Source organism: Somniosus microcephalus, chromosome 26, assembly GCF_052327205.1.
Source record: "Somniosus microcephalus isolate GS21.2 chromosome 26, FLI_Smic_1.0, whole genome shotgun sequence".
NCBI lineage: Eukaryota > Metazoa > Chordata > Chondrichthyes > Squaliformes > Somniosidae > Somniosus > Somniosus microcephalus.
The window spans coordinates 54,496,345-54,640,523 of record NC_141012.1 but is presented as its reverse complement, the minus strand read 5'-3'; the positions used below and the strand labels follow the sequence as shown (position 1 = coordinate 54,640,523).

The 144,179-nt window shown below is 47.2% G+C and overlaps 1 protein-coding gene across 2 annotated transcripts; it reads left to right on the top strand.

Moving 5' to 3' along the window:
• Window positions 1-68,560: 68,560 nt before the first annotated feature.
• On the top strand, window positions 68,561-135,674 carry LOC147100464 (transmembrane protein 107-like). Of its 2 annotated transcripts, none has more exons than XM_085968208.1 (6): window positions 68,561-68,721; window positions 69,338-69,458; window positions 72,879-72,946; window positions 90,015-90,115; window positions 118,701-118,797; window positions 127,365-135,674. In XM_085968208.1, the coding sequence occupies exons 2-6, from the start codon at window positions 69,372-69,374 to the stop codon at window positions 127,432-127,434; spliced, it is 423 nt and encodes a 140-aa protein (XP_085824334.1). In that variant the 5' UTR covers window positions 68,561-68,721; window positions 69,338-69,371; the 3' UTR covers window positions 127,435-135,674. The 2 variants fall into 2 exon arrangements, with proteins under 2 accessions (XP_085824334.1, XP_085824333.1); XM_085968207.1 differs by lacking the exon at window positions 118,701-118,797 and adding an exon at window positions 97,786-97,882 and having other exon boundaries at window positions 68,564-68,721.
• Window positions 135,675-144,179: the final 8,505 nt, after the last annotated feature.

The window sequence follows — 144,179 nt, the reverse complement described above, 5'->3', positions numbered from 1 at the left end:
GAACCCCCAATATAAACAGTGGAGAGAGTCAGCCCGAACCCACAATATAAACAGTGGAGGGAGTCAGCCCGAACCGACAATATAAACAGTGGAGAGAGTCAGCCCGAACCCACAATATAAACAGTGGGGAGAGTCAGCCCGAACCCACAATATAAACAGTGGAGAGAGTCAGCCCGAACCCACAATATAAACAGTGGAGAGAGTCAGCCCGAACCCACAATATAAACAGTGGAGAGAATCAGCCCGAACCCACAATATAAACAGTGGAGAGAGTCAGCCCGAACCCACAATATAAACAGTGGAGAGAGTCAGCCCGAACCCACAATATAAACAGTGGAGAGAATCAGCCCGAACACACAATATAAACAGTGGAGAGAGTCAGCCCGAACCCACAATATAAACAGTGGAGAGAGTCAGCCCGAACCCACAATATAAACAGTGGAGAGAGTCAGCCCGAACCCACAATATAAACAGTGGAGAGAATCAGCCCGAACCCACAATATAAACAGTGGAGAGAGTCAGCCCGAACCCACAATATAAACAGTGGAGAGTCAGCCCGAACCCACAATATAAACAGTGGAGGGAGTCAGCCCGAACCCACAATATAAACAGTGGAGGGAGTCAGCCCGAACCCACAATATAAACAGTGGAGAGAGTCAGCCCGAACCCACAATATAAACAGTGGAGGGAGTCAGCCCGAACCCACAATATAAACAGTGGAGGGAGTCAGCCCGAACCCACAATATAAACAGTGGAGAGAGTCAGCCCGAACCCACAATATAAACAGTGGAGAGAGTCAGCCCGAACACACAATATAAACAGTGGAGAGAGTCAGCCTGAACCCACAATATAAACAGTGGAGAGAGTCAGCCCGAACACACAATATAAACAGTGGAGAGAGTCAGCCCGAACCCACAATATAAACAGTGGGGAGAGTCAGCCCGAACCCACAATATAAACAGTGGGGAGAGTCAGCCTGAACCCACAATATAAACAGTGGAGAGAATCAGCCCGAACCCACAATATAAACAGTGGAGAGAGTCAGTCTGAACCCACAATATAAACAGTGGAGAGAGTCAGCCCGAACCCACAATATAAACAGTGGAGAGAGTCAGCCCGAACCCACAATATAAACAGTGGAGAGAGTCAGCCCGAACCCACAATATAAACAGTGGAGAGAGTCAGCCCGAACCCACAATATAAACAGTGGAGAGAGTCAGCCCGAACCCACAATATAAACAGTGGAGGGAGTCAGCCCGAACCCACAATATAAACAGTGGAGAGAGTCAGCCCAAACCCACAATATAAACAGTGGAGAGTCAGCCCGAACCCACAATATAAACAGTGGAGGGAGTCAGCCCGAACCCACAATATAAACAGTGGAGAGAGTCAGCTCGAACCCACAATATAGACAGTGGAGAGAGTCAGCTCGAACCCACAATATAAACAGTGGAGAGAGTCAGCCTGAACCCACAATATAAACAGTGGAGAGAGTCAGCCCAAACCCACAATATAAACAGTGGAGAGTCAGCCTGAACCCACAATATAAACAGTGGAGAGAGTCAGCCCGAACCCACAATATAAACAGTGGAGGGAGTCAGCCCGAACCCACAATATAAACAGTGGGGAGAGTCAGCCCGAACCCACAATATAAACAGTGGAGGGAGTCAGCCCGAACCCACAATATAAACAGTGGAGAGAGTCAGCCCAAACCCACAATATAAACAGTGGAGAGTCAGCCCGAACCCACAATATAAACAGTGGAGGGAGTCAGCCCGAACCCACAATATAAACAGTGGAGAGAGTCAGCTCGAACCCACAATATAGACAGTGGAGAGAGTCAGCTCGAACCCACAATATAAACAGTGGAGAGAGTCAGCCCGAACCCACAATATAAACAGTGGAGAGAGTCAGCTCGAACCCACAATATAGACAGTGGAGAGAGTCAGCCCGAACCCACAATATAAACAGTGGAGAGAGTCAGCCCGAACCCACAATATAAACAGTGGAGAGAGTCAGCCCGAACCCACAATATAAACAGTGCGGAGAGTCAGCTAGAACCCACAATATAAACAGTGGAGAGAGTCAGCCCAAAACCACAATATAAACAGTGGAGAGAGTCAGCCCGAAACCACAATATAAACAGTGGAGGGAGTCAGCCCGAACCCACAATATAAACAGTGGAGAGAGTCAGCCCGAACCCACAATATAAACAGTGGAGAGAGTCAGCCTGAACCCACAATATAAACAGTGGAGAGAGTCAGCCCGAACCCACAATATAAACAGTGGAGAGAGTCAGCCTGAACCCACAATATAAACAGTGGAGAGAGTCAGCCCGAACCCACAATATAAACAGTGGAGAGAGTCAGCCCGAACCCACAATATAAACAGTGGGGAGAGTCAGCCCGAACCCACAATATAAACAGTGGAGAGAGTCAGCCCGAACCCACAATATAAACAGTGGAGAGAATCAGCCTGAACCCACAATATAAACAGTGGAGAGAGTCAGCCCGAACCCACAATATAAACAGTGGAGAGAATCAGCGCGAACCCACAATATAAACAGTGGAGGGAGTCAGCCTGAACCCACAATATAAACAGTGGAGAGAGTCAGCCCGAACCGACAATATAAACAGTGGAGAGAGTCAGCCCGAACCCACAATATAAACAGTGGAGAGAGTCAGCCCGAACCCACAATATAAACAGTGGAGAGAGTCAGCCTGAACCCACAATATAAACAGTGGGGAGTCAGTCTGAACCCACAATATAAACAGTGGAGAGAGTCAGCCCGAACCCACAATATAAACAGTGGAGGGAGTCAGCCCGAACCCACAATATAAACAGTGGAGAGAGTCAGCCTGAACCCACAATATAAACAGTGGAGAGAGTCAGCCCGAACCCACAATATAAACAGTGGAGAGAGTCAGCCTGAACCCACAATATAAACAGTGGAGAGAGTCAGCCCGAACCCACAATATAAACAGTGGAGAGAGTCAGCCTGAACCCACAATATAAACAGTGGAGAGAGTCAGCCCGAACCCACAATATAAACAGTGGAGAGAGTCAGCCCGAACCCACAATATAAGCAGTGGAGAGAGTCAGCCCGAACCCACAATATAAACAGTGGAGAGAGTCAGCCCGAACCGACAATATAAACAGTGGAGAGAGTCAGCCCGAACCCACAATATAAACAGTGGAGAGAGTCAGCCCGAACCCACAATATAAACAGTGGAGAGAGTCAGCCTGAACCCACAATATAAACAGTGGGGAGTCAGTCTGAACCCACAATATAAACAGTGGAGAGAGTCAGCCCGAACCCACAATATAAACAGTGGAGAGAGTCAGCCTGAACCCACAATATAAACAGTGGGGAGAGTCAGCCCGAACCCACAATATAAACAGTGGAGGGAGTCAGCCCGAACCCACAATATAAACAGTGGAGAGAGTCAGCCCGAACCCACAATATAAACAGTGGAGAGTCAGCCCGAACCCACAATATAAACAGTGGAGAGAGTCAGCCCGAACCCACAATATAAACAGTGGAGAGTCAGCCCGAACCCACAATATAAACAGTGGAGGGAGTCAGCCCGAACCCACAATATAAACAGTGGAGAGTCAGCCCGAACCCACAATATAAACAGTGGAGAGAGTCAGCCTGAACCCACAATATAAACAGTGGAGAGAGTCAGCCCGAACCCACAATATAAACAGTGGAGAGAGTCAGCCCGAACCCACAATATAAACAGTGGAGAGAGTCAGCCTGAACCCACAATATAAACAGTGGAGAGAGTCAGCCCGAACCCACAATATAAACAGTGGAGAGAGTCAGCCTGAACCCACAATATAAACAGTGGGGAGAGTCAGCCCGAACCCACAATATAAACAGTGGGGAGAGTCAGCCTGAACCCACAATATAAACAGTGGAGAGAGTCAGCCCGAACCCACAATATAAACAGTGGAGAGAGTCAGCCCGAACCCACAATATAAACAGTGGAGAGAGTCAGCCCGAACCCACAATATAAACAGTGGAGAGAGTCAGCCCGAACCCACAATATAAACAGTGGAGAGAGTCAGCCTGAACCCACAATATAAACAGTGGAGAGAGTCAGCCCGAACTCACAATATAAACAGTGCAGAGAGTCAGCCCGAACCCACAATATAAACAGTGGAGAGAGTCAGCCCGAACCCACAATATAAACAGTGGAGAGAGTCAGCCCGAACCCACAATATAAACAGTGGAGAGAGTCAGCCCGAACCCACAATATAAACAGTGGAGAGAGTCAGCCTGAACCCACAATATAAACAGTGGAGAGAGTCAGCCTGAACCCACAATATAAACAGTGGGGAGAGTCAGCCCGAACCCACAATATAAACAGTGGGGAGAGTCAGCCTGAACCCACAATATAAACAGTGGAGAGAGTCAGCCCGAACCCACAATATAAACAGTGGAGGGAGTCAGCCCGAACCCACAATATAAACAGTGGAGAGAGTCAGCCCGAACCCACAATATAAACAGTGGAGAGAGTCAGCCCGAACCCACAATATAAACAGTGGAGAGAGTCAGCCTGAACCCACAATATAAACAGTGGGGAGAGTCAGCCCGAACCCACAATATAAACAGTGGGGAGAGTCAGCCTGAACCCACAATATAAACAGTGGAGAGAGTCAGCCCGAACCCACAATATAAACAGTGGAGAGAGTCAGCCCGAACCCACAATATAAACAGTGGAGAGAGTCAGCCCGAACCCACAATATAAACAGTGGAGAGAGTCAGCCCGAACCCACAATATAAACAGTGGAGAGAGTCAGCCTGAACCCACAATATAAACAGTGGAGAGAGTCAGCCCGAACTCACAATATAAACAGTGCAGAGAGTCAGCCCGAACCCACAATATAAACAGTGGAGAGAGTCAGCCCGAACCCACAATATAAACAGTGGAGAGAGTCAGCCCGAACCCACAATATAAACAGTGGAGAGAGTCAGCCCGAACCCACAATATAAACAGTGGAGAGAGTCAGCCTGAACCCACAATATAAACAGTGGAGAGAGTCAGCCTGAACCCACAATATAAACAGTGGGGAGAGTCAGCCCGAACCCACAATATAAACAGTGGGGAGTCAGTCTGAACCCACAATATAAACAGTGGAGGGAGTCAGCCTGAACCCACAATATAAACAGTGGAGAGAGTCAGCCCGAACCCACAATATAAACAGTGGAGAGAGTCAGCCCGAACCCACAATATAAACAGTGGAGAGAGTCAGCCCGAACTCACAATATAAACAGTGCAGAGAGTCAGCCCGAACCCACAATATAAACAGTGGAGGGAGTCAGCCCGAACCCACAATATAAACAGTGGAGAGAGTCAGCCCGAACCCACAATATAAACAGTGGAGAGAGTCAGCCCGAACCCACAATATAAACAGTGGAGAGAGTCAGCCCGAACCCACAATATAAACAGAGGAGAGAGTCAGCCCGAACCCACAATATAAACAGAGGAGAGAGTCAGCCCGAACCCACAATATAAACAGAGGAGAGAGTCAGCCCGAACCCACAATATAAACAGAGGAGAGAGTCAGCCCGAACCCACAATATAAACAGTGGGGAGTCAGTCTGAACCCACAATATAAACAGTGGAGAGAGTCAGCCCGAACCCACAATATAAACAGTGCGGAGATTCAGTCTGAACCCACAAAATAAACAGTGGAGAGAGTCAGCCCGAACCCACTATATAAACAGTGGAGAGAGTCAGCCCGAACCCACAATATAAACAGTGGAGAGAGTCAGCCCGAACCCACAATATAAACAGTGGAGAGAGTCAGCCCGAACCCACAATAGAAACAGTGGAGAGAGTCAGCCCGAACCCACAATAGAAACAGTGGAGAGAGTCAGCCTGAACCCACAATATAAACAGTGGAGGGAGTCAGCCCGAACCCATAATATAAACAGTGGAGAGAGTCAGCCCGAACCCACAATAGAAACAGTGGAGAGAGTCAGCCCGAACCCACAATATAAACAGTGGAGGGAGTCAGCCCGAACCCACAATATAAACAGTGGAGAGAATCAGCCCGAACCCATAATATCAACAGTGGATGGAGTCAGCCCAAACCCACCATATAAACGATGGAGAGAGTCAGCCCGAACCCACAATATAAACAGTGGAGAGAGTCAGCCCGAACCCACAATAAAAACAGTGGGGAGAGTCAGCCCGAACCCACAATATAAACAGTGGAGAGAGTCAGCCCGAACCCACAATATAAACAGAGGGGAGTCAGCCCGAACCCACAATATAAACAGTGGAGAGAGTCAGACTGAACCCACAATATAAACAGTGGAGAGAGTCAGCCCGAACCCACAATATAAACAGTGGAGAGAGTCAGCCCGAACCCACAATATAAACAGTGGAGAGAGTCAGTCCGAACCCACAATATAAACAGTGGAGAGAGTCAGCCCGAACCCACAATATAAACAGTGGAGAGAGTCAGCCTGAACCCACAATATAAACAGTGGAGAGAGTCAGCCCGAACCCACAATATAAACAGTGGAGAGAGTCAGCCCGAACCCACAATATAAACAGTGGAGAGAGTCAGCCCGAACCCACAATATAAACAGTGGAGAGAGTCAGCCCGAACCCACAATATAAACAGTGGAGAGAGTCAGCCCGAACCCACAATATAAACAGTGGAGGGAGTCAGCCCGAACCCACAATATAAACAGTGGAGAGAGTCAGCCCGAACTCACAATATAAACAGTGGAGAGAGTCAGCCCGAACCCACAATATAAACAGTGGAGAGAGTCAGTCTGAACCCACAATATAAACAGTGGAGGGAGTCAGCCCGAACCCACAATATAAACAGTGGAGGGAGTCAGCCCGAACCCACAATATAAACAGTGGAGAGAGTCAGCCCGAACCCACAATATAAACAGTGGAGAGAGTCAGCCCGAACCCACAATATAAACAGTGGAGAGAGTCAGCCCGAACCCACAATATAAACAGAGGGGAGAGTCAGTCCGAACCCACAATATAAACAGCGGAGAGAGTCAGTCCGAACCCACAATATAAACAGTGGAGAGAGTCAGCCTGAACCCACAATATAAACAGCGGAGAGAGTCAGTCTGAACCCACAATATAAACAGTGGAGAGAGTCAGCCCGATCCCACAATATAAACAGTGGAGAGAGTCAGTCTGAACCCACAATATAAACAGTGGAGAGAGTCAGCCCGAACCCACAATATAAACAGTGGAGAGAGTCAGCCCGAACCCACAATATAAACAGTGGAGAGAGTCAGCCCGAACCCACAATATAAACAGTGGAGAGAGTCAGCCCGAACCCACAATATAAACAGTGGAGAGAGTCAGCCCGAACCCACAATATAAACAGTGGAGGGAGTCAGCCCGAACCCACAATATAAACAGTGGAGAGAGTCAGCCCGAACCCACAATATAAACAGTGGAGAGAGTCAGCCCGAACCCACAATATAAACAGTGGAGAGAGTCAGCCCGAACCCACAATATAAACAGTGGAGAGAGTCAGCCCGAACCCACAATATAAACAGTGGAGAGAGTCAGCCCGAACCCACAATATAAACAGTGGAGAGAGTCAGCCCGAACCCACAATATAAACAGTGGAGAGAGTCAGCCCGAACCCACAATATAAACAGTGGAGAGAGTCAGCCCGAACCCACAATATAAACAGAGGGGAGAGTCAGTCCGAACCCACAATATAAACAGTGGAGAGAGTCAGCCCGAACCCACAATATAAACAGTGGAGAGAGTCAGCCCGAACTCACAATATAAACAGTGGAGGGAGTCAGCCCGAACCCACAATAGAAACAGTGGAGAGAATCAGCCCGAACCCACAATATAAACAGTGGAGAGAGTCAGCCCGAACCCACAATAGAAACAGTGGAGAGAATCAGCCCGAACCCACAATATAAACAGTGGAGAGAGTCAGTCCGAACCCAGAATATAAACAGTGGAGAGAGTCAGCCCGAACCCACAATATAAACAGTGGAGAGAGTCAGCCCGAACCCACAATATAAACAGTGGAGGGAGTCAGCCCGAACCCACAATATAAACAGTGGAGAGAGTCAGTCCGAACCCACAATATAAACAGTGGAGAGAGTCAGTCCGAACCCACAATATAAACAGTGGGGAGAGTCAGCCCGAACCCACAATATAAACAGTGGAGAGAGTCAGTCCGAACCCACAATATAAACAGTGGAGAGAGTCAGCCCGAACCCACAATATAAACAGTGGAGGGAGTCAGCCCGAACCCACAATATAAACAGTGGAGAGAGTCAGCCCGAACCCACAATATAAACAGTGGGGAGAGTCAGCCCGAACCCACAATATAAACAGTGGAGAGTCAGCCCGAACCCACAATATAAACAGTGGAGAGAGTCAGCCCGAACCCACAATATAAACAGTGGAGAGAGTCAGCCCGAACCCACAATATAAACAGTGGAGAGTCAGCCCGAACCCACAATATAAACAGTGGAGAGAGTCAGCGCGAACCCACAATATAAACAGTGGAGAGAGTCAGCGCGAACCCACAATATAAACAGTGGAGAGAGTCAGTCTGAACCCACAATATAAACAGTGGGGAGAGTCAGCCCGAACCCACAATATAAACAGTGGAGAGAGTCAGCGCGAACCCACAATATAAACAGTGGAGGGAGTCAGCCCGAACCCACAATATAAACAGGAGAGGGAGTCAGCCCGAACCCACAATATAAACAGTGGAGAGAGTCAGTCTGAACCCACAATATAAACAGTGGGGAGAGTCAGCCCGAACCCACAATATAAACAGTGGAGAGTCAGCCCGAACCCACAATATAAACAGTGGAGAGAGTCAGCCCGAACCCACAATATAAACAGTGGAGAGAGTCAGCCCGAACCCACAATATAAACAGTGGAGAGAGTCAGCCCGAACCCACAATATAAGCAGTGGAGAGAGTCAGCGCGAACCCACAATATAAACAGTGGAGAGAGTCAGCCCGAACCCACAATATAAACAGTGGAGAGTCAGCCCGAACCCACAATATAAACAGTGGAGAGAGTCAGCCCGAACCCACAATATAAACAGTGGAGAGAGTCAGCCCGAACCCACAATATAAACAGTGGAGAGAGTCAGCCCGAACCCACAATATAAACAGTGGAGAGAGTCAGCCCGAACCCACAATATAAACAGTGGAGAGAGTCAGTCTGAACCCACAATATAAACAGTGGAGAGAGTCAGCCCGAACCCACAATATAAACAGTGGAGGGAGTCAGCCCGAACCCACAATATAAACAGTGGAGGGAGTCAGCCCGAACCCACAATATAAACAGTGGAGAGAGTCAGCCCGAACCCACAATATAAACAGTGGAGAGAGTCAGTCTGAACCCACAATATAAACAGTGGAGAGAGTCAGCCCGAACCCACAGTATAGACAGTGGAGAGAGTCAGCCCGAACCCACAATATAAACAGTGGAGAGAGTCAGCCCGAACCCACAATATAAACAGTGGAGAGAGTCAGCCCGAACCCACAATATAAACAGTGGAGAGAGTCAGCCCGAACCCACAATATAAACAGTGGAGGGAGTCAGCCCGAACCCACAATATAAACAGTGGAGAGAGTCAGCCCGAACCCACAATATAAACAGTGGAGGGAGTCAGCCCGAACCCACAATATAAACAGTGGAGAGAGTCAGTCTGAACCCACAATATAAACAGTGGAGAGAGTCAGTCTGAACCCACAATATAAACAGTGGAGAGAGTCAGCCCGAACCCACAGTATAGACAGTGGAGAGAGTCAGCCCGAACCCACAATATAAACAGTGGAGAGAGTCAGCCCGAACCCACAATATAAACAGTGGGGAGAGTCAGTCCGAACCCACAATATAAACAGTGGAGAGAGTCAGCCCGAACCCACAATATAAACAGTGGAGAGAGTCAGCCCGAACCCACAATATAAACAGTGGGGAGAGTCAGCCCGAACCCACAATATAAACAGTGGAGGGAGTCAGCCCGAACCCACAATATAAACAGTGGAGAGAGTCAGTCTGAACCCACAATATAAACAGTGGAGAGAGTCAGCCCGAACCCACAATATAAACAGTGGAGAGAGTCAGTCTGAACCCACAATATAAACAGTGGAGAGAGTCAGTCTGAACCCACAATATAAACAGTGGAGAGAGTCAGCCCGAACCCACAGTATAGACAGTGGAGAGAGTCAGCCCGAACCCACAATATAAACAGTGGGGAGAGTCAGTCCGAACCCACAATATAAACAGTGGAGAGAGTCAGCCCGAACCCACAATATAAACAGTGGAGAGAGTCAGCCCGAACCCACAATATAAACAGTGGGGAGAGTCAGCCCGAACCCACAATATAAACAGTGGAGGGAGTCAGCCCGAACCCACAATATAAACAGTGGGGAGAGTCAGCCCGAACCCACAATATAAACAGTGGAGAGAGTCAGCCCGAACCCACAATATAAACAGTGGAGAGAGTCAGCCCGAACCCACAATATAAACAGTGGAGAGAGTCAGCCCGAACCCACAATATAAACAGTGGAGAGAGTCAGCCCGAACCCACAATATAAACAGTGGAGAGAGTCAGCCCGAACTCACAATATAAACAGTGCAGAGAGTCAGCCCGAACCCACAATATAAACAGTGGAGGGAGTCAGCCCGAACCCACAATATAAACAGTGGAGAGAGTCAGCCCGAACCCACAATATAAACAGTGGAGAGAGTCAGCCCGAACCCACAATATAAACAGTGGAGAGAGTCAGCCCGAACTCACAATATAAACAGTGGAGAGAGTCAGCCCGAACTCACAATATAAACAGTGCAGAGAGTCAGCCCGAACCCACAATATAAACAGTGGAGGGAGTCAGCCCGAACCCACAATATAAACAGTGGAGAGAGTCAGCCCGAACCCACAATATAAACAGTGGAGAGAGTCAGCCCGAACCCACAATATAAACAGTGGAGAGAGTCAGTCTGAACCCACAATATAAACAGTGGAGGGAGTCAGCCCGAACCCACAATATAAACAGTGGAGAGAGTCAGCCCGAACCCACAATATAAACAGTGGAGAGAGTCAGCCTGAACCCACAATATAAACAGTGGAGAGAGTCAGCCCGAACCCAGAATATAAACAGTGGAGAGAGTCAGCCCGAACCCACAATATAAACAGTGGAGAGAGTCAGCCCGAACCCACAATATAAACAGAGGAGAGAGTCAGCCCGAACCCACAATATAAACAGAGGAGAGAGTCAGCCCGAACCCACAATATAAACAGAGGAGAGAGTCAGCCCGAACCCACAATATAAACAGAGGAGAGAGTCAGCCCGAACCCACAATATAAACAGTGGGGAGTCAGTCTGAACCCACAATATAAACAGTGGAGAGAGTCAGCCCGAACCCACAATATAAACAGTGCGGAGATTCAGTCTGAACCCACAAAATAAACAGTGGAGAGAGTCAGCCCGAACCCACTATATAAACAGTGGAGAGAGTCAGCCCGAACCCACAATATAAACAGTGGAGAGAGTCAGCCCGAACCCACTATATAAACAGTGGAGAGTCAGCCCGAACCCACAATATAAACAGTGGAGAGAGTCAGCCCGAACCCACAATAGAAACAGTGGAGAGAGTCAGCCCGAACCCACAATATAAACAGTGGAGAGAGTCAGCCCGAACCCACAATAGAAACAGTGGAGAGAGTCAGCCCGAACCCACAATAGAAACAGTGGAGAGAATCAGCCCGAACACACAATATAAACAGTGGAGAGAATCAGCCCGAACCCATAATATAAACAGTGGAGAGAGTCAGCCCGAACCCACAATATAAACAGTGGAGAGAGTCAGCCGGAACCCACAATATAAACAGTGGAGGGAGTCAGCCCGAACCCACAATATAAACAGTGGAGAGAGTCAGCCCGAACCCACAATATAAACAGTGGAGAGAGTCAGCCCGAACCCACAATATAAACAGTGGAGAGAGTCATCCCGAACCCACAATATAAACAGTGGAGAGAATCAGCCCGAACCCATAATATAAACAGTGGAGAGAGTCAGCCCGAACCCACAATATAAACAGTGGAGAGAGTCAGCCGGAACCCACAATATAAACAGTGGAGGGAGTCAGCCCGAACCCACAATATAAACAGTGGAGGGTCAGCCCGAACCCACAATATAAACAGTGGAGAGTCAGCCCGAACCCACAATATAAACAGTGGAGAGAATCAGCCCGAACCCACAATATAAACAGTGGAGGGAGTCAGTCCGAACCCACAATATAAACAGTGGAGAGAGTCAGCCCGAACCCACAATAAAAACAGTGCAGAGAGTCAGCCCGAACCCACAATAAAAACAGTGGGGAGAATCAGCCCGAACCCACAATATAAACAGTGGAGAGAGTCAGCCCGAACCCACAATATAAACAGTGGAGAGAGTCAGCCCGAACCCACAATATAAACAGTGGAGAGAGTCAGCCCGAACCCACAATATAAACAGTGGGGAGAGTCAGTCCGAACCCACAATATAAACAGTGGAGAGAGTCAGCCCGAACCCACAATATAAACAGTGGAGAGAGTCAGCCCGAACCCACAATATAAGCAGTGGAGAGAGTCAGCCCGAACCCACAATATAAACAGTGGAGAGAGTCAGCCCGAACCCACAATATAAACAGTGGAGAGAGTCAGCCCGAACCCACAATATAAACAGTGGAGAGAGTCAGCCCGAACCCACAATATAAACAGTGGAGAGAGTCAGCCCGAACCCACAATATAAACAGTGGAGAGAGTCAGCCCGAACCCACAATATAAACAGTGGAGAGAGTCAGTCTGAACCCACAATATAAACAGTGGGGAGAGTCAGCCCGAACCCACAATATAAACAGTGGAGAGAGTCAGTCTGAACCCACAATATAAACAGTGGAGGGAGTCAGCCCGAACCCACAATATAAACAGTGGAGAGTCAGCCCGAACCCACAATATAAACAGTGGAGAGAGTCAGCCCGAACCCACAATATAAACAGTGGAGAGAGTCAGCCCGAACCCACAATATAAACAGTGGAGAGAGTCAGCCCGAACCCACAATATAAACAGTGGAGAGAGTCAGCCCGAACCCACAATATAAACAGTGGAGAGAGTCAGTCTGAACCCACAATATAAACAGTGGGGAGAGTCAGCCCGAACCCACAATATAAACAGTGGAGAGAGTCAGCCCGAACCCACAATATAAACAGTGGAGAGAGTCAGCCCGAACCCACAATATAAACAGTGGGGAGAGTCAGCCCGAACCCACAATATAAACAGTGGAGAGAATCAGTCTGAACCCACAATATAAACAGTGGAGAGAGTCAGTCTGAACCCACAATATAAACAGTGGAGGGAGTCAGCCCGAACCCACAATATAAACAGTGGAGAGAGTCAGTCTGAACCCACAATATAAACAGTGGAGGGAGTCAGCCCGAACCCACAATATAAACAGTGGAGAGAGTCAGCCCGAACCCACAATATAAACAGTGGAGAGAATCAGCCCGAACCCACAATATAAACAGTGGAGAGAGTCAGCCCGAACCCACAATATAAACAGTGGAGAGAGTCAGACCGAACCCACAATATAAACAGTGGAGAGAATCAGCCCGAACCCACAATATAAACAGTGGAGAGAGTCAGCCCGAACCCACAATATAAACGGTGGAGAGAGTCAGTCTGAACCCACAATATAAACAGTGGAGAGAGTCAGACCGAACCCACAATATAAACAGTGGAGAGAGTCAGACCGAACCCACAATATAAACAGTGGAGAGAATCAGCCCGAACCCACAATATAAACAGTGGAGGGAGTCAGCCCGAACCCACAATATAAACAGTGGAGGGAGTCAGCCCGAACCCACAATATAAACAGTGGAGGGAGTCAGCCCGAACCCACAATATAAACAGTGCAGAGAGTCAGCCCGAACCCACAATATAAACAGTGGAGGGAGTCAGCCCGAACCCACAATATAAACAGTGGAGTCAGCGCGAACCCACAATATAAACAGTGGAGAGAATCAGCCCGAACCCACAATATAAACAGTGGAGAGAGTCAGCCCGAACCCACAATATAAACAGTGGAGAGAGTCAGCCCGAACCCACAATATAAACAGTGGAGAGAGTCAGCCCGAACCCACAATATAAACAGTGGAGAGAGTCAGCCCGAACCCACAATATAAACAGTGGAGAGAGTCAGCCCGAACCCACAATATAAACAGTGGAGGGAGTCAGCCCGAACCCACAATATAAACAGTGGAGTCAGCGCGAACCCAGAATATAAACAGTGGAGAGAATCAGCCCGAACCCACAATATAAACAGTGGAGAGAGTCAGCCTGAACCCACAATATAAACAGTGGGGAGTCAGCCCGAACCCACAATATAAACAGTGGAGAGAGTCAGCACGAACCCACAATATAAACAGTGGAGAGAGTCAGCCCGAACCCACAATATAAACAGTGGAGAGAGTCAGCCTGAACCCACAATATAAACAGTGGAGAGAGTCAGCCCGAACCCACAATATAAACAGTGGAGAGTCAGCCCGAACCCACAATATAAACAGTGGAGAGAGTCAGCACGAACCCACAATATAAACAGTGGAGAGAGTCAGCCCGAACCCACAATATAAACAGTGGAGAGAGTCAGCCTGAACCCACAATATAAACAGTGGAGAGAGTCAGCCCGAACCCACAATATAAACAGTGGAGAGTCAGCCCGAACCCACAATATAAACAGTGGAGGGAGTCAGTCTGAACCCACAATATAAACAGTGGAGAGAATCAGCCCGAACCCACAATATAAACAGTGGAGGGAGTCAGCCCGAACCCACAATATAAACAGTGGGGAGAGTCAGCCCGAACCCACAATATAAACAGTGGAGAGAGTCAGCCCGAACCCACAATATAAACAGTGGAGAGAGTCAGCCCGAACCCACAATATAAACAGTGGAGAGAGTCAGCCCGAACCCACAATATAAACAGTGGAGGGAGTCAGCCCGAACCCACAATATAAACAGTGGGGAGTCAGCCCGAACCCACAATATAAACAGCGGAGAGAGTCAGCCCGAACCCACAATATAAACAGTGGAGGGAGTCAGCCCGAACCCACAATATAAACAGTGGAGAGAGTCAGCCCGAACCCACAATATAAACAGTGGAGAGAGTCAGCCCGAACCCACAATATAAACAGTGGAGAGAGTCAGCCCGAACCCACAATATAAACAGTGGAGAGAGTCAGCCCGAACCCACAATATAAACAGTGGGGAGTCAGCCCGAACCCACAATATAAACAGTGGAGAGTCAGCCCGAACCCACAATATAAACAGTGGGGAGTCAGCCCGAACCCACAATATAAACAGTGGAGAGTCAGCCCGAACCCACAATATAAACAGTGGGGAGTCAGCCCGAACCCACAATATAAACAGTGGAGAGTCAGCCCGAACCCACAATATAAACAGTGGAGGGAGTCAGCCCGAACCCACAATATAAACAGTGGAGAGAGTCAGCCCGAACCCACAATATAAACAGTGGGGAGTCAGCCCGAACCCACAATATAAACAGTGGAGAGAGTCAGCCCGAACCCACAATATAAACAGTGGAGAGAGTCAGCCCAAACCCACAATATAAACAGTGGAGAGAGTCAGCCTGAACCCACATTATAAACAGTGGAGAGAGTCAGCCCGAACCCACAATATAAACAGTGGAGAGAGTCAGCCCGAACCCACAATATAAACAGTGGAGAGAGTCAGCCCGGACCCACAATATAAACAGTGGAGAGAGTCAGCCCGGACCCACAATATAAACAGTGGAGAGAGTCAGCCCAAACCCACAATATAAACAGTGGAGAGAGTCAGCCTGAACCCACATTATAAACAGTGGAGAGAGTCAGCCCGGACCCACAATATAAACAGTGGAGGGAGTCAGCCCGAACCCACAATATAAACAGTGGAGAGAGTCAGCCCGAACCCACAATATAAACAGTGGAGGGAGTCAGCCCGAACCCACAATATAAACAGTGGAGAGAGTCAGCCCGGACCCACAATATAAACAGTGGAGGGAGTCAGCCCGGACCCACAATATAAACAGTGGAGGGAGTCAGCCCGAACCCACAATATAAACAGTGGAGAGAGTCAGCCCGAACCCACAATATAAACAGTGGGGAGAGTCAGCCCGAACCCACAATATAAACAGTGGAGAGAGTCAGCCCGAACCCACAATATAAACAGTGGAGAGAGTCAGCCCGGACCCACAATATAAACAGTGGAGAGAGTCAGCCCGAACCCAGAATATAAACAGTGGAGAGAGTCAGCCCGGACCCACAATATAAACAGTGGAGAGAGTCAGCTCGAACCCACAATATAAACAGAGGAGGGAGTCAGCCCGAACCCACAATATAAACAGTGGAGAGAGTCAGCCCGAACCCACAATATAAACAGTGGAGAGTCAGCCCGAACCCACAATATAAACAGTGGAGAGAGTCAGCCCGAACCCACAATATAAACAGTGGAGAGAGTCAGCCCGAACCCACAATATAAACAGTGGAGAGAGTCAGTCTGAACCCACAATATAAACAGTGGGGAGAGTCAGCCCGAACCCACAATATAAACAGTGGAGAGAGTCAGTCTGAACCCACAATATAAACAGTGGGGAGAGTCAGCCCGAACCCACAATATAAACAGTGGAGGGAGTCAGCCCGAACCCACAATATAAACAGTGGAGAGAGTCAGCCCGAACCCACAATATAAACAGTGGAGAGAGTCAGCCCGAGCCCACAATATAAACAGTGGAGAGAATCAGCCCGAACCCACAATATAAACAGGGAGAGAGTCAGCCCGAACCCACAATATAAACAGTGGAGGGAGTCAGCCCGAGCCCACAATATAAACAGTGGAGAGAGTCAGCCTGAACCCACAATATAAACAGTGGAGGGAGTCAGCCCGAACCCACAATATAAACAGTGGAGGGAGTCAGTCTGAACCCACAATATAAACAGTGGAGGGAGTCAGCCCAAACCCACAATATAAACAGTGGAGAGTCAGCCCGAACCCACAATATAAACAGTGGAGAGAATCAGCCCGAACCCACAATATAAACAGTGGAGAGAGTCAGCCCGAACCCACAATATAAACAGTGGAGAGAGTCAGCCCGAACCCACAATATAAACAGTGGAGGGAGTCAGCCCGAACCCACAATATAAACAGTGGAGAGAGTCAGCCCGAACCCACAATATAAACAGTGGAGAGTCAGCCCGAACCCACAATATAAACAGTGGAGAGAGTCAGCCCGAACCCACAATATAAACAGTGGAGAGAGTCAGCCCGAACCCACAATATAAACAGTGGAGAGAGTCAGCCCGAACCCACAATATAAACAGTGGAGAGAGTCAGCCCGAACCCACAATATAAACAGTGGAGAGAGTCAGTCTGAACCCACAATATAAACAGTGGAGAGAGTCAGCCCGAACCCACAATATAAACAGTGGAGGGAGTCAGCCCGAACCCACAATATAAACAGTGGAGAGAGTCAGCCCGAACCCACAATATAAACAGTGGAGAGTCAGCCTGAACCCACAATATAAACAGTGGAGAGAGTCAGCCTGAACCCACAATATAAACAGTGGGGAGAGTCAGCCCGAACCCACAATATAAACAGTGGAGAGAGTCAGCCCGAACCCACAATATAAACAGTGGAGAGAGTCAGCCCGAACCCACAATATAAACAGTGGAGAGAATCAGCCCGAACCCACAATATAAACAGTGGAGAGTCAGCCCGAACCCACAATATAAACAGCGGAGGGAGTCAGCCCGAACCCACAATATAAACAGTGGAGAGAGTGAGCCCGAACCCACAATATAAACAGTGGAGAGAGTCAGCCTGAACCCACAATATAAACAGTGGAGAGAGTCAGTCTGAACCCACAATATAAACAGTGGAGAGAGTCAGCCCGAACCCACAATATAAACAGTGGAGGGAGTCAGCCCGAACCCACAATATAAACGGTGGAGAGAGTCAGCCCGAACCCACAATATAAACAGTGGAGAGAGTCAGCCCGAACCCACAATATAAACAGTGGAGGGAGTCAGCCCGAACCCACAATATAAACAGCGGAGAGAGTCAGCCCGAACCCACAATATAAACAGTGGAGAGAGTCAGCCCGAACCCACAATATAAACAGTGGAGAGAGTCAGCCCGAACCCACAATATAAACGGTGGAGAGAGTCAGCCCGAACCCACAATATAAACAGTGGAGAGAGTCAGCCCGAACCCACAATATAAACAGTGGAGAGAGTCAGCCCGAACCCACAATATAAACAGTGGGGAGAGTCAGCCCGAACCCACAATATAAACAGTGGAGAGAGTCAGTCCGAACCCACAATATAAACAGTGGGGAGAGTCAGCCCGAACCCACAATATAAACAGTGGGGAGAGTCAGTCCGAACCCACAATATAAACAGTGGAGAGAGTCAGCCCGAACCCACAATATAAACAGTGGAGAGAGTCAGCCCGAACCCACAATATAAACAGTGGAGGGAGTCAGCCCGAACCCACAATATAAACAGTGGAGAGAGTCAGCCCGAACCCACAATATAAACAGTGGAGAGAGTCAGCCCGAACCCACAATATAAACAGTGGAGAGAGTCAGCCTGAACCCACAATATAAACGGTGGAGAGAGTCAGCCCGAACCCACAATATAAACAGTGGAGAGAGTCAGCCCGAACCCACAATATAAACGGTGGAGAGAGTCAGCCCGAACCCACAATATAAACAGTGGAGAGAGTCAGCCCGAACCCACAATATAAACAGTGGGGAGAGTCAGCCCGAACCCACAATATAAACAGTGGAGAGAGTCAGCCCGAACCCACAATATAAACAGTGGGGAGAGTCAGCCCGAACCCACAATATAAACAGTGGAGAGAGTCAGCCCGAACCCACAATATAAACAGTGGGGAGAGTCAGCCCGAACCCACAATATAAACAGTGGAGAGAGTCAGCCCGAACCCACAATATAAACAGTGGAGAGAGTCAGCCCGAACCCACAATATAAACAGTGGAGAGAGTCAGCCCGAACCCACAATATAAACAGTGGAGAGAGTCAGTCCGAACCCACAATATAAACAGTGGAGAGAGTCAGCCCGAACCCACAATATAAACAGTGGAGAGAGTCAGTCCGAACCCACAATATAAACAGTGGAGAGAGTCAGCCCGAACCCACAATATAAACAGTGGAGAGAGTCAGTCTGAACCCACAATATAAACAGTGGAGAGAGTCAGCCCGAACCCACAATATAAACAGTGGAGAGAGTCAGCCCGAACCCACAATATAAACAGTGGAGGGAGTCAGTCTGAACCCACAATATAAACAGTGGAGAGAGTCAGTCTGAACCCACAATATAAACAGTGGAGAGAGTCAGCCCGAACCCACAATATAAACAGTGGAGGGAGTCAGCCCGAACCCACAATATAAACAGTGGAGAGAGTCAGCCTGAACCCACAATATAAACAGTGGAGAGAGTCAGCCCGAACCCAGAATATAAACAGTGGAGAGAGTCAGCCCGAACCCACAATATAAACAGTGGAGAGAGTCAGCCCGAACCCACAATATAAACAGTGGGGAGAGTCAGCCCGAACCCACAATATAAACAGTGCAGAGAGTCAGCCCGAAGCCACAATATAAACAGTGGAGAGAGTCAGCCCGAACCCACAATATAAACAGTGGAGGGAGTCAGCCCGAACCCACAATATAAACAGTGGAGAGAGTCAGCCTGAACCCACAATATAAACAGTGGAGAGAGTCAGCCCGAACCCACAATATAAACAGTGGAGAGAGTCAGCCCGAACCCACAATATAAACAGTGGAGAGAGTCAGCCCGAACCCACAATATAAACAGTGGAGAGAGTCAGCCCGAACCCACAATATAAACAGTGCAGAGAGTCAGCCCGAAGCCACAATATAAACAGTGGAGAGAGTCAGCCCGAACCCACAATATAAACAGTGGAGAGAGTCAGCCCGAACCCACAATATAAACAGTGGGGAGAATCAGCCCGAACCCACAATATAAACAGTGGAGAGAGTCAGTCTGAACCCACAATATAAACAGTGGAGAGAGTCAGCCCGAACCCACAATATAAACAGTGGAGAGAGTCAGTCTGAACCCACAATATAAACAGTGGAGAGAGTCAGCCCGAACCCACAATATAAACAGTGGAGAGAGTCAGTCTGAACCCACAATATAAACAGTGGAGAGAGTCAGCCCGAAGCCACAATATAAACAGTGCAGAGAGTCAGCCCGAAGCCACAATATAAACAGTGGACAGAGTCAGCCCGAACCCACAATATAAACAGTGGGGAGTCAGTCTGAACCCAAAATATATACAGTGGAGAGAGTCAGCCCGAACCCACAATATAAACAGTGCAGAGAGTCAGCCCGAAGCCACAATATAAACAGTGGACAGAGTCAGCCCGAACCCACAATATAAACAGTGGGGAGTCAGTCTGAACCCAAAATATAAACAGTGGAGAGAGTCAGACTGAACCCACAATATAAACAGTGGAGAGAATCAGCCTGAACCCACAATATAAACAGTGCGGAGATTCAGTCTGAACCCACAATATAAACAGAGGAGAGAGTCAGCCCGAACCCACAATATAAACAGTGGAGAGAGTCAGCCCGAACCCACAATATAAACAGTGGAGAGAGTCAGCCCGAACCCACAATATAAACAGTGGAGAGAGTCAGCCCGAACCCACAATATAAACAGGGGAGAGAGTCAGCCCGAACCCACAATATAAACAGTGGAGGGAGTCAGTCCGAACCCACAATATAAACAGAGGAGAGAGTCAGCCCGAACCTACAATATAAACAGTGGAGAGAATCAGCCCGAACCCACAATATAAACAGAGGAGAGAGTCAGTCCGAACCCACAATATAAACAGAGGAGAGAGTCAGCCCGAACCCACAATATAAACAGTGGAGAGAGTCAGCCCGAACCCACAATATAAACAGTGGAGGGAGTCAGTCCGAACCCACAATATAAACAGAGGAGAGAGTCAGCCCGAACCCACAATATAAACAGTGGAGAGAATCAGCCTGAACCCACAATATAAACAGTGCGGAGATTCAGTCTGAACCCACAATATAAACAGAGGAGAGAGTCAGCCCGAACCCACAATATAAACAGTGGAGAGAGTCAGCCCGAACCCACAATATAAACAGTGGAGAGAGTCAGCCCGAACCCACAATATAAACAGAGGAGAGAGTCAGTCTGAACCCACAATATAAACAGTGGAGAGTCAGCCCGAACCCACAATATAAACAGTGGAGGGAGTCAGCCTGAACCCACAATAGAAACAGTGGAGAGAGTCAGCCCGAACCCACAATATAAACAGTGGAGAGAGTCAGCCCGAACCCACAACATAAACAGTGGAGAGAGTCAGCCCGAACCCACAATATAAACAGTGGAGGGAGTCAGCCCGAACCTACAATATAAACAGTGGAGAGAGTCAGCCCGAACCCACAATATAAACAGTGGAGAGAGTCAGCCCGAACCCACAATATAAACAGTGGAGAGAGTCAGCCCGAACCCACAATATAAACAGTGGAGAGTCAGCCCGAACCCACAATATAAACAGTGGAGAGAGTCAGCCCGAACCCACAATATAAACAGTGGAGAGAGTCAGCCCGAACCCACAATATAAACAGTGGGGAGTCAGTCTGAACCCACAATATAAACAGTGGAGAGAGTCAGCCTGAACCCACAATATAAACAGTGGAGAGAGTCAGCCCGAACCCACAATATAAACAGTGGAGGGAGTCAGCCCGAACCCACAATATAAACAGTGGGGAGAGTCAGCCCGAACCCACAATATAAACAGTGGAGAGAGTCAGCCCGAACCCACAATATAAACAGTGGAGAGAGTCAGCCCGAACCCACAATATAAACAGTGGGGAGTCAGTCTGAACCCACAATATAAACAGTGGAGAGAGTCAGCCTGAACCCACAATATAAACAGTGGAGAGAGTCAGCCCGAACCCACAATATTAACAGTGGAGAGAGTCAGCCCGAACCCACAATATAAACAGTGGAGAGAGTCAGCCCGAACCCACAATATAAACAGGGGAGAGAGTCAGCCCGAACCCACAAGCTAAACAGCGGAGAGAGTCAGCCCGAACCCACGATAAAAACAGTGGAGAGAGTCAGCCCGAACCCACAATATAAACAGTGGAGAGAGTCAGCCCGAACCCACAATATAAACAGTGGAGAGAGTCAGCCCGAACCCACAATATAAACAGTGGAGAGAGTCAGCCCGAACCCACAATATAAACAGTGGAGGGAGTCAGCCCGAACCCACAATATAAACAGTGGAGGGAGTCAGCCCGAACCCACAATATAAACAGTGGAGACAGTCAGCCCGAACCCACAATATAAACAGTGGAGAGAGTCAGCCCGAACCCACAATATAAACAGTGGAGAGAGTCAGCCCGAACCCACAATATAAACAGTGGAGAGAGTCAGCCCGAACCCACAATATAAACAGTGGAGAGAGTCAGCGCGAACCCACAATATAAACAGTGGAGAGAGTCAGCCCGAACCCACAATATAAACAGTGGAGAGAATCAGCCCGAACCCACAATATAAACAGTGGAGAGAATCAGCCCGATCCCACAATATAAACAGTGGAGGGAGTCAGCCCGAACCCACAATATAAACAGTGGAGAGAGTCAGCCCGAACCCACAATATAAACAGTGGAGAGAGTCAGCCCGAACCTACAATATAAACAGTGCAGGGAGTCAGTCTGAACCCACAATATAAACAGTGGAGAGAGTCAGCCCGAACCTACAATATAAACAGTGGAGAGAGTCAGCCCGAACCCACAATATAAACAGTGGAGAGAGTCAGCCCGAACCCACAATATAAACAGTGGAGAGAGTCAGCCCGAACCCACAATATAAACAGTGCAGGGAGTCAGTCTGAACCCACAATATAAACAGTGGAGAGAGTCAGCCTGAACCCACAATATAAACAGTGGAGAGAGTCAGCCCGATCCCACAATATAAACAGGGGAGGGAGTCAGTCTGAACCCACAATATAAACAGTGGAGAGAGTCAGCCCGAACCCACAATATAAACAGTGGAGAGAGTCAGCCCGAACCCACAATATAAACAGTGGAGAGAGTCAGCCCGAACCCACAATATAAACAGTGGAGGGAGTCAGCCTGAACCCACAATATAAACAGTGGAGAATCAGCCCGAACCCACAATATAAACAGTTGAGGGAGTCAGCCCGAACCCACAATATAAACAGTGGAGAGAGTCAGCCCGAACCCACAATATAAACAGTGGAGAATCAGCCCGAACCCACAATATAAACAGTTGAGGGAGTCAGCCCGAACCCACAATATAAACAGTGGAGGGAGTCAGCCCGAACCCACAATATAAACAGTGGAGAGAGTCAGCCCGAACCCACAATATAAACAGTGGAGGGAGTCAGCCCGAACCCACAATATAAACAGTGGAGGGAGTCAGCCTGAACCCACAATATAAACAGTGGGGAGAGTCAGCCCGAACCCACAATATAAACAGTGGAGAGAGTCAGCCCGATCCCACAATATAAACAGTGGAGGGAGTCAGCCCGAACCCACAATATAAACAGTGGAGAGAGTCAGCCCGAACCCACAATATAAACAGTGGAGAGAGTCAGCCCGAACCCACAATATAAACAGTGGAGAGAGTCAGCCCGAACCCACAATATAAACAGTGGAGAGAGTCAGCCCGAACCCACAATATAAACAGTGGAGAGAGTCAGCCCGAACCCACAATATAAACAGTGGAGAGAGTCAGCCCGAACCCACAATATAAACAGTGGGGAGAGTCAGCCCGAACCCACAATATAAACAGTGGAGAGAGTCAGCCCGAACCCACAATATAAACAGTGGAGAGAGTCAGCCCGAACCCACAATATAAACAGTGGAGAGAGTCAGCCCGAACCCACAATATAAACAGTGGAGAGAGTCAGCCCGAACCCACAATATAAACAGTGCAGGGAGTCAGTCCGAACCCACAATATAAACAGTGGAGAGAGTCAGCCTGAACCCACAATATAAACAGTGGAGAGAGTCAGCCCGATCCCACAATATAAACAGGGGAGGGAGTCAGTCTGAACCCACAATATAAACAGTGGAGAGAGTCAGCCCGAACCCACAATATAAACAGTTGAGGGAGTCAGCCCGAACCCACAATATAAACAGTGGAGGGAGTCAGCCCGAACCCACAATATAAACAGTGGAGAGAGTCAGTCCGAGCACACAATATAAACAGTGGAGAGAGTCAGCCCGAACCCACAATATAAACAGTGGAGAGAGTCAGCCCGAACCCACAATATAAACAGTGGAGGGAGTCAGCCCGATCCCACAATATAAACAGTGGAGGGAGTCAGCCCGAACCCACAATATAAACAGTGGAGAGAGTCAGTCCGAGCACACAATATAAACAGTGGAGAGAGTCAGCCCGAACCCACAATATAAACAGTGGAGAGAGTCAGCCCGAACCCACAATATAAACAGTGGAGGGAGTCAGCCCGATCCCACAATATAAACAGTGGAGAGAGTCAGCCCGAACCCACAATATAAACAGTGGAGAGTCAGTCTGAACCCACAATATAAACAGTGGAGAGAGTCAGCCCGAACCCACAATATAAACAGTGGAGGGAGTCAGCCCGAACCCACAATATAAACAGTGGAGAGAGTCAGCCCGAACCCACAATATAAACAGTGGAGAGAGTCAGCCCGAACCCACAATATAAACAGTGGGGAGAGTCAGCCCGAACCCACAATATAAACAGTGGAGAGAGTCAGCCCGAACCCACAATATAAACAGTGGAGAGTCAGCCCGAACCCACAATATAAACAGTGGAGAGAGTCAGCCCGAACCCACAATATAAACAGTGGAGAGAGTCAGCCCGAACCCACAATATAAACAGTGCAGAGAGTCAGCCCGAAGCCACAATATAAACAGTGGAGAGAGTCAGTCTGAACCCACAATATAAACAGTGGAGAGAGTCAGCCCGAAGCCACAATATAAACAGTGCAGAGAGTCAGCCCGAAGCCACAATATAAACAGTGGACAGAGTCAGCCCGAACCCACAATATAAACAGTGGGGAGTCAGTCTGAACCCAAAATATATACAGTGGAGAGAGTCAGCCCGAACCCACAATATAAACAGTGCAGAGAGTCAGCCCGAAGCCACAATATAAACAGTGGACAGAGTCAGCCCGAACCCACAATATAAACAGTGGGGAGTCAGTCTGAACCCAAAATATAAACAGTGGAGAGAGTCAGCCCGAACCCACAATATAAACAGTGGAGAGAGTCAGACTGAACCCACAATATAAACAGTGGAGAGAATCAGCCTGAACCCACAATATAAACAGTGGAGAGAATCAGCCCGAACCCACAATATAAACAGTGGAGGGAGTCAGCCCGAACCCACAATATAAACAGTGCGGAGATTCAGTCTGAACCCACAATATAAACAGTGGAGAGAGTCAGCCCGAACCCACAATATAAACAGTGGAGAGAGTCAGCCCGAACCCACAATATAAACAGTGGAGAGAGTCAGACTGAACCCACAATATAAACAGTGGAGAGAATCAGCCTGAACCCACAATATAAACAGTGCGGAGATTCAGTCTGAACCCACAATATAAACAGAGGAGAGAGTCAGCCCGAACCCACAATATAAACAGTGGAGAGAGTCAGCCCGAACCCACAATATAAACAGTGGAGAGAGTCAGCCCGAACCCACAATATAAACAGAGGAGAGAGTCAGTCTGAACCCACAATATAAACAGTGGAGAGTCAGCCCGAACCCACAATATAAACAGTGGAGAGAGTCAGCCCGAACCCACAATATAAACAGAGGAGAGAGTCAGTCTGAACCCACAATATAAACAGAGGAGAGAGTCAGTCTGAACCCACAATATAAACAGTGGAGAGAGTCAGCCCGAACCCACAATATAAACAGTGGAGGGAGTCAGCCTGAACCCACAATAGAAACAGTGGAGAGAATCAGCCCGAACCCACAATATAAACAGTGGAGAGAGTCAGCCCGAACCCACAATATAAACAGTGGAGAGAGTCAGCCCGAACCCACAATATAAACAGTGGGGAGAGTCAGCCCGAACCCACAATATAAACAGTGGAGAGAGTCAGCCCGAACCCACAATATAAACAGTGGGGAGAGTCAGCCCGAACCCACAATATAAACAGTGGAGAGAGTCAGCCCGAACCCACAATATAAACAGTGGAGAGAGTCAGCCCGAACCCACAATATAAACAGTGGAGAGAGTCAGCCCGAACCCACAATATAAACAGTGGAGAGAGTCAGCCCGAACCCACAATATAAACAGTGGAGAGAGTCAGCCCGAACCCACAACATAAACAGTGGAGAGAGTCAGCCCGAACCCACAATATAAACAGTGGAGGGAGTCAGCCCGAACCCACAATATAAACAGTTGAGGGAGTCAGCCCGAACCTACAATATAAACAGTGGAGAGAGTCAGCCCGAACCCACAATATAAACAGTGGGGAGAGTCAGCCCGAACCCACAATATAAACAGTGGAGAGAGTCAGCCCGAACCCACAATATAAACAGGGGAGAGAGTCAGCCCGAACCCACAATATAAACAGTGGAGAGAGTCAGACTGAACCCACAATATAAACAGTGGAGAGAATCAGCCTGAACCCACAATATAAACAGTGCGGAGATTCAGTCTGAACCCACAATATAAACAGAGGAGAGAGTCAGCCCGAACCCACAATATAAACAGTGGAGAGAGTCAGCCCGAACCCACAATATAAACAGTGGAGAGAGTCAGCCCGAACCCACAATATAAACAGAGGAGAGAGTCAGTCTGAACCCACAATATAAACAGTGGAGAGTCAGCCCGAACCCACAATATAAACAGTGGAGAGAGTCAGCCCGAACCCACAATATAAACAGTGGAGGGAGTCAGCCCGAACCCACAATATAAACAGTGGAGAGAGTCAGCCCGAACCCACAATATAAACAGTGGAGAGAGTCAGCCTGAACCCACAATAGAAACAGTGGAGAGAATCAGCCCGAACCCACAATATAAACAGTGGAGAGAGTCAGCCCGAACCCACAATATAAACAGTGGGGAGAGTCAGCCCGAACCCACAATATAAACAGTGGAGAGAGTCAGCCCGAACCCACAATATAAACAGTGGGGAGAGTCAGCCCAAACCCACAATATAAACAGTGGAGAGAGTCAGCCCGAACCCACAATATAAACAGTGGAGAGAGTCAGCCCGAACCCACAATATAAACAGTGGAGAGAGTCAGCCCGAACCCACAATATAAACAGTGGAGAGAGTCAGCCCGAACCCACAATATAAACAGTGGAGAGAGTCAGCCCGAACCCACAATATAAACAGTGGAGAGAGTCAGCCCGAACCCACAACATAAACAGTGGAGAGAGTCAGCCCGAACCCACAATATAAACAGTGGAGGGAGTCAGCCCGAACCCACAATATAAACAGTTGAGGGAGTCAGCCCGAACCTACAATATAAACAGTGGAGAGAGTCAGCCCGAACCCACAATATAAACAGTGGGGAGAGTCAGCCCGAACCCACAATATAAACAGTGGAGAGAGTCAGCCCGAACCCACAATATAAACAGTGGAGAGAGTCAGCCTGAACCCACAATATAAACAGTGGAGAGAGTCAGCCCGAACCCACAATATAAACAGGGGAGAGAGTCAGCCCGAACCCACAATATAAACAGTGGGGAGTCAGCCCGAACCCACAATATAAACAGTGGAGAGAGTCAGCCCGAACCCACAATATAAACAGTGGGGAGTCAGCCCGAACCGACAATATAAACAGTGGAGGGAGTCAGTCTGAACCCACAATATAAACAGCGGAGAGAGTCAGCCCGAACCCACAATATTAACAGTGGAGAGAGTCAGCCCGAACCCACAATATAAACAGTGGAGAGAGTCAGCCCGAACCCACAATATAAACAGGGGAGAGAGTCAGCCCGAACCCACAAGCTAAACAGCGGAGAGAGTCAGCCCGAACCCACGATAAAAACAGTGGAGAGAGTCAGCCCGAACCCACAATATAAACAGTGGAGGGAGTCAGCCCGAACCCACAATATAAACAGTGGAGAGAGTCAGCCCGAACCCACAATATAAACAGTGGAGACAGTCAGCCCGAACCCACAATATAAACAGTGGAGAGAGTCAGCCCGAACCCACAATATAAACAGTGGAGGGAGTCAGCCCGAACCCACAATATAAACAGTGGAGAGAGTCAGCGCGAACCCACAATATAAACAGTGGAGAGAGTCAGCCCGAACCCACAATATAAACAGTGGAGAGAATCAGCCCGAACCCACAATATAAACAGGGAGAGAGTCAGCCCGAACCTACAATATAAACAGGAGAGGGAGTCAGCCCGAACCCACAATATAAACAGTGGAGGGAGTCAGCCCGAACCCACAATATAAACTGTGGAGAGAGTCAGCCCGAACCCACAATATAAACAGTGGAGAGAGTCAGCCCGAACCCACAATATAAACAGTGGAGAGTCAGCCCGAACACACAATATAAACAGTGGAGGGAGTCAGCCTGAACCCACAATATAAACAGTGGAGAGAGTCAGCCCGAACCTACAATATAAACAGTGGAGAGAGTCAGCCCGAACCTACAATATAAACAGTGGAGGGAGTCAGCCCGAACCCACAATATAAACAGTGGAGAGAGTCAGCCCGAACCCACAATATAAACAGTGGAGAGAGTCAGCCCGAACCCACAATATAAACAGTTGAGGGAGTCAGCCCGAACCCACAATATAAACAGTGGAGAGAGTCAGCCCGAACCCACAATATAAACAGTGGAGAGAGTCAGCCCGATCCCACAATATAAACAGTGGAGAGAGTCAGCCCGAACCCACAATATAAACAGTGGAGAGAGTCAGCCCGAACCCACAATATAAACAGTGGAGAGAGTCAGCCCGAACCCACAATATAAACAGTGGAGAGAGTCAGCCCGAACCCACAATATAAACAGTGGAGAGAGTCAGCCCGAACCCACAATATAAACAGTGGAGAGAGTCAGCCCGAACCCACAATATAAACAGTGGAGAGAGTCAGCCCGAACCCACAATATAAACAGTGGAGGGAGTCAGCCCGAACCCACAATATAAACAGTGGAGAGAGTCAGCCTGAACCCACAATATAAACAGTGGAGAGAGTCAGCCTGAACCCACAATATAAACAGTGGAGAGAGTCAGTCTGAACCCACAATATAAACAGTGGAGAGAGTCAGCCTGAACCCACAATATAAACAGTGGAGAGAGTCAGCCCGAACCCACAATATAAACAGTGGAGAGAGTCAGCCCGAACCCACAATATAAACAGTGGAGAGAGTCAGCCCGAACCCACAATATAAACAGTGGAGAGAGTCAGCCCGATCCCACAATATAAACAGTGGAGAGAGTCAGCCCGAACCCACAATATAAACAGTGGAGAGAGTCAGCCCGAACCCACAATATAAACAGTGGAGAGAGTCAGCCCGATCCCACAATATAAACAGTGGGGAGAGTCAGCCCGAACCCACAATATAAACAGTGGAGAGAGTCAGCCCGAACCCACAATATAAACAGTGGAGAGAGTCAGCCCGATCCCACAATATAAACAGTGGAGAGTCAGTCTGAACCCACAATATAAACAGTGGGGAGAGTCAGCCCGAACCCACAATATAAACAGTGGAGAGAGTCAGCCCGAACCCACAATATAAACAGTGGAGAGAGTCAGCCCGAACCCACAATATAAACAGTGGAGAGAGTCAGCCCGATCCCACAATATAAACAGTGGAGGGAGTCAGCCCGAACCCACAATATAAACAGTGGAGAGAGTCAGCCCGAACCCACAATATAAACAGTGGAGGGAGTCAGCCCGAACCCACAATATAAACAGTGGAGAGAGTCAGCCCGAACCCACAATATAAACAGTGGAGAGAGTCAGCCTGAACCCACAATATAAACAGTGGAGGGAGTCAGTCTGAACCCACAATATAAACAGTGGAGAGAGTCAGCCCGAACCCACAATATAAACAGTGGAGAGAGTCAGCCCGAACCCACAATATAAACAGTGGAGAGAGTCAGCCCGAACCCACAATATAAACAGTGGAGAGAGTCAGCCTGAACCCACAATATAAACAGTGGAGAGAGTCAGCCCGAACCCACAATATAAACAGTGGAGAGTCAGCCCGAACCCACAATATAAACAGTGGAGAGAGTCAGCCCGATCCCACAATATAAACAGTGGAGAGAGTCAGCCCGAACCCACAATATAAACAGTGGAGAGAATCAGCCTGAACCCACAATATAAACAGTGGAGAGAGTCAGCCCGAACCCACAATATAAACAGTGGAGAGAATCAGCCCGAACCCACAATATAAACAGTGGAGAGAGTCAGCCCGAACCCACAATATAAACAGTGGAGAGAATCAGCCCGAACCCACAATATAAACAGTGGAGAGAATCAGCCCGAACCCACAATATAAACAGTGGAGAGAGTCAGCCCGAACCCACAATATAAACAGTGGAGAGAGTCAGCCCGAACCCACAATATAAACAGTGGGGAGAGTCAGCCCGAACCCACAATATAAACAGTGGAGAGGGTCAGCCCGAACCCACAATATAAACAGTGGAGAGAGTCAGCCCGAACCCACAATATAAACAGTGGAGAGAGTCAGCCCGAACCCACAATATAAACAGTGGAGAGAGTCAGCCCGAACCCACAATATAAACAGTGGGGAGAGTCAGCCCGAACCCACAATATAAACAGTGGAGAGGGTCAGCCCGAACCCACAATATAAACAGTGGAGAGAGTCAGCCCGAACCCACAATATAAACAGTGGAGAGAGTCAGCCCGAACCCACAATATAAACAGTGGAGAGAATCAGCCTGAACCCACAATATAAACAGTGGAGAGAGTCAGTCTGAACCCACAATATAAACAGTGGAGAGAGTCAGCCCGAACCCACAATATAAACAGTGGGGAGAGTCAGCCCGAACCCACAATATAAACAGTGGAGAGAGTCAGCCCGAACCCACAATATAAACAGTTGAGGGAGTCAGCCCGATCCCACAATATAAACAGTGGAGAGAATCAGCCCGAACCCACAATATAAACAGTTGAGGGAGTCAGCCCGAACCCACAATATAAACAGTTGAGGGAGTCAGCCCGATCCCACAATATAAACAGTGGAGAGAGTCAGCCCGAACCCACAATATAAACAGTTGAGGGAGTCAGCCCGATCCCACAATATAAACAGTGGAGAGAATCAGCCCGAACCCACAATATAAACAGTTGAGGGAGTCAGCCCGAACCCACAATATAAACAGTGGAGAGAGTCAGCCCGAACCCACAATATAAACAGTGGAGAGAGTCAGCCCGAACCCACAATATAAACAGTGGAGAGAGTCAGCCTGAACCCACAATATAAACAGTGGAGAGAGTCAGCCCGAACCCACAATATAAACAGTGGAGGGAGTCAGCCCGAACCCACAATATAAACAGTGGGGAGTCAGTCTGAACCCAAAATATAAACAGTGGAGAGAGTCAGCCCGAACCCACAATATAAACAGTGGGGAGTCAGTCTGAACCCAAAATATAAACAGTGGGGAGAGTCAGTCTGAACCCACAATATAAACAGTGGAGAGAGTCAGCCCGAACCCACAATATAAACAGTGGAGAGAGTCAGCCCGAACCCACAATATAAACAGTGGAGAGAGTCAGCCCGAACCCACAATATAAACAGTGGAGGGAGTCAGCCCGAACCCACAATATAAACAGTGGAGAGAGTCAGCCCGAACCCACAATATAAACAGTGGAGAGAGTCAGCCCGAACCCACAATATAAACAGTGGAGAGAGTCAGCCCGAACCCACAATATAAACAGTGGAGAGAGTCAGCCCGAACCCACAATATAAACAGTGGAGGGAGTCAGCCCGAACCCACAATATAAACAGTGGAGAGAGTCAGCCCGAACCCACAATATAAACAGTGGAGAGAGTCAGCCCGAACCCACAATATAAACAGTGGAGAGAGTCAGTCTGAACCCACAATATAAACAGTGGAGAGAGTCAGCCTGAACCCACAATATAAACAGTGGAGGGAGTCAGCCCGAACCCACAATATAAACAGTGGGGAGAGTCAGCCCGAACCCACAATATAAACAGTGGAGAGAATCAGCCCGAACCCACAATATAAACAGTGGAGAGAGTCAGTCTGAACCCACAATATAAACAGTGGAGAGAGTCAGCCCGAACCCACAATATAAACAGTGGGGAGAGTCAGCCCGAACCCACAATATAAACAGTGGAGAGAGTCAGCCCGAACCCACAATATAAACAGTGGAGAGAGTCAGCCCGAACCCACAATATAAACAGTGGAGAGAGTCAGCCCGAACCCACAATATAAACAGTGGAGAGAGTCAGCCCGAACCCACAATATAAACAGTGGAGAGAGTCAGCCCGAACCCACAATATAAACAGTGGAGGGAGTCAGCCCGAACCCACAATATAAACAGTGGAGAGAGTCAGCCCGAACCCACAATATAAACAGTGGAGAGAGTCAGCCCGAACCCACAATATAAACAGTGGAGAGAGTCAGCCCGAACCCACAATATAAACAGTGGAGAGAGTCAGCCCGAACCCACAATATAAACAGTGGAGGGAGTCAGCCCGAACCCACAATATAAACAGTGGAGAGAGTCAGCCCGAACCCACAATATAAACAGTGGAGGGAGTCAGTCTGAACCCACAATATAAACAGTGGAGAGAGTCAGCCCGAACCCACAATATAAACAGTGGAGAGAGTCAGTCTGAACCCACAATATAAACAGTGGAGAGAGTCAGCCTGAACCCACAATATAAACAGTGGAGGGAGTCAGCCCGAACCCACAATATAAACAGTGGAGGGAGTCAGCCCGAACCCACAATATAAACTGTGGAGAGAGTCAGCCCGAACCCACAATATAAACAGTGGAGAGAGTCAGTCTGAACCCACAATATAAACAGTGGAGAGAGTCAGCCTGAACCCACAATATAAACAGTGGAGGGAGTCAGCCCGAACCCACAATATAAACAGTGGGGAGAGTCAGCCCGAACCCACAATATAAACAGTGGGGAGAGTCAGCCCGAACCCACAATATAAACAGTGGAGAGAGTCAGCCCGAACCCACAATATAAACAGTGGGGAGAGTCAGCCCGAACCCACAATATAAACAGTGGAGAGAGTCAGCCCGAACCCACAATATAAACAGTGGAGAGAGTCAGCCCGAACCCACAATATAAACAGTGGAGAGAGTCAGTCTGAACCCACAATATAAACAGTGGAGAGAGTCAGCCCGAACCCACAATATAAACAGTGGAGAGAGTCAGCCTGAACCCACAATATAAACAGTGGAGAGAGTCAGTCTGAACCCACAATAGAAACAGTGGAGGGAGTCAGCCCGAACCCACAATATAAACAGTGGAGGGAGTCAGCCCGAACCCACAATATAAACAGTGGAGAGAGTCAGCCCGAACCCACAATATAAACAGTGGAGAGAGTCAGCCCGAACCCACAATATAAACAGTGGAGGGAGTCAGCCCGAACCCACAATATAAACAGTGGAGAGAGTCAGCCCGAACCCACAATATAAACAGTGGAGAGAGTCAGCCCGAACCCACAATATAAACAGTGGAGAGAGTCAGCCCGAACCCACAATATAAACAGTGGAGAGAGTCAGCCCGAACCCACAATATAAACAGTGGGGAGAGTCAGCCCGAACCCACAATATAAACAGTGGAGAGAGTCAGCCCGAACCCACAATATAAACAGTGGAGAGAGTCAGCCCGAACCCACAATATAAACAGTGGAGAGAGTCAGCCCGAACACACAATATAAACAGTGGAGAGTCAGCCCGAACCCACAATATAAACAGTGGAGGGAGTCAGTCTGAACCCACAATATAAACAGTGGAGAGAGTCAGTCCGAACCCACAATATAAACAGTGGAGAGAGTCAGCCCGAACCCACAATATAAACAGTGGGGAGTCAGCCCGAACCCACAATATAAACAGTGGAGGGAGTCAGCCCGAACCCACAATATAAACAGTGGAGAGAGTCAGCCCGAACCCACAATATAAACAGTGGAGAGAGTCAGCCCGAACCCACAATATAAACAGTGGGGAGTCAGCCCGAACCGACAATATAAACAGTGGGGAGAGTCAGCCCGAACCCACAATATAAACAGTGGAGAGAGTCAGCCCGAACCCACAATATAAACAGTGGGGAGAGTCAGCCCGAACCCACAATATAAACAGTGGGGAGAGTCAGCCCGAACCCACAATATAAACAGTGGGGAGAGTCAGTCTGAACCCACAATATAAACAGTGGAGAGAGTCAGCCCGAACCCACAATATAAACAGTGGGGAGAGTCAGTCCGAACCCACAATATAAACAGTGGAGGGAGTCAGCCCGAACCCACAATATAAACAGTGGAGGGAGTCAGCCCGAACCCACAATGTAAACAGTGGAGAGAGTCAGCCCGAACCCACAATATAAACAGTGGAGAGAGTCAGCCCGAACCCACAATATAAACAGTGGAGGGAGTCAGCCCGAACCCACAATATAAACAGTGGAGGGAGTCAGCCCGAACCCACAATATAAACAGTGGAGAGAGTCAGCCCGAACCCACAATATAAACAGTGGGGAGAGTCAGCCCGAACCCACAATATAAACAGTGGAGGGAGTCAGTCTGAACCCACAATATAAACAGTGGAGAGTCAGCCCGAACCCACAATATAAACAGTGGAGAGAGTCAGCCCGAACCCACAATATAAACAGTGGAGAGAGTCAGCCCGAACCCACAATATAAACAGTGGAGAGAGTCAGCCCGAACCCACAATATAAACAGTGGAGAGAGTCAGCCCGAACCCACAATATAAACAGTGGAGAGAGTCAGCCCGAACCCACAATATAAACAGTGGAGAGAGTCAGCCCGAACCCACAATATAAACAGTGGAGAGTCAGCCCGAACCCACAATATAAACAGTGGAGAGAGTCAGCCCGAACCCACAATATAAACAGTGGAGAGAGTCAGCCCGAACCCACAATATAAACAGTGGAGAGAGTCAGCCCGAACCCACAATGTAAACAGTGGAGAGAGTCAGTCTGAACCCACAATATAAACAGTGGAGGGAGTCTGCCCGAACCCACAATATAAACAGTGGAGGGAGTCAGTCTGAACCCACAATGTAAACAGTGGAGAGAGTCAGCCCGAACCCACAATATAAACAGTGGAGGGAGTCAGTCTGAACCCACAATATAAACAGTGGAGGGAGTCTGCCCGAACCCACAATATAAACAGTGGACAGGGTCAGCCCGAACCCACAATATAAACAGTGGGGAGTCAGTCTGAACCCACAATATAAACAGTGGAGAGAATCAGCCCGAACCCACAATATAAACAGTGGAGAGAGTCAGCCCGAACCCACAATATAAACAGTGGAGAGTCAGCCCGAACCCACAATATAAACAGTGGAGAGAGTCAGCCTGAACCCACAATATAAACAGTGGAGAGAGTCAGCCCGAACCCACAATATAAACAGTGGAGAGTCAGCCCGAACCCACAATATAAACAGTGGAGGGAGTCAGCCCGAACCCACAATATAAACAGTGGAGAGAGTCAGCCCGAACCCACAATATAGACAGTGGAGGGAGTCAGCCCGAACCCACAATATAAACAGTGGGGAGAATCAGCCCGAACCCACAATATAAACAGTGGACAGGGTCAGCCCGAACCCACAATATAAACAGTGGAGAGAGTCAGCCCGAACCCACAATATAAACAGTGGAGAGAGTCAGCCCGAACCCACAATATAGACAGTGGAGGGAGTCAGTCCGAACCCAGAATATAAACAGTGGAGAGAGTCAGCCCGAACCCACAATATAAACAGTGGAGGGAGTCAGCCCGAACCCACAATATATAGTTTCTGTGTTTCCTTTCCGTTATATTCAACTGGCACCCTTATTTTTCCTCTGGGGTAGACCTTTTGCCCCGTGTATGTCTTCAATACAATGGACGTGTCTGAAATAAAAAATAGATTTGCCTTTCTAATCTAGGCTTTATTAACTTAAAAATCCTGTAGCACATCTTCAACACCCAGTCCCAACTAAAGGCTGGAAAGAACTGAATTTAAGATGACCACCACAAATCACATGACATCAACTACCAATGAGATTACAACATATATCCCAAGGCAGGAAACAAACAACCAATCACAATACTTCTTACTAAACATAAAGAATAATCACCACATTCACCCCTCCTTTTAAAATATACTCCAACCTAAATAACCTTTACAATTTATAATTAATTATTTACAACTAAAACTATGCACAGACAAAATAAAACTATTCAACATGACACAATACTAAGTGAGCAACAACAATTAGTAACATTGCACATAAGTATTAAGTATCTCTCAACTAAAACAATATAATATAATATTTCAACAATTTTAAAACATTACTATCAATTTAAAAGTCCATTTTCAATCGGTCGACCGGATATCTTGTTCGTGTCGACCTTCTCAACCTTGGTGAAATTCCTTGCCCTCCCACACCAGGAGGCACAGAAGTATCTTCTGCAGGAAGGCTATCCATATCCCGGTTTTCAACGGTTTCCGGATTAGAAATCCCATCAGGAGGTAAACTGGGACGGTCATGAACATCCATCGAGGGCTGACTAATAGAAGTATAATTATCCGCAGTCGGATTGGAAATATTCGTAGTATCTGTAACAGCATCCACATTATCTGAATCATGACTATTGTTAATATCCTCAGAAGAGGGCTGGCCACCACAAGGAGCCAAGTCTTTAATTGAAACGGTACTTTCTTTCCCATCTTGGAATCGAATATGAGCATATTGGGAATTTGCCTCCAACAGCTCCACCTCCTCCACTAAAGGATCATATTTTGACAATCTAACATGGCGTCGAAGCAGCACAGGTCCCTGCATAGTAAGCCATGAAGGTACCGAATATCCCGTAGTAGATCTCCACGGATAGTTAAAGAGCCTTTCATGGGGGGTCACATTAGTAGCCGTTGAAAGCAATGATCTAATGGAATGCAGGGCATCAGGCAGTACCATTTCCCACTGTGTATTCTTAAGGTTCCGGGATGTCAAAGCCAACATAACTGCCTTCCAGATCACCCCATTGTATCGTTCGCACTGTCCATTACCCTGGGGATTATACGGGGTAGTTCTGCTAGTAGAAATTCCCCGACTCTGAAGGTATTCCTTCAACTGGGAAGACATAAAAGAACTTCCCTGATCCGAATGGATATACGCAGGCATCCCAAAGATGACAAAAAGTTGAGTCAGACATTTGATAACTGTAGCAGCTGATACATCTGCACAAGGAAAAGCAAAAGAGAACCTTGAAAACTCATCCACAACAGTAAATATATATCGGTTTTGAGTAGTTGAAGGAAGAGGCCCCTTGAAATCGACGCTCAAACATTCAAAAGGAGAAGTAGCCTTTATAAGATGAGCTCGTTGAGGCTTAAAGAAATTCGGTTTACACTGAGCACAGATAGAACATGATGAAGTCATCCGCTTGACGTCTTCAACTGAAAAGGGCAAATTCTTACTGCGTACGAAGTGTATCATCCTCGTAACCCCAGGATGGCATAAGGCATTGTGAAGATTAATAAGCGTATCTCCGTGAATCACAGAACAATAAGCCCTCGACAGCGCATCAGCAGCAACATTATCCTTCCCCGGACGATAAACTATATCAAAATGGTAACATGCCAACTCAATCCTCCACCTCATTATTTTATCATTCTTAATCTTTCCAAAATGTTTGACATCAAACATAAAGGACACAGACTTTTGATCAGTTACCAACGTAAAATGTCGCCCCGATAAATAATGCCTCCATTTACGCAGTGCTTCTACTATTGCATACGTCTCTTTCTCTATTGAAGAATGCCTTTTTTCACTATTGTTCAAGGTACATGAGAAAAAGGCCACAGGTCTTCCATTTTGGTTCAGAGTAGCCCCAATTGCAAAATCAGAAGCACCCGTCTCAATCACAAAAGGAACCTGCTCATCAATAGAATGCACAACTGCTCCAAGGATATCCTTTTTAAAATGATCAAAACACGTCCTGGCCTCCCATGATAGAGGATATGTCGTAACCCGAATAAGAGGCCGGATCCTCTGTGAAAAATTTGCAATCCAATTAGAACAGTAATAAAACAGTCCAACAACTCGTTGCAAAGCCTTAGAATTAGTAGGACAAGGTAAATCAATCAATGGTCGCAGACGTTCTGGGTCTGGTTTAATCTTGTTTCCCGAGATAATATACCCCAGTAGATTTACCTCAGTGGTCGAAAAGATACACTTCTCTTTATTGAAAGTTAAACCAACTTTTTCCGCAGCTTGAAGGAATCTTTCTAAATTAGAATCATGCTCCACCCTTGATTTGCCACACACCGTGATGTCATCTAAGTATGAAAAGGTGTCAGAGAGAGAATTATCACTTATAAAAGTATCCATTGCCCGTTGAAAACAAGCAACACCATTAGTAACACCAAATGGTATTCGGCAAAACTGATACAGCTTTCCACCAGCTTCAAAGGCCGTATATGGTTGATCCTTCTTAACAATAGGAATCTGATGATAAGCACTCTTTAGGTCAATAGTGCTAAAAACCTTATACTGAGATACTTTATTGATAAGCTCATCAATCTTAGGCAAAGGGTACGCATCTAATTGAGTATACCTATTAATAGTTTGGGAATAGTCTATCACCATTCGTTTCTTATGTCTCTCGTTAGTCGTGACAACTACCTGTGCCCGCCAAGGCGAACAACTAGGTTCAATGATTCCTTCCAATAAGAGACGTTGAACTTCAGAATTAATAAATTCTCTATCCTGACTGCTATACCTTCTTGACTTGGTAGCAATTGGCTTACAATCCGGCATCAAATTGGAAAAAAGTGATAATGGAGAAATGGATAAAGAGGTTAATCCACAAATAGATAAAGGTGGCTTAGTCCCGCCAAATGAAAGACTGAGAGACTCGTGTAACTGAAGCACATCATGACCAATCAAAATATCCGCACAGAGATTAGGCAAAACAGATAGGCGTATATCAGTATACGTATTACCTAGAAGAATCAATTTCACAAGGCAACAACCAGCTACTTGTGAAGTGAGAGTCGTCTGAGCCATACACACCTGATAGGAAACAGGCAAAATTTTCAAATGCTTCTCCTTTACAAACTGAAGACTTATAAAACTCTCGGTACTGCCCGTATCTATAAGGGCCTTCACTTCCAACCCATTAACTTAGGCCGTAACTATAGCTTTGTTTAGGCCATGAGCAAATGCAGCAGAAATTGATGCAATAAACGCCCTATCTAAAGGCTGAATAGTCACAGAGGAGGTAATTGAACCTAATGATTTACACACACGTGCGTAATGACCTCTCTTGCCGCATTTACTACACACAGCCTCCCGAGCAGGACACTTCAGACGAGGGTGCCGGACGTTCCCACAAAAATAACACTTCTGAATCCTAGAGGCAACAGCCGCTGAAGTAGAAACTGTTTCAGAATCTAGTAAACCACTCCTATTAAGTCCACATAATTCCTTTTCATCCAGAACTGCCGAAACCACAGTCATAGGCCGATTAAAAAGAGCATAAGAATCCGAACTTCTCTGAGCCACATCCAATGTAGAAGCTTGCTCAAAAGCACTCTTAAGATCCAAAGTCTTATTTTCTAACAACCGCTGATGAATTGATCTAGACAGTAATCCATTAATAAAAGCATCCCGTACCGATTCTTCCTTATATTCTTCAGCCGTCACGGCCTTATAATTACAGTTATCACTAAGGCACCGAAGTGCTTGTAAATAAGTATCCAAAGATTCTCCCACCTGCTGCCTACGGGCAGATAGAAGGTGACGTGCAAATACCTCATTCTTTGGTTTAACAAAAATCTTTTCCAATGTAGAAATAGCCACTTTGTAAGTTTTACAGTCCAAAATGTACTTATACACATCTGGAGCAATGTAGTTGATCAGCATATTCAGCTTATTTAGAGACTCTTGATCCAACACGCCCAAAAAGTTTTTAAATGTACAATACCAATGTTTCCATTTATCATCCACTCCTGCAGAATTAGGGTCAGCATTGAATCGTTCTGGTTGAAGATATCGCTCCATTCTGACATAAAGTTAATAAATTGAAATAAAGAATAGATTTGCCTTTCTAATCTAGGCTTTATTAACTTAAAAATCCTGTAGCACATCTTCAACACCCAGTCCCAACTAAAGGCTGGAAAGAACTGAATTTAAGATGGCCACCACAAATCACATGACATCAACTACCAATGAGATTACAACATATATCCCAAGGCAGGAAACAAACAACCAATCACAATACTTCTTACTAAACATAAAGAATAATCACCACAGTGTCCTTTAAGGGTATGTGTGAGAATAGCCGCTCATAGTCTCGTCGATTCATGACAGTTAGGGCTGATCCTGTGTCCAATTCCATCTTCACTGGGGACCCTGCTATCATGAGGGTGACCCAAATGGTTCGGTGATCTTCTTTTGCGATCACGTTGTGTAACTTTAAACAACTTAGTCGCCTGCTCCCGGAGTCCTTATCACTCTCCTGATCTTCTGACCTACTATCTGTCAGTTTCTTTACTTTCCTGTACTGTTCCTTAGTAGTTCTTGTCGTGTTGGTCTTCTTTCCCGACCTGCAGACTCTTGCTATATGTCCCATTTTCCTGCATTGTCTGCATATTTTGTCTTTAACCCAGCAATCATTCTGATCATGGGTTGTTCTGCCGCAGCGATGGCACTTTTCGGCTCCATACGCCATTTCGTTAGTGCTGTATTCTTGTGGTTTCTGTTGTATTTCCGCAGCTCCCCGTGCTGCTGCTTCGTAGGATACTGCCACGCTGAAAGCCTGTTCTAGCGTCAGGTCCTTTTTTGAAAGTAGTCGTTTCTGGGTTCCTTCATTCTGGAGCCCACAGACAAACTTATCCCATAAGGTGTCTGCCAGTCCTGCTCTGAACTGGCAGTGCTTCGATAACTTGCGTAGTTCCGTAAGATAGTCAGCATTGCTCTCATCTTTGTGCCTGTTTCTTTTATGGAACTTGAATCTTTCTGCTATCAGCAGTGGTGTAGAGCTTAGATGTTCCTGTAAGATATGAACAATCTCCTCAAAACTTTTCTCCATTGGTTTAGCTGGGGTAATTAAATTCCACAATAGGCCGTACGTACTCGCACCCATCAGATTTAATAATACCGACGCCCTCTTTCCATCAGCCACCTCATTTGCCTTGCAGTACACTTCAATTCTTTCCACATACAGGGTCCAGTCTTCTACCTCGTTGTCGAAAGCAGTGATACTGCCACTTTTCGGCATCTTGGCCGATTTAAAATGGCGCCTCCCGCGCTTTTGCTTCTTCCCCAATGGAATAAAATGGCGCCTCCCGCGCTTTTGCTTCTTCCCCAATGGGATAAAATGGTGCCTCCCGCGCTTTTGCTTCTTCCCCTTACTGCCACGCTGCTCCTAGTGTTCTACGGGGTAATGGCGGCGACCCGCAGCTTCGGCGCGTCTCGCTTTCCTACCCCCCGTTTAGTTTCTCTCCGCTGTCCTGTTCTCGAGCACCGACCGCGCCCTGTGCACTCCACCCTCTCTCTCTCGTTTTCTTTTCCCGGCGACGCTGCGCGGCCCGATTTGTAGAGCCGCTCGATCGAGCTTGAGCCCGCCGCAGTCAGGAAGGGTCAGCGCACTACCTGCTACCAGCACGATTCGCTGGAACCACAGTCTCTCCCGCAAGTCTCCAAACACCGATGGATTCTTTGGGCGGTTGCCCTCGGTTGACGCCCGTTGCTCAGACTACGACCTTCCAGGACCTTCCTTTCAGGCGAGATCCCCGTGAGGTGATGCCACACTGCAGGGGAGTTCGAACTTACTCGTCGCCACTGTAAAGTCCGCGCCTCAATAATACATGGACTTCGGGAGAACAGTTTAACAGGTACTTTACTGAACAAGAGGCAGCTTGAAACTGAAACTACAGAAGCCTGCTAGGGCCTTTTATACAGGGGTGGTCACTGCCAGTCTAAGACCAGTTATTCCCTTAAAGGGACATACACAACACCATCCATAGCACCCCAACAGTATTCCATAACACTAACTGAGGAAGAACACTAATAAGGAGAAAGGCTGGAGAGATAACAACCAGGACAAGTTTGAAATGTTGGACCGTTGGGAAGGTGCTGTGGGTTGTAAGGTGGATCTGAGGGTTTATCAGTGTTGATACAAGTGTGGCCCTGAGCAGTGCACAAAATACTGATGAAATCTCGTGTCACATTGCACTTTCTGAAGGAATAACTGGATCAGATCAATAACTATCAGAGCCATTTCCTCACCCTGTCCTTGCCTAGTTTCACCGGCCACCTGTCCTCCAGAAAATTGACTCCAAGGCCCTGGTCGGGGAATCTAGATCTCTCCACAGCCTTGCTTCACCCCGTCTGATTCAACATCTCTGGCCATTTGTCCCTCATCTCTAGCCTCTGCCCTCCTGACTCTGCATTTACTGCTCACCCCCAGGCCCCAAGCTCCAGTTCCGCTACCAGAGGTCAATCTTTCAGTTACTAAACCACTGCTCATTGGAATTCACCCCAAGACACGGCACCTTGTTACCTCTCACTCTGCCTTCCTTCAAAAACCTCGCTCTCCATCCTGTGCTCTTGGTATTACCCCCTTCCTTTCCCATCTTCAGTCTATGCCCTCCCAGTTTTAGCAAAGCTTAAGGGTCGACTCCCCACCATTCTGTACTTTATGTACCTCCCAGGATAAAGTGATTAAAATAGATACCAAAAAATGAGCAGAATCAAGTAAGACCAGAATTAACAATACAAATAGATGTCAGAATAAGGAACTAATCATAAATGAATAGCAGGGAGCTGGTTCATTGATTCTAATGATTGAAGCAAAGAAAGATCCCGGAGAGAAGCTCGGCCTCTTCCTCCATTGGTTGTGCCTCATCTACAGGCCCATCCTCCAATCTCATCCAGCGTCAGTGCTCGGACTGTTTCAACTGGAGAAGGGGAGCCAAGAGGAGATTTCATTAAAGTTTCTCAAATGATGAAGGGTTTTGATCCAGTGAATGGGGAAATTCTGTTTCCTCTGGTTGCGAAGTCATTGAAGGGCCAACAATTGAAAATGATCACTGAGTGAGGAGAGAGGTTAGGAGAAGTTTCTTTAGTTGTTTGGAGTATGGAATGCTTTGTCACAGGGACTGGTTGAGGCAAAGACCATTTCATCTTTCATTATTTGAAGTAGAGGAAGACACTTGTTGGCCAGATTGCAGGAGCTCCCTATAGCCGGTGGGTCGGAGTTTGGATACTAAGGGCACCAGGTCCTTCATTCACACAGCTCTGCCTGACTTATTCTGACATCTATTTCCATTGTTAATTTTAAAACTTGCCCCCCTGGGCTGGTCCTTCACATCTCGCCAACATGTCCCCACATCGGCATCAAGCACCAACCCTGCTCCAACTCCAGGCTCAGTTCAGCACTGCTCAGGGTTAACTGCACTGGCACTGGTCCATACAGTCATCTCCAACCAATGCCAGCTGGGGATCCACCTTGGGACTGAACAGGAAAGTCTCAAGGGGCGGGGGGGAAACGACACTCCGGTGGTGTAGAGTGGGGCAGACTGGTTGTTGCAAAAACCATTGCAGAGAGTAGTGGTGAATGGTTGTTTATCAGGCTAGTGGGAGGAGTGCAGTGGTGTTCCCCAGGGGTCAGTATTAGGTCCACTACACTTTTTGATATATATTAATGACCTGGACTTGGGTCTACAGGACATAATTTCAAAGTTTGCAGATAACATGAAACTCAGAAATGTAGTAAACAGTGAGGAGGATAGCAACAGACTTCAGGAGGACACAGACAGACTGGGGAAATGGGCAGACACATGGCAGATGCAAGTTAACGAAGAGAAGTGTGAAGTGATACATTTTGGTAGGAAGAATGAGGAGAGGCAATATAAGCTAAATGGTACAATTTTGAAGGGGGTTTAGGAACAGAGAGACCTGGGGGTGATTGTACACAAATCTTTGAAGCTGGCAGCACAAGTTGAAAAGCCTGTTTAAAAAGCCTATGGAATCCTGGGCTTAATGAATAGAAGAATAGAGTACAAATGGAAGGAAGTTATACTACACCTTTAAAAAACATAGGGCTGCATTTTAATGCAGAAGGCGGGTTGGGGGCTGGCGGTGGGGGTGGGGGGGGGGGGCGGGGGTGTCAGGAAACGGCAGGACCTGATTTGAATGGAAGCCTCTTTCCCACCCTCAGCCAGCCAGATTGAGAGGCTGGCTCGCTCCAGGCGGATAGGACTATGTCACTAAGCCCCACAGAGAAGGGAGGGAGGGAGGGATCGCGTGGGGGTCGTGCTAGGAGAAGATCGAGGGGCTGGGAGACGATCGGGGTGGGGGGGTCCAAAGAGAGACAGGAGCAGGAGGAGCAGCAAGGTGAGGGCCGGAGCCCTTGGGAGGGGGGTTGGAGGCCGGAGGTATGGGGGGGGTGGGCGGTATCGGAAGCCGGGGGAGGGAGTCCTGGGGGGTGATCGGAGGCCTGGGGGGGGGGGTCTCCGATCACGGTGGGGGGTGGATTAGGCAGGGACCCTGGATCCTGGAGTTAGGTGTCCTGGATGCAGCAGTCCTTGCCTTGCTGTAGCTGGCGAAATTTATGCATGTGCAAAACCCAACCAGCTACAATTAAACACAAAATGGGGGGTAAAGAGGAGGCTTCCAGCCTCATTATAACATCAGTCGCCTGAGGAAGAGTGTTTGAAGACCAGGACCTCAAACCCGGCACTAAGCTCATGGTCTACAGAGCAGCAGTGATGCCTGCCCTGCTGTATGCCTCAGAGACATGGACCATGTACAGCAGGCACCTCAAAGCACTGGAGAGGTACCACCAATCCTGCCTCCGCAAGATCCTGCAAATCCATTGGCAGGATAGGCGCACCAACGTCAGTGTTCTCGCTCAGGTCAACATCCCCAGCATTGAAGCTTTGACCACACTCGATCAGCTCCGATGGATGGGTCACATCGTCTGCATGCCCAATACGAGACGTCCAAAACAAGCGCTCTGCTCGGAGCTCCGGCACGGCAAGAGAGCCCCAGGTGGGCAGAGGAAACGCTTCAAGGACACCCTCAAAGCCTCCTTGAAAAAGTGTAACATCCCCACCGACACCTGGGAATCCCTGGCCCAAGACCGCACAAAGTGGAGGAGAAGCATCCAGGAAGGCGCCGAAAACCTCGAGTCTCTTCGCCGGGAGCAAGCGGAAGCCAAGCGCAGGCAGCGCAAGGAGCGCACGTCAACCCAAGCACCCCACCCGCCCACCCCTTCAACCACCGTCTGCCCCACCTGTGACAGAGACTGTAGGTCCCGCATTGGACTCATCAGTCACTTGAGAACTCATTTTCAATGTGGAAGCAAGTCATCCTCGATTCCAAGGGACTGCCTAAGAAGAGAAGAACATTTAAATAGACGTCTCGCCTCCTGGCTGCCCGCCCCATCCCGCCTGCGTTAAAATCGGAAGTGGGCATGTTGAGGTCACAATTCCAATTTTAACTCTTTAACTACCTCCATGCCCCCAAACCAATCTGTTTTTTTAGGTTAAATTTCCCCCATTGGTTGGGCCTCAGCTGGAGCATTGTGTCCAATTCTGGGCATCACACTTTAGGAAGGCTGTCAAGGCCTTGGAGAGGGTGCCGAGGAGATTTACTGGAATGGTCCCAGGGATGAGGGACTTTGGTTATGTGGAGAAGATATGAGGAAATATTTTGATCCGCAGCGAGTTGTTGTGATCTGGAATGCACTGCCTGAAGGGGCAGTGGAAGCAGATTCAATAGTAACTTTCAAAACAGAATTGGATAAATACTTAAAGGGAAAACATTTACAAGACTCTGGGGAACAAACAAGGGAGTGGAACAGGAGGGTGTGCTTTAGATTCCTGGGACATTGGGACCAGATCTGGGGGAGGTGGGACCTATACAGGCCGGACGAGCTGCACCTCAACAGAGCTGGGACCAATGTCCTCGTGGTGGGGGTTGCTAGTGGTGCTGAGGAGGGTTTAAACTAATTTGGCAGGGGGATGGGCACCAGGATGTAGCATTAGAAAGGAGAAACCAGGTGCACAAAGGATTGGGAGAGACAGATAGCACTAGAGTAAGAAATAGTAGTATTAGGTGGGGTCAGAGTAAAAGAGGATACAAGAAGGTCTAAGATAGGTTTACAGTGCATGTGTGTAAACACACGAAGCGTGGTAAATAAAGTTGGTGAGCTGCTGACACAAATAGCCACATGGGAATATGATGTTGTGGTGATAAGGGAGACCTGGCTCACAAAAGGGCATGATTGGGTACTAAATATTCCTGATATAAAGTGTTCAGAACAGATAGGGAAGGAAAGGAAAGATATTGGTTAAGGAGAATTTTACAGTACTGGAGAGAGAGGATGTCCTGGAGGGGTCAAGGACAGAATCTATTTAGTCTATAGGCCACCAACTAGTGGGTAGAATATAGAGGAGCAAATTTACAGGGAAATTAGGGAGGTGCAAGAACACAAAGTGCCACATAATAGGCTTGCCAGCAAAGTTGAAGCCCATGGAATAAAAGGCATAGAGGCATCATGGATACGAAATTGGCTAAGTGACAGGAAACCGAGAGTAGTGGTGAACAGTTGTTTTTCAGACTGGAGGGAGAGTTATGTATTGTGTGTTCTCCTCCCACCTGTGGTGGCGCTGTCACAGGAGATAAATGGTTGGGTATTCTCTCGGTTAAGTTTAGCTCTCTTTGTTCGGAACTTGCCAGAACTTCCTTTCCTTCCAATAAAGCACTTCATGTTTGAATCTCTGAGTTCTGAGTCCTAAATTGTGTCTAGATAGAAAGGTACCGACACAACAAGTGGCAACGAGGAGCGGATGAATCTGCGTACGTTACGGGTGCAGTGAGTAAACAGAAAATTTAATTTGAAACGTGAGATGGCTACTATATTAGGAAACATCGGTGATTTTAATGAAAATGTGGAGCAATGGAGCGCATATACGGAACGTTTTGACTATTTTGTATTGGCGAATGCTGTGGCAAATGAAAAGGTCGTGCCTACCTTTTTGAGTGTAATCGGGCCGAAGACTTTCAATTTACTTCGCAGCCTCGTGCAGCCAGATAAGCCAGGAACTAAAACACATAAGCAACTAGTGGAAATTCTTGGAGCACATTTTTCACCAAAACCTCTGGTTATTGCTGAGAGATTTAGATTTCACAAACGGAATCAAGAGGAGGGGGAATCAGTGACGATGTTTATTGCTGCTTTAAAAAGGTTGTCGGAACACTGCCAGTTCAAGGAGGTGCTGAATGACACCATTAGAGACAGACTTGTGTGTGGCCTGCAAAATGCAGCCACACTGAAGCGCCTTCTTACTGAGGACAACCTTACTCTTGAAAAGGCCATTGAAGTTAGTGTCTCCGTGGAGATGGCGGAAAAGGAGGTTCACCAGTTGAGTTCAACAGGAAGAATTCACAAGGTGTCGTCTGAGCCTAAAGGTGCGCGGAACGGCACATGTTACCGTTGTGGGAAAACGGGTCATCACGCTAATGACTGCTGGTGTACGGAGCTGGAATGCCGAAATTGTGGCAAAAAGGGTCACATTGAACGCGTCTGTAGAGGTAAAAAAAAGAACAGACAGAGCTGGGAAGCATGGAAGCAAAATGTCTGTATTTGGACAAGAGAGGAAAAAGAGTGTTCATTCAGTGCAGTATGATGGAACAAGCAAAACAGAGGGGAGCGACACCTCTGAGGAGGAAGAGGTGCACATACTGACGGTTGCAGGTGGTTCAAATGGCTACTGGGTGTCACCACTGGTGGAGGGACAATCAGTGCGGATGGAGGTGGACACAGGCGCGGCTGTGTCCCTTGTTTCAGACACTGTCTACAACAAAATGCTAAAGCATCTTACCATTCAGCCAACAAACATTGTGCTAAAGACGTATACCGGCGAACCTGTGGCCATGAGAGGCGTCATTGAGGTGACAGTTAAATTGAACGGACAGACTGCAAAACTGCCACTATATGTGGTAAAGGGAAATTACCCATCGCTACTGGGATGTGCGTGGCTAGAGAAAATCACGCTGGACTGGCCTGCAGTCCGCATGATGTCAAAAGGGGAGTCAGGTCTGACTGCAGTGTTAAACAAACATGCAGAACTCTTCAATGGGGAACTTGGGAGCATGAAAAAGATCAGCATGAGACTGGACATTAAACCTGACAGCAAGCCGAAATTTCACAAAGCCCGACCTGTACCCTATGCAATTAGGCCAAAAGTTGAGGCTAACTTGGAGGCCTTAGTCGAGAATGGAGTCCTGGAGCCTGTGAGCGTGAGCAAATGGGCCACACCCATTGTTCCTGTCCTGAAAAAGGATGGATCTGTTCGAATCTGCGAGGATTTTAAAGTGACTATTAACCCGGTGCTGTCTGTGGAACAGTACCCTCTTCCCCTCATTGATGATCTTTTTACGGGCCTGGCCGGAGGGCAGAAGTTCAGCAAAATAGACATATGCCAGGCTTATCTACAAATGCATGTCAATGACAAATCAAAGGAGCTGCTGACAATTGTGACACACAAGGGGCTATACAGGTACTGCCGCCTTCCGTTTGGAATTACGTCGGCCCCTGCTCTATTCCAAAGGGCAATGGATCAGATTTTGAGTGGACTGCCAGGAGTCCAGTGCTACCTGGACGACATCCTTGTCACTGGGACAAATGAGGAGGATCATCTTCTGAACTTGGATGCGACACTACAACGACTGAAAGAGTACGGACTCAGAGTTCGTAAAGACAAACGTGAATTCTTTCAGTCTTCAGTTGAGTACCTGGGGCATGTGATTGACGCTACGGGCCTGCATAAGGCGCCGCCAAAGGTCAAGGCGATCGTTGAGGCCCCAGCACCCCAGAATGTGAGCCAGTTACGTTCATTTCTGGGGCTACTTAACTACTATGGGAAGTTTATTCCAGACTTAGCAACATTGCTGAAGCCGTTACATCAGTTGCTATGTCAAGGCAAAACATGGAAATGGACTGAACTGTGCAACGAAGCTTTCGCCCAAGCAAAGAAAGCATTGCTGAATTCGGAGGTCCTGACACACTTCGACCCAAAGCTACCCATGCAGCTAGCATGTGATGCATCACCATATGGTGTGGGAGCAGTCATATCCCACATCATGCCTTTCTGTGATGAGAAACCTATCGCCTTCGCATCACGCACCTTGAACAAGGCCGAGAGTAACTATGCGCAGATCGAGCGCGAGGCCTTGGGAATCGTTTTTGGAATTCAATAATTTCATCAGTACCTGTTTGGGAGAAGGTTCACACTCCTGACAGACCACCGTCCATTGACTTCAATCTTCGGGCCCCACACCGGAATTCCGTCTCTCGCTGCAAGCAGGATGCAAAGGTGGGCTTTACTGTTGTCAGGACACACATACGACATCAAATATCGCAAATCAGACTTGCACGGCAACGCAGACGGTCTCTCGAGGCTACCCTTGCCTGTTACTCCCCCAGGGCCTCGTCAGATAGACATCTTCTACTTTAGACAAGTGGAGGGAGCACCTATCACTGCAGTTCAGGTGCGAAGGTACACCCGCAACGATCCAGTCCTGTCTGAGGTTATGGACGATGTCATTCGAGGGAGAGCGATAGGAGATTCTCCTAGTTTGAAACCTTACGTTTCAAAAAGAAATGAGCTCTCCGTCCAGGCAGGTTGTCTTCTTTGGGGACGCCGTGTTATCATTCCGCCACCTCTGAGGGAACCTATACTGCAACAACTTCATACAGGCCACAGTGGGATGGTTCGGATGAAGGAAATGGCAAGAAGCTACTTCTGGTGGCCAGGTCTCGATGGGAATATTGAGGAGAAAGCCAAAACATGTTCCCCATGTCAAAGGGTCCGGAATGTTCCACAGCTGGCAACCCTACACCCCGGGGATTGGCCTGCAGAAGTGTGGCAGCGAGTACATGTGGACTTCGCCGGTCCTTTCGAAGGGAAGATGTTTATGGTGGTTGTGGACGCTCGTAGCAAGTGGCCGGTGGTCACTGTGATGAGGTCTACCACGGCAGAGAAAACAATTGAGAAACTTGGTGAGATGTTCAGCCGTTATGGCTCACCGGAACAACTCGTAAGTGACAATGGTCCACAATTTGTATCACAGGAGTTTGCAACCTTCCTGCATGTGAATGGTGTCCAACACATCAGGTTTGCGCCCTATCATCCCTCTACTAACGGCCAGGCAGAAAGATTCGTGCAAACTTTGAAGCACGCCTTGAAGGCATTGCAAGGTCAGGGCTCAATCCACCAACGTCTGAACAGCTTCCTGTTGTCCTACAGGAACGAGCCGCATGCCACAACCAAAACTTCCCCCGCTTCGCTCATGATGAAGAGGCAGTTGCGGACAAGTTTTGACTTACTCAAACCTCCAAGGGCAGAGCAGGTTGTCCATTGTCAACAACAAGCTCAAGTTGAAAAGAGAGAGAAAAGAGCCAAGGAGAGACGGTTTCATCCAGGAGAGCACGTCCTAGCTCGAAACTACAACACTGGACCGAAATGGGTTCCTGCTACGGTGATTGCGCCTTACATGGTTGAGACTGCTGAGGACGTCGTCTGGAGAAGACACACAGATCAACTGTTGCTAGGAGCAGAGACAGCCACAGAAGCTCCAACGGCTGGTTGGCCTGAACTGTTTCCGAATGATACCGCAAACCAGCATCCTTTGCCACAGTGCTCTTCTCCAACACAGGAAGTCAAAGAGACTGTTCCACCTGTGCAAACTCCTGACTTTCGACTGACACAGGCACCTTCTCCATCCAGGCCTGTGTCAATGCCTACTGCTGTGGAAGCCAGCGATGACCACCGGTATCCTGTCAGAGAGCGGCGGCCTCCAAGACGCTTGGATCTGTAGGCTTAGTGACTTACCCACAAGACTGGGGCAGAATAAACCCCAGGGTAAAGTCAGGGATTGAGGCAGTCTACCTCTACCCTAGGTTAGTTGAGTGCATTGAAAGTAACTTACCTGTTGAGGAATAATGTGGACCTTCCATTTAAGAGGGGAGGAATATGTTATGTATTGTGTGTTCTCCTCCCACCTGTGGTGGTGCTGTCACAGGAGATAATTGGTTGGGTATTCTCTCGGTTAAGTTTAGCTCTCTTTGTTCGGAACTTGCCAGAACTTCCTTTCCTTCCAATAAAGCACTTCATGTTTGAATCTCTGGCCTAGAAATTGGGTATAGCCCCGCCAGCACGTTTGCGCCAAAAATTTTGCGCCCGCCGCGGAGCCAGTTGTGCCCGCCCCATATTCACTTTCAGCGCCCCAAAGCGGAACCGGGCGCTGGTACAGGGTGTGTCCGCCCCGCTTGGGGCGCTGAAAGTGAATTTCAGCGCTCCCGGTCCCGCTACGCCACCCGATGCGGTGCGGCAGGCTGCTGTACTGCAGGCCTCCCCCTTCTCTTAAGGGGGAGGTGCCTGCAACGGCCGGAGCCCCGATTGCAAGTGCCGGCAAAAGAGCCCAGCACAACGGAGAAGTGCCGGGCTCCACGGAAACCAGCCGGCAATGCCACGGGGGGGCGGTGGAGGAGGCCGGGGAAGGAGGTGCGGGCAGGCGGCCGCCGAAAAAGCGGCCGCCCCGCACCTCCACCTTAACTTGCGCCGCTAAGGCTGCAGTAAGGACCCGGTCTCCCGATGTTGTTAGCGTCCGCCGCGGAAGAGGCGGCCGCTACTGAAGATGGGGATCGGCGTGGTTTCGGGCGGTACCGGGGCACTGCGCACACCGATGACGTCATCGGTGCCGGCGCAGCGCTACTGGCTAACGCCGATGTTAGGGCCCACCTAATTTCGGGCGCGACGCAACTTCCGGCGCAACCCACTCTTTCGCCCCTAATTGGGCGCAAACGCAACTGAATTTCTAGGCCTCTGAGTTCTGAGTCCTAAATTGTGTCTAGGTAGAAAGGTACTGACACAACAGGGAGGTATACAGTGGTGTTCCCCAGGGGTCGGTTCTAGGACCACTGCATTAATTGATATATATTAATTAATGACTTGGATTTGGATGTACAGGGCACAATTTCAAAATTTGCAGATGGCACAACTTGGCAGTATAGTGAACAGTGAGGAGGATAGTGATAGACTTGAAGAGGACATTGACAGGCTGGTGGAATGGGTGGACATGTGGCAGATGAAATTTATCGCAGAAAAGCGTTAAGTGATACATTTTGGTAGGAAGAACGAGGAGAGGCAATATAAACTAAAGGGTACAATCCTAAAGGGGGTGCATGAAGAGAGACCTGGAGGTATATGTGCACAAATCGTTGAAGGTGGCAGGGAAGGTTGACAAAGTGGTTAAAAAAGCATACGGGATCCTGGACTTCATAAATAGAGGCATAGAAAAGCAAGGAAGTTATGATGAACCTTTATATAACACTGGATCGGCCTCAACTAGAGTTGTGTGTCCAATTCTGGGCACCACACTTTAGGAAGGAGGCCTTAGAGAGGGTGCAGAAAAAAATTATAAAAATGGTTCCAGGAATGAGGGACTTCAGTTACGTGGATAGACTGGAGAAGCTGGGGTTGTTCTCCTTAGAGCAGAGAAGGTTGAGAGGAGATTTGATAGAGGTTTTCAAAATCATGAGGGGTCTGGACAGAATAGATAGAGAAACTGTTCCTATTGGTGGAAGAACCAGAGGACACAGATTTAAGGTGATTGGCAAAAGAACCAAAGGCAACATGAGGAAAAACTTTTTTATGCAGCGAGTGGTTAGGATCTGGAATGCACTGCCTGAAAGGGTGGTGGAGGCAGATTCAATCGTGGCTTTCAAAAGGGAACTGGGTAAGTACCTGAAGGAAAAAAATTTGCAGGGCTCCGGGGAAAGGGCGGGGGAGTGGGACTAGCTGAAGTGCTCTTGCAGAGAGCCGGCACGGGCTCGACGGGCCGAATGGCCTCCTCCTGTGCTGTGCTATGATTCTATTTTCCATCTGCCAGAATCCAACTGGTGGGACATGTGGGCCTGGCGGACCTTCCTGCAGGGTTTGCCGTGTATCCCCAAATCCACTGGGGCAGCTTCTCTTATCAGCAGGTTAATGCCTCGCAGGTGAGTTGAGGGAGCCACAGGAAGATAGAAACAGTAGTAGGCCATTCAGTCCCTCGAGCCTGATCCACCATTCAATTAGGTCACATCCAGTCGTGAATGGTGGGGAGACAATTAAACAACTAACGGGAGGAGGAGGCTCCATGAACATCCCCATCCTCAATGATGGCGGAGTCCAGCACGCGAGCGAAAAAGACAGTGTTGAGTTGTTTACAACAATCTTCAGCTAGAACTGCTGAGAGGATGATCCACCTTGGCCTCCTCCTGAGGTCCCCATCATGATTAACATGGCTACCTGTGCCTGCAACCTGTAATGTATATACCTTTAAGGGGGGAACTACTTTTTACAGCTCATGTATACTGTAGTACCGGCAGTGACCACACCTGTATATAGCACTGAGTAGTAATCTGTACAGGCAGTTCCAGAGTGAGCCACGTTGAGTAAACACCTGTTGTACCGTTCTCCTGCAGTCTGTGTCTTACTACTGACGGACACAACATTGGCGACGAGGCAAATTCGATCCGACCTGCAACTCTGCATCACCTCCCAGGGATTTGTTCCTGGAGACCAGTAGATTGGAGGTCAAGGCCAGAGACACGGGCGTCGACTACAGGCAACCGCCCAGTCATCCAGCAGAGACTCGAGAATTGCGGGGGAGGTTGTTGAGAGCCAGGCTTGGCATTCCAGTCGCAGTGTGTGGTAAACCACTGTTTGTATTCCTGTTTGTCCTGTTTGTATTCCACTGTGTACATGCCTGGACATGCCTCGGCTGACTCCTCCCACAGGTCCTAGTATAAAGGTGACTGCTCCCCAGCCCTTGTATCCTGGACCGGTCGACCACTCGAGGCAGACCTCCATTCTGTTGTTAATAAAAGCCTTTAGTTACTCTTCTAACTCTCAGTCTTTTATGAGTAATTGATAGCGCATCAATTTTATTAACAACATTTTTATAATGGAGAAGATCCTCACACCAGCATGCCTGGACTTAGATCATCGGGAGGCGGACTCATCCACCAAGTTTACTCACTGGCTTAAGTGTTTCGAAAAATTCCTGACCGCCTCCGAAGCAATCAAATCGGACGAGGACAAACTGGATGTCCTGACCTCCAAAGTGAACCACCGAGTGTACTCGGTCATCCAAGACGCGACCTCGTACGCGGATGCTATCAAGCTCCTCAAGGACCAGTACACGCGCCCAGTGAACGAAGTGTACGCCAGGCACCTCCTGGGGAGTCGTAAACAACAACCTGGGGAATCGACCGTGGAATACCTTCAGGCACTGTCTGTGCTTGGCCGGGCCTGTGGTTGTAAGGATGTAAAGGCCGCCGTGTACACAGAGGAACTTATCCGGGACGCTTTTGTAGCGGGCCACAGATCCAATTACACACGACAGCGACTGTTGGAGCAGAGTAACCTCGACCTCAACAAGGCCTCTGAACTCGCACTATCGTTGGATGCAGCCTACCAGGGCATGGATGCCTACTCCTCTGCACCGTGGACGCCGCGGGGAATGACAGCCTGGGACACGGTAGGACCGCCTCATAGCGCTATGCCACCCCAGCCACACCCCAACAACGGCCCAACTACCGCAGCAGTGTCCCAAGGCCAGACAGCAGTGCCCCAAGGCCAGAAATGCTACTTCTGTGGCCAGGCAAAACACCCCAGAGCGCGCTGCCCGGCGAAAAACGCGATCTGCTCGGGCTGCGGGAAGAAGGGACACTACGCTAGCGTCTGCAGGGCCAAAGCCACCCCGAACTCCAGCAGCGCCGCGTGTGGGCCATGCGGGCCGCCATTTTGGACCTCCCCGGCCGTGTGCGAATCACCGGTACAGCAGCCATTTTGGACGCCTCCAGCCACATGGGGATCATGGACGCCGCCATCTTGGACGACAGCCGGGACGCAGCAGGCCCCCGACACCGCCTCATCTGATACCCGCAGCGACACACCGACCCCTACGCTGGCATCCGTTACACTGGACCAAGCGAGACCGCACCAACTGGCCAGTTCCACAATGGACATTAAGGTAAATGGTCACGATACAATCTGCCTTTTTGACTCTGGGAGCACGGAGAGCTTCATCCACCCCGACACGGTGCGGCGTTGCTCTCTCCCAGTCCTGCCTGCGCAACAGCGGATTTCTATGGCCTCCGAGTCCCAGTCGGCGGACATCGGCGGCTACTGCGTGGTGACACTCGTAGTAGACGGGACCGTGTACGATCATTTTAAACTTCTGGTCCTGCCTGACCTCTGCGCTGCCGTCCTGCTGGGGTCAGATTTTCAGTGCCACCTTAAAAGTGTTACGATGGCGTACGGTGGACCCCTACCCCCACTCACAGTCCGCAGCCAGCAGCTTCCAAATTGCCCGCCGCGCACCAGGTGCAACCTCTCCACACTCAGAGTCACCCCCCCACCACTGTTTGCTAACCTCACCCCCGACTGTAAGCCCATCGCCACAAAGAGCAGGCGATACAGTGCCGGGGACAGGGTTTTCATTAAAACCGAAGTGGAGCGGCTCCTGAAAGAAGGGATTATTGAGGGCAGCACCAGCCCCTGGCGAGCCCAGGTTGTGGTCGTTAAGACCAGCGAGAAGCAGCGCCTGGTCATCGACTACAGCCAGACAATAAATCGCTACACCCTGCTGGACGCCTACCCACTCCCCCGTATAGCTGATATGGTCAACCAGATCGCGCAGTACCGCGTCTTCTCGACCATTGACCTGAAATCAGCGTACCACCAGCTCCCCATCCGCCCTGAGGACCGCCAGTACACTGCCTTTGAGGCAAACGGCCGCCTCTATCACTTCCTTAGGGTTCCCTTTGGCGTCACCAACGGGGTCTCCATCTTCCAAAGGGAGATGGACCGGATGGTGGATCAAAATGCGTTGCAGGCCACTTTCCCATATCTGGACAATGTGACCATCTGCGGCCGTGACTTGCAGGACCATGACGCAAACCTCGAAAAATTCCTCCGCACCGCCCAACTCCTAAACCTAACATATAACAAGGAGAAGTGCATATTCCGCACAAGCCGCCTCGCCATCCTTGGCTGTGTTGTGGAACACGGAGTCATCGGCCCCGACCCCGACCGGATGCGTCCCCTTATGGAACTTCCACTGCCCCACTGCCTCAAGGCCCTGAAGAGGTGCCTAGGGTTTTTCTCCTATTACGCCCAGTGGGTCCCCTACTATGCGGACAAGGCCCGTCCGCTGATCAAGTCCACCTCTTTTCCCTTGACGGCAGAGGCCCGCTTAGCCTTCCACCGTATCAAGGAGGACATTGCCAAAGCCACCATGCACGCAGTGGACGAATCCATCCCCTTCCAGGTGGAAAGCGACGCGTCCGACTTTGCCCTGGCCGCTACCCTCAATCAGGCGGGGAGACCCGTGGCCTTCTTTTCACGAACCCTCCAAGGCCCGGAGACCAGACACTCCGCTGTTGAGAAGGAGGCCCAGGCGATTGTGGAGGCTGTGCGTCATTGGAGGCACTACCTGGCCGGAAAACGATTTACCCTGCTCACTGACCAGCGTTCAGTTGCTTTTATGTTTAACAACAAGCAGAGGGGCAAAATCAAAAATGACAAGATCTTGAGGTGGAGAATCGAACTTTCCACCTACAACTACGAGATCTTGTACCGGCCCGGGAAGCTAAATGAACCCCCGGATGCGCTATCGCGTGGCACCTGCGCCAGTGCGCAGATCGATAGACTACGGGTCCTCCACAATGACCTCTGCCACCCGGGGGTCACCAGGTTCTTCCACCTCATCAAGGCCCGCAACCTGCCTTACTCTATTGAGGAGGTCAGGACCATGACCAGGAACTGCCAAGTCTGCGCTGAGTGCAAACCACACTTTTATAGACCAGACAGGGCCCACCTGATAAAAGCCACTCGCCCCTTCGAGCGCCTGAGCGTTGATTTTAAAGGGCCTCTCCCCTCCTCCGACCGCAATGTGTACTTCCTCAATATTATTGATGAGTACTCCCGTTTCCCGTTCGCCTTCCCCTGCCCGGACATGACCAGTGCCACGGTCATTAAATGTCTGAACAACCTCTTCACCCTGTTCGGCTTCCCCAGCTATATCCATAGCGACCGGGGCTCATCGTTTATGAGCGACGAACTCCGTCAGTACCTGCTAACTAGGGGTATTGCCACAAGCAGGACCACCAGTTACAACCCCCGGGGGAACGGACAGGTGGAAAGAGAAAATGCGACAGTTTGGAAGGCCGTCCTGCTAGCCTTAAAGTCTAGGGGCCTTCCAACCTCCCGCTGGCAGGCTGTGCTCCCCGATGCGCTCCACTCTATTCGGTCACTGCTCTGCACTGCCACTAACGCCACCCCTCATGAGAAAATGTTTGTCTTCCCAAGGAAGTCCACATCAGGGACATCGCTACCGCCATGGCTGACGTCCCCAGGGCCGGTCCTACTGAGAAGACACGTGAGGACCCATAAAACGGACCCCCTGGTCGAGAGGGTCGACCTCCTCCACGCCAACCCCCAGTATGCTTACATCGCATACCCGGACGGGCGGGAGGACACAGTCTCCATAAGAGACCTTGCACCCTCGGGGACCACAGTAACCCACTACCCACTACCACCCCCCCCCACGATCCGATATCCAGCCCCAGCAGACGGCAGGCCTGGGCCCCGCGACCCGCTCGACATCTACGAGGACGACACGCCTGTGCCACAGCCTACGCTGGACTCGACGCCGGAAGCTTCACTACCCCTGCCGTCGCCACGCCGATCACAGCGGCAGACAAGACCTCCGGAGAGACTCCAATACACTAACTCTTAATACACTTCACCCCGCCGGACTCAATTTTAAACAAGGGGTGAATGTGGTAAACCACTGTTTGTATTCCTGTTTGTCCTGTTTGTATTCCACTGTGTACATGCCTGGACATGCCTCGGCTGACTCCTCCCACAGGTCCTAGTATAAAGGTGACTGCTCCCCAGCCCTTGTATCCTGGACCGGTCGACCACTCGAGGCAGACCTCCATTCTGTTGTTAATAAAAGCCTTTAGTTACTCTTCTAACTCTCAGTCTTTTATGAGTAATTGATAGCGCATCACAGTGGTCCAGCGAAACGGGCTGGCAGGAAGGAAAGTGCGGGAGACGCCATTTTAAGCCATTGTAAACCACACCCAAAATGCCGAAGAGTGGCAGTATCACCGCATTTGACAATGAAGTCGAAGATTGGACTACATATGTCGAACGAATAGAGGTATACTGCAAGGCAAATGAGGTGTCAGATGACAAGAAAGCGCCGGTATTGTTACATTTCATGGGTGCAAAGACGTATGGCTTATTACGAAATCTAGTAACCCCAGCGAAGCCAGTGGAAAAGAGTTTTGGAGACATAGTGACGATACTACAGGAACATTTAAACCCCACACCACTGCTGATAGCAGAAAGATTCAAGTTTCACAAACGGAACCAGCATAAGGATGAAAGCAATGCTGAATATTTAACAGAACTGCGCAAACTATTGAAACACTGCCAGTTTGGAACGGGACTGGCAGATACCTTAAGGGACAAGTTTGTGTGTGGGCTTCAAAGTGAAGGAACCCAGAAACGGCTTTTATCTGAAAAGGACCTTACGCTGGACAAGGCTTTCAGCATTGCGGTATCATATGAAGCAGCAGCACGGGGCGCTGCAGAGATACAACAGAGACCGCAAGAATATGGCACAAACGAAATGTCATACAGAACAGAGAAGTGCTATCGCTGCGGCAGAACAACACACGACCACAATGATTGCTGGTTCAAAGACAAAGTGTGCAGACAGCGTGGAAAAGTAGGACACATAGCACGAGTCTGCAGGTCGGGAAAGAAAACCAGCAATAAGAAATCTCCAAAAGAAAAGTACAAGAAGGTACATAAGGTGACGGAGAATAGTTCAGACGAACAAAAGAGTGATACCAACTCCGAAAACAGGGAGCTGAGTTGTCTGAAACTACATAATGTGATCAAAACGGAGGATCACCGAACCATTTGGGTCACTCTCAAGATAGCAGGAGTCCAGGTAAAAATGGAATTGGACACAGGATCAGCCCTAACAGTCATAAACCGACGGGACTACGAGCGGCTATTCTCACACATACCCTTGAGAGACACAAAAATTATTTTGAAGACGTACACGGGGCAAAAAGTCTACCCCAAAGGAAAAATAAGGGTGACCGTTATATATAACGGTAAGGAAACACCAAAACTAGACCTGTATGTATTGCAAGATGGAGGACCACCATTACTGGGACGTGAATGGATCCGGAAAATACAGCTGGATTGGCATTCCATACAAGCACTGACTGTGGCTGCCAAAAAGGATGACGACGTCACACCTGGGCGACTGTCAAAGATCCTAACCGACGCGCAAGAAGTGTTCCAGCAAGGACTCGAAACACTAAAAGGCATGACAGCAACAATTAAAATCGAAGAAAACGCAAGCCCAAAATTTTTTAACGCCAGACCGCTACCTTATGCGATCCGCCCAGCCGTTGAAGCAGAGCTGGAGAGTTTGGAACGTTCAGGAGTACTGTCCAAGGTAGACTGGAGCGAGTGGGCTACACCCATCGTCCCTGTGATGAAAAAGTCGTTGAGCAGCACGCCTGGGGAATCAAGGAAGGTTCGCATCTGTGGGGACTTTAAGGTAACAGTGAACCCGGTCCTTCACACCGTACAATATCCACTTCCGCGGATTGAAGATATTTTCGCCTCGCTATCTGGAGGGAAACGCTTCACTAAGATTGATCTGGCCCAGGCGTATCTGCAAATGGAGGTAGAAGAAGCATCAAAAAAATACTTCACAATCAACACCCATAAAGGTCTCTACCAATACAACCGGCTGGTATTCGGGGTAGCATCAGCTCCGGCTATTTGGCAAAGGGCAATGGAACAAGTCCTGCAAGGGATCCCAGGGACCCAGTGTTATTTGGACGACATCCTGGTCATGGGCGAAAATGACAGTGATCACCTCACCAACCTGGAGCAGGTGCTCACTAGATTGAAGGAATATGGGCTCCGAGCTAACCGCCCCAAATGCGAGTTTTTTAAAAAACAGATCTCGTATTGTGGCCACGTTATCGATAAAGAGGGGTTAACATAAGTCCCCAGAAAAGATTGAGGCAGTAGTCAAGGCTCCAGCACCAGAAAACGTGTCACAACTGAGGTCGTTCCTTGGGCTGGTAAACTACTACCATAAGTTCTTGCCAAATTTGTCTACAATACTACACCCACTGAACACCCTACTGCAAACTGGAGTGCCATGGAAGTGGAGTGACGAATGTAAACGAGCTTTCCAGAAGAGCAAAACACTAATCACATCGAAAGAGGTATTGGCCCATTTCAACCCAGCACTGCCAATTCGGTTGGCGTGTGATGCATCATCCTACGGCATTGGAGCGGTGCTGTCGCACAAATTCTCGGACGGCTCAGAGAGGCCAATAGCCTTTGCGTCACGATCACTAACCTCAGCCGAGCGTAACTACGCCCAGATTGACAGGGAGGCCCTCAGCCTAGTGTGGGGAGTGAAAAAGTTCAATCACTATCTGCACGGGCAGAAATTCACCTTGCTGACTGACCACCAGCCTCTTGTCTCCATTTTTAATCCGAAGAAGGGCGTTCCGGTGATGACTGCGCAATGACTACAAAGATGGTCACTCTTTCTAGGGGTGCACCACTATGAGATTGAATATAAGGGCACGAAACAGCATGGAAATGCTGATGGGCTATCACGCCTGCCACTGCCTACTGCGGAGGAAGCACCAGCAGTGGATCCTGTCGAAATATTTCATTCGACTATGGTTGAATACATACCGGTAACTAACGCTCGTATAGAAAAGGAGACCCGAAATGACCCGACACTGTCTCGGGTATATGATTTGACGGTGAAGGGATGGCCAGCACATGGCGACTCACTGTTGCCAGCATTCTCGACAAGAAGAGAACAGCTGTCAGTGTGCTGGGGGACCTTGATGTGTAGATCCCGAGTGGTAATTCCACCCAAGTTAAGGGATAGAGTGCTAAATGAGTTTCATGATGGTCATCTGGGAGGGGTAAAAATGAAAAGCCTTGCCAGGGCTTATGTGTGGTGGCCGGGAATCGATAAACAAATCGAGGACCTGACCAAGAGCTGCTCAGGATGCCAGAAAGTCCAAAATGCACCACCACATGCCTCTCTACACCCATGGAAGTGGCCCTCATCTCCATGGCAACGGGTGCATATTGATTTTGCTGGTCCATTCATGGACTCAATGTTTTTAATAGCCATGGATGCGCACTCGAAATGGCCTGAGGTCATCAAAATGTCCTCCACCACCACGGAGAAAACTATTGCAGTCCTACGGACCATTTTTGCCAGGAACGGCTTGCCGGAACAGATTTGCTCCGATAACGGACCACAGTTTGTGTCCGAAGAGTTCCGGAGGTTTATGAAGAAGAATGGGGTAAGGCATTACACATCCGCCCCGTATCATCCAGCCACAAATGGATTGGCTGAGAGGTTCGTACAAACCTTTAAGAAGGCAATAAAGGCTATGTACAATGACAACATTCTGCTGCAGCATAAGGTGGACAATTTCCTGTTCGCCTACCGGAATGCGACACATGCAGTCACCAACCAGGCCCCGGCCATGATGTTCTTTAACCGAAGGTCAAGATCTCGCCTGGATTTGCTCAGACCAAACATACGAAGAGATGTTGAGAGTAAGCAATTCCAGCACAACCTTAGATTTGGTCCTGTGTAATGAGACAGGATTAATTAAAAATGTCCTAGTAAAGGATCCCCTTGGAATGAGTGACCATAACATGGTTGAGTTCCATATTCAATTAGAGGGTGAGAAGATTGGATCTCAAACAAGCGTGCTGAGCTTGAATAAAGGAGACTATGAAGGTATGAGAGCGGAATTAATTAGAGTGGACTGGGAAAATAGATTAAAGGGTAAGACGGTACATGACCAGTGGTGTACATTTAAGGAGTTATTTTACAACTTCCAAAAAAAATATATTCCACTGAGGAAAAAAGGGTGTAAAAGAAAAGATAGCCATCCGTGGCTAAGTAAAGTAATTAAGGATAGTATCCGACTAAAAACAAGGGCATATAAGGTAGCCAAATCTAGTGGGAGGGTGGAAGATTGGGAAGTCTTTAAAAGACAGCAAAAAATAACAAAAAGATTGATTAAGAAAGGGAAGATAGATTATGAAAGTAAATTAGCAAAAAATATAAAAACAGACAGTAAAAGTTTCTATAGTTATATAAAAAGAAAAAGGGTGGCTAAAGTAAATGTTGGTCCCTTAGAGGATGAGACCGGGAAATTAATGGTGGGAAACATGGAGATGGCAAAAACACTGAACAATTATTTTGTATCAGTCTTTACAGTAGAGGACACTAAGAATATCCCAACACTGGACAAACAGGGGGCTCTAGGGGGGGAGGAACTAAATACAATTAAAATCACTAAGGAAGTGGTACTTGGTAAAATAATGGGACTCAAGGCGGATAAATCCCCTGGACCTGATGGCTTGCATCCCAGGGTCTTGAGGGAAGTAGCGGTAGGGATTGTGGATGCATTGGTAATAATTTTCCAAAACTCACTGGACTCAGCAAAGGTCCCGGCAGATTGGAAAACTGCTAATGTAACACCCTTATTTAAAAAGGGTAGTAGGCAGAAGGCTGGAAACTATAGACCTGTTAGCCTAACATCTGTGGTTGGTAAAATGTTAGAGTCCATTATTAAGGAGACAGTAACGGAACATTTGGATAAACATAATTTAATAGGGCAAACTCAGCATGGTTTCATGAAGGGGAAGTCATGTTTAACAAATTTGCTTGAGTTTTTTGAGGAAGTAACATACAGGGTGGATAAAGGGGAACCAGTGGACGTAGTGTATTTAGACTTCCAAAAGGCATTTGACAAGGTGCCACACAAAAGATTATTGCTCAAGATAAAAAATCACGGGATTGGGGGTAATATTCTGGCGTGGGTGGAGGATTGGCTCTCTAACAGAAAGCAGAGAGTTGGGATAAATGGTTCGTTCTCAGATTGGCAACCAGTAACTAGTGGTGTTCCGCAGGGGTCAGTGCTGGGTCCCCAACTCTTTACAATCTATATTAACGATTTGGAGGAGGGGACCGAGTGTAACATATCAAAGTTTGCAGATGATACAAAGATGGGACGGAAAGTAGTGAGTGAGGAGGACATAAAAAACCTGCAAAGGGACATAGACAGGCTAAGTAAGTGGGCAGAGATTTGGCAGATGGAATACAATACTGGAAAGTGTGAGGTTATGCACTTTGGCAGGAAAAATCATAGAGCAAGTTATTATCTTAATGGCAAGAAACTGGAAAGTACTGTAGTACAAAGGGATCTGGGGGTCCTGGTGCACGAAACTCAAAAAGTTAGTATGCAGGTGCAGCAAGTGATTAAGAAGGCCAATGGAATGTTGGCTTTTATTGCTAGGGGGTTGGAATATAAAAACAGGGAGGTATTGCTGCAGTTGTACAAGGTATTGGTGAGGCCGCACCTGGAATACTGCATACAGTTTTGGTGTCCATACTTAAGAAAAGACATACTTGCTCTCGAGTCAGTACAAAGAAGGTTCACTCGGTTAATCCCGGGGATGAGGGGGTGGTCATATGAGGAGAGGTTGAGTAGATTGGGACTCTACTCATTGGAGTTCAGAAGAATGAGAGGCGATCTTATTGAAACATATAAGGTTGTGAAGGGGCTTGATCGGGTGGATGCGGTGAGGATGTTCCCAATGATGGGTGAAACTAGAACTAGGGGGCATAATCTTAAAATAAGGGGCTGCTCATTCAAAACTGAGATGAGGAGAAACTTCTTCACTCAGAGGGTGGTAGGTTTGTGGAATTTGCTGCCCCAGAAAGCTGTGGAAGCTACATCATTAAATAAGTTTAAAACAGAAATAGATAGTTTCCTAGAAGTAAAGGGAATAAAGGGTTACGGGGAGCGGGCAGGAAATTGGACATGAGTCTGGGTTTGGAATGGTCATGGCCCTGTGGGTAGTGGAGCGGGCCCAGGGGCCGTGTAGCCTTGTTCTGCTCCTACTGTGTTCTAATTCTGTTAGATTTCAGGAGATGGTTTTATTCCTGTTCCTGGCTGCGGTGGAGATCGCCTTTACAGAAGGTAAGTACTGTAGAAAATATAGGGACAGAGTGATCTCCTGGAAGAATTTCGATCGCCTAGATGGGTCGGAGAGGAATTTCCCAGATTTTTTTCTCCCAAATTGGCCATTGGGTCTTTATCTGGTTTTTCGCCTCTCCCGGGAGATCACATGGGTTCGGGTGGATGCAGAGTGATAGAAGATTTGAGGTTAGGATCAGATCAGCCATGATCTTATTGAATGGTGGAGCAGGCTCGAGGGGCCGATTGGCCTACTCCTGCTCCTATTTCTTATGTTCTTATGTTCTTATCCATGAGAAGCCAACAAGGAGCTTCAATGTAGGGCAACCAGTCTTGGCCCGCGACTACCGAACAGAAAAATGGCAGCCAGGAACGACATGCACACAGCAGGGCCCACTAATGTACACAGTGGACGTTGGGGAGAACATCGTGAGACGCCATGCTGACCAGATCCTAGAGTCACAGGAACAAGTCAACCCCATGCCTTGCCCATATGTACCTGGTGAGGAACCCGACGTACAGGTCGCATCTACCCCAGAAACAGTTGCATCGGAAGCTGATGACCCAACCGACGACAGGGTGCCAGAATCACCTCCGCACCAAGAGCGAGATACTCGGGATAGGCGCTATCCAGAAAGGATCAGGAAGCCTCCCCAAAGACTGAATATATAAATGGACTATTTTCAGCTAACGTTGTATGTTAAAAGTGTTAATTGTAATTAGTTTGATATTTAATTGTTAAATGAGTGTTATGGTACTGTTTATCTAAAAGGGGAGGAATTGTAATGTATATACCTTTAAGGGGGGAACTACTTTTTACAGCTCTTGTATACTGTAGTACCGGCAGTGACCACACCTGTATATAGCACTGAGTAGTAATCTGTACAGGCAGTTCCAGAGTGAGCCACGTTGAGTAAACACCTGTTGTACCGTTCTCCTGCAGTCTGTGTCTTACTACTGACGGACACAACACAAACCACCAACCTTATTTACCACGCTCCTGTGCATTTACGCACATGCACTCTAAACCCACCTTAGTCTGCCTTGTATTTCTCCCGTCTGATCCCTCCCACTCCTGAGCTTCTCTTTAGTCTAGTGCTATTTGATCACCCAGTCCTCTGTGCACCATGTATCTCTTCTCTGATGCTTCATCCTGGTGCCCCTCACCCTGCCGAATCACTTTAAACCCTCCCCCACAACACCAGTTCACCTACTCGCGAGGGCATTGCGCACTAACCTTGTTAACCTTATGTACTGAACTGTATAAAAGTAGGGCACACTTTAAAAATGTGTGTCGGAGACTAAAGGATACTAAAGTTAGAGCAAGAGAACAGAGAGAGTGCAGCTCAGGAACAACAGAAGAAAATAAAGTGGAAAAGAAGCCGCATACTAAATTAAACTGGTTTCTCATGAAATTTCAATAAAATCAAACACAAAAACTTAATGCTTTAACCCCTTCAGTATATTTTTCGGTGAACTGCACCTCAAGTATAACCTCCCTTTAAGGCTGCACGCCTGTTGAGGCTAAACTGCACAGTCTCCTGGCCTTTTACACTACACTTGCGTATTACAGCTCAAGTTTATACTGTATTAAATAAACAATAGCCGAACTGCAACAGGCCAAAAGAACAACCAGAGAGCAGCCAATTGCACCACTTCTGTAACCAATTAATTAATGTGTTACTGGTTCAAAGGAATCCACAGTAAAGCACTACACATTTCTAAACAGCTGAAGGTGGACAGCTGATGTCACAAAAGTTAAAATAAACTCAAACTACAGAAAAAGTGAACATTTCAGTATTTATGCCTCAATTACTCCTGATAGCCCTTTACTCCATTGGCCTCCTGAATCATAGAATGGTTACAGCACGTAAGAAGGCCATTCGGCCCGTCGAGCCCGAGCCGAGTATCAGCTAGTCCCACTCCCCCGCCCTTTCCCTGTACCCATGCAATTTTTTTTCCTTCAGGTACTTATCCAACTCCCTTTTGAAAGCCGTGATTGAGTCTGCCTCCATAGCCCTTTCAGGCAGTGCATTCCAGATCTCAAAAAATCAAATCAAATCAAATCAAATCAACTTTTATTGTCATTGTTAGTGCACAAGTGCAGTACAACGAAATGTAGGCTTGCGGCTCCCGAGAGTGTACATTTAGATTAAGACATTTAAACATTCAACATACATTTGGCTTGTAATACATTAACATAAACATAACCATAATAAAGTGCATTGGCAGATGTGCAGGCTTTAGAGTTTATTTGTGGAGTTCAGTAGGATGACAGCCCTGGGAAAGGAGCTGTTCCTAAATCTGGTCGTACGGGTGCGAATGCATCTGTAGCGTCTCCCAGATGGCAGGAGGGTGAACAGTCTGTGGCTGGGGTGGGTAGGGTCTTTGATGATGGACCGTGACCTCCGTAAACAGCGTTTCTGGTATATGTGCTCTATGGTCGGTAGCCGGGTGCCGGTGATGCGTTGGGCAGTTTTGACTACCTGCTGCAGGGCTTTCCGGTCATAGTAGCTACAGCTGCCATACCATACTGTGATACAGTTTGTCAGGATGCTCTCTATTGTGCAGCGGTAAAAGTTAGAGAGGATCAGGGGTGACAGGTTACATCCCTTCAGCCTCCTTAGGAAATAACCACTCGCTGCATAAAAAAGTTTTTCCTCATGTCGCTTTTGGTTCTTTTGCCGATCACCTTAAATCTGTGTCCTCTGGTTCTCGAAATTGCTGTTCAGACCCCTCATGATTTTAACACCTCTATCAAATCCCCTCTCAATCTTTTCTGCTCCAAGGAAAACAACCCCAGCATCTCGAGTCTATCAACGTAACTGAAGTCCCTCATTCCTGGAATCATTCTCGGAGGAAGGATGTTCTTGCCATGGAGGGAGTGCAGCGAAGATTCACCAGACTGATACCTGGGATGGCAGGAATGACGTATGAGGAGAGATTGGGTCGATTGGGCTTATACTCGCTGGAGTTTAGAAGAATGAGAGGGGATCTCATTGAAACTTATAAAATTCTAACAGGACTAGACAGACTAGATGCAGGAAGGACATTCCCGATGGCGGGGGAGTCCAGATCCAGGGGTCACAGTCTAAAGATAAGGGGTAAGCCATTTAGGACAGAGATGAGAAGAAATTTCTTCACCCAGAGAGTGGTGAACCTGTGGAATTCTCTACCACAGAAGGCAGTTGAGGCCAATTCATTAAATATATTCAAGAAGGAGTTAGATATATTTCTTAAGGCTAAAGGGATCAAGGGATATGGGGAGAAGGCAGGGACAGGGTACTGAGTTTGGATGATCAGCCATGATCTCATTGAATGGCAGAGCAGGCTCGAGGGGCCAAATGGCCTACTCCTTATCCTATCTTCTATGTTTCTATGTAAATCTTTTCTGCACCTTCTCTAAGGCTTTCACATCCTTCCTAAAGTGTGATATCCAGAATTGGACACAGTACTCCAGTGTTTTATACAAGTTCATCATAATTTCCATACTTTTGTACTCTATATCTCTATTCATGAAGCCCATGACCTGTAAGCCTTTTTAACTGCTTTCTCAACCTGCCCTGCCACCTTCAACAATTTGTGCACATATACCCCCAGGTCTCTTTGTTCGTGCCCCACTTTAAGGTTGTACCATTTAGTTTATATGTCCTCTCCTCATTCTTTCTCCCAAAATGTATCACTTCACACTTTTCTGCATTAAATTTCATCTGCCACATGTCCACCCATTTCACCAGCCAAGAAAACGGATGCAAATTACTCCTTTAGTATCTCAGCCATACCCTCTGCCTCCATACATAGGTCTCCTTTTTTGGTCCATAATCAACATCATCCTCTTACTACCCTTTTACTATTTATATGCCTACCGAAGACCTTTAGAAATTCACACCGCTCCTTTTCCCCGGTTCCCAAAGTGCTTTTACGGTGCTGCTGACGCTCACCCAGCCTGCAGTTGATCCACTGCTTGAAAGCGGGGGCGGGAGCCAGCGCCCGCTGTCCGCGCGCTCACGGAAGCAGCAATGGCGCCTCGCCTGACCCACAATGCAACGCCGAGCAAAATACGCCCCGGCCAGACTGAGGGAGCCAGTGCGCAGGCGCACGGACACCAACCGCGCGGCGGACAGAGGCGAGAGAGAGAAGAGGAAAGGAAGAGAAGAGATCAGATTACATCATCCTGGTGTGGTGCAGAGGCCGGACGAGTTGTTGAAGCCTCTTGCGGTGGGTTTGCCGCCCAGCTCCGGGCCGTGCACCTCTTGTTGGGCCCAGTGTGAGGCCGCGTTACCCGGGCAACCGCCGCCTCTTGGCTGAAAAAACAACAACAACCCAGGCCCCCCACCCCCCCGGGACAGGGGCTCCCCTCCCCTCACCCCACCCCTCCGGGACAGCGGCTCCCCTCCTCCCCCTTCCTGGGACGGGGGCTCCCCCCCCACCCCGGGACAGGGGCTCCCCCCCCACCCCCAACCCCGGGACAGGGGCTCCCCCCCCCACCCCGGGAACAGGGGTCCTGGAGAGTATAATCGGGCTAGTTGTAAATTGGGTGTTGCACACAATCCCACCATTTTGCTCCCCGGCGAGCGAGGTTAAAATGACCCCCGTCGTGTCCACTCTTTCTTTAACCATGGGACATTTTTCTGTATTAAAAGCACGATGTAAATACAAGAAATTGTTCGAGCTTTCAAGAAGCACCTCACTTCACATGTATTTCTCACAAAGGTTTGGCTTAGGTCACCTGTGTAGCAACATTGGTTGCATTAGTGGGGGAGAAAGGGGAGGGAACTGACACTCTTTAAAAGATTCAGGATGGCTTGGTATCTGACACTCTTCCTTTCCACAGGTAGAGTTTGTGAGCAGTTGAACCAGAAGTGGCAATGCCGATGCCAAGCAGCCTGATACCATCCCGGTTTCTGACGCTCGTGGCTCACTTTCTCATAGTCATCAACATCTTCTGGTCTAGGGTGAGTACGGAGTATGGCCGAGGAGAGGCAAATGCAGAAACATACGAGGGACAATTTCTCCTCCAACCCCCCCACTTGACATTAGTTAGATGAAGTGAATCCCCATCAGGGTCAGCACCTGGAACCGGGAGAGGGAAGGCAGCCACTTGGATTCATATAGAGCCTTTAATGTAGAAAACCATCTCAAGGCACTTCACAGAGTTTAATCAGGTGAAACTGGATGCCAAACCAAAGAAGAAAATATTAGGGGGTTGGCCAAAAGCTTAGTCAAAGAGATGTATTTTAAGGAGGTTCTTGAAGGATTGAGGAAGTAAAGAGACAGGGAGGTTTAGGGAGGGAATCCAGAGCTTGGGGCCTATTCTGCTGAAGGCTCAGCAACCAATAGTGAGAGGGGGATGCAGATGAGGCCAGAGTTGGAGGAATGTAGTAGGACTGGAGGAAGTTACAGAGATGGGTAGGGGTGAGGCCATGAAACGATTTAAACACGAGGATGAGAAAATGTAAATTGGCTCCTAGTCCTCCAACACTTCTGATGTAGGTCAGCAAGGCCAGGGGTGTTGGAGCAGTGGGACTTGGTGCAGGATAGGCTGCAGGCAGAGGAGTTTTGGAGGGTGAGAGGCCGGCCAGGAGAGCGTTGGAATCGACGCGTCTGGAGGTAACAGAGGCTTCAGTAGCAAATGGACTGAGGCGGGGATGGAGATGTCAGTGAGCAACGGGCCAGGAAGGGAAGCAATTTCATGCAAATGGGGTCAAGTAGCAGGACTTGGGTCTCTTGGACAAGATGAGCTTGGAGAGGGCAGGAGGGGGAGAGAGAAAATCCAGAGAAGTCAGCATCTTTAGCTTGCAGCAGCAGTAATGATCACTGGTTCCAGAGCCACCGTGCAGCTGCTTGGAGTACTTCTAGCCCTGATTCTCCTTAGCGGGTGCAATAGGTGGCACTGATATCCCCCCAACCTCTGTACCCAGTGATAGCAGCCTGCTCCAGGAACCCGATATCCCCCCTACCTCTGTACCCAGTGATAGCAGCCTGCTCCAGGAACCCGATATCCCCCCTACCTCTGTACCCAGAGCAGCCTGCTCCAGGAACCCGATATCCCCCAACCTCTGTACCCAGTGACAGCAGCCTGCTCCAGGAACCCGATATCCCTGCAACCTCTGTACCCAGTGATAGCAGCCTGCTCCAGGAACCCGATATCCCTGCAACCTCTGTACCCAGTGATAGCAGCCTGCTCCAGGAACCCGATATCCCTCCTACCTCTACCCAGTGATAGCAGCCTGCTCCAGGAACCCGATATCCCCCCTACCTCTACCCAGTGATAGCAGCCTGCTCCAGGAACCCGATATCCCCCCCTACCTCTACCCAGTGATAGCAGCCTGCTCCAGGAACCCGATATCCCCCCTACCTCTGTATCCAGTGATAGCAGCCTGCTCCAGGAACCCGATATCCCTCCTACCTCTACCCAGTGATAGCCTGCTCCAGGAAGCCGATATCCCCCCTACCTCTACCCAGTGATAGCAGCCTGCTCCAGGAACCCGATATCCCCCCTACCTCTACCCAGTGATAGCAGCCTGCTCCAGGAACCAGATATCCCCCCTACCTCTACCCAGTGATAGCAGCCTGCTCCAGGAACCCGATATCCCCCCTACCTCTACCCAGTGACAGCAGCCTGCTCCAGGAACCCGATATCCCCCCTACCTCTACCCAGTGATAGCCTGCTCCAGGAAGCCGATATCCCCCCTACCTCTACCCAGTGATAGCAGCCTACTCCAGGAACCCGATATCCCCCCTACCTCTGTATCCAGTGATAGCAGCCTGCTCCAGGAACCGGATATACCCCCTACCTCTACCCAGTGATAGCAGCCTGCTCCAGGAACCAGATATCCCCCCTACCTCTGTATCCAGTGATAGCAGCCTGCTCCAGGAACCAGATACCCCCCCTACCTCTACCCAGTGATAGCAGCCTGCTCCAGGAACCAGATATCCCCCCAACCTCTGTACCCAGTGATAGCAGCCTGCTCCAGGAACCGGATACCCCCCCCCAACCTCTGTACCCAGTGATAGCAGCCAGCTCCAGGAACCTGATATCCCCCCAACCTCTGTACCCAGTGATAGCAGCCTGCTCGAGGAACCCGATATCCCCCCTACCTCTACCCAGTGATAGCAGCCTGCTCCAGGAACCCGATATCCCCCCTACCTCTACCCAGTGATAGCAGCCTGCTCCAGGAACCCGATATCTCCCCTACCTTTGTACCCAGTGATAGGAACCTGCTCCAGGAACTTGTCCAGCTCCCTTTTTGAATATTTGCAGTGAATGTGCACCCACTGCAGGAGCTGGCAACTTATTCCAAATGTCTGTTCTACAAAAAGATTAAGTTCCTCGCGTCTAATTAAGCTCTGATTATGTAACATGTACGCAGGACCCCTTGTTAACTTCATCTAATTCAAATAATTTGTCCACATCGTCCAATCCCTTCATCATCTAAAGTACTTCAACCAAATCACCCTGTGTCTACTTTTTGTGTAAAAACACCCAGCACTCTGAGCCAATGTTGATAACGGCCTTTAAACTGGGTGTTAATCTAGTGGCCTTCCTCTGAACCTTTTCCAGGCTCTCTCCCACCATGTGAGGAGACCAGAACTGGACACAGTATTCAAGTTGAGGCATAATCAAGATCTTGTACAAGGACACCATGGGGCTTTTTGTTTACAAATGAAGACAATAGTTTTCTTCATGGATTTCCCAGTGTCAGGATGAACACCAACTGCAGTTCTCTCTTTTCCAGGGAGAGGAGACCTCACTTGTGTGCCCTAGTGCCACTGGCTTGTTTATAGTGTCCAGCCTCTACTTGGCCCAGGAACCGAAGGTTGGCTCAAGTTCGAAAGTCGCCTTGTAGAACCAGGCCATGATGCACCAAATTGCTGTTCCAATAAGAAGCAGCTTAATCTAATTTACTTTGATTATAGACTGCAACCCAGGCACTTGTATAAGACCAGAATATTACGCTCTTAATCGGCTGTATTAAGAGTTATAAGATACAGAACGATAGTTTGTTTCCAGTGGTCAATGAGTTGGTATGGAGTGGGCACAAGTTTAAGATTATCGCAAAGAATATTAAAGGAAAGTTTTGATAAATGTTCTTTACACAGAGGGTGGTTAGAATGTGGAAATCTCTGCCAGAAGCTATTGTTGAAGCAAAGTCCATAAATTGTTTTGAAAGGGCATTAGGTATTACTTGAAAGCAGGAATAGTAAGAGTATCAGCAGTGAGCAGCCTTGATGGGCTGAAAGTACAAACTTGCAGGTATAATTTTGCGTTGCACTGAAGGGCCCTTTACGTGCTCCTATGTTTTACTGTGTATTCATTTGCTTGCTAATGTAAAGGAGTTTATTCTCAGACGTTCCTTCCTTCTCTGTTGCAGGAGAACAATGTTCTGGCCTGTCTTCCTCCTAGCTACACCCCTCGCCAGTATCAAAGCCGTGACACAGAGTAAGTACTTGCACCAATGAAGGGGCCTGTGATAATCCAGAAATTCGGGTCCCAACGCGTGAGTACTCACGCGTAGGCCAAACGAAAGTGCCGATTTCATGCATGTACTGCGCATGCGCGGGAAACCGGAACTTCCATTCCCCTGAAAGAAGGGGTTTACAGGTGGAACGCGTGTGCCGGAGAGGCAGCGTGCGCATCGAACTTACATTTTTTGTGCAGGGTTCTCCGGGAGGGTAAGTCTCCAGTGTAACTGCAAGGCCGGCTTTTAACAAGGTAAGTGGTGAATTAATTACAATTAAAACATTTTTTCCACAGGTTTATTATTTTTAAATACTTTAAAGAAAGGTAAGTTTATTTTTAGCCCCGTTAATTAATTTTTTCAAAAATTTAAATTATTGTTTAAAATGGTTATTTCATGTAATTTATAGTATTTATAGGTTTGACAGCTCTTCCTGTCAAATTTATGAATGAAGCATTCCCTGCTACCATTGGCTCTCCATGGCCCACGTGATCCCAGGGGACGCACCGAACTAACTGCGCCCCTGGGATACGCAAGCACTACACGCCGGCAGTTGGAGGAGGCCCAGGATCGGAATACCACACGGGCCCACAGCTCAACGGCAGCGCGCTAGGTAAATGCAGGTCGGAGGCTTGCCTCTGACCCGAATTTCTGGGCCAATGACATTATGCACATTTTCAACACAACTATCTAGTGCATTGACTGGTGATGTAAACTTTGGTCCCAACAGTTCCAAGGGTGCTTACACTGTGTCTGTGGTTTGTCCATGGCATGTTATTTTGTGTTTGTTCTGTCTGTTATGATAACCTCAGGGTTAAAACCAGGTTCAGTTAAAGAAATGACTTGGTCTGGTTGAAGCGCATCAAACCAGGATAGAGACGTGGGGTAGATCATGACCTTATGCAATAGTGTGAAATGGCCAGCAGCCCTTTTTACATCTCTGCCCATTTTGATTTTCAGTGATTTCAATGGATTTCAAAACGGAGAGATGTGAAACGGGCTGCTGACTCGCTATCAGCTGTTTTACATATCGCACAAAGTCGACATCTACCCCAAAACGTCTGTTGGTATCGTTAACAAAGGCCTTTATTATAAATTTCAGATCTGCACTGGATCTGGTTGAAGATTACCAGTCATACCTGTAAAGGCACCCTGTGATTGTCCAATACCTAGTCATGGCCTGGGGCCACAATAGACACTCACCTGTGGGTAGTGGATACCGTAAACTCGCGTCTTCCTCATGTGTTTCTTCTGTCCTCTGGAAGGCGATTTGATGAGCATTCTAGGGGGATGTGTGTTTATTAGCTAGTATATGGGCTGGTGTTTAAACAGCACCATGTATGTTTTCTGAGTTCGAGCATGATAACATTAAAAAATAGGAGCAGGAGTATAAATAGGAGCTCATCTGCTGCTGAAACCCTCAGCCGCACCTTTGTTACTTCTAGACTTGACTATTCCAATGGTCTCCTGGCCAACCTCCCATCTTGCACCCTACATAAGAAATAGGAGCAGGAGTCGACCATTTGGCCCTTTGAGCCTGCTCCGCCATTCAGTAAGATCATGGCTGATCTTCGACCTCCTCTCCACTTTCCTGAACTATCCCCATATCCCTTAATATTCAATAATCTAGCGATCTCTGTCTTGAGTATACTCAATGAGTGAGCCTCCACAGCCCTCTCGGGTAGAGAATTCCAAAGATTCACCACCCTCTGAGTGAAGAAATTTCTCCTCATCTCATCCTAAATGGCCGACCCCTTATTCTGAGACTGTGACCCCTGGTTCTAGACTCCACAACCAGGGGAAACATCTACCCTGTCAATCCAGGTAAGAATCTTGTATGTTTCAATGAGATCACCTCTCATTCTTCTAAACTCTAGAGAATATAGGGCTAGTCTACTCAATCTCTCCTCATAGGACAATCCCCCCATCCCAGGAACCAGTCTGGTGAACCTTCGTTGCACTCCCTCTAAGGTAAGTATATCCTTCCTTAGGTAAGGAGACCAAAACTGTCCACAATACTCCAGGTGTGGTCTCATCAGGGCCCTATATAATTACAGTAAGACGTCTTTACTCTTATATTCAAATCCTCTTGTAATAAAGGCCAATATACCATTTGCTTTCCTAATTGCTTGCTGTACCTGCATGTTAACTTTCAGTGATTCATGTACAAGGACACCCAGGTCCCCCTGAACACCAACATTTCCCAATCTCTCACCATTTAAAAAAAAATACTCTGCTTTTCTATTTTTCTTACCAAAGTGGATAACTTCACATTTCTCCACATTATATTCCATTTGCCATGTTCTTGCCCACTCACTTAGCCTGTCTATATCCCCTTGAAGCCTCCTTGCATCTTCCTCACAACTTACATTCCCACCCAGCTTTGTATCATCAGCAAACTTGGATATATTACATTTGGTCCCCTCATCTAAATCATTGATGTAGATTGTGAATAGCTGAGGCCCAAGCACTGAACCTTACGGTACCCTACTAGTTACAGCCTGCCAACCCGAAAATGACCCGTTTATTCCTACTCTCTGTTTTCTGTCCGTTAACCAGTCCTCAATCCATGCTAGTATATTGCCCCTAATCCCATGAGCCCTAATTTTGTTTAATAACCTCTTGTGTGGCACCTTATCAAATGCCTTCTGAAAAATCTAAATACACCACATCCACTGGTTCCCCCTTATCTATTCTGCTAGTTACAACCTAAAAAACTCAAGATTTGTCAAACATGATTTCCTTTTCATAAATCCGTGTTGACTCTGCCCAATCCTATTATTATTTTCTAAGTGCCCTGTTGCCGCATCCTTAATTATAAATTCTAGCATTTTCCCTACTACTGATGTCCGGCTAACTGGCCTGTAGTTCCCTGTTTTCTCTCTCCCTCCTTTCTTCAATAGTGAGGTTACATTTGTTATCTTCCAATCTGCGGTAACAGTTCTAGACTCTATATGGAATTTTGGAAAATGACAACCAACGCATCCATTATATAGCCACCTCTTTCAAAACCTTAGGATGTAGGCCATCAGATCATGGGGATTTATCGGCTTTCAGTCCCATTAATTTCTCCAGTTCTATTTTTTTTACTAATACTAATTTCTTTCAGTTCCTCATTCTCGCTGGAGCCTTGGTTCTCCACAATTTCCGGGAAGTTTTTTGCGTCGTCTTCCGTGAAGACAGACACAAAGAATTTGTTTAATTTCTGGGATTTCCTTATTCCCCATTATAATTTCTCCTGTCTCAGCCTGTAAGGGCCCCACATTTACTTTAGCTAATCTTTTCCTTTTTATATACCTATAAGAAGCTTTTACAGTCTGTTTTTATGTCCCTCTGTAATTTACCCATAGTCTTTTTTCCCTTTATCAATTTATTGGTCCTCCTTTGAATTCTAAAGTCCTCCCAATCCTCAGGCTTACTACTTTTTTGGCAACGTTATAAGTCTCTTCCTTTGATCTAATACAGGTAGACTATCCTTTATCCGAAAACCTCGGGACCAGCCGTGTTTCGGTTTTCGGAAAATTTCGGATTTCGGAAGGTATTTTATAAGACTGGGAAATTTGTCGGGGGTGGGTCGGCGGGGGTCCGCGGGGGGGTCGGCGGGGGATGGGGGTCGGCGGGGGTCGGGGTCCGCGGGGGGGTCGGCGGGAGTCAGGGTCGGCGCGGGGGTCGGGGTCGTGCGCACGACTTACGCTGACCCTCTGCTCAGCGTAAGTCGTGCGCCACTCTGGTCATGTCGTGCGCACGACTTACGCTGAACGAAAAAACCTTCGGTTTTTAGAGGGTTTCAGTTTTCGGAAGTTCGGATAAAAGGTAGTCTACCTGTACTATCTTTAACTTCTCTTGTTAGCCACGCTTGAATTCCTTAAATGCTAGCCATTGCTTGTCTACCGTCATACCTTTTAATGTAGTTTCCCAATCTACCTTCGCCAACTCGCCCCTCATACCTATGTAGTTTGCTTTGTTTAGATTTAAGACCCTAGTATTGGATTTAACTAAATCACTTTCAAACTCCATATAAAATTCTATCATATTATGGTAACTCTTCCCTGAAGGCCCCTTTACTTAATTAACCCTTTCTCATCGCACAATACTAGATCTAAAATAGCCTGTTCCCTAGTTGGTTCCACAACATACTGATCTAGAAAACTATCTTGTATACATTCCATGAATTTGTCCTCCACACTAGTACTGCAAATTTGGTTTGCCCAGTCCAGATGTAGATTAAAATCCCCCATGATTACTGTATTACCCTTGTTACATGTGCCTCTAGTTTCCTGATTTATACTCTGCCCTACATTACAACTACTGTTTGGGGGCCTATAAACAAATCCCACCAATGTTTTTTGCCCCTTGTTGTTTCTTAGCTCCACCCAAACTGATTCTACTTCTTCATTTAACCACCAGGTGTTTATTTCAAGTGAGATCCACTGAAGTATTTCAGTAGATAAAGCAAATTCCTGAGATTCTCCGCTGTAACTACGTATTAACCCTTTACCACCCATGTCTCCTAACATGAGGACACTTGTAAACCAATTAGTTTATTTTACAAAAATACCGTTTTCATAGTGAATTTGGACTATTTCCCGTTATTCAACGTAACATCAAAATAAATGCCATTTACATGGGCCTATCTCACTTGCTAGTCAGCTGCTGGCTGGCTGTAACCTTGCCTGTTGCAGACCGCATGTATTCATGCCTAAATCAAGCGTCTCTCTCAGCTGTCCACTGAATGGAGAAAAAAATGAGACCTGTCTGCCTCTTGTTTCAAGCTGCAATTAGTACGGTGTACAGCATCTTAGTGGCAACCCACCATTGTAAGTTGTGAAATTAAATTCAATAAATCCGATAATTTGTGGGCTGGCATCAGAAAATGACCAGTGGACCAGCCAGATTGTCGTAAAAATTCAACTGGTCCACTAATGCCCTTCAGCGAAGGGAACCTGCCGCCTCCGTGCATTCGACCCTACACGTGACTCCAGTTCCATGCTTTGTGTCAGAACAACCAAGGATGGGCAATAAATACTCCCTTGCCAGTGCTGTCCACCTTCCAAGAAGAAAGATCGTGGTGTATTTTGGAAGGAAAAATGAGGAGAGGCAATAAAAATTAAATGGTACAATTTCAAAGGGGATGCAGGAACAGCGAGGCCTGGGGGTGAATGTATATAAATCTTTGAAGGTGGCAGGACAAGTTGAGAAGGCTGTTAAAAAGGCATACTTGTTTATAAATGGAGGCATAGAGTCCAATAGCAAGGAAGTCATGGTAAACCTTTATAAAACACTGGTTAGGCCCCAATTCGAGCATTGTGTCCAATTCTGGGCAGCACATTTAAGAAGGATGCCAGGGCTTTGGAGATGGTGCAGAGGAGAATTACCAGAGTGGTACCAGGGATGAGGAAATTCAATTATGTGGAGAAACAACAGAAGCTGGGATTGCACAGGATGGGAGGAAAAAGAGTGGGAGAGCTATAGTAATAGGGGATTCTATTGTATGGGGAATAGATAGGCGTTTCTGCGGCCGCAAACGAGACTCCAGGATGGTATGTTGCCTCCCTGGTGCAAGGGTCAAGGCTGCCTCGGAGCGGCTGCAGAGCATTTTGGAAGGGGGGGTGAACAGCCAGTTGTCGTGGTGCATATAGGCACCAACTGACGTAATAAAACTCACTACGCACTTGGTTTGAGTATAAAGCAAGGCTTTGATCAACTTGTTTCAGAACATGGAGGTCTAGTTGTACTTCACTAGTTCCTGTCTTACAAAATGTCCCTGGGCAAGCTGGGCCCATGCCCGAGTATTTATACTCCTTGCACGGCGCCACCAGCTGGCCGTCCAGTGTTATTTCACGAGCAGTTTCTTGATGAATGATGAGATTTATAACATTCTTCCTGCTTAAAAAATTTGGAAGTCCGACGACTTTCTCTTAGCGGATCAGGCGGACCACGAATAGCCGCAGTCTTTTATATTTTTGTTTATGGCTAGAAGGCACGTCTCACCGGACCGTGTCTTGGTCCCTGGGCCGCTTGATCCGTACCGGTGGATCGACAGGGCCCGTGTTGCTCTGATCGACCCGAGGGAGGCTGGGGAGATCGTGACTCCAGGTGCGGGTCCCCACAGGCGCAGAACTGGCATCATCCTGTTGGATAGCCGGGGATTGAACGGCGTCCTGGCCTCGGGTGGCCATCCCACGGGGAGCGCTCGGCTCCACGAGTGGATCCGGTGGGGCAGCTGGCAGATCTCTTGATGCCCCAGGTAGGGCGTCATCTTCGGGGGAGCACAGAGTGTCGGCATCATCCCCGTGGGTCCCTCTATCGGTTGGGTCCGTGGAACCAGCCGGACAGGGAGACGGGTCCCGGAGCGAAACGGTGGACTCCAGGCCATCCGGGTACTGCACGTGTGCGTACGTGGGGTTGACGTCCGTGAGTTCTACCTCGTTGACGAGAGGATCGGTTTTAGATGATCGGACGAATCTTCGGAGCGGCACGGGGCCGGGAGCTGCCAACCAGGACGGTAGAGACGTCCCATGGGTGGAGCGACACTGGAAGCTGAAGAATCGCTCGTGAGGTGTGACATTGGTAGACGTAGAAAGGAGAGACCTGATGGAATGCAACACGTCAGGGAGCATAGTTTCCCACTGCTGGTCTGGTAGGTTACATGACCTCAGCGTAAGACGAACAGCGTTCCAAATGATCGCGTTGTATCTCTCAACCTGTCTGTTACCGATGGGATGGTACGGTGTCGTTTTACTTGTGGTGATTCCCCGTTGGGGGAGAGAACTTTTGAGTTCGCTTGACATGAAGGAGGGACCCCGATCAGAGTGGATGAAATTGGCCGTTCCGCAAAGGGAAAAGACTTGATCAAGGCATTTGATCACTGTGGAAGTAAGCATATTGGGACAGGGGAAAGCAAATGGAAAGCGTGAATATTCGTCCACCATAGTCAGTAAGTAGGTGTTTCGCGTTGAGGGCAATGGCCCTTTAAAGTCAATGCTGAGTCGCTGCATAGCGTGTATGAACGAGCCATCCAATGGACGGAAGAATTGCGGTTTTAATTCCGCACAAATTCTACAGGAGGAGCACGTTCTTTTCACATCATCTTCTGTAGAAAATGGGAGATTTTTAGATCGCACAAAGTGCAACATACGGGTAATGCCAGGATGGCATAAGTCAGTATGAAGATCTGCCAGAGTCGAAGTTGACATAGAAGAGCAGAATACCCGCGTGAGGGTATCCGGGGCCACATTCTCTTTGCCGGGTCGATAATGTATGGTGTATCCAAAGGCGGCCAATTCCATCCTCCAGAGTTGTATTTTGTTACTCTTGATCTTAGTGCGTTTCCGGTTATCCAGCATCAAGGCCACGGAGCGCTGATCGGTTATAAGTGTGAAATGGCGACGAGCAAGAAAATGACTCCATTTACGTACCGCTTCGATGATCCCCCGGACCTGATGGCCTACATCCTAGGGTCTTGAGAGAAGTGGCGGTAGAGATTGTGGATGCATTGGTGATTATTTTCCAGAACTCCCTGGACTCAGGAAAGGTCCCGGCAGATTGGAAAACTGCTAATGTAACACCCTTATTTAAGAAGGGAAGTAGACAAAAAGCTGGAAACTATAGACCAGTTAGCCTAACATCTGTGGTTGGCAAAATGTTGGAGTCCATTATTAAGAAAACAGTAACAGAGCATTTGGATCAACATAATTTAATAGGACAGCGTCAGCATGGTTTTATGAAGGGGAAGTCATGTTTGACAAATTTGCTCGACTTCTTTGAGGATGTAACATACAGGGTGGATAAAGGGGAACCAGTGGATGTCGTGTATTTGGACTTCCAAAAGGCATTTGACAAGGTTCCACACAAAAGATTACTGATCAAGATAAGAAATCACGGGATTGGGGGCAATATACTGGCATGGGTGGAAGATTGGCTATCTAACAGAAAACAAAGAGTTGGGATAAATGGTTCATTTTCGGGCTGGCAATCAGTAACTAGTGGTGTTCCGCAGGGGTCAGTGCTGGGACCCCAACTCTTTACCATCTATATTAACGATTTGGAGGAAGGGACCGAGTGCAACATATCCAAGTTTGCCGACGATACAAAGATGGGAGGGAAAGCAGTGAGTGAGGAGGACATAAAAAACCTGCAAAAGGACATAGACAGGCTAAGTGAGTGGGCAGAGATTTGGCAGATGCAATATGATGTTGGAAAGTGTGAGGTTATGCACTTTGGCAGAAAAAATCAAAGTGCAAGTTATTATCTAAATGGAGAGAAACTGCAAAGTGCTACAGTACAAAGGGATCTGGGGGTCCTGGTGCATGAAACACAAAAAGTTAGTATGCAGGTGCAGCAGGTGATCAGGAAGGCCAATGGAATCTTGGCTTTTATTGCGAGGGGGATGGAGTATAAAAACAGGGAAGTCTTGCTGCAGTTATACAGGGTATTGGTGAGACCACACCTGGAATACTGCGTGCAGTTTTGGTTTCCATATTTAAGAAAAGATATACTTGCTCTTGAGGCGGTTCGGAGAAGGTTCACTCGGTTAATTCCGGAGATGAGGGGGTTGACATATGAGGAAAGGTTGAGTAGGTTGGGCCTCTACTCATTGGAGTTCAGAAGAATGTGAGGCAATCTTATCGAAACATATAAGATTGTGAGGGGGCTTGATCAGGTGGATGCGGTGAGGATGTTTCCACTGATGGGTGAGACTAGAACTAGGGGGCATAATCTTAGAATAAGGGGCTGCCCTTTCAAAACTGAGATGAGGAGGAACTTCTTCACTCAGAGGGTAGTAAATCTATGGAATTTGCTACCCCAGAGAGCTGCGGAAGCTGCAACATTAAATAAATTTAAAATGGAGATAGACAGTTTTCTAGCAGATAAGGGAATTAGGGGTTACGGGGAGAGGGCAGGGAAGTAGACGTGAGTCTAGATTCGGATCAGCCATGGTCCTATTGAATGGCGGAGCAGGCCCGAGGGGCCGTATGGCCTACTCCTGCTCCTACTACTTATGATGGCCGTAGCCTCCTTCTCGACAGGAGGATAATGGAGCTCGCTATCCTGCAAAGTTCTGGACAGAAATGCAACGGGTCGACCACCTTGATTCAAGGTAGCAGAGATCACCACATCCGATGCATCGCACTCGACCACGAAAGGAAGATTTTCATCAATGGAATGAAGCGTGGCTTTTTCCAGTTGTCGCTTGAGGAGGTTGAAAGCTGAAATAGCCGTTGCCTCTAATGGAAATGACTTTGCGGGGGAGGGAGCTCCTGAAGCGGACGAAGTCGCTCTGGGTCCGGTTTGATGACACCGTTGCCCACCCAGTAGCCAAGGATGTTGACTGATGGTACTGATTTCACAGATTTGGACTCATTTAAGGTTAAATTGCGACGACGGAGAACGTCAAAAAATTTCTGGAGGTTGGCATCGTGCTCCTTCTGGTCATGACCAGCAATAGTGATATTATCCAGATATGGAAAAGTGTCCGTTAAGTTCTCCTGTTTGACTAGGCTATCCATTGCCCGTTGAAAGACGGCCACCCCATTGGTGACCCCAAATGGAAGGCGACAAAACTGGTAAAGCCGACCATTGGCCTCAAAGGCCGTATACTTCTTGTCGGAGTCCTTTAACGGCACTTTATGATATGCGCTCTTTAAATCAAAAGTTGAAAATACCTTGTAGTTGGTAAGGTTATTGACCATGTCATCGATGCGTGGTAGTGGGTAGGCATCCAGGTCGGTATACTGGTTAATAGTTTGCGAGTAATCGATGCAAAGACGTTCCTTGTGTTGCTTCAGAGGATTTTTAACAACGACGACTTGAGCCCGCCAGGAAGATGAACATGGCTCAATGATACCGTCAGCTAGAAGGCGAGAGATTTCTGTCTCGATAAAGGATCGATCATCTTGGCTGAAACGTCATGATTTAGTGACTATGGGCTTCCATCGGGGGGAAAGATTGGCAAACAAGGAGGGCTCGTCGAGCGAAGCCGCCGAAAGCGCACAAAAGGGTACTTTGGAAATAGTAAGCTCCGGCTTTGACCCTCCAAACTCGAAAGTGAGTCTGTTGTGTTGTTTCTGGAAATCCTGTCCCAGGAGCACATCACTGCATAGGTTCTTGAGCACCCCGAGCCGGGTGGAGAAATAAGTGCGGCCATTGAGAATAAGGTCGACAAGACAAAAGCCGGAAGAATTGGTGGTCGGTGTCGTCAGAGCCATTGCAATTCCTCTGTCCGAGGGGTAAATACGCAGTTTTAACTTACTGACAGCCCGCTCACTAATGAAGCTGTCAGAGCTGCATGAGTCAATTAGTGCACTCAAAATGTGTCCATTTACCAAAACTTTCGTGGCTGCATGGGACAGACTTTGGGGAAAAACAGCTGTGATGGGAGGAGGGGCAGTTTTACCCTTGACAGCTGTAACCTTCGTAGTTGTTCTTGGGGGAGGAGCAGCTTTATAGATTGCAGCTGTAACCTTAGTAGTGGCTCTTGGGGGAGGAGCAATTTTATAGATAGTAGCTGCAAAACTAACAGGAGCTCTCGACCGGTATACCTTAGAAAAGTGGCCTTTCTTACTAACAGCGGCTCTTAACTGGCATACCTTAGAAAAGTGACCTTTCTTGCTGCAATGATTGCAGGTCACGTTACGAGCAGGACAAAATTTCCTATAATGGAAAGCACCTCCACAGAAGAAACACTTCCAGATTGCCAAGATGCCGCTAGGGCGGGCTCGTCATCAGTGTAGGTTTCTAGGGTAGGGTTGTCATCAGCCGGGTTGGAGTCATCATCCGTGAGGGCTTCCGCCCGAGGCCTATCGAAAGAATCACTAAAAGTGATAGCAGCAGCCCGTGCACGTGGTGAAAGATAGGTGTCTGCATTCCTCTTTGCTAAGTCCAGAGCACATGCCTGGTCGTAGACAGCCTGTAACTTGAGGGTTTTATTCTCCAACAGAGACGCAATCCCATTAATAAAGGAATCACGAATTAACTCCTCCTGGTACTGCTCAGCTGTAACAGCTTTAAGATTACAATCCTTGCTGAGCCTGCGAAGTTTCTGAAGGAATTCGTCCAGTGATTACCCGGGTTGTTGTCGAGTTGTGGCCAGTAGATGCCGAGCAAAAATTTCATTTGGGGACTTGACATATAGCTGCTGTAGTATTTGGATAGCGGCATATCACAAGCATTCGTAACTTGTTAGGAACATTCTCACCACACTCATCAAGGAAGTTACTAAAGGTACGATACCAGTGTTTCCATACCTTAGCGGCTGTAAGTGAATTCGGGTCCAGGTCGAGACGGGCGGGTCTGAGTAGTTTCTCCATGATGGATCAATTACTTGTCTGAGTTCCCTTCTACAGTTCGAGTCGTAGCTGGCTGTTCCCGAATCACCCAAAGTGTGGAGTCGATAACAAGTTGATTAAATTGACGTAATAAAACTCACTACGCACTGGTTTGAGCATAAAGCAAGACTTTAATCAACTTGTTTCAGAACATGGAGGTCTAGTTGTACTTCACTAGTTCCTTGTCTTACAAAATGTCCCTGGAAAGCTGGGGCCGACGCCCGAGTATTTATACTCCTTGGACGGCGCCACCAGCTGGTCGTCCAGCGTTATTTCACGAGTAGTTTCTTGATGAATGATGAGATTCATAACACCAACGATATAGGTAAAAATCGGGATGAGGTCCTAAAAGCTGAATATAGGGAGTTAGGTAAATTTACAAAATAGGACCTCCAAGGTAGTAATCTCAGGATTGCTACCAGTGCCACGTGCTAGTCAGAGTAGAAATAGAAGGATATTTCAGATGAATACGTGACTAGAGAAATGGTGCAAGGGGGAGGAATTCAAATTCCTGGGACATTGGAACCGGTTCTGGGGGAGGTGGGACCAGTACAAACTGGACGGTTTGCACCTGGGCAGGACCAGGACTGATGTCCTAGGGGGAGTGTTTGCTAGTGCTGTGGGGGAGGGTTTAATCTAAAATGGTAAGGGGTTGGGAACCTGTGCAGGGGGGACAGAGGAAAGGGAAACAAGGATAGAAGCAAAAGACAAGAAGGAGAAAAGCAAAAGTGGCAGTCAAATAAATCAAGGGTTTAAATCAAACATGGCCACAGTAAATAATAATTCTAAAAGGTCTAAGAGTGTTTAAAAAATTTTTTTTTTAAAAACAAGCCTGAAGGCTTTGTGTCTTAATGCGAGGAGCATTCGTAATAAGGTGGATGATTTAGCTGCGCAAATAGATGTAAACGGATATGATATGATTGGGATTACGGAAACATGGCTCCAGGGTGACCAAGGCTGGGAACTCAATATCCAGGGGTATTCAATAGTCAGGAAAGACAGGCAAAAAGGAAAAGGAGGTGGGGTAGCATTGCTGGTTAAAGAGGAGATTAACACCGTTGTAAGGAAGGATATTAGCTCTGATGATGTGGAATCTGTATGGGTAGAACTGAGATATACCAAGGGGCAGAAAACGTTAGTGGGAGTTGTATACAGACCCCAAACAGTAAAACGGAGGTTGGGGATTGTATAAAGGGATGGCGTTAAGGCTAAAGGGATTAAGGGATATGGGGAGAAGGCAGGGACAGGGTACTGAGTTTGGATGATCAGCCATGATCTCATTGAATGGCGGAGCAGGCTCGAGGGGCTGAATGGCCGCCTCCTCCTATCTTCTATGTTTCTATGTTCTCCTTAGAGCAGAGATGATTAAGTAGAGATTTAATAGAGGTGTTCAAAATTATGAGGGGTTTTGATAGGGTAGATAGGGGGGAAACTTTCCAGTGACAGGAGGATTGGTAACCAGAGGACACGGATTTAAGGTAATTGGCAAAAAAAGCCGGGGGTAGATGAGAATTCTTTTTATATAGGATATACAACACAGAAACAGGCCATCGGCCCAACCAGTCCATGCCGGCGTTTATGCTCCACTCGAGCCTCCTCCCGTCTTTTCTCATCTAACTCTTATCAGCATAACCCTCTATTCCCTTCTCCCTCATGCTTGTCCAGCCTCCCCTTAAATGCATTTAAACTATTCGCTTCAACCACTCCCTGTGGTAGCGAGTTCCACATTCTCACCACTCTCTGGGTAAAGAAGTTGCTTCTGAATTCCATATTGGATTTCTTGGTGTCTATCTTATATTGATGACCTCTAGTTATGCTCTTCCCCACAAGTGGAAACATTCTCTATCCACTCTATCAAAATCTTTCATAATTTTTAAAGACCTCTATTAGGTCACCCCTCAGCCGCCTTTTTTCAAGAGAAAAGAGATCCGGCCTGTTCACCCTTTCCTCGCATTTCTGGTATCATCCTTGTAAACCTTCTCTGCACCCTCTCCAGTGCCTCTCTAACCTTTTTATAATATGGCGACCAGAACTGCATGCCGTACTCTAAGTGTGGTCTAACCAAGGTTTGATACATGTTTAGCATAACTTCCCTATTTTTCAATTCTATCCCTCTAGAAATAAACCCTAGTGCTTGGTTTGCTTTTTTATGGCCTTGCTAATCCGTGTCGCAACTTTTAGTGATTTGTGTATTTGTACTCCGAGATCCCTTTGTTCCTCTACCCAACCTAGACTCGCACCCTCCAAGTGATAAGTGACCTCCCTATTCTTCCTACCAAAATGTAATACCTCACGTTTATCTGTGTTGAACTTCATTTGCCAATTATATGCCCATTCTGCAAGTTTATTAATGTCCTCCTGTAATTTGCTGGTCCTCCTCAGTATTGACTAGCACCCCCCCCCCCCCCCCCCCCCCCCCCCAAATTTGTCATCTGCAAATTTAGAAATTGTGTTTTTGATTCCAAGGTCTAAATCGTTAATGTAAATTGTGAACAGCAGTGGTCCCAGCACTGATCCTTATGGAACACCACTACCCACCTTCTGCCACTGTGAATAGCTACCCTTTACCCCTACTCTCTGCTTTCTGTCTTGAAGCCAGCCAGCAATCCATTCTGCTACTTATCCCCTGATTTTGCATGCTCTGACCTTGTTCATCAGTCTATTATGGGGTACCTTATCGAAGGCCTTTTGAAAATCTAGATAAATTACATCTACTGCATTACCCTTGTCTATTCTCTCTGTTACCTCTTCAAAAAATTCAATGAGGTTTCACTTTCCCATTTGAAATCCATGCTGACTATTCATTACTATATTTTTGGTTTCTAGATGTTCTTTTATTTTCTCCTTTAGTAAGGATTCTGTTATTTTTCCTACCACCACGTTATGATCTGGAATGTACTGCCTGAAAGGATGGTGGAAGCAAATTCAGTAGTAACTTTCCCAAAGGGAATTGTACATGGACGTAAAAAGGAGACATTTTCAGGGCTACGGGGGAAAAAGCAGGGGAGTGGGACTAATTGGATAGATCGTTCAGAGAGCTGGCACAGACACAATGGGCCAAATGGCCTCATTCTGTGCTGTAGGATTCCATGTTAATAGAGCTGAATATCAAGAGGGGCATATAACAGGCCATCGGCGCAATACCGCACAAGACAAATTTCGAACCCCAGAAGTTTCAGTTACTAACAGGAAAAAAATGGCAGTGAAATAAAATTTTCAAAAGCATTGAGAGTGAGTTGTGGGAACCCAGGGGCCAGATTGTGCAATCAGTCATGAGTTTACATGGGTGTTCTCCATTGTAAATAGCACGTATGAATTTATATTTTAAAATGTTGACACAAAAAGTGTGACCAACATATGGGTTGTGAATCTTTGGAATTCTCTGCCCCAGAGGGCTGTGGATGTTGAGTCACTGAGTATATTCAAGGCTGAGAGCGATAGATTTTTGGACTCCAGGGGATTCGAGGGACATGGGGATCGGGCGGGAAAGTGGAGTTGAGGTCGATGATCAGCCATGATCTTATTGAATGGCGGAGCAAGCTTGAAGGGTCGTATGGCCTACTCCTGCTCCTAATTCTTATGTTCTTATGACAACAGGCAATCACGTGGAGCAAACAGGAATTGCATACAGACATAAGGGAAGCAAAATTCGGTGCTTTTGTGCCTCCGGGGCGCAAATGGCTTAGCGACCGGGCGCGACGCTGACATCAACTCCCGCCATATTCAGCGGGAGTTTTGTGATGGCACTATGGCGTTGCACCCCAATAGCCTTCACCCGGAGATCATGACATCATCGCCCTGGTCGCACCCCCGACCCGAAATTGACTTCCGCCCCCTGCAGCAGTGCCGGGTGAAAACACCGACAGGAGATGATGATTAAAGGCGAGGTGGCCAAGGTAATTTTTTTAAAAAGGAAGCAACTACTGCCAACGAACCGGAAGCGGACTGCACATGCACGCTGCCGGTTCGACACGGGAGCCGGTTCATTAAAAAAAAATTAAATGCCGGGAGAGCGCGGGCTGTGAGGAAAAATGGCCGGGAGAGTGTGCAAAAAAAATGTGTTTAAAGTTTGGCAACATTAGCGCAGCTGCTAATTTTCCAAACTTTTAAGATTTAGTGCCCCAAACGGGGCTATAATGAATTTCTCCCCCAAGATTTTTAATATATTTTAGATAAATTAAATGGTATGGATAAACTATATAAAGTATTCAGTGGTATGGTATATCGTTTCCTCATCTTTTGACTTTTTCTTGTTTTTCATTTGAGTTTATCCTTTCGGATTCTTTGCCGTGAAAATAATTGGAAAGGAGGTTGATTGAATGGGATTTTATACAGTGGGAGTGAATGAGGAGCCATTTTAATTGATTTGGGATTTGTTAGGCAGGACTTGCTGCACGGAATAACCCAATGTTGTTGCATCTGTTATTGAGGGTTTGATACCAAAACATTTTAAATCATGCTTAAACTAATCGGATTTGATCTTGTGCAGCCAGCAACTAGCCTTTTGATCAGAAAAGAGAATGAAAAGCTGGACTTCATCGCAAGAGTCATCGCAAGAGTCACTGGCCTAGAAAGTGGAGTCTGCTTGAATTGGGGTGTGATCCTGGTGCTGCATGCTCCCAATGTAATCCCAGTGCTACACGGCCGGTGGCAGGACCATGGCAAATTGGTCTTCTGGCCTCTTTCGGACAGTACTAGTGAGTGGTGGGTGCCATTTGCGGCCCCAGAGGCAACTCGACAGTCGCTGGGGTGGGGGCAATAAGATCAACTGACTCCGACACTGGCCTCGGGAGAGTCCGGGAGGGGGCAAGCGGTGGCCACCAACAGCCTGCACTTTTAGTGTGAGCTCCTCATAGCTCCACGTTACGATAAGTGAAAAATGTGAAACTTGTATTTTGGGTAATAAGGTCAGTCGCAAACCAATTTTTCCATAGGGCCTGAAACTGGCATTAGGCCTCGATTGACATAACACCTGTTTCAGGCTTGCGCCCAGGACGCCTACTGAGCAGTCCGATCCAATATGGTGGGTGGCGCACTTCTGGCAAGGCACGAGTGCACACATTGAGCCCGCTACATTGGACCCTTAGGAACCTGTTTTATACCTGTAGGCCATTAAATCTAAGATTAAGGGAGTACTACTGCAGTTATACAGAACATTGGTCAGACCTCATTTGGACTATTATCAGTTTTGGGTACCTCACTATAGGGAGGATATATTGGCCTTGGTGGAGGTCCAGTAACAGTTGAATAGGATGATACTGAGAATGATGGGATGGAGTTTTGATGAGCAATTCGGTACCTTGAGTTATATTCCCTGCCGATGAGAAGGGTAAGGAGTCTTGGATCTTGGTGTAGATAGGAAAGGATTCCAAAACACGGACATACTCTCAAAATTCAAACTAAACCAATTAAAAGTGGATCTTCACACAAAGGGAATAAACTGTACCGTGAAATCAAATGCAGAATATACTGAGGTATTCAAAGAGAAGAGAAATACTTAGAAAATAAGCGAGTTAAGTGATATGGAGAAAGGGTGGGAAATTGACATCAAAGATAGGGAGCGCGTGGCTAATAAAATGGCCGAATAGGCTTGATGGACAGAATGCTGTCCTCCTATATTTCCTAGTGTTATACGTATTGCATATCTGGTTCCATTCTTTCTTCTAGAAGTCAATGGTTTCTCTTGAACATCTGCTGATTGTTGTCCTTTGCTTCCTTCCAGATTAATCGTGGCATTGTCGGTGACTCTGGGCATGTTTCTAATTGAGCTGCTGGGCTTCTTCTCCGGAGTCTCCATGTTCAACAACACCCAGAACCTCATTTGTATCCTTCAGACAGTCCCATGGCGCTTTAGAGTTAATCCCGTATCTTATTACCTAGGGCCAGGTAGATCGAAGGACGTTGTCCCTGAATGTCTGTAACCACAGGCACCTCCTGTAGCTTTCCCATTACTTAGCTGTACTTTGTCAGTGATTAGAGGAGTTGAGTGTGGTTAAATTGGGCCGTGGGAAGCAGGGTGTTTCACCCTCAAATTGGTCCATTCTACACCTGATTTATGCCCAAAAATGGGCCCAGACTAATTTCTAAGCCCAGGTCCCTCCATTGTATGCTGTGTTTCCATTGCTGTGCCTATTGTCATTCAGTACCAGCTGTTTATGGCACATGGGGACGCTCTACCTTTACCACAGTTGGCCCCATGTGGCACAGTGCAGTAATACATAGTGATTAATCAGCCCCCTGCAGTATAACGGGGCGAGCCCCACACGGAGGGGCACTAAAGAAACGAGGTAGTGAAGGGCCAGGATATCGCCACTCAACTTTCACATTTTACAAATGGGTTGTGCTTTGCTCCTCCTTGTATCTTTGACTAGATTTTGCAATATTTTAATTACTTCAATATGTTTTGCACCAAAAATTAACATATTTGGCAACTTGTGTCACTGTCAATATCTTGAATTTTGAAAGTCTGTCAGGATTTAATTTAATCCTTAGCTTCATGTGGTAGCAATTTTCTTGTCACCACAAGTATACATTAGTTAGATTTTATTCAGGTTATATAGATACTTTTCTGTATGTAATATAATAGATGCAATTTTCCTCGGCTTTACACCAGAGGTACACTCGTTTCCTAGATGCAAAGCAGCGGAAACACGAGCAGAGACCTGTTACTGTGCCAACACCCCTTTCTATACTTTCAGGGTTTCCTCTGAGAAAAGGCTGGCTGTATCGCTTCACGCGCCACTGACATGGTGCTGAGAAGGGGAAAGCTGGAGCCCTGGCGTGTGAAGCTGTGCTGACAGAAGCCGTTTCAGATAGGTCAACTCCAGCCATCTCCATTGTATTACGCCATGGATTTGTCTCCACTGATCAGTAGGCTGGCTGGTCTAATGGCAGCTATCAGACCTTGAAAGCATTGATGGTGATTGTCAGGGTCTGGATGATATGCAAGGTTGTGCTTTGTCTATTCTCTTCCTGAATACTGCCAGTTAGCAGATGATTCCGTGGAGGTGGAGGCACTGACTGGCCCCTGGTCCTCCGGAGATGGGGGGAAGGTTGATGCACCAATCTGCCACATGCACCATTGATGTCTGCAGCAATGAAAAATCTTCCTTGATACTGCAAATTATGTTTGTGGATTCGATAGTCACACCCATCATTGCTGCACATCTTTGGAGACTGACTTCAGATGTGATACTCCTCGAACATCCTTTTTAGGCAAGTACCCATGAGTTCTGGGTCCCTTGACTCAGGAGACAATAGCAGCATTCTTCGCCTCCACTGGGAAGGTAGCATATCCTCACCCACTCCTCCAGCTCCTCTCTTCTTTGTTAATCATCCTCAGTAACGGTATCTAATACCCCAGGGTGAAAGTATCTGAGCTGGTTTATGGAAGTGAATTTGGAAGTGATACAGGATGAGATTGAGAAGGTTGTGGCAGGAACCCTGGACAGAATGTCAGTGATGGAAGCCATGGGTGGGCGTCACCTTTTCTTCCTGTCCCATCATTCTTTGTCACCTTCATAATCCAGAGGAAGAAGCTCCGTTCCATCTCACCTGCCCCTCTTAATCACCATCCTCCTTTTCTTAGTTATGTGCCCCCCCATCGCCACACATTGTACAAGCTAAGAATGGATGAGCATTACTGCCTTAGGAATAAGGAGACAGAGAAGGAAGTGGAAACTTGTCGCTGTGTGGTGTTTCACAAGGTTGTCACGGTAAATGTAGGTGTGCATTCACTAACCTGGCACCGGCATTATGCCTTCGACCTCGCCAGCGAGGCATCGTTGGCAAGAGTAGAGTGCCTCCCCAACAGCCCAATGGCCTGCTCCTCATAGAGGTTGACCTCTTTGATCCAGGATGTCCGCACTGGTGCCCTGCCTCTTAACGGACATTGTGTGTAAGTTTGCCCTACCACAAGATTAAGTGAATTAGATGAAGTTTAGCAATTGAGAGCTGTCTCCCAGCTAGCACTGGACAGCTGATGTAAGAGATGTGATGCCATCACCCAGTTAAAGAGAAGGCGGGGGTTTTAAGGTTCTCCATGCAAATAATTGTTAGTGGTTGCCAGGGTCTGGATGATATGCAAGGTGCAGTGTTAAGGGTTATTTGTGCATTTTAGAGGGCAAAGCGTGTGCTGGTGCCCAAGGAAGAAAGGAAGTGTGTTACGTTGCCTGGTCAGGCCACTGAACTTCTTGTGGCACTGGTTTGCAGTTCTGGGGTTGAGACGTGGCACTCTGCCAGTTCCACTTCCCTCCCCATGCCACAATAACAAGAAGTTGCATTTATATAGTGCCAAACGTCCCAAGGTGCTTCACAGGAGCTTTAGCAAACAAAATTTGACACCGAGCCACGTAAGGAGCTTTTGGGACAGGTGACCAAAAGCTGGGTCAAAGAGGGAGATTGTAAGGAGTTTCTTAAAGGAAGAGAGAGGCGGAGAGGTTTAGGGAGGGAATCCCAGAGCTCGGGGCCCAGGCAAGTGAAGGCACGGCCGCCAATGGTGGAGTGATGGAAATTATGGATGTGCCAGAGGCCAGAAATGGGAGTGCAGAGATCTCGGAGAGTTGTAGGGCTTGAGGAGATTAGAGATAGGGAGGGGCGAAGCCATGGAAGGATTTGAAAACAAGGATGGGAATTTTAAAATCAAGGCAATGCTTAACCAGGAGCCTATGTAGGCCAACAAGCACAGGGGTGATGGGTGAACGGGACTTGGTGCGAGTTAGGACACGGGGCAGTGAGCACAGGGGTGATGGGTGAACGGGACTCGGTGCGAGTTAGGACATGGGGCAGTGAGCACAGGGGTGATGGGTGAACGGGACTCGGTGCGAGTTAGGACACGGGGCAGTGAGCACGGGGTGATGGGTGAACGGGACTGGGTGTGAGTTAGGACACGGGGCAGTGAGCACAGGGGGCGAGAGGTGAACGGGACTTGGTGCGAGTTAGGACACGGGGCAGTGAGCACGGGGTGATGGGTGAACGGGACTCGGTGCGAGTTAGGACACGGGGCAGTGAGCACAGGGGGTGATGGGTGAACGGGACTTGGTGCGAGTTAGGACACGGGGCAGTGAGCACGGGGTGATGGGTGAACGGGACTTGGTGCGAGTTAGGACACGGGGCAGTGAGCACGGGGTGATGGGTGAACGGGACTCGGTGCGAGTTAGGACACGGGGCAGTGAGCACGGGGTGATGGGTGAACGGGACTCGGTGCGAGTTAGGACACGGGGCAGTGAGCACGGGGTGATGGGTGAACGGGACTTGGTGCAAGTTAGGACACGGGGTAGTGAGCACGGGGTGATGGGTGAACGGGACTGGGTGTGAGGACACGGGGCAGTGAGCACGGGGTGATGGGTGAACGGGACTGGGTGTGAGTTAGGACACGGGGCAGTGAGCACAGGGGACGATGGGTGAACGGGACTTGGTGCGAGTTAGGACACGGGGCAGTGAGCACAGGGGGTGATGGGTGAACGGGACTGGGTGAGTGTTAGGACACGGGGCAGTAAGCACAGGGGACGATGGGTGAACGGGACTGGGTGCGAGTTAGGACACGGGGCAGTGAGCACGGGGTGATGGGTGAACGGGACTGGGTGTGAGTTAGGGCACGGGGCAGTGAGCACGGGGTGATGGGTGAACGGGACTGGGTGTGAGTTAGGACACGGGGCAGTGAGCACGGGGTGATGGGTGAACGGGACTGGGTGAGAGTTAGGTCACGGGGCAGTGAGCACAGGGGGTGATGGGTGAACGGGACTCGGTGCGAGTTAGGACGGGGTGATGGGTGAACGGGACTGGGTGCGAGTTAGGACACGGGGCAGTGAGCACGGGTGATGGGTGAACGGGACTGGGTGAGAGTTAGGTCACGGGGCAGTGAGCACAGGGGGTGATGGGTGAACGGGACTCGGTGCGAGTTAGGACAGGGGGTGATGGGTGAACGGGACTGGGTGCGAGTTAGGACACGGGGCAGTGAGCACAGGGGTGATGGGTGAACGGGACTGGGTGTGAGTTAGGACACGGGGCAGTGAGCACAGGGGGTGATGGGTGAACGGGACTGGGTGTGAGTTAGGACACGGGTCAGTGAGCACGGGGTGATGGGTGAACGGGACTGGGTGTGAGTTAGGACACGGGGGAGTGAGCACGGGGTGATGGGTGAACGGGACTGGGTGTGAGTTAGGACACGGGGCAGTGAGCACAAGGGGCGATGGGTGAACGGGACTGGGTGTGAGTTAGGACACGGGGCAGTGAGCACGGGGTGATGGGTGAACGGGACTGGGTGCGAGTTAGGACACGGGGCAGTGAGCACAGGGGGTGATGGGTGAACGGGACTGGGTGCGAGTTAGGACACGGGGCAGTGAGCACGGGGTGATGGGTGAACGGGACTGGGTGCGAGTTAGGACACGGGGCAGTGAGCACGGGGTGATGGGTGAACGGGACTGGGTGCGAGTTAGGACACGGGGCAGTGAGCACGGGGTGATGGGTGAATGGGACTGGGTGCGAGTTAGGACACGGGGCAGTGAGCACAGGGGGTGATGGGTGAACGGGACTGGGTGTGAGTTAGGACACGGGGCAGTGAGCACGGGGTGATGGGTGAACGGGACTGGGTGTGAATTAGGACACGGGGCAGTGAGCACAGGGTGATGGGTGAACGGCACTGGGTGTGAGTTAGGACACGGGGCAGTGAGCACGGGGTGATGGCTGAACGGTAATGGGTGTGAGTTAGGACACGGGGCAGTGAGCACAGGGGGTGATGGGTGAACGGGACTGGGTGTGAGTTAGGACACGGGGCAGTGAGCACAGGGGGTGATGGGTGAACGGGACGGTGTGAGTTAGGACACGGGGCATTGAGCACGGGGTGATGGGTGAATGGGACAGTGTGAGTTAGGACACGGGGCAGTGAGCACAGGGGGTGATGGGTGAACAGGACTGGGTGCGAGTTAGGACACGGGGCAGTGAGCACAGGGGGTGATGGGTGAACGGGACTGGGTGTGAGTTAGGACACGGGGCAGTGAGCACAGGGGGTGATGGGTGAACGGGACTGGGTGCGAGTTAGGACACGGGGCAGTGAGCACAGGGGTGATGGGTGAACGGGACAGTGCGAGTTAGGACACGGGGGCAGCAGAGTTTTTGATGAGCTCAAGTTTACGGAGGGTGGAAGATGAGGGGTCAGCCAGGAGTGCGTTGGAATAGTCTAGTCTAGAGATAACAAGCGTGGATGAGGGTCTCCGCAGCAGATGAGCTGAGGCAGGGGCCAAGGCGGGCGATGTTATGGCGGTAAAAATAGGCGGTCGTGGTGAGGTGTGGATATGTGGTCAGAAGCTCATCTCGGCATCAAATATGACACCAAGGTTGCGAATAGTTTGGTTCAGCTTCAGACAGTTGCGAGAGAGAGGGATGGAGTCGGCAGGCAAGGATTGGAGTTTGTGTCGAGGACTGAAGAAAATGGCTTCAGTCTTCCCAATATTTAGTTGGAGGAAGTTTCTGCTCATCTAGTACTGGATGTCGGAGAAGTTGTCTGACAATTTAGAGATAGTGGAGGGGATAAGAGAGGTGGTGTTGAGGTAGAGCTGGGTGTCGTCAGCGTAAATGTGGAAATTGAAGCTGTGTTTTAGAATGATGGCGCCGAGGGGCAGCATGTGGATGAGAAATAGGAGGTGGCCAACGATCGATCCTTGGGGACACCAGAAGTAGCAGCGCGGGAGTTGGAAGAGAAGCCATTGCCGGTGATTCTCTGACTGCGATTAGATAGATAAGAATGGAACCAGGCGAGTGTGGTCCCACCCAGCTGGATGACCGTGGAGAGGCGTTGGAGGAGAATGGTGTGGTCAACCGTGTTGAAGGCTGCACACGGGTCAAGAAGGGCGAGGATGGATAGTTTACCACTGTCACAGTCACATAGGTTGTCATTGTGACTTTGATAAGAGCCATTTTGGCAGGGGCGGAAACCTGATAGGAGGAATTCAAACATGGAGTTCCGGGAAGGATGGGCATGTACTTGGGAGGTGACAGCACATTCAAGGACTTTGGAAGGGATGAGTTGGAGATGGGGCGGTAGTTTGCAAGGACGGAGGGGATCAAGGGTTGGTTTTTTGAGGAGAGGGGTGATGATGGCAGATTTGAAGGAGTGGGGGACAGTACCTGAGGAGAGAGAACCGTTAACAATATCCGCTAACATGGGGGCCAGAAACGGAAGTTGGGTGGGAATAGGGTCGAAGTGAGCAGGAGGTGGGTGTCATGGACAAGGTGAGCTTGGAGAGGGTGTGAGGGGAGATGGGAGAGAAATTGGAGAAAAGTGCTAGGGCAGTGTGGAGCCTTAACGGAAGTTTGGCCCGGTGGGCTAGGGGGAAGGGAGAGAAGCGGCAGAGGCAGCTGATCGGATTGTTTCAAGCTTAAGAGACAAAAGTCCATGAGCTCCTTGCACTTGTAGGAGGAGGCTGGGGGGAAGGGGGAGGAGGAGGCTGGGGGGAGGGGTGTAAGAAGATGGTTTGCAGTAGAGAAAAGAAGCTGGAGGTTATCTTTGCATTCCAGAATGATCCTAGAATAGTGAGCAGTTTTGGCAGACAAGGACAGGACCCGCTAGTGCTTTTTGTTGTCCAGCCAGATCTGACGATGAATGGCTGAACCAGTTATCCGCCAGGTGTGTTCAAGGCTGCGTCCCTTAGACTTAAGACAGCGGCGATGAGGGCCGTACCGGGGGAACGGCCAGGGTGAGAGAGTGTAATGGTTTTAATGGCAACTAGGGCGTCAAAGGTGGTGGTGAGGGTGTGGTTGAGCATATTGGTAGCTGCAGAAATGTTGCGGTGAATGGAGGGCCAAAGGCTAGAGAGTTGGGATTTTGAAAGTGCCGTTGTAAGTGAATTGGGAGAGAGATTTTTCCAGAGGCAAAGTCAAGTTGGGGTCATTCTCTGGAGGAAACTTTGATGGAAAGTTTTCATACAGAAAAGGGAGTTTCTACGGTAAATGCAATGATTTGGATGTGTACCGCGTAATAATTTTGTGTTTTATGTTGGGAACTATTAGTCCCTTCTCTGGTTATAACAAAACAAGATAGCTGAAGGCATTTTCAGAAAAGAGTGAGTTAATTGGTTCCCCTTCACCAACTTGTTTCAGTGGTAGCTGTCTGCTGCCTGATCCTTTATTCATGTTATTTATAACCTTCTTGCACCTTGTTTATTGGTACATTCTCCATTTGTTGTGCTTTGTTGCAGGTAGTGGAAAGGGTGTTGGAACCAGATTCAATAGTGACTTTCAAAAGGAAATTGGATAAATACTCGAAGGGAAAGAAATTAGAGGGCTGTGGGGAAAGACTAGGGGAGTGGAACTAATTAAATATACCAAAGTGCTGACACAGGCACGATGGGCCGAATGGCCGCCTCCTGTGCTGGAATGATTTATTTAGGCCATTTGTAGGCATGCTGTATTGGGGTGATGGAGGCCTGGGGATGCAGGCTGCTGTTGTATCTGAGCAGTGCTGCTTCTTTGCCTCTTTCCTATAACTTTTGTCTCAGCTGTTGGAGCTCACGCTAGTGCCTCAGTTGCTCTTCTCTTCTACCTCTTTGAGCAGTGGCCGTGCAGTACGTACTGGTGGATATTCGGTTTCTGCAGGTAGGTCATGTTAACTGTATGCAAACTGGCTGGGATGGAAATTCACACAGTCTACAATAGAGGCAGTCTGTGGATCATCGGCAGCAGTGACGGCACTCACCATATCAAATTAGCTTTTCCTTTTATACTTCACAACATTCCTGTTTCTGAAAAGTTTGCTCAGTAAGACCGCCCCCCTCGGTGCGGGGGTGTCGGCGAGACCGCCCCCCTCGGTGCGGGGGTGTCGGCGAGACCGCCCCCCTCGGTGCGGGGGTGTCGGCGAGACCCCCCCCCCCTCGGTGCGGGGGTGTCGGCGAGACCCCCAACCCCCCCACCCCCCCCCCCCCCCGGGTCGGTGCGGGGGTGTCGGCAAGACCCCCCCCCCTCAGTGCGGGGGTGTCGGCAAGACCCCCCCCCCTCGGTGCGGGCGTGCCGGCGAGATCCCCCCCCCCCCCTCGGTGCGGGGTGTCGGTGAGACCCCCCTGAACACAAGAATGACGGCGAGTTCTTAATCTCATTCGACCAGCATCTCATAATGCCACATTAGAGCCTGTTCTGCATGGGGTGCTTCTCCCAGGCAGCTCAATAGAATGCACTCTCATTAAACTGAGCTAATAAGATTTTTTGTAAGAAATATGCGTGAGAGATGAGTAAATGTAATTTTAGGTGCTGAAACAGAATAACTGGATTGCTTTTGAAGTGTAGTAATGCGGTCAGATGTGGCAGCCAATTTCACACCAACAGCAAATGAGGTAAGTGACCAGGTAGTGTTGGTTGAGGATGAATGTTGACCAGTACATTGAGAGAATTGCCTGCTCTTTTTTTGAATAGTGCTCTGGTAATCTTTTAAATCTACTGATCCTGGTGGGTGCAACCTCCGCTTAATATCTCATCAAAAACACCACATACATACCTGGCTCTCTCCGAGAAGACCGTTTTTCCACTTCCGCCTCACTAGAAAGACCATCACTGAGCTTTGTCATTTGCAGGCTGACTTGAAGAGAATTTTTCCCGAGAGGGACAACTCCTCCCACAGCATTAAGCTTTTATGCTACCAGCTGCTTGCAAAACAGCACATGGACAGTCTATCAGTCAGCCACACTGCAGCCCATAGATGTGTCAAACATGTGACGCGATGTGCTTTCAAGGAGCTGTAAGCATTTTCCCTGGGGAATGGAGACATGGGCTGGGTGGGGGCGGTGGGGAAGGGAATAAATGAGATGAGGAAGCTGAAAGGGCAGGGAGTGTAGGGAAAATAAGAGAGGGAGAAAACGGATCAGCAGGAGGCAGGATTAAAATGAACAGGATTGTCAGGAACAGGGAGATTTGAGTTGCAGGACCATAAATGTGCTTAGCATTGTGAATAAAACTGGTAAGCTAGAGGCACAAATTGCATTGCGGGTATAATATGACATTAACAGAGATGTGGTTTAAGCTTAGGCTAGGGAAGGTGTGGGAGTTTGAACATTCCTGGTTACAAAATATTCAGGAGAGAGGTAGCAGTGATGATCAAAGATTCCATTATAGAACTAGAAAATAGAGAATGGTGCGATAGGTGAATGTATTTGATTAGAGTTTAAGAATAAGAAGGCAACTGTTATCAAGAAGAGATAGAGGAAGATATATTACAGGAAAACTTAGGAAAAGCAGGGCCCTAATTATCCAATGATGGACTGAGTAGGAATAATGTAAGTGGCAAAGTGTAGTCACTGTTATGTAGGCAAACGCAACAGGCAATTTGGACACAGGAAGGTCCCACAAACAATAAGATACAGGAGCAGTTAATCTGTTCTGGTGCAATTGGTTGACCTGGAAATATTGGCAAGGACACTACTCTTTGAATAATGCCATGGGATCCTTTATGTTTACCTGAGGCAAAGCTTCTGTTTAATGTTTTATCAACAACAACAAATTGTATTTATATAGCACCTTTAACGTAGTAAAACATCCCAAGGCGCTTCACAGGAGCGTTATAAAACAAAATTTGATACCGAGCCACGTAAGGATGAATTAGGATAGATGACCAAAAGCTTGGTCAAAAAGGTAGGTTTTAAGGAGCGTCTTAAAGGAGTTTAGGGAGGGAATTCCAGAGCTTAGGGCCTTGGCAGCTGAAGGCACGGCCACCAATGAATGAGCGATTAAAATCAGGAATGCTCAAGAAGCCAGAATTGGAGAAGCGCAGATATCTCTTTGGCGGGGGGGACTGGAAGGGATTAGAGATAGGGAGGGGCAAGGCCATGGAGGGATTTGAAAAAAGGATGAGAATTTTAAAATTGAGCCAATGTAGGTCAGCGAGCACAGGGGTGAAGGGCGAACGGAACTTGGTGCGAATTAAGACACGGGCAGCCGAGTTTTGGGTGACCTGTAGGGGGTTTGCACAGGCGTATTTGGTCAGTCAGCTTTGCCTCTGACTACCTTCTTTGAGCGGTTTGAATCGCTCGCCCCCTGGGTTCTGGACACTAGACTTCAATACAGGCAGCGATACAGAAAATCGAGTAGACAAGTGGTTTGGTGTAAAAGAACCAAGATTTTATTAAACTGAAAAATTATAATGATCTTACACGAGAAAATTACTGGTACAGCACACTACAGACATAAAATGCTTATACTTAAAGGGAATGGGGAACACACAGCACAATCGAGGGAAAACAACTATATTAGCAATCCCCTTAATTCCCACCCCCTATACCTAACTAGATTAGACTATGAGGGGCCAGAACTTCATGCTCACCAATCCAAGAACTTGTTACGTTTAAAAAAAAAAAAAAAAAACAGTTGAAGGTTTTGGGTTCACTCCTTGTGCGCTCTGTGGCCTGCCGAGGTCACGTGGTTCCAGCGCGCTGCAAGGGTGCCGTCCAGGTGAAATACCCCAATATTAAAGTCTCTGCCTGGGTATTTTACCTCGTAGGACAGGCTCTTCTTCAGTTGATGTTCTTCCTTGGTTGATCCTGTTGGTTGAATGAGCTGGACTGAGGGCCCGTTTATTTGAAGCCCCACGCAGTCTTCTTCATACAACCCGTCCTGGTTGTAATCTGGCAGCGAGTTGAGAGGCAGGAGAGAAGAGGCAAGAGAGAGAATGGCTTCCTGATGGGCCCATAGTTATACCCCCATCGGGAGCCCTTATCTGCGCGGCAAATCAGTTCAGTCCTTTGTCCGATTTGGGTGAGCTCGTTTAAATGTTTAAAAACGTTCATAAAAATGAGCTGTAGAGTGATAGTCGTTATGTCTAAAGTAGCCTCGAAACCCTGGCTGTTGTTAAAGACAAGTTGTGAATTGCTCCCATTCAGGCTTAATGTCTCTGGTGAGCGGTTCCCGATTTAAAATGCAGAAAGCCTAATGGCTTGATGGAGCCCATTCCAACTTAATGACTGGAATGTACAGTCTTTTGTTCATTTTATCAGTCCTTACAAAGTCTTTGATTAGTTTAAAACTTGAACTCCTTGACCTGCTTGTTTTGCAGAACCTTTATTTTACAATCCCATTGGGCCTGGTCACCAGGTTTACCGCAGCCATTTTGGGTACCCTGGTTTTAAAATCAAGTCCATCCAGGGTCCCTTTTGATTAATAACTTTGGGGAATGTTGGAATTTTGAGAACCTTACAGACCTCAACTTTATGTAGGGTGGAATGTGGGAGGACAGCCAGGAGTGCGTTGGAATAGTCAAGTGTAGAGGTAACAAAGGCATGGATGAGGGTATCAGCAGCAGATGAGCTGAGGCAAGGGCGGAGTCGGGCGATGTTATGGAGGTGGAAATAAGCGGTCTTGGTGATGGAGAGGATATGTGGTCGGTAGCTCAGTTCAGGGTCAAGTAGGACACGAAGGTTGCGAACAGTGTGGTTCAGGCTCAGACAGTGGCCGGGGAGAGGGATAGAGTCGGTGGCTAGGGATAGGAATTGGTGGCGGGGGCCAAAGACAATGCCTTCAGTCTTCCCAATATTACTACTCATCCAATACTGGATGTTGGATAACTAGCGTGGCAAATCGGAGACAGTGGAGGGGTTGAGAGAGGTGGTGGTGAGGTAGAGCTGGGTGTCGCCAGTGAACATGTGGAACCTGACATGTTTTCGGATGATGTCACCGAGGGGGCAACATATAGATGAGAAATGGGAGGAGGCCAAGGATAGATCCTTGGGGGACTCGAGGTATAGTTAAGCCAGCGGGAAGAGAAGCCATTGCAGGTAATTCTCTGGCTACAACTGGATAGACAAGAATGGAACCAGGAGAGGGCAGTTCCACCCAACTGGATGACAGAGGAGAGGCGTTGGAGGAGGCTGGTGTGGTCAACCGTGTCAAAGGCTGCACAGGTCAAGAAGGATGACCTTTATCACAGTCAGCGTCACACAGCATTTCATTTCTGACTTTGATTATGGCTGTTTCAGTGCTGTCACAGCACTGGAAACTTGATTATAGGGATTCAGACATGGAGTTGCAGGAGAGATGGGCACTGATTTGAGAGGTGAAATCACATTCAAGGACTTTGAAGAGGAAAGGGCAGTTCTAGATGGGGCTAAAGTTTGCAAGGACAGAGGGAACAGTTAACAATATCAGCCAACATGGGGCCAGGAAGAGAAGTTAGTTAGAAATTACTTATTTAATGTTTGATAGAAGTTCTATTTATCTCTAGTGCTAACCTGCATTGGGCTACAGCTGCTTTGTGCAACTCCTGTGCCACCTCCACCTCTACCTGCGCACCAGTGCTGTGTGCTCTACTCAGTGCTGTCCTCATTCACTTGTTAACTCCCCACAGTGGATGTTTCCTTGCTGTTGCTACTACTTGCTTGAGTGAGAACAACGAATAGGGTGTGTTGAGGTTCCAGGTGAACTGAGCCCGAGCTCTCTTTCTTCCATAGCCCCCAACAATGCCATAGAATGAAACAACACAGAAGGAGGACATTCAGCCCATTGGGCCTGTGTCGGCACTTTGAAAGAGCTCTCCAATTAGTCCCATTCCTCTGCTCTTTCCCCATAGCCCTGCAATTTTTATCTCCAGTATTTATACAATTCCCTTTTAAAAGTTACTGTTGAATCTACTTCATCTCCATTTTATGCAGTGCATTCCAGATCATCATAACTGTAAAAACAATTCTCCTCATCTCCCCCTGGTTCTTTTGTCATTTACCTTAAATCTGTGTCCTCTGGTTACTGGCCCTCCTACCACTGGAAACAGTTTCTCCTTATTTACTTTATCAGAACTCTTAATGATTTTGAACACCTCTATTAAATCTTCCCTAAACTTTCTGTGCTGTAAGGAGAACAATCCCAGCTCCTCTGGTCTCTCCACGTAACTTAAATCCCTCATCCCATTCTAGTAAATCTCCTCTGTACCCTCTCTAAGGCCTTAACATCCTAAAGTGTGGTGCCCAGAATTGGACACAATACTCCAACTAGGGCATAACCAGTGATTTATAAAGGTTTAGCATAGCTTCCTTGCTTTTGTACTCTGTGACTCTATATTAATAAAGCCAAGTATTCTATTTTTTTTATCAGCCTTCTCAACTTGTCGTGCCACGTTCAAAGATTTGTATACGTATACCCCCCCAGGTCTCTTGGTTCTTGCACCCCTTTTAAAGTTGTACCATTTAGTTTATATTGCCTCTCAATCTTCCTACCAAAATGCATCACTTCATACTTCTCTGCATTAAATTTAATCTGCCATGTGTCTGCCCATTTCACCAGTCTGTCTATGTCCTCCTGAAGTCTGTTACTATCCTCCTCACTGTTTACTACATTTCTGAGTTTTGTGTCATCAAACTTTGAAATTATGCCTTGTAAACCAAAGTCAGGGTCATTAATGCATATCAAAAAGAGCAGTAGTCCTAATACCGACCCCTGGAGGACACCACTGTGTACTTCCCTCCAGTCTGAAAAACAACTGTGTGCGCAGATAAACACGGAAATCCTGAAGTTGCATTCAGTCATTCCCTGCTCCACCACAGATTGTGCTGTGGAACTCCCCAGAGCCGGCAATCAATTCAAATCACTTGAACTGAAGAAAACTTCCTCTTTTGCGAAGGAATAGCATTGTTTAAAAAAAAAACTAAATTGCTAAGTTTTGTTGAAAGAGGTGTAACTGGGTTTTTAGTGACGTACTAACTTCTGAACAACTGCCCTGAAAAACTAATTTTATATTTGTGGAATGTCAAATTCTTCCATTAATATGATTAAGAATTACAAGTTTTTTTTAAGTTTGTTTCACATTTCAGCTTCTACCTTGTGTCCCAATCTTTATTTTGGTCTCTGTAAAATTTATTAAAAGTAAATTATAATCTGTGCATTTTACTTCTTGGTTTGCTGTCTGTGAGAATTCTTCAATCTGATTGGCTACTTAGCCAGCTTGATGACATCACTGTTGCTGGACACTGGTGATTCACTTGATTTCACCCTAGATTCAAACTAAGGTCAGGAGAGATGAAATTGACGGCACAGAGATCGCTGGATCTTTGTGGGCATCTTTCTTCGATGTCTGCAGCGATCGCCGTTGCTTCGCCACTGACTGCAAATTCCGAGTCATTGTTTTAAAAGGTTCTTTCTCTCCTGTTTTTAACATAGGTGCAATCCTCCAGTCCTCTGCCACCACTCTCATATCTAAGGAGTATTAGAAGATTGTGGCCAAAGCCTCTGTAATTTCCACCTTTAGAAACCTAGGATGCATCCCATCCAGACCAGTTGACTTTTCTACTTTGAGCACTGCCAACCTTTTAAGTACCTCCTCTTTATCTATTTTTTCCTATCCAATCTCTCTGGCCCTCCTTTTCTGGGGCATTGGCAGCATCCTCTTTTGTAAAGACTGATGGAAAGTGCTCATTTAGTACCTCAACCATGCTCTCAGCCTCCACAAGAAGATCTCTTTGGTCCCTTGCTTTGACTATCTTTTTACTATTTATATGTTTATAAAAGACTTAGTGTTCCCTTTTATGTTACCTGCTAATCTTTTCTCCTATGCTCTCTTTGCCCCTCATTTCTTTTTTCAGTTCTGTTCTGTACTTTCTGTATTCTGCTTGATTCTCTACTGTATTATGAGCCTGACATCTTGTTTTACTATTTCATTTTAATCTCTATATCTTTAGTTATCCAGTGAGCTCTAGTTTGGATGCCCTTCCTTTCCCCCTCATAGAAATGTGTCTAGTTTGTAGCCAAACTAAAACTAAAATGGCAGGGGGTTGGGAACCTGTGCAGGGAGACAGAGGAAAGGGAAACGAGGATAGAAGCAAAAGACGGGAAGGAGAAAAGCAAAAGTGGCAGTCAGAGTAATCAAGGGTTTAGATCAAACATGGCCACAGTAAATAATAATTCTAAAAGGCCTAAGAGTGTTAAAAAAAAAAAAAAAAACAAGCCTGAAGGCTTTGTGTCTTAATGCGAGGAGCATTTGTAATAAGGTGGATGAATTAGCTGCGCAAATAGATGTAAACGGATATGATCTGATTGGGATTACGGAAACATGGCTCCAGGGTGACCAGGGCTGGGAACTCAACATCCAGGGGTATTCAATATTCAGGAAAGACAGGCAAAAAGGAAAAGGAGGTGGGGTAGCATTGCTGGTTAAAGAGGAGATTAACACAATTGTAAGGAAGGATATTAGCTCTGAAGATGTAAAATCTGTATGGGTAGAGCTGAGAAATACCAAGAGGCAGAAAATGTTAGTGGGAATTGTATACAAACCCCCAAACAGTAATGCGGAGGTTGGGGATGGTATTAAATGGGAAATTAGAGACGCGTGCAATAAGGGCACAGCAGTTATCATGGGTGACTTTAATCTACAGATAGATTGGGCTAACCAAATTAGTAACAATGCTGTGGAGGAGGAATTCCTGGAGTGTATACGGGATGGTTTCCTGGACCAATATGTCGAGGAACCAACTAGAGATCAGGCCATCTTAGACTGGGTATTATGTAATGAGAAAGGAATAATTAACAATCTTGTTGTGCGAGGCCCCTTGGGGCGGGGCGATCATAATATGATAGAATTCTTCATTAAGATGGAGAGTGAAGTATTTGACTCAGCGACTAGGGTCCTGAATTTAAATAAAGGAAACTATGATGGAATGAGTTGGGTAGGATTAATTGGGGAATGTCACTCAAAGGGTTGACGGTGGATAGGCAGTGGCAAACATTTAAAGATCGCATGGATGAACTACAGAATTTGTTCATCCCTGTTTGGCATAAAAATAAAACAAAAAAGGTAAATCAACTGTGTCTAACGAGGGAAATTAGGGATAGCATAAGAGCCAAGGAGAGGACATATAAATTGGCCAGAAAAAGCAGCAAACCTGAAGTTTGAGAGCAGTTTAGGATTCAACAAAGGAGGACAAAGGGATTAATTAAGAGGGGGGAAATAGAGTATGAGAGTAAGCTTGCAGGGAACATAAAAACTGACTGTAAAAGCTTCTATAGATATGTGAAGAGAAAAAGATTGGTGAAGTCAAGTGTAGGTCCCTTGCAGTCAGAATCAGGGGAATTTATAATGGGGAACAAAGAAATGGCAGACCAATTAAATACATACTTTGGTTCTGTCTTCACAAAGGAGGACACAAATAACCTCCCAGAGATGTCAGGGAACATAGCGTCGAACGAGAGGGAGGAACTGAAAGAAGTCAGTATTTGTAGGGAAATGGTGTTAGGGAAATTGACAAGATTGAAGGCCGATAAATCCCCAGGGTCTGATAATCTATATCCTAGGGTACTCAAGGAAGTGGCCCTAGAAATAGTAGATGCATTGCTGGTCATCTTCCAAAATTCGATAGACTCTGGAACAGTTCCCATGGATTGGAGGGTAGCTAATGTTACCCCACTATTCAAAAAAGGTGGTAAAGAAAAAACGGGGAATCATAGACCGGTAAGCCTGACATCGGTAGTGGGGAAAATGCTAGAGTCCATTATAAAAGATGTCATAGCAGAGCACTTGGAAAACAGTGACAGGATCGGACAAAGTCAACATGGATTTACAAAAGGTAAATCGTGCTTGACTAATCTACTGGAATTTTTTGAGGATGTAACTGGTAAAATAGATAAGGGAGAACCAGTGGATGTGGTGTATTTGGACTTTCAGAAGGCTTTCGATAAGGTCCTGCATAAGAGATTAGCGTGTAAAGTTAAGGCACATGGGATTGGGGGCAAGGTACTGACTTGGATAGAGAACTGGTTGGCAGACAGGAAGCAAAGAGTTGGAGTAAGTGGGTCTTTTTCCAAGTGGCAGGCAGTGACTAGTGGGGTACCGCAGGGATCAGTGCTAGGACCCCAGCTATTCACTATATATTAATGATCTGGACGAGGGAACTAGATGTAATATCTCCAAGTTTGCAGATGACACAAAGCTGGGTGGGCTTGTGTGCTGTGAGGAGGATGCCGAGAAACTCCAGTATGATTTGAACAGGTTGGGTGATCGGGCAGATGCATGGCAGATGCAGTATAATGTGGATAAATGCGAGGTTATTCACTTTGGTGGCAAAAACAGGAAGGCAGATTATTATCTGAACGGCAGTAGATTGGGAGAAGGGGAAGTGCAACGAGATCTGGATGTCCTTGTGCACCAGTCGCTGAATTTAAGCATGCAGGTGCAGCAGGCGATTAAGAAGGCAAATGGTATGTTGGCCTTCGTAGCGAGAGGGTTCGCGTACAGGAACAAGGATGTCTTGCTGCAGTTGTACAGGGCCTTGGTGAGACCACACCTTGAGTATTGTGTGCAGTTTTGGTCGCCTTATCTGAGGAAGGATGTTCTTGCCATGGAGGGAGTGCAGCGAAGATTCACCAGACTGATAGCTGGGATGGCAGGAATGATATATGAGGAGAGATTGGGTCGATTGGGCTTATATTCGCTGGAGTTTAGAAGAATGAGAGGGGATCTCATTGAAACTTATAAAATTCTAACAGGGCTAGACAGACTAGATGCAGGAAGGATGTTCCCGATGGCCGGGGAGTCCAGAACCAGGGGTCACAGTCTAAGGATAAGGGGTAAGCCATTTAGGACAGAGATGAGGAGGAATTTCTTCACCCAGAGAGTGGTGAACCTGTGGAATTCTCTGCCACAGAGGGCGGTGGAGGCCAGTTCATTAAATATATTCAAGAAGGAGTTAGATATATTTCTTAAGGCTAAAGGGATCAAGGGATATGGGGAGAAGGCAGGGACAGGGTACTGAGTTTGGATGATCAGCCATGATCTCATTAAATGGCGGCGAAGGCTCGAGGGGCCGAATGGCCTACTCCTATCGTCTATGTTTCTATGAACTATCTCCTCTTTGAAGGCCTCCCATTGTTCAATTACTGTTTTACCTGCCGGTCTTTGTTTCCGATCCACCTGGGCCAGATCCCTTTTCAGCTCACTGAAATTAGCCTCCTCCAGTTAAGTATCTTCACCTTTTTTATTGTTCCTTGTCCCTTTGCAGAACTACTCTAAACCTAATATTGTGATCGCTGTTTCCCAAATGCTGCCCCACTGAAACATGATGCATTTGCTCACTTAATTCCCCAGAACTAGATTCAACACTACTTCCTTCCCCGTTGGGCTAGAAACATATTGATCATGAAAGTTCTCCTGTACACATTTCACGAATTACTCCCTCTCCTTGCCCTTTACACTTTCTTTTTCCCATGCTTATGTTATATGTCCCCTTAATACATCATCTGCATCCAAAACAAATGAAATGTTAGATCAACAGATCTAAGCAATATCTGCCCAAGGCTTCAAATACTGTGCAGAATGCAATATTCCACTAGCACTCACATTTATGGTTCTTGCATGAATGTCTGTCACCAAAAGATGACATTGCGACCTGTCACATTTCCTTCGTTTCATTAAAGGATCCTGTAAAAATTGGCTGCACCATGTTTCATAGCATTCACACCAAGCACACTACGTTATGCATTAGCGCTGGATGGTGCCAAGGATTCAGCAGTAGTAGTAGGTGCAGGGACTCACCAACAACAAGTGAGTGCTAGGTTGTACTGGTGCTGATCTGCAGCAGGGGCCCAGTGTCACCTGGTGCCACGGTTTTTCTGGCAGTGATCATCACTGGGTATCACGTAAGCTAAGAGTTAATGTAGCAAAGGCAGAGTGGTTTTAATGGGGGATTTTAACTTTCGTATAAATTGGGATAAGCAGACTAGCTGATGTCAGAAAGGTAGTGAATTTCTTGAGTGTGTTCAGGATAGTTTTCTGCAACAATATGTACTCGAACCAACAAAGTGGCATGCCATGTCAGATTAATGAGCCAGATTTAATTAACAGCCTAACGGTGCGTGAACATTTATCTAATAGCAATCCTAATATGATCGAGTTCAACGTAGTGTTTGAAAGGGAGAAACATGAAATAGCTACTGAGATTCTAGATTTGGATAAGACTGACTTCAGTGCGATGACACAGAGACTGTCCACAGTAAACTAGGTAGAGCTGTTAATGGGTAAAACAACAGATCAGTGGGAGGTGTTCAAAAAGAGTTTGATGTGATACAGAACCAATTTATATCCTTAAGGGGCAAGAGCTCTACTTGCTTTAAAAAAAAGACATGGACGACGTTAATTTTAATGAAGAAAATAATGGCACTAAACCCCAGGACCAGATGGCTTCCATCCCACAATTTTAAACAAAGTAGGTGAGAACATTGCAGATGGCCTTACTATAATCTTCCAAAGTTTACTCAGTTCGGGAACCGTTCCTTTAGATTCGAAAATTGTGCATGTCACTCCGCTATTTACGAAAGGTGGGTAAGGGAAAGCAGGGAATTATAGACCAGTTAGCCTAACATCTGTAGTTTGGAAATTACTAGAGTCTATAACTAAGAATAGAGTGACTGAACACCTTAAATTTTCAGCTAATCAGAGCGAGCTAGTTTGCTCATGCCTGATGAGCCTGATTGAATATTTTGAAGAGGTGACTAAAGTAGTGGACAAGGGAATGTCTATGTACTTCCAGAAGGCATTTGATAAAGTCCCTCTTAAGTGACTGTTAGCTAAAGTTGAAGCTCATGGAATTGAGGGCAAATTATTGACCTGGTTAGGAAATCGGCTGAGCGGCAGGAGACCAAGTAGGGATAATGGACAGGTACTCAAATTGGCAGGCTGTGACCAGTGGTGTCCCTCAGGGATGTGTGTTGGGGGCGTCAACTATTCACTGTCTTTATTAATGACTTAGAAGATGGGACAGAAAGCCACATATCCAAGTTTGCGATGACGGGCAGCATTGTAAGCCGTGTAGATGGAAGCATAAAATTACAAAGAAATTAATAGATTAAGCGAATGGGCAAAACTGTGGCAAATGGATTTCAATGTAGGCAAATGTGAGGTCATCCATTTTGGAACTAAAAAGGATAGAAAATAGTACTTTCTAAATGGTGAAAAGCTAGAAACCGTGGAGGTCCAAAGAGACTAGGGGTTTCATGTACATAGATCATTCAAATGTTATGGACAGGTACAGAAAATAATCAAAAAGGCTAATAGAATGGCTGGCTTTATATCTTGAGGACTAGAATACAAGGGGGTAGAAGTTACGCTACAGTTGTACAAAGCCCTGGTTAGACCACACCTGGAGCACGGTGAGCAGTTCTGGGCACCACACCTTAGGAAGGATATATTGGCCTTGGCGGGAGTGCTGCGTAGATTTACCAGAATGATACCTGGACTCCAAGGGTTAAATTGCGAGGAGAGATTATACTAGGGTTGTATTCCCTGGAATTTAGAAGGATAAGGGGTGATTTGATTGAAATTTTCAAGATATTAAGGGGAACTAATAGGGTAGATAGAAACTATTTCTGCTGGTTGGGGAGTCTAGGACTAGGGGACAGAGTCTAAAAATTAGAGCCAGTCTTTTCAGGAGTGAAGTTAGGAAACACTTCTACACACAAAGGGTGATGGAAGTTTGGAACTCTCTTCTGCAAATGGCAGTTGATGCTGGGTCAATCGTTGATTTTTAAATCTGAGATTGATAGATTTTTGTTAACCAAAGGTATTAAGGGATATGGGCCAAAGGTGGGTATATGGAGTTGGGTCACAGATCAGCCGTGATCTCATTGAATGACGGAGCAGGCTCGAGGAGTTAAATGGCCTCCTGTTCCTAAGTTCCAATCACAATCTCTCCAAGGAGGTAACTGTCTTTCCAGCAGCAAAAGAACTCCCCAGCAACAGGATCCCTGTTCATCCCTGGGAAAGTATTGCTGAAGTTCTGTCTTCTAGACCATACAGCTCATAGGGATAGCTTAGATACAGAAGGATAGTGTAGGCACATTGCAAAACTGAAAGTTAATATCCATCTGAGGAAGCAATTGGGGAGGAGTACAAATTAGAATATATTAAAAAAGGGTGAGAATAGCCCTGCCTGCTCACCACTTGTATAAGGCAGTGCAATTTCATGCAACATCCTCTGCATCCACTGGTAATGGAAAACAATGGTCAATCTCAGGAAGAAAAACTCTAGAAAATTCCTCCTTTTATAGTCTCTGACTCACCCATTACACAGAATTACATAGAGCCTACAGCCATTCGGCCCAACTGGCCTATGCCAGCATTTGTGCTCCACATGAGCCTCCTCCCACCCCTCTATGTCTAACCCTACCAGCGTATCACAGAAACCCCACAATGCAGATAGAGGCCATTTCGGCCCATCGAGCCTGCACCGACACATATCCCACCCGATCCCCGTAACCCCTACACCAACACATATCCCACCCTATCCCCGTAACCCCACGTATTTAATCCCCCTAACACTAAGGGTCAATTTATCATAGCCAATCAACCTAACCTGCACATCTTTGGACTGTGGGAGGAAACCGGAGCACCCGGCGGAAACCCACGCAAACACGGGGAGAATGTGCAAACTCCACACAGACAGTCACCCGAGGCCGGATTCGATCCTTCTATTCCATTCTCCCTCATGCTTATCTAGCTTGCCATTAAATGTATATGCTATTTGCCTCAACTACTTCCTGTGGTAGTGTGTTCCACAATCTAACCACTCTTTGGATAAAGATGTTTCTCCTGAATTTCCTATTGAATTTATACGTGGCTATCTTATATTTATGGCCACTAGATTTGGTCTCCCCACGTGGAAGCATCTTCTCTAAGATTATGAAAGGGTTTGATTGGGTAAAGACCTCTATTAGGTCACCCCTCCGTCTTTTCTCTTTTATAGAGAAAAAAGCCTCAGCCTTTCCTGATGAGTATATCATAACATTAGAAATAGGAGCAGGAGTCGGCCCTTCGAGTCTGCGCCGCCATTCAATGAGATCACGGCTGATCTTCTGCCTCAACTCCATTCACCGGCCCTGTCGCCATATCCCTTGATGCCTTTACTAGTCAGAAATCTGTCAACTTCTGTTTTGAATATACCCAATGACTGAGCCTCCACAGCCCTCTGGGGTAGAAAATTCCAAAGATTCACCACCCTCTGTGCGAAGAAATTTCTTCACATCTCAGTCCTGAATGGCCGACCCTTTATCCTGAGGCTGTGGCCCCTGGTTCTAGACTCCCCAGCCAAGGGAAACATTCTCCCAGCATCCATCCTATCAAGCCCTGTAATAATTTTGTATGCTTCAATGAGATCCCCTCTCATTCTTCTGAATTCAAGAGAATACAGGCCTAGTTTACTCAATCTCTTCACATCCCAGGAATCAGTCTCATGAACCTTCATTTCACTACCTCTATGGCAAGTATATCCTTCCGTAAGGAGACCAAAATTGTACACAGTACTCCAGGTGTGGTCTCACCAAGGCCCTATATAATTGGAGTAAGACTTCTTTACTCCTGTACTCAAATCCTCTTGTAATAAAGGCCAGCATACCATTTGCCTTCCTAATGGCTTGCTGCACCTGCGCATTCACTTTCAGTGACTCATGTACAAGGACACCCAGGTCCCTTTGAGCATCTGCATTCCCCAAACTTTCACCATTTAGGAAATACTCTGCCTTTCTGTTTTTTCTACCGAAGTGGATAACTTCACATTTATCCACATTATATTCTATCTGCCATGTTCTCGCCCACTCACTGAGCCTGTCGAGATCCACTTGCAGCCTCTTCACATCCTCTTCAGAACTGACACTGCCATCCAGCTTTGTATCATCAGCAAATTTGGAAATGTTACATTTAGTCCCCTCATCCAAATCATTGATATAGATTGTGAATAGCTGGGGCCCAAGGACCGATCCTTGCGGTACCCCACTAGCCACAGCCTGCCATCCTGAAAAAGACACGTTTATCCCTACTGTTTGTTTTCTGTCTGTTAACCAATTCTCAATCCATGCTGGTATATTACCCCCAATTCCATGTGCCCTAATTTTGTTCACCAACCTCTTGTGTGGGACCTTATTGAAGGCCTTCTGAAAATCCAGATACACCATATCGACCGGTTCCCCTTTGTCTACTCCACTAGTTACATCCTCAAAGAACTCCAATAGGTTTATCAAATAGGATTTCCCTTTCATAAATCCATGTTGACTGCCCAATCTTACTATTAGTTTCTAAGTGCCCAGTTATTGCATCCTTTATAATAGATACCAGCATTTTCCCAACTACTGATGTGAGGCTAACAGGTCTGTAGTTCCCCGTTTTCTCTCTCCCTCCTTTCTTAAATAGCGGGGTTACATTTGCTATCCTCCAATCTGCAGGAACCGTTCCAGAATCTATAGAATTTTGGAAGATGACAACCAATGCATCCACTATCCCAATGGCCACCTCTTTCAAAACCCTAGGATGTAGGTCATCCGGTCCTTGGGATTTATCCTCTCTGTTCTGGTATCACAGATCACAGAAATCACAGAAACCCCACAGTGCAGATAGAGGCCATTTCGGCCCATCGAGCCTGCACCGACACATATCCCACCCGATCCCTGTAACCCCTACACCAACACATATCCCACCCTATCCCCGCAACCCCACGTATTTAATCCCCCTAACACTAAGGGTCAATTTATCATAGCCAATCAACCTAACCCGCACATCTTTGGACTGTGGGAGGAAACCGGAGCACCCGGAGGAAACCCACGCAAACACGGGGAGAATGTGCAAACTCCACACAGACAGTCACCCGAGGCCGGATTCGAACCCGGGTCCCTGGCGCTGTGAGGCAACAGTGCTAACCACTATGCCACCGTGCTGTCCATCCTTGTGATGTTTTTTCCTACCTTCTCCAATGCCTCTACATCCATTTTATAATATGGAGGCCAGAACTGTGCACAGTACACCAAGTGTGGTCTAACCAAGGTTCTATACAAGTTTATCATAACTTCAATTCTATCCCTCTAGAAATGAACCCAGTGCTTGGTTTGGTTTCTTGTGGCCTTATTAACCTGTGTCGCTACTTTTCATGATTTGTGAATGTGTACATCTAGATCCTTTTGTTCTTCTACCCAATTTAGACACTTAGGCCTCGATATTAATCCTTCCACGATGGTCGGGGGCGGGAGGAGGGTTAAAGAGTTAAATACGGGGATTGCATCCCCAACAGGCAAATAGGACCAAGCACCTGCCACCTTTTTACAGCGGTGGATATCGTAGCGTCTGAGTGTCGCGCCGTGGAGAGGCGGGACACTTCATTAGCATATTGACTTTCCCAGGGGCCGGGAAACCTGGCAGTGAAGGGGAGGCAGGAGCTGCTAGCTCCATCAGGAGAGACAAGAGTCCTTCTCCCCCCACCCCACCCCCGCCCCTCATTGCCAGCCTCCCCCACCCCTTCAGCCTTCCCGATTTGTCAACCTCTCCAGATCGCAGCACGGTGGCATAGTGGTTAGCACTGTTGCCTCACAGCTCCAGGGACCCGGGTTCGAATCCGGCCTCGGGTGACTGTCTGTGTGGAGTTTGCACATTCTCCCCGTGTTTGCGTGGGTTTCCTCCGGGTGCTCCGGTTTCCTCCCACAGTCCAAAGATGTGCAGGTTAGGTTGATTGGCTATGATAAAATTGACCCTTAGTGTTCGGGGGATTAAATACGTGGGGTTACGGGGATAGGGTGGGATATGTGTTGGTGTAGGGGTTACGGGGATCGGGGGTGGGATATGTGTCGGTGCAGGCTCGATGGGCCGAAATGGCCTCTATCTGCACTGTGAGGTTTCTGTGATTCTGTGATCACGGTCTCTCTTCCCTCCGATTGCCGGGGACCGTCCCTAAGGGTCACGGTTGCGGCCTCCTGCCGCTGGTTTTTTCATTCGACTGTCAGCCAGGCTGTCAATTTGGCCGGCTGTCGGGCAGGAAAAGGACCAGAAAAATGTTAGAGGTCCTACCGTTAAGTTCAGCATGACCTCTGCGTCTCCAGCCTTGCTGGGTTCTTGGCCCGTTTTCAACCTCCCCCGCCGCCTCCCCGTAAATGGCCTTATTATCCAAGGAGTATGTGGCCTCCTTATTCTTCCTACCAAAATGTAACACCTAACTCTTAACTATATTAAAATTCATTTGCTAATTACACACCCATTCTGCAAGTTTATTGAGGTCTTGTATTTTGTCGCATTCCTCAGTATTAACTACAATTTGGTGCCGTCCACAAAGTTTGAAATTGTACTTCCGATATTCAAGTTCAAATCGTTTATGAAATGATGAGCAACAGTGGTCCCAGCTCCAATCCTTGTGGAACACCACTTCCCATCTTTTGCCAGTCTGAGTGGCTACCTTTAACCCCTGCTCTGTTTTCTGTTTTGTAGCCAGCTTACTATCCATTCTGCTACTTGTCCCCTGACTCCACATGCTCTGACCTTGGGCATGAGTCTACAGTGAACCTTGTCGAAGGCCTTTTGAAAATCCAAATATATTATATCTACTACACTACCCTTGTCCACTCTTTCTGTTACTTCTTCAAAGAATTCAATAAGGTTGGTCAAGCATGACCTTCCCTTTTGAAATCCATGTTGACTATTCCTTATTATATTTTTGGTTTCCAGATTTTTTCTATTACATCTTTCAGTAACGATTCCATTACTTTTCCTACCACCGACATTACTTTTCCTACCACCAGTTGGTCTGTGGTTCCCTGGACTTGTTCTATGACCCTTTTTAATTATAGGTTAAACATTAGCTGTCTGCCAGTCCTCTGGCACTATTTTTTTTCTAATTAATATATATATCCTCTGCTATCTCTTCCCTTGCTACTTTTAATATGCATGTATACATGGGGTTTTATCCTCTCCAAGTTTAGTCAGTTTATCAATTATCTCCCCCCCCCCCCCCCCCCTTTCTATCTTAAATGCCTTTATATCTTTTTTGATCTCTTCTAATGTCATGTCCACCATGTTAGTCCCTCTGGTAAATACTGAGGCAAAGTAACTATTCAATATTTCTGGATTCTTTGGGCTGGATTTTCTCAGCCCCGAGGAGGTGGGCATGGAGGCAGGACTGCCGGTAAAGTAGCAGAAAGTGGGGGCGGATGGCAAACCCCCCCCCATCCCGCCTCTGTGCCCTTTTGCCAGGAGGCGAGAAGATGTGCTGCTTCTGGAGGCGGGAAAGGCATTAAATTCTTTTAACTGCCTGTTAACAGGTAGTTAACGGGCAGGAAAATGGATTAGTGCCATTTTGCCTTCAGGTGAAGGCTTCCCGACCTCGGAGAACCCCACCGGGTTGGAGGAGACATGAAAGAGGTCTGCGGGGGCAGGAGGCACCTGGAAGTAAGATGTAGAGGTGAGTGATGGGTGCAAGTGTGGAGTGGTAAGTGTGGAAAGTGAGTGTTAAGTGTTAAAAAATGTTCACTTACCTTGTTTTCTTCCTATAGCCTTCATCCACCCTGGATCGGGAGACCCGACATCTTCCTTGTCGATTTCACAGACTAGCTGTTGGATCCTCCGACCCAACTGAAATCTACAAAGTTGAAAGGTTTGATGAGTCCTGAACACAAGGGCTCATCAAACTACAGAGAATGTCAGTGTTTGACAGCTTCACAGAGCTGTCAAACGCTGACATTTCTTCTTCAAGAAGTCTTGACAGATGGCACGTCAGACGTTGACGTGCTCTGTCAGTGACTTCCTGCCTAATTGGCCTGCTGAGCCTGCAGGGCGGGCTTAACAAGGTCAATCGGGGGAAAATCCCTCTGGTTGGTCAGAAGATGATGGATGCGGGACATTGACCCGACAAGCAGCCTTCAACTCGTCTCCATTGAGAAAATCCAGCCCTTTGTCTCAATCCATATGGAATCTGTTTCTATCTTTCTGTTAATGTCCCTTTTTCCTACTGCCCTTAGGTTGTCTCTAATTAGTATAATTACCCCACCCCCTTCTTCCTTCCCTGTCCTTTCTAAATATGTTATATCCTGCAATATTTAACTGCCGTATGTAGCCATGTTTCAGTTATCACTACATCTGGTTCCTCGCTACGAATTATTGCCTCCAGTTCCATTGTTTTGTTTTGGATGCTGTGCAGGCAGTTTAATTTGCTTTTCTCACTTTATTTTAAAGTTTTTTTTATACTTCTGTTTTTTACATTATCTGATCCCTGACCGTTTGGTATCTTTATTCCTTACCTTGGTCTGACCTTTACTCGCATCTGCTGTTTCATTTATCTTTAGGCTTATGTTATTTTCACCAGATCCCTCCCCCATCTTACCAGTTTAAAGTCCTATCCACAGCCCTATTGATCCTTTCCGCTAGGACTAGGGTGCTATTTTAGTTCAGGTGGAGCCTGTCACTGTGGTACAGCTCTTTGCTGTCCCAGTGTCCCATGAAGTGCAACCCTTCCCACACCAATCTTTTAGCTACGCATTCACCTTTCCTGGTCTGCCTATCCCTATGCCAATTAGCACATGGCTTGGCTAGTAATCCGGAGATTATCAAGCGTGGGGTCTGCTTTTTAATTTTGTTCCTAACTTCTGATATTACCTTAGTCTGATCTCCTTCCTGCTCTTCCCTATGTCATTGGTCCCGACATGGACCACGACAACTGGATCTTCACCCTCCCTTTCCAAGTTCCTCTCCCGTTGCTCCTGGACTCTCAGCCGTGACTGCAGAGGACGCTGCCTATCCTAATTTATTGAATCCACTATGCTACAACCTTTTTATTTTGATCTTCCTCCTTCCTCCCCCCGCTCCCCCCCCCCCCCGACTTTCTCCTGCATCAAGGTTAGCATTCTGGCCATCCTCCCTGCAGCCTTCATCCTTATCCTCACAGGCAACAAGTACATTGTACCTGTTGGACAGGAGCAGTGTTTACGGGACCACCTCCTCCACCTCCCTCCACACTTTCTGACTGACCGTCATACTCTCCCCTTCCTGCACCTGTGCTTTCCTCTGCGGTGTGACTGCACTCTGGAGTAAACTATCCAGAAATTCCTCCCCTCCCTTATGTGTCGGTGTCTCTCTAACTCGCACTCCAGCTCAAGTACTCTGAGCCAAAGTGTCTCAAAACACAGACAGTTCCTGCAGATGTGGAAATCCAGAACAGCCCCGCTGTCCACAATCTCCTACATACTGCAGTCCCATTGTTTCCCCCTTCACTGCCAACGGGGGTGTTCTCCCCTTCTGAGTTGTACTATCTCAGTATAGTTACAGTGCTGTGGTGTGTGGAGGATGCTCGAGGCACATCTTCCATAGACCACAATGCTTGCAGTTCAGTTAATGGTTGCTTTCAGTTTAATGTCAAGTTAAAACAGATTGTTGCTATTCTGCTGGTGCTCCAGCTTTATACAGTGCAGGGATAGGACAGCACATCACCTGGCAGCAATGTTAGGACAACCCTTTAATGGTGCGTAGCACGTGGTTTCCCTAGAATCTGTCGAGCTAAGTGTGTGGAGGATGCTTATCGTTCAAAAGAATGACAAAGATCTTGCAAGGTAGCTACTCCATATATTCAGGTAATGGGTGACGGTGCCAATGAGTCTGCTCTGTGGCTGTGTTTGTGCTGGTGCTGACAGTTCCTGCATTGCAATTTTTCCATGACTTGTGCTTCAGCTATTGCAGCTCATTGCAGTGCCTCCATCTGTCTGTCCTTCTTTGTCTTCGAGAAATGGGAGTGCTGGACCTACTGGTACATCTTTGGCTTCTGCAGGTATCACTGATATGATTTCATTTAATTTCTGCAATGTCTGCAAGATGGAGGGTAGGTGTCTGGAGAATGCACATGATTTAAACATAAGAACATAAGAAATTGGAGCAGGAGTAGGCCATTTGGCCCTTCAATCCTGCTCCACCATTCACTAAGATCGTGGCTGATCCTCTACCTCATCTCCACTTTCCTGCACTATCCCCATATCCCTTGATTCCTTTAATATTCAAAAATCTATCGATCTCTGTCTTGAATATACTCAACGACTGAGCCTCCACAGCCCTCTGGGGTAGAGAATTCCAAAGATTCACCACCCTCTGAGTGAAGAAATTTCTCCTCATTTCAGTCCTAAATGGCCGACCCCTTATTCTGAGACTATGGCCTAGAAATTGAGTGGGGTTAGCGCCCAATTAGAGGCGCTAGAGGGCCTTGCACCGGAATTATAGCCGCTTCGGAAATTGATTTGGGCCCTACCATCGGCGTTAGCCGGTAGCGCTGCGCCGGCACCGATGACGTCATCTGTGTGCGCAGCGTCCCGGTTGCCGTGGTAACGCGGCCGGACGCCGAAATTCAGTTGCGGCCGCCTCGCCCGTGGCAGCCGCAACCAACGATTTTTCAAAAGTTTCTTGCTGGACTTAGCGCCGGCGCATTAAGGTGGCGCGGCGGCCGGCCGCTTTCCCGGCGGCCGCCTGCCCGCACCTCCCTCCCCGGACTCCTCCACCACCCCCCCGTGGCACAGATGTGTGTGGGCCTCGAGCCCGGCACTTCTCCGAGGTGCCGGGCTCATTTTTTGTGCGATTCCACCGGCCAGCGGTCGGCTGCAGGCAGCTCCTCCTTAACAGAAGGAGGAGGCCTGCAGTACCCCAGCCTGCCGCACCGCATCGGGTGCCGCAGCGGGGGATTAGCGCCGCAATCCTGCATTCAGCGCCCATTGCGAGGCGCTGACACCCTCCATTAGCGCCCGCAGCCGTCTGGGCGCGGCGCAGCTGAATTTTTGGCGGGCGCAGCAGCAATTAACGCTGGCGCTAAATTTCGGGCGCTACAGCCCTGGCGGAGGCAAACTCAATTTCTAGGCCTATGACCCCTGGTTCTAGACTCCCCAGCCAGGGGAAACATCCTCCCTGCATCTACCCTGTCAAGCCCTGTAAGAATTTTGTATGTTTCAATGAGATCACCTCTCATTCTTCTAAACTCTAGAGAATATAGGCCCAGTCTACTCAATCTCTCCTCATAGGACAATCCCCCCATCCCAGGAATCAGTCTGGTGAACCTTTGTTGCACTCCCTCTATGGCAAGTATATCCTTCCTTAGGTAAGGAGACCAAAACTGTACACAATACTCCAGGTGTGGCCTCACCAGGGCCCTATATAATTGCAGTAAGACGTCTTTACTCTTATACTCAAATCCTCTTGTAATAAGGGCCAACATACCATTTGCTTTCCTAATTGCTTTGCTGTACCTGCATGTTAACTTTCAGTGATTCGTGTACAAGGACACCCAGGTCCCTCTGAACACCAACATTTCCCAATCTCTCACCATTTAAAAAATACTCTGCTTTTCTATTTTTCCTACCAAAGTAGGTAACTTCACATTTCTCCACGTTATGTTCCATTTGCCATGTTCTTGCCCACTCACTTAGCCTGTCTATATCCCCTTGAAGCCTCCTTGCATCCTCCTCACAACTTACATTCCCACCCAGCTTTGTATCATCAGCAAGCTTGGATATATTACATTTGGTCCCCTTATGAAAATCATTGATGTGAATAGCTGAGGCCAAAGCACTGATCCTTGCGGTACCCCACTAGTTACAGCCTGCCAACCTGAAAATAACCCATTTATTCCTACTCTCTGTTTTCTGTCCGTTAACCAATCCTCAATCCCTGCTAGTATATTACCCCCAAACCCATGAGCCCTAATTTTGTTTAATAATCTCTTGTGTGGCACCTTCTGAAAATCCAAATACACCACATCCACTGGTTCCCCCTTATCTATTCTGCTAGTTACAGCCTCAAAAAGCTCTAACAGATTCGTCAAACATGATTTCCCTTTCATAAATCTGTGTTGATTCTGCCCAATCCTATTATTATTTTCCAAGTGCCCTGTTACCACGTCCTTAATAATAGATTTTGGCATTTTCCCTACTACTGATGTCAGGCTAACTGGTCTGTAGTTCCCTGTTTTTTCTCTCCCTCCTTTCTTAAATAGTGGGGTTACATTTGCTACCTTCCAATCCGCGGGAACAGTTCTGGACTCTATGGCATTTTGGAAAATGACAACCAATGCATCCACTATCTCTATAGCCACCTCTAGGATGTAGGCCATCAGGTCCAGGGGATTTATCAGCTTTCAATTCCAATAATTTCTTCAGTGCTATTTTTTTTACTAATACTAATTTCTTTCAGTTCCTCATTCTCGCTAGACCCTTGGTTCTCCACTATTTCCGGGAAGTTTTTTGCGTCGTTTTCCATGAAGGCAGACACAAAGGGCTGGATTTTGATACTGGAGGCGTGTAGGAGGCGGGACTACAACTTTCGGGGTTGTAGTCCCGCCTCAATCGAGTTGTGGCCAACCCACGCGATTTTCACTTGATTGACCTTGTTGAGCCCGCCCAGCGGGCTCAGCAGGCCAATTAAGGGCCACCCGGCAACAGCTGACATCACAGATTGACAATCTGTACTCCAAGATAATTCCTTCCTCTCAGGCTGATTTAGAAGTCTCCAGAACAGAAAGCTGAATGCTGCAATTTTTGACAGCTCGCGGCCATTCTGCTTTCTGTGCCGGTGAGATGAGGGACTCCCGAAACCTGAAGGAAGGAAGGCTGTAAAGGTAATTAAACTTCTTTAAACACACCAAACACACTTACCTCTGCACTCATACACCCATTACTCACCTGAACACCTCGAACCCTTCAGCCCGACGGTCCGTCTTGCTAACTTGGCGTGGTTTGGAGCCGTCAGGAATCCCATACTTCAGCAATAAAAATAGGGATTTGGCTAAAAACTGCCTGTTAACTACCTGTTAACAGGCAGTTAATTGGCATTAATCCCCTTCCCGCCTCGGGGAGGCAGGTCCCAGCACAGGTCGGGTATCCGCCTCCTTTGAAACTGGCATGGGGGTGGGATGGGTTCGTGCCCCCCGATTTTGAGATTTTAACCCCCCACACGCCTCCAATCCCGCCTCCACGGCCCAATGAAAATCCAGCCCAAAGTATTTTTACATACCTATAGAAGCTTTTACAGTCTGTTTTTATGTCTCTAGCTAGTTTACTCTCATATTCTATTTTCCCTTTCTTTATTAATTTCTTGGTCCTCCTTTGCTGAATTCTAAAATCCTCCCAATCCTCAGGCTTACTACTCTTTTTGGCAACATTATAAGCCTCTTCCTTTGATCTAACATCCCTTGTTAGCCACGGTTGGACCACTTTTCCTGTGGGGGTTTTGTGCCTCTAAGGAATGTATATTTGTTGTAAATTATCTATTAATTCTTTAAATGCTAGTCTACCATCACACCTTTTAATGTAGTTTCCCAATCTACCTTAGCCAACTCGCCCCTCATAGCTACGTAGTTTGCTTTGTTTAGATTTAAGACCCCAGTTAAAGAGTGGAGTCCTTCCTAGGCAGGAGATTGAAACTAAAATGAGTGTTGGACTTCTATGTTGCCTGGGTCACTGCAGATTCACCATCAGTCTGGGAACTGACTCACAAGTGATCTGGGTACCAACACAAAACAAGTCAGGTATTGACACCAACCATCTCGTCTCATCTACACAGGGCACCATTTGACAGCAGAACAATGAGATAAGCAGCTGCTCTTTCCAGTTCAAAAACTACAATGAAAACAGACAACACAAACTGAATCTGCTCCCCCTCCCTACCCACGTACACCTGTACCAACACACACCCAGACACACAGTGCTGAGTACACCTGTACCAACACACACCCAGACACACAGTGCTGAGTACACCTGTACCAACACACACCCAGACACACAGTGCTGAGTACACCTGTACCAACACACACCCAGACACACAGTGCTGAGTACACCTGTACCAACACACACCCAGACACACAGTGCTGAGTACACCTGTACCAACACACACCCAGACACACAGTGCTGAGTACACCTGTACCAACACACAGCGCTGGGTACTCCTGTACCGACACACAGCGCTGGGTACTCCTGTACCAACACACAGCGCTGGGTACTCCTGTACCGACACACAGCGCTGGGTACTCCTGTACCGACACACAGCGCTGGGTACTCCTGCACCAACACACAGCGCTGGGTACTCCTGTACCGACACACAGCGCTGGGTACTCCTGTACCAACACACAGCGCTGGGTACTCCTGTACCAACACACAGCGCTGGGTACTCCTGTACCAACACACAGCGCTGGGTACTCCTGCACCGACACACAGCGCTGGGTACTCCTGTACCGACACACAGCGCTGGGTACTCCTGTACCGACACACAGCGCTGGGTACTCCTGTACCGACACACAGCGCTGGGTACTCCTGTACCGACACACAGCGCTGGGTACTCCTGCACCGACACACAGCGCTGGGTACTCCTGTACCAACACACAGCGCTGGGTACTCCTGTACCAACACACAGCGCTGGGTACTCCTGTACCAACACACAGCGCTGGGTACTCCTGCACCAACACACAGCGCTGGGTACTCCTGTACCAACACACAGCGCTGGGTACTCCTGTACCGACACACAGCGCTGGGTACTCCTGTACCGACACACAGCGCTGGGTACTCCTGCACCGACACACAGCGCTGGGTACTCCTGCACCAACACACAGCGCTGGGTACTCCTGCACCAACACACAGCGCTGGGTACTCCTGCACCAACACACAGCGCTGGGTACTCCTGCACCAACACACAGCGCTGGGTACTCCTGCACCAACACACAGCGCTGGGTACTCCTGCACCAACACACAGCGCTGGGTACTCCTGCACCAACACGCACCGCTGGGTACTCCTGCACCAACACACAGCGCTGGGTACTCCTGCACCAACACACAGCGCTGGGTACTCCTGCACCAACACGCACCGCAGCGCTGGGTACTCCTGCACCAACACGCACCGCAGCGCTGGGTACTCCTGCATCAACACGCACCGCAGCGCTGGGTACTCCTGCATCAAAAAAGATAGTCAAGGGTAATGTGGGCTCTTTAAGTACAGATGGGGGTAATACTGCAAATGAAAATAAGGATAAGGCCGACTTGCTGACTCATTACTTTGTGTCACGTTCACAGTAGAGGATGAAGATAATATCATAGAATAATGGAGCACAGAAGGAGGCCAGTCGGCCCATCAAGCCTGCCCCCGCTCTTTACCCAGATTTTGCAATTTTTCCTCCTTCATTTATTTATCCAATTCCCCTTTGAAGGTTACTATTGAATCTGTATCCACCTCCTATTAAGCAGTGCATTCAAAATCATACTCGGTGCGTAAATAAGTTTTTCCTCAAGTCACCTCTGGTTCTTTTGCCAATCACCTTAAATCTGTGCCCTCTGGTTACCGACCCTGACATTCCATGGAAACTAATAATGAATCAAGGACTGGAACTCGATAAAGTTAACTTAAGCAAGAAAACATTATTAGGAAAAGTAATGCCACTAAAGGCTGACGAATCCCAGGACATGATGGTTTCCACTCCAGGGTTTTAAAGGAAGTTGCAGATTCTTTAGCCATAAACTTACAAAGCTCTCTCGATTCAAGAGTTGTCTCTTTAGATTAGAAAATTGCAAATGTAACTGCATTATTTAAGAAAAGTGTGAGAGAGAAACCAGGAAATTATAGGCCTGTTGTTCTAATATCTGTTGTGGGGAAGTTATTGGAATCTATAATTAAGGAGAGTGACTGAGCACTTAGAGACATTTGAGCTGATTTAAAGAGAGCCAACATGGATTTGTAAAGGATAGGTCACGTCTAACGAACCTAATTGAATTTTTTGAGGAAGTAACTAAAGTAGTAGACAGGGGAATGTCTATGGATTTCGGAACAATGACGGACAGGAAAAGACCCTCTGGTCCGTCGAGCCGGTCCCACACAATTGTGATACCTTGTGTATCACAATATATACACTCCCGAAACCACGTGATCTCCTGGGAGAGGCGAAAAAACAGATTTTAAAAACCCAGGCCAATTTGGGGGCAATAAAATCTGGGAAATTCCTCTCCGACCACCTTAGGCAATCGAAACTAGTCCAGGAGATCAGTCTGGCCCTGAATCCCCTGCAGCCCCTCCCTTCTGAACGAGGTGATCTCCGCCCCAGCCAGAAACAGGGCCAGCTCTCGCTCGAAGGAATTCAGCGAATCAGCATCCACCGCACGAGCCGGCAGCCACTATTCTCTGGGAAAAGAACCACCTGACATCTAACCTCGATCTGGCCTTACACAACTTAAAATTCTGGCCCCTGGTCCTCGTTAAACAATTTAATTGGAACTAACTGCCAACTGGAACACAGGCGATTCCCTTCATCATCTTATAAACCTCAATCAGATCCCCCTAAATCTACACTTCCCTAAAGTGTCGAGTTACAGCTCTTTTAGCCTATCTAGATAACTAAGATGCTTTAAGCTGAGTTAATTAGTCAAGTGGCCCTCCTCTGCACCCTTTCCAAAGCTTCAGTTAAGGAACTTCCTGAACGCATTCGAGAAAGTTCCACATAAGAGACTGTGAGCTAAAATTAAATCTCATGGAATTGAAGGCAAATTATTGACCTGGTTTGGAGATTGATTAGGCGGTAGAAGATGGCGAGTTGGGATAATGGGCATGTACTTGAATTGGAAGGAAGTGACGAGCGGTCTCCAGGGATCTGCACTGGGCCTCAAATATTCACTCTATTTATTAATGACTTGGGTAACGCAATAGAGAGCCATATATCCAAGTTTGCCGATGACACAAAGATTGGTGGGTTAAGTAGTGTAGATGGGGGCTTAAAATTACAAAGATGCATTGATAGATTAAGTGAGTGGGTGAAACTGGATTTCAACGCAGGTAAGTGTGAAGTCATCCATTTTGGACCAAAAAAAGGATGGATCTGAGTATTTTCTAAATGGTGAAAAGTTAGGAACAGTGGAGGTCCAAAGAGATTCAGTGGTCCATGTACACAGATCACTAAAATGTAGTAGTCAGGTACAATAAAATAGTCAAAAAGGCCAGTGGAATGTTAGCCTTTATAACTAGAGGGCTGGAATATAAAGGGCAGGAAGTTTTGCTACAGCTATACAAAGCCCTGGTTAGACCACATCTGGAGTACTGTGTACTGTTCTGGACATTGCACCTTAGAAAGGATATATTGGCCTTGGAAGGAGTGTAGCACAGATTCACCAGAATGTTACCAGGGCTCCAAGGGTTAGATTATAAGGAGAGGTTACATAAACCAGGCTTGTATTCCCTGGAATATCGAAGGATTATGGGTGATTTGACTGAGCTTTTTAGGATTTTGAAAGTAACTGATAGGGTAGTTAGAGATAAACATTTTCTGCTGGTTGGGGGGCAGGGTGGGGGCGAGGGGTGGCGGCAGGTGGGGGAGTGTCTAGCCAAGGGGACTTAACCTTAAAATCAGAGACAGGCTATTCAGGCGAGAAATTAGGAAACATTTCTTGCGCAAAGGGTGGCAGAAGTGTGGAACTTTCTCCCCCAAAAAGCAGTAGATGCTAGCTCAATAATTTTAAATCTAAAATCAATAGATTTTTGCTAGCCAAGGGTACTAAGGGATATGGAGCCAAGGTGCGTAAGTTGATTTAGGTCACAGATCAGCAATTATCTCATTGAATGGAGAAACAGGCTCGAGGGGCTGAATGGCCTACTCCTGTTGCTGTGTTTCTAACACATGCAGCGCTGGGTACTCCTGTGTGTCTGCTGTTGCTCTCTTGCCCCTGAGTCAGAGGGTTGTGGGTTCAAGTCCCACTCCAGAGACTTGAGCACAAAAATCTAGGCTGACATTCCAGTGCAGTGCTGAGGGAGTGCTGCACTGTCAGAGGTGCCGCCGTTCGGTTGCAACATTAAACCTCTCAGGTGGATGTAAAAGATCCCATGGCACTATTTTGAAGAAGAGCAGGGGAGTTCTCCCCAGTGTCCTGGCCAATATTTATCCCTCAATCAACAGATTATCTGGTCATTATCGCATTGCTGTTTGTGGGAACTTGCTGTGCACAAATTGCCTCCTGCATTAGCTGTAAAGCTTTGGGACATACTGAGGTTGTGAAAGGCTCTATATAAATACAAGTCTGTCTTTTCCTGTACCAACACACCTAGACACACAGCGCTGGTACACCTGTATCCACTCACTCACTCACTCACTCACTCTCACTGTTGGGTACACCCAACACTTTGCTGTGAACTGCTGTACTAACTCCCAACGAGGCAAACAGTGTAGGGTACTCCTCTAGCAATAGATACATGACTCTCGGTATTGCTGCACCAATACCCAGACACAGCTCTGCTCTGCTAACTCCTGCCTTTTTACCCACATTGTTTAACATAAGCTGCTTATATAATTGAGACTTCTTGCTCTTATATAACATGGTGTTTCTGCTTGTTTTACAGTGCCCTCCCAGCGTGTATTGAAATTGTCATTATAATCGCAGTATTTGGGCTGAGGAAGAAGCCATTGTGAGCCTGCTGAAGACCCTAATTAAAAAAACTGGAATCCGCCGCTAAAGTAGCAAGAATATTGGAATAGCTGACCTATCACAATGGAGCACCACTCTGGATTGGGCAATGGATACCCACAACAGTTGTAGAACTTCAACACCTGGCTCCATAATAGAACGTGTACATCACCGTCTCCATTATAGAACGTGTACATCACCGTCTCCTGTTATAGAACGTGTACATCACCGTCTCCATTATAGAACGTGTACATCACCGTCTCCGTTATAGAACGTGTACATCACCGTCTCCGTTATAGAACGTGTACATCACCGTCTCCGTTATAGAACGTGTACATCACCGTCTCCATTATAGAACATGTACATCTCCGTTATAGAACGTGTACATCACCGTCTCCATTATAGAACATGTACATCACCGTCTCCATTATAGAACGTGTACATCACCGTCTCCATTATAGAACGTGTACATCACCGTCTCCATTATAGAACATGTACATCACCGTCTCCGTTATAGAACGTGTACATCACTGTCTCCGTTATAGAACGTGTACATCACCATCTCCTGTTATAGAACGTGTACATCACCGTCTCCGTTATAGAACGTGTACATCACCGTCTCCTGTTATAGAACGTGTACATCACCATCTCCATTATAGAACGTGTACATCACCGTCTCCGTTATAGAACGTGTACATCACCGTCTCCGTTATAGAACGTGTACATCACTGTCTCCGTTATAGAACGTGTACATCACTGTCTCCATTATAGAACGTGTACATCACCGTCTCCTGTTATAGAACGTGTACATCACCGTCTCCGTTATAGAACGTGTACATCACCGTCTCCTGTTATAGAACGTGTACATCACCGTCTCCGTTATAGAACGTGTACATCACCGTCTCCGTTATAGAACGTGTACATCACCGTCTCCGTTATAGAACGTGTACATCACCATCTCCATTATAGAACATGTACATCACCGTCTCCGTTATAGAACGTGTACATCACCGTCTCAGTTATAGAACGTGTACATCACCGTCTCCATTATAGAACGTGTACATCACCATCTCCATTATAGAACGTGTACATCTGTCTCCATTATAGAACGTGTACATCACGCTCTCCAACACACATCTGGCCGGCCTCCCAAATCCACCCTCCATAAACTTAAGCTCATCCAAAACTCTCTTGCCCATGTCCCAGCTCGCATCAAGTCCCGTTCACCCATCACCCCTGTGTTCGCTGACCTACATTGGCTCCCAATTGAGCAACGCCTCGATTTTAAAATTCCAATCCTTGTTTTCAAATCCCTCCATGGACTCGTCCCTCCCTATCTCTGTAATCTCCTCCAGCTCAACAACCCTCCGAGATATCTGCACTCCTCTAATACTGCCCTCTTGAGCATCGCCAACTTTAATCACTCCACCATTGGCGGCCGTGCCTTCAGCTGCTGAGACTCTGAAATTCGCTCCCTAAACCTCTCTGCCTCTCTACCTTTCTTTCCTCCTTTTAAGGCACTCCTTAAACCTACCTTCATCTGCCCTAATATCTCCTAATGTAGCTCGGTGCCAAATTTTGTATGATAATGCTCCTGTGCAGCACCTTGAGATGCTTTCATAGAATCATAGAAAGTTACAGCACGGAAGGCGGCCATTTCGGCCCATCGTGTCCGCGCCGGCCAACAAAGAGCTATCCAGCCTAATCCCGCTTCCCAGCTCTTGGTCCGTAGCCCTGCAGGTTACAGCATCCCAAGTGCACATCCAAGTACTTTTTAAATGTGGTTTCGGTTCCTGCCTCTACCACCCTTTCAGGTAGTGAATTCCAGACCTCCACAACCCTCTGGGTGAACAAATTTCCCCTCATATCCCCTCTAAACCTTCCCCCAATTACTTTAAATCTGTGCCCCTGGTTTTTGACCCCTCTGCTAAGGGAAATAGGTTCTTTCTATCCACTTTATCTATGCCCCTCATAATTTTATACACCTCAATAAGGTCTCCCCTCAGCCTCCTCTGTTCCAAGGAAAACAGGCCCAGCCTAGCCAGTCTCTCCTCATAGCTAAGATTCTCTACTCCCAGCAACACCCTTGTAAATCTCCTCTGTACCCTCTCTAGTGCAGTCACATCTTTCCTGTAATGTGACCAGAACTGCACGCAGTACTCTAGCTGAGGCCTAACTAGTGTTTTATACAGTTGAAGCATAACCCCCCCCTGCTCTTGTATTCCATGCCGTGGCTAATAAAGGCAAGCATTCCGTATGCCTTCTTAACCACCTTATCTACTTGCCCTGCTACCTTCAGGGATCTGTGGACATGCACTCCAAGGTCCCTTTGTTCCTCTACACTACTCAGTGTCCTACCATTTAATGTGTATTCCCTTTCCTTGTTAGCCCTCCCCAAATGCATTACCTCACACTTCTCCGGATTGAATTCCATTTGCCACTGTTCTGCCCACCTGCCCAATTTATTGATATGTTCCTGCAGTATCAACCACACAGCTAATATTAGTATCATCTGCAAACTTCTTAATCATACCCCCTATATTCAAGTCTAGATCATTAATATATACCACAAAAAGCAAGGGACCTAGTACTGAGCCCTGCGGAACCCCACTGGAAACAGCCTTCCAGTCACAAAAACACCCATCAACCATTACCCTCTGCTTCCTGTCTCCGAGCCAGTTTTGAATCCAACTTGACACTTTGCCCTGGATCCCATGGCTTTTAACTTCGTGACCAGTCTGCCATGTGGAACCTTATCAAAAGCCTTGCTAAAGTCCATATACATTACATCAAATGCACTACCCTCATCTACCTTCCTTGTTACCTCCTCAAAAAATTCAATCAAGTTTGTTAGACACCACTTTCCCTTAACAAATCCGTGCTAACCTTGATTAATCCGTGTCTTTCTAAATGAAGATTTATCCTGTACTTCAGAATTCTTTCCAATAATTTTCCCACCACCGAGGTTAGGCTGACTGGCCTGTAATTACTCGGTCTATCCTTTTCTCCCTTTTTAAACAAGGGTACCACATTAGCAGTCCTCCAGTTCTCCGACACCACACCTGAAACCAAAGAGGATTGAAAAATGATGTTCAGGGCCTCGGCTATTTCCTCTTTTGCTTCGCTTAACATTTCGTCTGGGCCTGGGGATTTATCCACTTTTAAAGCTGCTAAACCCCTTAATACTTCCTCTCTCACTGTTTATTTCATCTAATATTTCACACTCCTTCCCCCCGATAGCAATGTCTGCTTCGCCCCTCTCCTTTGTGAAAACAGACACAGGGGCCCCGATTTTCTACCAGCCGTCGGGCGGGTTTTCAGGCGGGTGGGGGGTGAAAATCGCCGAAATAGGGGGTCGTGACCCCCCCCCCCCCCCCCTGCCTGATTCCCCTCCCCGTCCGACTTTCGGATAGCCGTTTCTCCGCGACCCGAATCAGTCCCGCCCGCTGCTGGCGGGACTGGCCGTCGGAACACTAATCAGCAATTATTACCTTCATTAAACCTATTTTCAGGGGCCCATGCGATTTTGTGGGGTTCCCCACGCTAAACAGGCCTGCGGGGAACCCCGCTGATGAAACCTGGCGTGAAGCTTGCCGGCTTGCTTGCTCTCAGCTGCAGGTCATTCGGGAAAGCTGCGATTTAAAGGGACAGCATTTGTATGTTGACGGACCTTGTTGTTGCAGGCTTGGGGCTACTTCTTCAAGGCTTAGACACAGCTTTGGAAGGTTGGAGCCTCACACACTTCTCCAATGTGATCTCCTGGGAAGCCCCTCTTGCCACCCTCACTCAGCGCTTCCTCAGCAGAGGCATCTACCAGAAGCATAGGACGCCTTTTCTTCCTTCCCTTCTTGCCATTAGAGGATCTTCAGCAGCAGAGGCAGTAGCAGCAGAACCAGGAACAGCAGGATGAGCACCAGGAGCACCAGGCTGCTGCTCACTCACCTGAAGCTGCACAGGCCAGAAGGGGCCAGTGCTTGGAAGTGGCTTGAGAGCACCTTGCTGCGCTTTAGGGGGCCATGGGGACCCGTATCTGCACTGGCAGCCCTACTCAGAAGGACTTCCATGAAGGTCTGGTTTCTCTGTTCAATAGATGGCCAACGCTCCTCAAGAGATGTCATTCTCTTATGAGCACTCACCATGTTTTCCGTACCCTGGCGAGTTACCTCCTCCATGGAGGTTGCCAGCCTTTCCATGGTGATGCGTTCCTGTGCCAATGACTCCACAAAGGCCCTGCTCATGGTCGCTATGGACTCCTCCATTCGCTCTGCACTCGCAGCGACCCTGGAGACAAAACCTGCCAGAGACTCCTGCATCTGTGCATGGAGATCCATCACCTCTTCTCTTGCGGATGGAGCCAGAGGCAGAGGGTCGACATGCAGCGCAGCTGAGCTGGCAGAGTCCTGCGCCCTCTGACGAGGACTCTCCACTGCTGTCCCTGTCTCCAGAATCTGCTGATGCTCACTTGTGAGCTGTAAAACACCAGGTGACAACACTACTCTATGTCCCGAAGGTCCCCCCGAAGTGTGAGTGTCTGCGCTGGTGCTGGGTGCGCTTACTTCTGCTGACGCTGCGCCCTCAGAGGTTGGAGGTTCCTCTGAGTCGTCTGGCTGCACAGCCTCTTCCTCCTCCACAGTGGGGATGGGGGTTCTGGATGGTCCTGTGGGGGAGTAGAGGAAGGAGTTAGAGATGTGATGCCAAGGTTATATGCACATTCGAGTTGACATCTGCTGACACCTGCATCCATGCAGCCTTGGCCTCTTCTTGCCTGACCTAGGGAAGAACATAAGAAATAGGAGCAGGAGTAGGCCAATCAGCCCCCCGAGCCTGCTCAGCCATTCAATAAGATCATGGCTGATCTGATCCTAACCTCAAATCTACTTTCACTCTCCATCCCACCCGAACCCATGTGATCTCCCGGGAGAGGCAAAAAACCAGATAAAAAACCCAATGTGCCAATTTGGGAGAAAAAATCTGCGAAATTCCTCTCCGACCCATCTAGGCGATCGAAACTCGTCCAAGAGATCACTCTGTCCCTGTATTTCCTACAGTACTTACCTTCTGTAAGAGGTGATCTCCACCCCAGCCAGGAACAGGCCCAATTTACTCTTGAAGGACTCCTAGCTGGCAGCCTGTTCCCGAGGTCTCCACTAATCCCTGTGAATAGAACCATCTCCTGAAATCTAACACAGAATTAGAACACAAGAAGTAGGAGCAGGACCAAGCTACACGGCCCCTGGGCCCGCTCTGCCACCCACAGGACCATGACCGATCCGAACCTAGCCTCATGTCGATTTCCTGCCCGCTCCCCGTAACCCCTAATTCTCCTTACTTCTAGGAAACTGTCTATTTCTGTTTTAAATTTATTTAATGATGTAGCTTCCACAGCTCTCTGGGGCAGCAAATTCCACAGACCTACCACCCTCTGAGTGAAGAAGTTTCTCCTCATCTCAGTTTTGAAAGAGCAGCCCCTTATTCTAAGACTATGCCCCTTGTTCTAGTTTAACCCATCATCGGGAACATCCTCACCGCATCCACCCGATCAAGCCACTTCACAATCTTATATGTTTCAATAAGATCGCCTCTCATTCTTCTGAATTCCAATGAGTAGAGTCCCAATCTGCTCAACCTCTCCTCATATGTCAACCCCCTCATCACCGGGATTAACCGAGTGAACCTTCTTTGTACTACCTCAAGAGCAAATATGTCTTTTCTTAAGTATGGGCACCAAAACTGTATGCAGTATTCCAGGTGTGGTCTCACCAATACCTTGTACAACTGCAGCAATACCTCCGTTTTTATATTCCATCCCCCTAGCAATAAAAGCCAACATTCCATGGCCTTCTTGACCACCTGCTGCACCTGCATACTACCTTTTTGTGTTTCGTGCACCAGGACCCCCAGATCCCTTTGTACTGCAGTACTTTCCAGTTTCTTGCCATTAAGATAATAACTTGCTCTATGATTTTTCCTGCCAAAGTGCATAACCTCACACTTTCCAGTGTTATATTCCATCTGCCAAATCTCTGCCCACTTACTTAGCCTGTCTATGTCCCTTAGCAGGTTTTTTATGTCCTTCTCACTCACTACTTTCCCTCCCATCTTTGTATCATCTGCAAACTTTGATATGTTACACTCGGTCCCTTCCTCCAAATCGTTAATATAGATTGTAAAGAGTTGGGGTCCCAGCACTGACCCCTGCGGAACACCACTAGTTACTGATTGCCAGTCTGAGAATGAACTATTTATCCCAACTCTCTGCTTTCTATTAGATAACCAATCCTCCACCCATGCCAGAATATTACCCCCAATCCTGTGATTTTTTATCTTGAGCAATAATCTTTTGTGTGGCACCTTGTCAAATGCCTTTTGGAAGTCTAAATACACTACGCCCATTGGTTCCCCTTTATCCACCCTGTATGTTACGTCCTCAAAGAACTCAAGCAAATTTGTCAAACATGACTTCCCCTTCGTAAAACCATGCTGACTTTGTCCTATTAAATTATGTTTATCCAAATGTCCCGTTACTGTCTCCTTAATAATCGACTCTAAAATTTTACCAACCACAGATGTTAGGCTAACTAGTCTATAGTTTCCAGCCTTCTGTCTATTACCCTTTTTAAATAAGGGTGTTACATTAGCAGTTTTCCAATCTGCTGGGACCTTTGCTGAGTTCAGGGAGTTTTGGAAAATTATTACCAATGCATCCACAATCCCTACCGCCACTTCCCTCAAGACCCTAGGATGTAAGCCATCAGGTCCAAGGGATTTATCCGCCTTAAGTCCCATTATTTTAACGAGTACCACTTCCTTAATGATTTTAATCGTATTTAGTTCCTCCCCCCCTAGGGCCCCCTGTTTGCCCAGTGTTGGGATATTCTTAGTGTCCTCTACTGTAAAGACTGATACAAAATATTTGTTCAGCGTTTTTGCCATCTCCATGTTTCCCACCATTAATTTCCCGGTCTCATCCTCTAAGGGACCAACATTTACTTTAGCCACCCTTTTTCTTTTTATATAACTATAGAAACTTTTGCTATCTGTTTTTATATTTTTTGCTAATTTACTTTCATAATTAATTTTCCCTTTCTTAATCAATCTTTTAGTTATTTTTTGCTGTCTTTTAAAGACTTCCCAATCTTCTATCCTCCCACTAGATTTGGCTACCTTATATGCCCTTGTTTTTAGTCGGATACTATCCTTTATTACTTTACTTAGCCACGGATGGCTGTCTTTTCTTTTACACCCTTTTTTCCTCAGTGGAATATATATTTTTTGAAAGTCGTAAAATAACTCCTTGAATGTACACCACTGATCATGTACCATCTTACCCTTTAATCTATTTTCCCAGTCCACTCTAATCAATTCCGCTCTCATACCTTCATAGTCTCCTTTATTCAAGCTCAGTACATTTGTTTGAGATCCAACCTTCTCACCCTCTAATTGAATATGGAATTCAACCATGTTATGGTCACTCGTTCCAAGGGGATCCTTTACTAGGACATTTTTTATTAATCCTGTCTCATTACACAGGACCAGATCTAAGATTGCCTGCCCCCTGGTCGGTTCAGTTACATACTGCTCAAGAAACCCATCCCTAATACACTCAATGAACTCTTCCTCAAGGCTGCCCTGTGTCGAAGTTTCGACTGTTCAATAAGACTCTGTGAAACAAAGTGATCGTCAAAGGCAGACTTTATTTAATTACTTGCTAGCAAGGGGAGCTTCACGTAGGCAAAGGCTATCGTGACTTCTCCGAATACATGGACAAAAACACCTCTTTTTATACACAAAGATCAAAACCTTTTATCACATGGTATAGTATTGAGAGACACAATAACATTAAAAAGAGATGAGTAAGGAATGTTTAAGGTCAACAAGAAGATGACTAAAGGGTCAGCAGAGCCTCGGTGTCTTAAGATAAGGTTAGCCAATAGATAATCAAAAGTCATGATGCAGGAATACCTTTAGATAAAAGTTAATTAATTTTATACAATGGAGACGGTTTGTCTCTCACTTTGGTTCTGGACATTCATATGAATGTTTACAGTACATGTCCTTCGGTTATCATTAATTTGTTCTGCTAAGCTTATCTTGTTTATGGAACTGTCTAGCCTGCAAGCTACAAAGGAGTCACATCCTCTTCCTTAAACCGCTTCCTAATATGGGCCTGCCTGTTTCCCCCTTATTTTGTACTGTGTGAAGCCATTTTGGCCTGCTGAACGTTCCAGACTCCATTTTAATATAACAGAGTATGTGTGCTTATTTTATACTAATATGTGTGGATATATATATCTATGCTGATGCACTTCTACATTCCCCCATTTTGTCCTACCTAGGACAATATAGCCCACATTAATTCTTTCAGTCCCTTTTGTCGGTCCTCGTGCCAAATTTAAATTTTGGCCTAAGGATACCGACTTCATTTCCGTTTTGACCATCCCCGGGATAATACCTGTATTGATGGCTGACCTTATCTAAGATCGTCTCTCCTCTCTTGTCTATCCTAATTGTTAAAATCGTATTTTGTCCAACCGTATCATCTCTTCACGAAAGGGATTGTCCTGATCTCCCTCCATAAGCGGAAAGCATCGCCAGCCCATAGCGACTTACTGGTTTTATTAAACACCTTGGTCCATTCTAGTAAAAATGTTCCCTGCTTGGTCAGACCAGGAATAGGTGGTTGCCACGTGACTGTTTGATTGCAGGAACTCTCTCCTATTCTCTGTCCAACCTTCCTCCCTACCTTGACCTCCTTTTTAAGGCATAACGACCCTTGTGGTCTGCCAACTCCTGAGGTGTTAGTTAAGGAGAGGAAGGTGTCGCTCGAGTATGGTTATAATTGGGTTGATACCATCCCTGGAAGGTGGTCAGATTATAACCTGCTGATCTCCACTGAATCATATCCATGGTTCTGTCTGGGTTGCCTGAACTATTTCGCCTTATGATCCATTCTGCTGTTTCGGAAATATTAAAGGGAATAGATCTTAGTGGGATTCCTCCTGTGGTGTGAATGGGTATATGGGCACAGACCCAGCAACTAGATCTACCTTAGCATGCTCATAAGCCATATACAGAAAAGTGTTAACATGTAATTCTTGTTTCTTTCGGGGTTCTTCAATATATCTCTGACAGTTTACGTATACCATCTCAAAGAGCACATACAGCGTAAACAATAATTTCATCGTCTCAAGTCTTTTTTTTAAATGTCCCCGTCTGGTGCTTTCTTGCAATGGGATGCGTGTATCCAGGTCGGTCTTTCCTTGTTTTTAACAGCTGTGTTCGTTGTCAGGAGTACTTGGTATGGCCCTTCAAAGCGTGGTTGTAGTCCGTTCTTTCTTTTGAAGACCTTTACGTATACGTTATCTCCTGGTTCCAAGTTATGGCACCTTCCTTCCGCTGGTTCCGTTTGTGCCTCTTTTACCTGCTGGTGAAAGCTGGAAATACATCTCGTTAATGCAATACAATAGTTTAACATGTTCTCATCCATTTTATGGATGTCCATTTGCTTAACCGTAAGTGACGCTGAAAATGGCAGTCTTAGGGGTCGTCCCATAACAATCTCATGTGGCGATAGTCGGTTGTCCTGTTAGTTGCTGCTCGCATTATCATCAATGCTAGGGGTAATAGTTCGACCCATTTAAGTCCAGTTTCATTGCAAAGTTTAGAAAGTTTATTCTTCAGCATACCATTATATTTTTCTACCAGTCCCGCTGACTGTGGATGATAGCTGCAGTAGAAGTCCATTGTCACTTGAAAGTTGTGCAGGTATACCAAATTGTGGTACAATTTCTTTTAACAAACATTTTGCAACAGTAACTGCATCATTTTTTTTTTTACATGGAAAGGCTTCAATCCATCGTGAAAACACATCTACAATAACTAATACATACTTAAATCCTAAACATACCGGTAATTCAATAAAATCCATCTGTAAATGTACAAAGGGTCCTGTTGGATTTGGGTGGGAGGCAGCCTGTACCTTTTCTGTTTTACCTGGGTTCATTGTTTGGCAGGTAATGCATTGTTCACTAATTTGTTTTGTAATTGTCACTGCCTGGTGAATACCAAGTTTGTGTGATATAGTCTGCCATCCCCCCTTTGCCTGCATGTGAACATGTGGACACATCAGGCAATCCATGGGAGTATTGACTTGGAAGCCACCATGCGGCCGTCATGGTAGACCCATACTCCTTCAGGTGTTTTAAAACAAGAATCATTCACCCAAGCTAACACTTCGTCCGGACTGGCCTGTAATTGATAGGCCAAAACGTCATCAATTGTGGGTGGGGGATTGTCTGGATCTTGATTTCTAAGAACATATGCAGACACTTGTGACCCTGTATCAGAAAGAGCAGCAGCCTTAGCTGCTCGATCCGCCCTATCATTGCCCAAAGAAGCCTGGTCTTGATTGCCTGTATATGCTTTGCATTTAATAACAGCAATTTTTGTAGGACACTGGAGAGCCTTTAAAAGGTTATCAATTTGTTCAGCATTTTTAACTGTAGATCCTGATGAAGTCAGGAATCCTCTAAGTTTCCAAATTTGACCATAATTATGAGTGACTCCAAATGCATACCGAGAGTCAATATAAATATTCACTGATTTTCCTGTAGCTAAAATACATGCTCTTGTAACGGCAAACAGTTCTGCTTGTTGTGCTGAAAAGAAAGATGGTAGTCAGCATACTTGGATAATTGAATAATCATCGGAAATGGCATATGCACTTTTTGGCGAGCCCTTTTCGTCTCTGAGGGCTGATCCATCCACATAAAATATAAAATCGCTATTGTCCAGAGGAGTTTCTACAATGTCTATACGAGGCTTAGTGATAAGCTGAGTCACTGATTCACAATGCCTCTTGGGTAGGTGATGCAATTAGCAGGTCGTCTACTTACTGTATGAGGGTTAACCCATCGGTTAAGACAATGTTCTGTAAATCATGTTTGAGGCACTGCGAAAAGAGAGTTCAGCTTTCTGTATAGCCTTGTGGCAGCCTGGTCCATGTGTATTGGGTTCCTTTGAACGTGAAGGCAAACAGGAACTGGGAATCTTGGTGAATAGGAATGCTGAAGAAGGCTGAGCAGAGATCAATGACCATATAATACCTTGAATTAGGAGGTATACTGGTCAGGATGGTGACTGGGTTTGGGACCACCGGGTAGGCAGGGAGAACAGACTCGTTAACTGCTCTTAGGTCTTGAACCAACCCTGACTTATTCTCCACTCCTGTTGAACTGCAGCTTTTGATAGGCGTAGGACCATCTGTCCTAGATCAGAAGGTTTGAATTCATGCGCCACTGCTAGTGTACAGTGTGGCTTAGAGTCTTTTACCCTGAATAATTCCCATGCTGTTTGGGTCAACAAGATTGGTGACGCTATTCCTTCTTGCCCAATTAAAATTCTTTGGATTTTAAGTGAATATTTCTGATGCAGAAAGGGCTTGTAATTAATTGCCACTTCTAGATCTTCTCCCGTTTTGTCATAATAGGCTATACAATGCAATTTATCATGCCAATGTCCCAAATTAAACTGCTTCTGGTATTCTGATACTGATCTTGTGGCATACTGCAATGCTCCCACAGCCATCAGTAATTGTTTACTGAGGTTGTCATCATGATTAGTTCAACAATACAAAATAGGAGAATTGTGGACCTGCAATGGGTACATCCCACATCTGTCAGTTGGAACATATACCTTCAGTCCTTTTTCCATACATGATATCACTGCTTTCATTTTACACAACAAATCTCTTCCTAATAAGTTGATGGGAACGTCTTCAGATAATAAGAATGCATGCTGTTCATGAAAGTCTTTCATCTGTACATCCAATGGAATCGGCCATACCATAGTCTGGGTTGTTCCTGAAAGTCCTACACACTTGACACTCTGATTGGTACAAGGTGCTCCTACGGCATATTGTTTAGTCAAGACCGAATTAGTTGCTCCAGTGTCTACCAAAAAATGGAACTTGTGTTCCATTCATATTTAAATTTATAAATGGCTCTTCTTTAGAATTTAATGATACTGCAGGCAATTGTACCACAGCCTGTTGTTCCTGGGCAATGTCTGGGGTGGGCTCTAAGTAACGTCATGCTGAACAATTTGGATTTTGTCCAAACTCTTCGTTTGGGCCACTTTGATTTCCCCAGGGATTGCTAGTTGTCCAATTAGTCTGTGGACGAGTGTGAACCTGGGCTTGGGTATTTCTGTTTCCGGATAAATTTTGTGGACCCTGCCAACCCTGATTTGTTTAACTTTTTGTTGTTTATTCTGTTCCTGATTAATCTCATCCCTCTTTTTTATTATGTTTACTAACTTCTATACTTCGTTCGCGTCGCCTCTCTGCTTCCTTTTTCCAATCTGAGAAGGCTGACCAATTTACTTCTTTTTTTTTCCTTTTCTCTGCGGGTCTCTAGTTACTAGGCAATTCTCTAGACATGTTATTCTGTCTAAATTAAAGGTTCCGTCTATAGGGAATGGGTATTTGTCATTCTTGGTCCAATTAGACCATTTAGGTAAATCATTTGTGGATGATCGGCCACAATTTTGAAAAATATGGAAAGCTGGGGTTCCCCTTTCGGGGACCTTGCTTTGTGCAGCTCCCATCCTAGTTAGTTTTCAATTTCCACTAGCTGCACTTGTTCTGGGTCGCAAGTTTTACCCTCAACCCTCTTACGACCCCTACAGGCTGACCAAAGTGCTGACAGCGATGAACAATAACATACAATAATAACAATCAAGAAAATACTAAGGAATAACTTGAAGGTCCAAACAGGTACACAAAACAACTCAGACATAAAATAACGTAAGTACAGTTATGCAGGCTTTCTACAAAAGCTAAATTACAATCCGACAGTTTTCTCGATCTGCGTGGTACGCTCTACAGATCGAGGCCTTATTTTACAAGCTTTTAACAACTAATGACTGAGTATCACGATCCTAAGTGCCTTTATGCCTCTCCGCCCACTTCAGGGTCCTGACCTTCGCGTGGGGGATTTCCCCTCTTAACAACCGGTCTAAGGCTGCGCGTTTGAGACAGGCACTTCCTTGTCCTAGTCGATCAACTCAGTCACTAACAGTTTTCCTTTAAATCTTTACAAATTTTACATATGCATATAAGCGTTATTTTACAAAACAGTTGTGTTTTATTTCTGAATCCTTATTCTATACTTATCCTTACTCTAACTGCCTATCTATCCTTCGGGATTACTAGGTAGTCCCTTCACAGATTACGTCACTGTGCACTCTCTGCCTATCCTTCGAGCTAGTCTCTTCACAGGCCCTCTGGTACCCTTATTTCTTTCTTTCTGTGTCTATCCTTCAGGCTAATCCCTTCACAGTACACTCACATATATTCCGGAACTCAACCTGGTCACGACCTTTCTGTTGTCTCCCTTTGTCCGATAGTTTTGAAACCCGAACCGGTAGTATCCTCCTCCTTTTAATGTCAAAAAAAAGCCAAAGGTTACAACAAGTTAACTCAAGTTCCAAACACACATGAGTCTTAACCGATCGCAGTGCTCCCGTCGGAAGTGACAGACTACACCTACTATGTATCTAAAGAGAAATCCTTTTCTGTGAGAAAACCTCACTTATGGCCATTCAGGATTTGTCGTTAGCAAAGTATGGTGTCCTCGTCCGTGACTTACCGAAAGGCAGCAAGCGATCTCGGTGGAACCTCCAAGAAACTGTCGAAGTTTCGACTGTTCAATAAGACTCTGTGAAACAAAGTGATCGTCAAAGGCAGACTTTATTTAATTACTTGCTAGCAAGGGGAGCTTCACGTAGGCAAAGGCTATCGTGACTTCTCCGAATACATGGACAAAAACACCTCTTTTTATACACAAAGATCAAAACCTTTTATCACATGGTATAGTATTGAGAGACACAATTAATAACATTAAAAAGAGATGAGTAAGGAATGTTTAAGGTCAACAAGAAGATGACTAAAGGGTCAGCAGAGCCTCGGTGTCTTAAGATAAGGTTAGCCAATAGATAATCAAAAGTCATGATGCAGGAATACCTTTAGATAAAGTTAATTAATTTTATACAATGGAGACGGTTTGTCTCTCACTTTGGTTCTGGACATTCATATGAATGTTTACAGTACATGTCCTTCGGTTATCATTAATTTGTTCTGCTAAGCTTATCTTGTTTATGGAACTGTCTAGCCTGCAAGCTACAAAGGAGTCACATCCTCTTCCTTAAACCGCTTCCTAATATGGGCCTGCCTGTTTCCCCCTTATTTTGTACTGTGTGAAGCCATTTTGGCCTGCTGAACGTTCCAGACTCCATTTTAATATAACAGAGTATGTGTGCTTATTTTATACTAATATGTGTGGATATATATATCTATGCTGATGCACTTCTACATTCCCCCATTTTGTCCTACCTAGGACAATATAGCCCACATTAATTCTTTCAGTCCCTTTTGTCGGTCCTCGTGCCAAATTTAAATTTTGGCCTAAGGATACCGACTTCATTTCCGTTTTGACCATCCCCGGGATAATACCTGTATTGATGGCTGACCTTATCTAAGATCGTCTCTCCTCTCTTGTCTATCCTAATTGTTAAAATCGTATTTTGTCCAACCGTATCATCTCTTCACGAAAGGGATTGTCCTGATCTCCCTCCATAAGCGGAAAGCATCGCCAGCCCATAGCGACTTACTGGTTTTATTAAACACCTTGGTCCATTCTAGTAAAAATGTTCCCTGCTTGGTCAGACCAGGAATAGGTGGTTGCCACGTGACTGTTTGATTGCAGGAACTCTCTCCTATTCTCTGTCCAACCTTCCTCCCTACCTTGACCTCCTTTTTAAGGCATAACGACCCTTGTGGTCTGCCAACTCCTGAGGTGTTAGTTAAGGAGAGGAAGGTGTCGCTCGAGTATGGTTATAATTGGGTTGATACCATCCCTGGAAGGTGGTCAGATTATAACCTGCTGATCTCCACTGAATCATATCCATGGTTCTGTCTGGGTTGCCTGAACTATTTCGCCTTATGATCCATTCTGCTGTTTCGGAAATATTAAAGGGAATAGATCTTAGTGGGATTCCTCCTGTGGTGTGAATGGGTATATGGGCACAGACCCAGCAACTAGATCTACCTTAGCATGCTCATAAGCCATATACAGAAAAGTGTTAACATGTAATTCTTGTTTCTTTCGGGGTTCTTCAATATATCTCTGACAGTTTACGTATACCATCTCAAAGAGCACATACAGCGTAAACAATAATTTCATCGTCTCAAGTCTTTTTTTTAAATGTCCCCGTCTGGTGCTTTCTTGCAATGGGATGCGTGTATCCAGGTCGGTCTTTCCTTGTTTTTAACAGCTGTGTTCGTTGTCAGGAGTACTTGGTATGGCCCTTCAAAGCGTGGTTGTAGTCCGTTCTTTCTTTTGAAGACCTTTACGTATACGTTATCTCCTGGTTCCAAGTTATGGCACCTTCCTTCCGCTGGTTCCGTTTGTGCCTCTTTTACCTGCTGGTGAAAGCTGGAAATACATCTCGTTAATGCAATACAATAGTTTAACATGTTCTCATCCATTTTATGGATGTCCATTTGCTTAACCGTAAGTGACGCTGAAAATGGCAGTCTTAGGGGTCGTCCCATAACAATCTCATGTGGCGATAGTCGGTTGTCCTGTTAGTTGCTGCTCGCATTATCATCAATGCTAGGGGTAATAGTTCGACCCATTTAAGTCCAGTTTCATTGCAAAGTTTAGAAAGTTTATTCTTCAGCATACCATTATATTTTTCTACCAGTCCCGCTGACTGTGGATGATAGCTGCAGTAGAAGTCCATTGTCACTTGAAAGTTGTGCAGGTATACCAAATTGTGGTACAATTTCTTTTAACAAACATTTTGCAACAGTAACTGCATCATTTTTTTTTTTACATGGAAAGGCTTCAATCCATCGTGAAAACACATCTACAATAACTAATACATACTTAAATCCTAAACATACCGGTAATTCAATAAAATCCATCTGTAAATGTACAAAGGGTCCTGTTGGATTTGGGTGGGAGGCAGCCTGTACCTTTTCTGTTTTACCTGGGTTCATTGTTTGGCAGGTAATGCATTGTTCACTAATTTGTTTTGTAATTGTCACTGCCTGGTGAATACCAAGTTTGTGTGATATAGTCTGCCATCCCCCCTTTGCCTGCATGTGAACATGTGGACACATCAGGCAATCCATGGGAGTATTGACTTGGAAGCCACCATGCGGCCGTCATGGTAGACCCATACTCCTTCAGGTGTTTTAAAACAAGAATCATTCACCCAAGCTAACACTTCGTCCGGACTGGCCTGTAATTGATAGGCCAAAACGTCATCAATTGTGGGTGGGGGATTGTCTGGATCTTGATTTCTAAGAACATATGCAGACACTTGTGACCCTGTATCAGAAAGAGCAGCAGCCTTAGCTGCTCGATCCGCCCTATCATTGCCCAAAGAAGCCTGGTCTTGATTGCCTGTATATGCTTTGCATTTAATAACAGCAATTTTTGTAGGACACTGGAGAGCCTTTAAAAGGTTATCAATTTGTTCAGCATTTTTAACTGTAGATCCTGATGAAGTCAGGAATCCTCTAAGTTTCCAAATTTGACCATAATTATGAGTGACTCCAAATGCATACCGAGAGTCAATATAAATATTCACTGATTTTCCTGTAGCTAAAATACATGCTCTTGTAACGGCAAACAGTTCTGCTTGTTGTGCTGAAAAGAAAGATGGTAGTCAGCATACTTGG

Excerpts from the sequence above, each read along its gene's own strand:
- LOC147100464 (XM_085968208.1), top strand. The coding sequence starts at position 69,372 with ATGCCGATGCCAAGCAGCCTGATACCATCCCGGTTTCTGACGCTCGTG. Across the intron at positions 72,947-90,014 it reads TATCAAAGCCGTGACACAGA|ATTAATCGTGGCATTGTCGG; the intron begins GTAAGTACTTGC and ends GCTTCCTTCCAG. Across the intron at positions 118,798-127,364 it reads TACATCTTTGGCTTCTGCAG|TGCCCTCCCAGCGTGTATTG; the intron begins GTATCACTGATA and ends CTTGTTTTACAG.